The 144,179-nt window shown below is 31.4% G+C and overlaps 1 protein-coding gene across 1 annotated transcript; it reads right to left on the bottom strand.

The window, feature by feature from the left end:
* Nucleotides 1-25,926: 25,926 nt before the first annotated feature.
* On the bottom strand, nt 25,927-126,530 carry LOC129231228 (gamma-aminobutyric acid receptor subunit beta-like). The gene is made up of 9 exons (XM_054865491.1): nt 126,475-126,530; nt 126,283-126,386; nt 112,100-112,167; nt 107,489-107,709; nt 103,912-103,994; nt 98,529-98,660; nt 40,031-40,183; nt 38,314-38,534; nt 25,927-26,717 (listed from the first exon to the last, which is right to left on the bottom strand). Exons 1-9 carry the CDS (start codon nt 126,528-126,530, stop codon nt 26,352-26,354), a joined length of 1,404 nt encoding a protein of 467 aa, XP_054721466.1. The 3' UTR covers nt 25,927-26,351.
* Between the last annotated feature and the right edge of the window lie 17,649 nt (nt 126,531-144,179).

Below are 144,179 nucleotides of genomic sequence, written 5' to 3'. Positions count from 1 at the left end.
TGCTGCTTAATGAATGGTGTAGGAGTGCTTGGTACGACAAAGATAGTAAGAATCATTTATGTATTATCGCTAGAGATAAGAAAACAATTACATATTGTAGTGAAGGTGATTTGAAAATGTAATCCTTGTGCTAATGGTTGCCGCTTTTGTAAATATACCAGTGAAATAAGTATTTGTGATTTGCACATTGTCACGTGAAAGGACAACGTCAAAGATTTTGTATTATTATGCTTGCCTGCTTGTAATAAAATGATATTCTCAATACGATGTCTATGAGTTCCAAGCAAGTGACATCACTAAATACACACATAAGTTAGTTATTTACTGAGAGTTTTTTAGAGGAAGATTATAAATTCACTTGTGGAATAGAAAAAAATTTCTGAGAAGAACGCTGCTGCTGGATAGAATTTTAAGCAGACGAGCAGAAGTATTTTACCTGAAACACACCTTTTCAGAAACTATTTGATTAAATTATTTCTTTCCGGTTTTTCATACGTTTAATAGGTGACCAACAGAAACAGTAAGGAGAATTAGGGAGGTTTGACCCACTTTTTCAAATACATACTTTTTGTTTTTTAATCTATAGTAGCTTGAAAATTTCCAAATTGAATTTTTTTGTTTCTCTATGATTTCTGACAACTTTTTACACTGTCATTTAATTTATTTGAATGATAGATTAATCTTCATTAGTAATTTTTTAAGAGTGTCCGAAATGGATAAAACATCCTCATATAAGAGAGGTTTGGTTTGTCAAAAGGGATAGATTAAAAATTGAAAAAAAATATGCTGAAATAATTAAATTTCTAATGATATGCTATTACATGGTACCGGAATAATTACATCTGAAGAAACTACATAAATTTTTAAACGAATTCCATTTTAATCAGTAGAGATTATTATGGCTTTAAATGTCACAAACTTCATTTTCAAAGCTTTTTTGGTGCCTACTCTGATCATTGGATAAGGGAACTCAGCAACATATGATTTTGGACGCTATTGAAACACCATATTCATCAGGACAAATGAAACTGAAGCTGCATTTTACAGATCTTCCAAGAAAGTTTATAGAAAATTCATGTCCATTTACTTCCATGGAGCAACCAATATAATGTACGAAAGTGTAAACAGTTAAGCTATTTACAAAAAACATCCAAATGTCAATGATACAACAGTTGTTTAGAAGTCTTTGAAATAACCACCTACATCACTTGATGTATGAAATTATTTTGATTCAGACTCATTTTTTGAAGACAAATCTAATCTTCAATCTCTCATTTGTTTTCTGGTCTTTTTCCGAATCTTTTCAAAAAATATTCTTTATCATTTCCACACTGCACAGCTTCTCGATATTAGCTTTGGCAGGGATTTCCTTCTTGATTTGGTACGTTTTCTACCTTATGTTTGTTTATTAGTACTTATTTTGTTCATTTTCATATTATAGAAGGAAAGATGATACAGTTACAGTAAAATGAAATTCTCTAATTTTTTAGGAAAGTTAAGAATGTAATGTTAGTTTAAACATAATAATGCATTAACAGATTGTGCTTTAAATTAGTATCAAGGTTAATCCTTGATCCTACTTAAAAATGGCTAGAAAATGGAAACAACTTTTAAATATACTTGACATCAAATGCCATATTATACTCATCAGTTAAATAAATGTTGAAATATGAAAAGAAAGGGTGGGCCAAACCTCCCTAGTTTCTCCTACTAAACAATATTCCCGCTCGAGATCAAGCCTTACAGATTTACTTTAATTAAGCTCGATTTAATTTTAAAAATTAAAACTTGGTTAAAGAAGATTAACCTTACTCATTAAAACAAATATTTTTCATCACAGGATCAGTTCAGTTCGTTGATGCCATTCCATTGAGTCGCAGTAATCCAAGAGATACGAAAGATACTGAAACTTATTTTTCATTAGATAATTTTCGAAGTTTAGTAATTAAAAAGCGTGCAAATTTGTTATTAAGTATTTCTAAAATAATTGTAAGAGGCAATTGAAAGCTTCGAAGCATCATACAACCGCGGGTGCTTGTAATTTGTTAGCTAGTTACATTGCAGATCATACACATAACTCCTGTATAGAAGACAGATGAAGAAAACATCACTTATCACAATTGCTGCATTTGAGACTCTTAGATAAATCTGGATATTCTAATGTTCAATCTTCATGATTTTCCAGCTTTATTTTCTTCAAAAGAACGTCACATTAAAAATGTTGTAGGGAAAGGTTATCTATAGTGGACACCTGCCTAACTTAGACCCAAAGCTTTAAAAAAAGGAAATAAGACAACTATTTTCTTTTTAAAAAAATAAAATAAATGTTTTCACTTATTTTCCTTTTGTTTTATTTATTTTTATTTTATTTAATTTTTTTTATTGGCTCAGTAGCTACAGTATCAATTTTGCTTTTAAATTAACAATTTTTTTTTTAATCTTTCGAAGGACTTCCCGTACATATTAAATATGAATTAGTCTTTCATGAAGGAAGATTTTTTTTATCAGGCCGAAGCGCAATAATGTCCGTCTTAAATTTGTTTTTTTTAAAAAGATAAATTAACATCGTTAAACTTATTTTCCTTCTTTTTTTGGGGGGATCAGTAGCTTCAGTTTAAGGGGGGTCTTTTTATCACATTTGTTCTATCGCATTTTTTTTTCTTTTTCGAGGGATTGTTGATCTTTCCGTGCATAATAAATATGAATTTGCTTGTCATGAAGGAAGTAAGATTTTTCGGACTGACGTGCAATGGTATCCGACGTTCAGCTTTTCAAATACCAGAAGCAAATAATTTATCACAGTGCATGAGCTGCGCATTGAAATTAGCCTGGAAAAAGTGCTATTGAAATTTATTACTTTTATACCAGATATTGACATATATTAACATGTCGCAAACGCTATAGCTATTCTTCGTGTGCTTTGCAAAAAGAGTCGTGCAACTCCTCAGCTTAACTCCGTAGCTCCAAGCTTAATTTTAATGGCACCTCTTTTTTAGGGTGGATCAAAAAGTCGGAGTTCGGAAAAAAGAATCGGTGTGGGGTGCGAAATTAGTTTTTGAACTTACAACCAAACATGCAAATAGTTTTCATTATCAATTCATTTTTTCTGGTACCGTAAAACACTTAAACAGTAGCCGAAAACCGGCATTAATGCGAGTTTGGAATTAAAATAATAACGAAGTAATTAAATGAAGAATCAAATTTAAAGATTATAAATAGAGACCGATAATGTAAAAATGATCATAAAACAGACAAGCACTAATCTTCAGCACTCTGCTTTTTTTTTTTCTTTTTACCTATCACATTGTAGCAAAATCTTAACCTACTTCAATTCGATTGCCGTGGAGAGCGGCCACATTTTTACCAAAAACGTCATTAATATCAGTTCCACGCCGTTTAACACCTTCAAGGCATTTGCAACATCAAGGAAAATCATTCAGTGACCACTGGAAGACGCTGGTTGCCAGCGTCCATTGTGATGCCTGCCACTGATCTCACGTCATTGGTAACGTCGACTGGGTTTTCGTCGCACTTAGCAAGCTGGATTGTGGCTGACAGGAGGTGTGTGATCTTCAACAATTAATCCTGATTCAATATCAGTGCTCATGAGCTGCTCAGATGCGTGTGGGGGCGACCAGGCCAGGATTTTGTCATCCATCCGGAGTTTGTTATCGATTGGCATACATGTGTTACATATAGAGTGACAGTGTGGGGAAAGATTTGTTGAGCTACACGAAGATCTCTAGTCGTTCATTTAGGTACTATGACGGCTCACAGTTACGCGAATGACATTTTAACGCCGATTGAACTGTCTCTGGTATCATGTTAATCAAGTACTATTTACCAGCAAGACAACGATCACCCACTTATATTTTACGATTCTGAATAACGACTTGAAGGAAATAAAATACTTCCATGGCCCTCTAGATCAGCAGTCCTCTCTCTAAGAAAGCGCATTTGGGTCATACTTGGAAGGCAACTGCAGTTGTCCCAGAATATTGGTTAATTAAATGCCCAACTGCAAAGAATATGACATGATCCTCCACAAGGGTTATAGGTGATCTACTTCATTCCAAGCCGCATAGTGTTTTGAATTGTATAGCTTCTACAGGAGGTTTTTCTACTTACAATTTTGTAACCTTTACCGTGCCATAACTCCTTAATGGAACGATCTTTTGCTTTAAATTTGTAATTATTCCATAGATCACATGCATGTTGAGTTTCGTGAAGATAGCTCGTTTCCTTCTGGGTGCATAACTTTTTTTTGACAGAGTGTATCTTTACCTGCGTAAAATACAACTTGATCATTGGGGATTTGTGTATAAACTCTTAACAAAGCAGGGGTTTTTCTTTATGCCTTTCTATGCCACTGTTTCCCGACATTTCCTCAGTCTAAAATAAAATACAACAAACATGATTGCTTCTTTATTTAACTATATATAACCTGTGTTATAGTTTAATATTACTATCTCATAAATGTTATTAGAGTTACATTAGGTAACATCTATAAGTAAAAGCATACAAACTTTTTCAATATACTTTTGCAAAATGAAGAACTTTTGAACTTAAATGCTTTACGATAGCTCTCTTAAAACTAAAATATTTCTTCGATAAGAAGATTAGTGGAGTCAACAAATTTCTGAAATAGTCTTTTTTCAAGGAACTTTTTCTCAGAACGCTTCTTAAAAAGAGCCGCAGTTCTTTAATGCCATCGCCAGAAAGTTTAAAATAGTAAAACATCTTGAGTTAGAGTTACGAAATAATCAAAAGTTTTTGTACCAGCTTTGAGATATGTTTCAATTCTATGTGTAGCTAGCTGGTGTAAAAATAGTGAAAATGCATTAAAATTACTTGCTGAATTTCTCGTTTTCCTTCACTCACACCGTAAAGCTATAACATATTAACAGTAATACATAATGTTAAGTTACATAACGTAACCTGCCACCTTAACAGTAGTAAGGGAAAGGCCGTCTGTACTAAACTCTATAAAAACAAGAGGACCAAGTTGCCAAATGTTAAGCAAAAAAATAAAGAAAAAACAATGCGTTATTTGCCGAATTTTAAAAGATACAGGCTTAAATGGTGATATTTTCTATGAGTATGAAAATAACTTTAAAATAAATTATTTTTAGCTAAGCTGCGAAAGGCAAAAGTAGAAATATATGTGCCTATAATAAACCATCAGCAGCTTAAATTGGGTCCATTGAAGGAAAAGCAGAAAAAATTACTATTTAGTCGGTATGGACCATGATCACGCGTTAGCGATTACTCGTTTCTCTTCAGTAGATGCGTTAACACATGCGGGAGTAGTCTTTTCGTGCTATAAGGCCTATGATCACGCAGGTATCAACTCAGTTAGTAGCTTTATATCTAAATATTTAAATGACACAAGATGGCGACAGAAGTCTATTACACGTTCCAACAATGTTCTGCATAGTGATGACCTCAAATTGTGTGTGTGTGTATCTTTGTTTCCATTTTTTTTTCCAATCGGGGAACGTAAATAAGTGAAACAAGTACACGTGTAAGACTTTCAGCTGGAGTAGTAATTTAAAGATTGGATATTTATGTATCTTTCTCGGTGTGGTTTCGTTTTTATTTTAGAGGTATGAAAAGGGTAAATATTTATTTGTTAAGGATGATAATGAAAATTTAGTTTTGTGTTCGCAGGATTGTGTTTTGTTTGGTTAGAATCAGTTTTTTTTTCAATCATCATGAATAAAAGATGAATATTTTAAACTGAAGGTTAAATGTTTTTTAGTCAAAATTACATCTACTTCTTCCATAGCCAGTTTCCTCTTTACTCTTGGAATCGAAAAAGTTGTTTCAATACGATAATTTTCCATAATCATTTCTTCATTCATTTTGGGCTTTTAAACATTTTGATATTTTTCGCAATATTTTTTAAAAATTGTTCAATACCTCTTTTATGAGGTGGGAGCATTCACTTGGTGGAACGTTTAAGAGTTGCGGTTCAGGTCATGCTAAATACCTACCTTCCACCCTTTACGGATGCTTGACCAGATTTGTATCCGGTCAGCGGTTTTGGGGGCGGTAAATTAAGGCGATGATGGATGCCATCTGACCAGCTATTATATTTGAATTCTCGGCGTCTGGAGTCGTAAGTGGTAAGAACTGTTCTATTTAGGGCGTACTCAGGGGCGTACACTCGCTCCCATATCTGGGGGTACATCTGTAGAAACTCTAGATGGTAGAGATGGTATCTGCACCCCATTGTATTCTTATGAGATGTGTTTCGACGAATTGATGATCTGATCATTTAAATTGGGTTTTGAAACACCACTTCAGCAATTTCAGGACTGCCGGCTCACAAAGTACGATCACTTTAATTTAAGATTTAATGTTGTTCTAGCAGAAAAGATTCTTTTAATGACTATTTTATTCTATTCCCAAATTAGTCCAAAATTGGATCCGTAGCTATTTGTTTTTCTTGAGGTATTTCTTTAGTTGTTTGTATTATTGTTTTATATTTAATCTTAAAATTTATTTTTGTAAATTTTAAATTATAACAAAGACAAATAGAGGAATGTTCCTTCAAACACAGCATGCGACGGAAACCGAACTGTTAGAATGCTTCTCTTGTTTTCTTTGTTTTTTTAATTGCGCAAGAATTGCTCCTGTCACCTACTCCGATTAAAAAAGGTTCAACATTTTACCCTAAAAATGCGTAGGAAATGAAATAACACATACTTCTCAATTTACACATAGCAATGGAATTTTTTAAGGAAAAGTTAAAATTGGGACGCACTCTCTACCGCGTGCAAACGACAATCGCGGGCATCGCGTTTCTGGGACGTTCTCACCATCCGCAACGGTGGATGACTCTTTGTGTGATCCATCGTCGTCAACACCGAGTTACTACCATAGCACTCAAACTGAGGTGGCGGTCGATACGCCTGCACAACCAACCTGGTTCTCAAAGACCTACTGTCCGCCCCTTTTTAAACTTCAACAACTGCTCGTACTGGCGAAGAAATTTAAAAAAAATTCATGTCTCTTACCAGGCTACATTCCTGCCAACTTTCTTGGTTGCAGCTCCAATTTCTTCTGGGTGCCTATGTATATTCTTGGGACAGAGTGTTTTTGAAATGAAAACTTCTTTAGGCGCTTTGAGCATTTTTGAAGTGATGAAATTAGTGTATCAGGTTGAATTAAATACTTAAATCTCTGATTTAAAATTGAGTCGAAATGCTAGCGACATTGTTTGTAAGGATGTTGCCGGTCTTCTATCTGCACGACAATCTCGTGTATTTGTGTTCCTAAGACATCCTTACCCTCCGCAACGGTGGACTTTTCTTTGTGTTTTCCATTATCATCAAAACTTAACTTCAACCATACCGCTCCAACTGAGGTGGCGGTCGATACGCCTGCTCGACCAACCTGGTTCTCAAAGACCTACAATAGGCCTCTTTTTAAAAACCAACAACTGATCGTATTGCCATCGGTTAGCTCTCAAAGGTTGTCCTAGTCACAATAGCGTTCATACAAGTCAACAGTTTCGTTTGAATAGTCCTATAGCACGAGCAATCACCCGTTAAATCTTCCATAACTGAGAGTCTCTTATGCGCATTGCGCCCCTTAACTGCCGACGAAATTTAAATATTTTTCATGTCGTTTTTGTATCATGTCGCAGGAATGTAGTTTACCAGACTACATTCTTGCCAAGTTTCTTGGTTGCAGCTCCAATTTCTTATGGGTGCATAAGAAATTGGATATTCTTGTGACAGAGTGTTTTTTTTTTTTGGTATATTTTGTATTAAAAGCAAAAAGCACGGTACATGGACATCATTCATAAAGACGTCAAGAAACGTTTTATCAGTAAGAGGTGCACCTTTTCTGAATTAAGTTGTAAAAAAATAGCTAAGCCAAATTAAACGAAAATTGGTACCAGGCTGAATCGATACTTAAATCCGTGATTTAAAATTGAGTCGAAATGTTGTTTGAAGTTCAAAAATAGAAATCGTAAATTTTCTCACTATAACCGTAACCACGAGGTTCTGCGTTAGATGTGTACTTAAATCTTGAAGCATAAAAGCTTTCCATTATACTCTTCGGCTTCAAAATAAAGTTTTTAAGCTTGAATGCTTAGCTGTTAGAAATTGATGATATTTTAGAGACTTTTGAATTTAAAAACAATTAACGGGAATTCTCTAGAAAATAGAGGTTTTTTTTCCTTAGGTCAAAGTTCGAAAAAACTAAACTTATCTTCGGTTAGCGGAACTCAATGAAAAATAGAAAAATTTATTAAAGAGTTTGTTTTACAGAAAAAGACTCTTAAACCTCCCTATGGCTTTTTTGGAACTTTTCGGAAGTAAAACAAAAATTTAACTACAAACAGACTTCTGTTTCACCGGTTAGAACAGAACATAGGTTAAGGATGAAATTAGGTAACAGTCTGGTCATGGGTAGCTATTATATACGCGCGATTGGTAGATAAAATGGCTCTTGTGGGAGACTTTTAATATCAAAGCCTTTAATCTTCGTAAGTTTGTAGATAATAACCACTCGGTCATGCCCAGTTTTCGTGAAGAATTGAACGCAAGACTAATTTAACTCCTAAAACCTTTCTCACTGTAGGTAAATTTCTAGCATTCCTAAAAACCAAAAACATCAATTCAACTAGAAATATGCAAGTGTTTAATTGCGTGCACAAATACTGGGCTTTAACTCCTCGCCTATCTTTGATCCAGGTTCAAAGAACGATTTGTATGAACATGTCAATTTTGCGAACTAAAGTTAAACATAATAAACTTATTTTAACCAAATTTTTCTGTCATGGTGCCAACCAACTCTTTAAAATAAACCTTTCTATTCTAAACTATTGAAACTTAACGTTAATAGAAAATCAACGGGAACCGGATATTAGGCACACGACAAAAATGTCCGGCAGACATGAGGTCTATGAAGATAAAGTATTAGAGTGCTGGTAAAAAAATTGCATCACCTTCGCATTTTCAAAACAATGGGATTATGTGAGAAGTTTTGGTCAACCGATTAACGATGAATGTATGTAAAATTCTGCAAAACTTATGAAATAAACATCTAACAGCAGGAATCCGATAATTGTTTACGTAGATCGGAGCTGGTTCCGGGTCAAGGCAAACTGCTGACCTCCAGTCTCATTTTTCCATTTCTGAACTTGCGTGTGAGTTTAGAGAAAAAAATTACTTAACCCCATGTCAATTTAAGTCTAATAGCAGGATAAAGGTTTTTAACTTGTTACTTACCAGTTTTGCACTATGGCACGGAGCAGAATCATCCTGGAAAATGACGTTTGAAACTGAAGTAAAGTGATCCCGGATAGTAGGAAGCAATTTTTCCTCCAAAATGCCAATATACACCTGAGCGTTTACTGTTTCTTGTACAAAGTGAAACTCACCAACTCCTTGATAAGAAATACATCCCTAAATCATCTTGAATACGGGATGCTTGACTGTGTGTTGAATGCAGTCGGGATGGTATTCCTCTTCTTTGCGGCGCGGGTGATGCAATTATTTTCACCACCACTGAAGAGTCTGAACTGGTAGCATGTTAGTGTGCAGTCTGCGGGTTTGTCTGAAATTTACCATGTTTATTACTTGTATAATGCGAGGTAATATTATCCAATTATTCTAATCCCTCTTCAGTCAAAATTTGAGTTTTAAAGATAACAACTGGCTGTGTGATCGGTTCTTTTCTCTCATCATAAAAAAAGTTCTAAATAAGTTAATCAACAAAAGTTGTAGCATTTTTGAGACTAAAATTTTCACTTGCTTGCAAAGTTTACTGAACATATAATTATACCAACAATTGAAATGCGAAACCTTACTGAGTTTAATTATTCTTTTATTAATAGTAAAATTCCTGAAATGTATGGTTCAATTGATGTTCTCCAAATTATACTATGTTCTAAGGAAATCTGTAGCTTTGAAAAAAAAGAGCATTTTTCTAGAATGAGTTTACTTTTACTTAATTGGCGCTTTTAGTTTACCGTACAGCCTGTATTTAAAAAAAACGAGACATTTTTATCTTTCGACTAAAGTGTAATTATTGAGCCGAATAAAACCTTTTGTATTTCATTTCAGTAGGTATCATGAAATAACATCTGTCACGAGAACTTTTACTAATTAATATTCCTTTATTTATATTTTACTAAAAATTTTCAGGTAAAGCTAGTATTATTATCTTTGGGTTAATCAAAAATAAGAGCGATTCATTATTAATGCATGAAGAAAGATTTCGTTCTCAAAATTTAATTTGTTTCAAACACTTTATGAGAGAAAGAGAAAAAAAACTCTTATGGAGAAATCTAATCCGATAGCCTATAGAAAGTAAAGCAAATTCTATTAGCATAATTGTAGCACGTCCTACTTTTTATGCACATCGTTTCTATTAATTTTTGAGCAGTAATATCAATTATGATTAATTAGTGGCATCATAATTCAAAATTTAATTTTAAGTTCACATTTCTCAAACGAAAACATCTTTCTAGCCGTGATATAGAATGAAAAATAATTTAATAATGTAAAAAAAAAAATCTTAATTTGTATTGTATTTCTGCCCCAAAGTTCGTTTTTATACCTCCAAGTGTTCACTAGATGTATTGATAAGACTTGAACCGTGCAGAAAACATACATTACGTAACATATCTACATAGCAAATGTTAAAATCTATTTTCGAGAAGAGCATAAAAAGTCGGCGGGAAAAAATTACCCTTGCGTAGATTCAAAGCGTTGTAATGATAATTTAACTACTGCACAATCAGTAGTTTTTAAAATTAAAAGAGAGTTTTACAAATTACAAATTACGTAACGGAAAATCATGGCCTTTTTTTCAATTTCGAAAGCTTGTATCGGCCAAAACTGGTCTATTTCTTCTAAGTTTCGTTAGGTGGCGCTTCTTGCTGAGCTATTTCCGCAACTTGGACTAAAAAAAAATTATATCAAGCTTTATTTAAGCATTTAACAAATACTTTTTGTTTTACTCTAAAGAATAATAATAAAAGTTACGCTTTAGACGTAATGGGACTGAATTAATATAATTAAAAAGAATGGACAGAAGTCAAAACAGCTAGCTGCCGTATTGGCACATATATCAGTAATATAGCACTAAAGAGATGCACCATTCCAAGTTTGACAAACATCGTTTATTTGATGTATTCAAGAAATTAAAATCGTGCTCACTGTAACGTGCTTTAAATGAGGCTGCGTATGGTTTACGCAACATTTAATGACTTGGTGAATTCTCCAGGGATGGGAAGCAATTCTTTCAAATGACACCAACAACAGTAATAGCTATGACCACTTAAGTACTTCACAACACTCCAGTACCCTCCTTACCTACCACTGTACGTGGTTTAAGAGGTCTGAATGCTGCCCTGAAGACTGCTTTGTTTTTTGGTTAAGAGCAAGAGCTGAGCAATTCCGTATTTAGAACCCCGATAGATACTGATTTGGAATGGAGACTTGAAGGACTTGGTGACCACGAACATACTGCGGTTAAAAGTCTAACCACGGTTAGATTAAATTTACGTCAAACAGCCGCCATAATTACATTTCTTTGTTTCCCACAACAGTTGTCATATCTTTTGATTGCTTTAGAGCATAGGAGAAGGAGACATACTTCTTCAATGACCGATTCCAGGGATCTAACACAGGTTATCCAGACAAAAGTCGACACCCATATCACTGAACCATATCAGACAGTGCTTCTCTTCTTAGAACAAACCACTAAAGTTTCAAGTTAACTTCATAACAAATTATAAATTAATTGATTTAATGCATTACTTTTCAAACTCGTATGTGCTAGTGTCTAAATTTCTTCCCCCGCAAAAAAAAACTTATGTTTATTTTTTTTTCTCAAAAATCTTGACGATTGGAAATTGTTTCAATACAAACACAAATAAAAATTTGCTGTAGTCATAAATATGAAAAAATGTTGCTTACCTTTTTTTAAGCACAACCCAATCAATATTAAACCAATAATGCTGATATGAACTGTTGGCACAATACTGAGCAGAGCCCGATTTCGACATTTTAGGACTGTAAGCACAAAAAACCTGTGGGGGTCCCCTTGACTTGCATAACTGAAGAGAATGCTCAATCGCCCATCTTTTTGTTATAGCAGAGTCATATTGTTTACATTGACATAATTGCGTATGTTAAGTAGTTTTGAAATTTGAGGCGGTGAAAAGCAAAGGGATGTAAGTGGCAAATTAAAAATTTGGAGATAACCAGTACATATGGTAGGTGAACCTCTACTCTGTCTTGGGGCAAAAAAAGGAAATAGTAGCCCTGGTAGGTTCTGTTATACAGCATGATTTAAAAAACGTTTCAATGAAAGCCTACCTATAGGATCATATCTTTAAACGTATTTTACTCAAAACTTGAAAATGTCCACTTACATCCCTTTGCTTCTCACTGCCCCATTTGTGTTCGAATTCGATGTGCTGTGTACTCAGTTGACCAAATTATACTCATGGAACTAAAGGAAAAAATAATAGTTTTTCTAATTGGTATTTAAAAAATCCTTCATAAAGAAATTTAAATAAAAAAGCTTTTGTTTACTCTTTAAATACAAGTATTGTTTACTAAACAAAACTTTCGTTTTGTCGTTTAAGAAGAATTTCAATTATTTCCCTTAAAAATGTAATTAGGGTAACGTTTCTGTAACAGACATTTTTGATCAAAATGTGTTTGTCGAAGAAAAGACGCTGTCATGTGTTTGAGGTTTTTTCGTTATTTTCCGTTTTGAATTGAAAAACGAAATTTTTGAGAAAATATTAAATACATAGGAAATTCTTTGTGTTTGAGTTTTTGTTTCTTAGCTGACCGAACGATTCATTCTAAGAATGATATTGATTGAAGACTAGGGAAAGAAAAACCAATTTTAAGAAATGCAGATAACATGCGTTCGAAAATCTTCGATATCTAAAACCCTCGACGAAAGTAGAAGAAATCTCGACCACCAAAACCGCATTCAGCCAGTGTAACAAATATATATCTCATGATCGCTTACAAAATTAGAAGCTGGAAATACGTTTCGATGAAATTGAAAATCCAATATTTCTTTTCGTTGCTTTATTTTTCTTTTCTTTTTTTTTTACATCCTGGAAAGGACGGGGTTTTTTTTTTTTAATTTTTTTTTTCTTTCAAAACAGTTTCATTGCATCGATTGATCTACATAAAAAAAATTAAAGCTTAAACTTTAATCTGAAATAAAACATGAAAGGTTTGTGTTGCATAACTACGTTGTACTAATGTCCTCAACATCGTAAAATGGTATCTGCACATGCTTCTCATTGTAACTTGGTAAGATAGGTGAAGAATAACTACCAACTTAAATAAAGATGGTTTTTATATGTACTCAATTTTTTCTCTATATAAATTTCTCTTTTTTTTCAAATAAATAATTGAAATGATGTTTTTTTTTCTTCTTCTTTAAAATATTAATTAAACACCTTCTTACCACAGTCAAACCCGTTTAATGGAATAGCCCTTTTGCCACGAAAAAGTATTTTAGAAAGCGGGATATTCCTTTAACCGAGATCAAAATAATACATTACATTGGTTTGGTACATTGGAAATGCATTATATTATGCGGGATATTCTTTCAACCGATATTCTAATAGGCGGGATCGACTGTAATACTCTGGCATAAAGATCAGTAAAAGGACTGAAAACATAATTAATCCCCATACATACAGCCAGGGTAAAAAATTTCAGGCACGTTAAAAAAAAAAGGAAAATATATAACCAAAGGCATCTGGAAAACATTCAACCAGAAATAATATTCCACACTACAGGTTTAAATGTTTGTCACAAACTATACGAGGGCAATTAAAATTTATCCAACCTTTTTTTTTTTTTTTTTTTTGTGTGTGAAAAATTGATGATTATGAATCAAGCGCGCTTACATGATCCAACTTTGAATCTTTCTGAGCATGCATTAAATGTTTTTCCTGTCGGTCAATAGCTCATTTCCTGTCCGCAAATATTGTTTGACAGACGTGAAGTGTAGTGCCCTTGTCTGATTTCAATTTCAAATAAAAAGACGAAATGACTGAGGCAGCACTAACCTTTCTATCGCTTCTAATGTTTGGGGAATATTCAGAAGTCGCATCGCAGCGCACCATATCAGGAGAGTAAGGAACCTATTGAACTAAGGGAGTCTAGTTTTCACCATAAACGTGGAAGTCCAGTGCAAAAAATGTGCTAAGAAACAGTCACGCAAACTCGTCCCTTTCTGTCCTTTTCGAAGTTTCCACTTGGCTGTCGTCCAGCATCTGGCAAAATTTGATGCAGTAGCGCTGCTCCTGTTGTTATGTTATTCATTAAAATGAAGAAATCCGACGAGAGCCCTACACACTAAATCAGTCAAACTCTGTTTACCAGCAACTGACGCTATTGACAGACGGGGTAAATGCCTGCATGCGCACGAAGTTCAGTGTCAGTTTATGAACAAGCACACTTGATCTATATCCATCTGGTTTTCATGCAAAAATAAAATGTCGGCAACTTTTCTATTAGCTGTCGTATGCAAAACATAAAATATCTGGACGTTACAATTTACTGCGAAATTTGCTTAGCCGTAACCGCTGTATGGGCACGAAATAGAGCGTTTGAAATTTCGCCTGCAAATCATGGACGCGGATCACCATTCAAACCAAATATTATTTTTGAAATTTTTTTTTTTTTTTTTGGTGATGAAAATACAGCATAAATGATATAAAGTATGAACCACAGTCATTGTGCAAGGAGATACGAGTTTTTTTTTTAAATTTTGTTTTATCGAAAAAACAGTACAAAATGCAGATTATTTATGAGAAAACCTTCCATTTCCTCCATTTCCACAACGTAAAATATTATTAATAATAATTGTTTTTTACCTCTTTCAATCTCGACATCGTCCTCATCGTCCTCAAAATTTTCCAAACGGTTTTATTCTGTTTAAATATGTTACGCAAGGCAAATAACTATTTATAAATAAAACTTTAAGTAAAGAAACACGACGTCATTTTTAAATACAAGTTATGCAAGCATTTCTGGGAATTGAAGTAACAGCTGATTTTAAAAAAATACGCTGCTAAAATATGTGCTTTTTTGTAAAGTAAAAGAATCATTTTCCATGCATAAATTACTTTAAAGAGTTTCGTACGCATTAGTAATTCAGATTTATTTCACTGAGAGAGAATTTTTATTACAATTGTTTTGAAAAGAAACGTAGAAAAGCATTCTAGCAAGATGATACCAAATTTGAACTCAAATATAGCTAAAAAGATACAAAACATATTTCAGATATAGTTCGAAAATTTAATAAAAGAGTTTTTGCTGCATCCATATCACAGAAAAACCTTTATTTTGATTTATGAAAAAAGCCTCTCCAGCATCTACTCGTTTCTATCTTAAAACAATGTTTGCAAAGGCCGCGTGGGCATTTCAAAATACAGAAAAGTCAAACACATTTAACTTATGATGCGTTGAAACTTAGCGCGTACTCCCTCGTGGATATTTTATCTCCTGTGCGTTGTTTTTCTATATCTGTCCCTGGAGGAGAGATAGCTCTCGTTGATTTTTGAACAAGACGCAATGAGTTGAAAATAGAGAAAAAGCAACCATGCATTACTTAGAAATGTATTATGAAATTCATTTTTGAGTTTCCAGCAATTATGTCCAACAATAAATACTTTGCTCTAAATTTAAGGCATAACCAAAAAAAAGACGAGAGGTAAATATGTAAGTGGAAATCATTACATATATAAGCAGGAAATGGATGTATGCCGAAATAAAAAATTTGGTGATAAAATTATATAAAGTTTTATATATATTTTTTTTTTTTTTTTTTTGAAACGAAAAAATAGTAAATAGACCTGGTTGGTGATGTTAGACAACATGATTTAGAAAACAGAATCAATGAAATCTTACCTCAGGATTTAAACCTCAATCGCTCTATTCTTAAAACTGTAAAACATCCTTTACATTTATTGCGTCTCAATGCTGCATGGCGATCGCCTACACTAAAAAACCTCGCACTTCAAAAAAAAAATTTTGATTTTTTTAAACGTTGTTAGGTTTAACTCGCAACTCACTCGTATTCAACTCGTACCCCACAATATTTGAATGTACACTCAAGCCCGCTTAATGGAATAGGGTCATTTCACGAGAAAATCAACCCTTTGTCCCACACGTGAAGGTTAATATATTTCCGCAAAAAATAGCAATTCTAAAGAGTAATGACAAAAAAATTTTCTTGAGAAATCACACATAAATTTTTAATTTGTTAAGCAGAAAAAACTTGTTCATTAATATTTTAAAGTATTTCTAATGAATTATATGAGGCGTCACGTGCGGAACAAAATGATGGTATTTTCATGGAATTGTCCAATACCTAAGTTTCCGTAAAAAAGTATTCTAATAAGAGGGATATTCCATTGTTCGAAATTGATATCACGCATTACAACGGTTGGTACATTGAAAATTTATTACAAGTGGAATATTCCTTTAACCTAATAAGTGGGCTCAACTGTACTTGCTATAAAACAAAATGTTTTTATAATAAGTCTGCTCAAGTATTTTGAAATATGATATTATCTCTCTAGCTAATAACGTATAAACCGTTTTCCTTTTTTGTTTTTTTTTCCTAAGCATAAAAATTAATAAAAGTGGATTTATTCATACGTCGTTTACTGTCGTTGGTTAGTAAAGACACTGATGAAAGTTTTAAGTACAAAATGTTTTTATTTCGCTTTGAAATCATTCAAGCTACATATTTTCATCAACAATCATTAAACATCGTATGTTTTCTTCTACAACTCGCATCGTATACTGTAATCATCACTCTGATTACATAGCTATATATGCAATTGCGATTCTTTTTATAAAATATATTCTAACACATATCTTTCACGAAACAATAAAAACCTTTACTTTTCAAAACCTACTTATTATTTCCTTCTTATGTGTAATGGATCATTTATATGCTATGAATACAAAAGTTTAAAACATTATTATGAAAAATGTATGCAGTTAAAGAAAAAAAACTACATCCAAACCTGTTTTTTGTGGGATGGCGCATAAAAAAAGTCTCACGAAGAAAATAACCTAAAAACTTACAAAATAAGTATCTTTAAAAGAAATCAAAATAAACCAAGTGATGATAACTTTGCCGAATCGTCAGACAAAATTTCTCGAAAAAGAGGAGGTCACAGTGACCTCCCGTCGGGGTGCCCCTTTCGTCACTTGAAGATACTACCTCACACTCATTTCATAAAATAATTTCGTCAATTGAGTCCCAATCAGGTTGAAATTTTCATATACCGCACAAAAATAAAATCGCACAAATAAAGATTGAAGCACAAAAACAGGTTTGAATGTATATTTTAATACAAAACTCAGTTTAATTAGCTTATTTACATCATCAACCTCATTACAGTAATAATAATCATGTCTGTGATCAAAGTAGCCGCTACTGAAGTAAGAAAGATCCGTTTAAAATAACATCTATGGAGCTATTACAACTGAACTGATAATACAAAATGTATCTACGAAACATATTGCATTTTTAAAAAATGAATGAACGTTCTACCATACGTTATATCTAATACATGTGCGCATAGCTCATTTGTATTCCAACAATAATAGAATTCCTGTACTGTAACTCTCATATAAATGCTCGTACACTTTTTACGCTATAAATTTTGTACGGCGTTACAAAACTATATATTTTAGATATGTTCAAGTACATATTTCACAAGTCTTGAAATATATTTTTATAAGTTTGTTTCTCTTTACAAGTGGCAATTTACAAGGTATTTGTGTTTACAATTTTTCTGATGTGGCAGTCAAGTTTTATTAATTAATGTCAAGAATCCCATTGCATTATTTTTTAAAAAATAACAACTTCATAAATTATAATTTGACAAATATACACAGTGAAGTTCTTACTCGGACTGAAAATCGATACTTTCAAGTCGTGAATACTTGGTACATGTTATAAAAACGGTACGAATGTAAATTTCTTTTTTTTCTATAAAGGAAATAATAAAGACTGTTTTGTCTCTTTTAGTTTTGTATGCATTGTTCATCAATATTTAACCGTAGGCAGTGCGTCATATAATAACGTGATGAATAAGTAAGATGCACTACACCCAAACCTGTTTTAGTGCGGTAGAAAGAGACCGCATAAAAAATCGCATTAAAAAAGCGCTCAAAATTACAATATTAAACACTTGTTTTAAATATAGGTTAGTCAATTGAGTCCCGATTTGTGGGAATTTTTCATAGACCGCTCAAAAAAGATCGCATAAAAACAGGTTTGGGTGTATTTAGTTACAGCCTGAGTAAAAACTTTAAGGCCAGTATAATTTTCTTTGAAAAAAGTAAAATAAAATGAAAGGGATTTTAATATTATTGTATTATTAATTATTAATGTTAATTGGTAAGAAATATTGCAACAGACAGGATTTGTGAAGCATGCAATAACCAGAAAAGCAGTGGCTTATTCATAGTTAGCATTTCAGCTTGAGTAAAAACTTTAAGGCCACTAGTATTTTTAAAAAACTGCAAGTATTTATACTGTAATAAATGTAACCTCAGTTAACAAGATTGTGGAAACCCTTCAACTTTCAGTTTTGTGATTAATTTCTTCAAAGTTTTTGGTTTACTTGTGACGATATCGTAAGGTAAAAAGTTAACTGTTCAAGAAAGAGGGCAGATTGAAGCTTTTTCTTCAATAAGAATAAGTAGGCGTACTATTGCGAAAAAATAGGAAGATCGAAGACTGAAGTCAACACTTTTGTTCGATTTAAACACAATTAGGGCAAAAAGAAAACCCGGGAAAACTTAAAGCTTTGTCCTTGCGTCATGGAAGAAGAGTTTGGAAATTATTACATTACCTGAAAAGTACTCAACCAGGAAACTTATTCAGACGATAGGTTTAAATGTTTGTCAAAAACGATATATAACACAATTAGAAGGTGTGGAAATTTTATTAATGCTGCAAAATTGCTTAAAGCTCATTTATTAAAATTGCACAATATAGTGCGTTTCAACATTAGCTAGGAAATCATGACCTGAGATAAACAATGAATACAAATAATTTTTTTTAACGAAAAGAAGTGGAATTTGGATGGACCAAACGGACGGAAGTACTATTGGCATGATTTACGAAAAGAAAAAAAAAATATTCCACACGCGCCAATTAGATGGAGACTGTGTCAGAACTTGAGAGTGCTTTGCTTACAATGGTGTGTGCTCAGTTGCGTTTGGTTCAGGTAAAATAAACTCACAAGAGTATCAAAATGTTCCCCCAAGTCATCTTTTACCAAATGCTGAATTTATTGCTGGAGCAAATTGAAAATATCAGCAAAACAATGCATCTATCCATCCGATTAACAGTGCAAAAAATAGGCTCCAAGTAAACAATGTTGAAACTTTGAAATGACCAACTAAATCTCCAGATCTTAACCCAATATAGAACTTATTGGGTGACTTAGCAAGAAGAGTTAATGCAAAGGAGAGACATTTTACTTCATCAATAGAGCTGAAATCTACCATCGAAGATGAATGGTAAAAAATACATCCCGAGTTTTGTCAAAATCTAGTTTCATTCATGAAAACAAGAATATTTGAAGTAATTTGGAGAAATGGCTCCCACACAAGCTTATAAATATTTGAATTTTTGTCCTCATATGCTTTTTTCTATGTTGGCCTTAAAGATTTTACTCAGGTTCAAATATTGATCTGTAATATTTTCTGATAATGAAACACTTACAATTAATTTTGTTTGTCTTTTTTACTTGTATTTAAGGTTAATAATTATCACTTATATGACTTTTTGATCCTAAGATTAAGGTGTGTCCAATTTCTCAAAAAAGTGTACTAGACTTAAAGTTTTTACTCAGACTGTAACTGTAGTTAAGTAAAGCGTGCATACAACTTATTCATTGCGCTATACTGCCACCTTCGGCTAATTAGTAAAAACCAATGAGACAGATCACTGAATTTTATTAATTATGAAAATTATCACTGTATCTACATTCAAATGTCTATACTTAATACCTTTTAATAATACAGAACATGACTCAAAGTACCCTGTTGAACGGGAATGAAGTATTTTTTTTACAATCACATACGGGCTATTCCATGGTAACATACGGTTCAAATTTTTGCCCAAAGTACCCATACAAAGACTTCAAATATCTCAGATTATTGCGTCATTCATTGAACTTTACGAATAATACGGGACTTAATTGTAATGGACCGTTCCACCGTCACGTGTGGGGCAAAAATGCGCTGAAATTTCATCAACATTTTGTCATATGTCATAAGATTTTAATTAATCAGGGGGAAGCATTTTTTTTTTAACTTTTTATATTTCATACAAAGATACTCCTAACACAGTTATCTTTTCAATAAACATTTTTTTTAATTTAAAATTTAATTTATTGGCATGCGTCACGTGCGTGACGTCCAAAGTCAACTGCTTGCAACTTGTTTATGAATTAGTGAATATGTTTTCTCTATTAGTATAATAATGTTAAAATAAATTGTAGATTTTGAGAGCAAGGATTCCAATGTAATGGAAACATATCTCCTTTGTTGAGATGTTTCTCAACAAAGGTGATAGTTTAAACAATTGAAAAAAAAATTATGTTTTAGGCCATTCCACGAAAAATTAGTCGCTTTGCCCCGCACGTGACGGTTCATACATTTCACTAAAAAGTAATCATTTAAAAAAGTAATCACGAAATCTTATGCTAAAGGAATCACGCATTCCTTTTATTATTTGTTAAGCAATAACATTTTTATTCTATATTACCCTTTCAAATTATTATTTTTAATGAAATATATGAGGCGTCACGAGCGAGACAAAATTACTATTTTCCGTAGAATGGCTCTAATGCAGTTTAATTTAAAAGATTTTTAAAAACAATATGCAAATACTTGTTTTTGCTCCATAACAGACTCATTTCAGAAGATACGACCGTTACTGGCCAAAAACTACATACATAATGTTTCCTTAGGCCTATACATTTAATTGCAATTAAAAGACGTATAATATATGTCATTCGTAACGTTCATGCAATGAAACAAAAGTCTATGTTTTCGGATTCTTTGAAGGTTTAAGTAAGAAATAACAACGTTAAAAAAGCAAAAATTTCAGATTACTGCAGTAATCTGCAATTTGTGCATTTTTGACGTTGTTATGTTTTACTTTACTTTTCAGCACAAAGGTATTTAATTATCTTCTTTGAAGGGTATTTTGAGCAGTAAATGATAAATCTATTAAAGTGTAATTTCCCATAGATAATCATTTTCAAGTAGCACACTACGTTTTAAAATGGTTTTTAACGCTGTGACGACTGTTTTTAAACGTTCATGGAACGTTTAAACATTGCGTGAGATACCCGCAATGGCTTACCTCATTCGCCGTAAATTTTAAATTTAAGTTATTTATAATTACTTAGTGTTCCTCATATATAGTTTAGTATTAGATTACGTGGCGGGTATTTAACAGCGATAATCGTTTTTCCGATGAATATAACATAACAATTTCATCAAAGTGACCTATATTAATAATTCAAAATTACATGTTTTTTTTTTTTTTCATAATCAGTTGTATGGTTTAAGCGTAATATTTTTATGAGCAGAGTTTTAAATGGTCCTCACTATTCAGTTATTTTAAAATTTTTTAATCTTCATACAGATTATATACAGATTTAAAAAAAAAAAAACATACAATACATTTTTAAAAATGCATTTACCAACTTGGCACAACATCTAGATTTTCTTCAGGTTTAACAATATCACCTTTTTAAAATGAAACACAATTGAAATTTTTACAACAATGTCGATTTCAAATATGAATGCCATGTTTACGCAAAAATGGATAGCTACCCTCTTACAAAGACATACATGGTAAACAGCTTTAGAGTCTGCCCACAAATGATGACAAGCTTTGAGGGGGAGAGGAGCTCGTAAAGTTGTAACAGTTTGAGACAAGGCTGAAAAAGGGGGTATGACCCCCCATCGAACATTTTTATAACAATATTCTTATGAAAAACAGCGTAACATGTGACAAGGGGAGATGATAAGGTGAAGTGATATATCCTGGAGGGAGGGGGATTAAATTTATTTAAAATTAGCGCAACATCATTTATGTGCCGTCCCTTACAGTTAAAGCTCTTTTTGACCCGATACTTACTAAATTGTTTCTTGACTAATTTTTATGGTTAGAATGAAAGTGGCGTAATTCATCCTAACATAATTCCCAGTTATTCGTGATCTATAGGTTTAGTGCAAACAGCTGCAAAAAAAAGTTAGGCCTACGTAAACTTTGACTATTTAAGTGCTGGTAATTTTCTTTATTTTATCAACTTGCATTAAAAGTTACTTGTAACTCAGGGGTGCCTAAAAGCAAGAGTGCCCCTAAATACCACGAAGTGCACTGGCGCAGTCTGCGCCATTACCCCACCAAAGTGGGCACCCCTGTGTAACGTGTTTTGAAGAAACTTTATGTGAATTATACCACTTTAATTCTAATATTTACGGGGGGTTTGCTGAAAGAAAGTCAAATACAGTGAAACCTGTGTAAATTGACCACTTGTGGTGCAGTACTTTACTGGTCAACTTAGACAAGTGGTCAACTTATGGAAGAAGATATATGTAATCCAGGATTGTACCTGACAACAGTGGTCAACATAAAAAGATGGTCAACTTCACAGGTTTTTCTGTATATGCCAAGACTCTCTTACAAGTAAGTGATGTTTATCCTACTTGAGATTTCCGGATGCCGGTCCAATCAGATTAATGGTAACAGACTTGCAACATCGTCATTCTCACCTGAACAGCAATTGCAGTTAGTAGACAATTTTTGTGCAATTCTAGTGAGCAATGTATTTCAGCACTTTTTTACACAATAAGTACAGTTAAAAGAGGGATTAAATATGAGTTTAAATCTATGTTCATCTCCAGTTTGAAATTTTTTTATTTATTCCTTTATCACTGAAACCTGACCAAATATCTAATTTTCATTTAGACAGAATTTTAAAGCATTTGACTTTTACTGCTAAAGCTACTGGTAAAATAAACTAGGAAATAAACTTTTAATGCTTCCTGTTGCTATTGAGCATGTAGGCAAAACCTTTCATAAACCAGTGAATTAGGTCTCTGTTAACAGCTTCAAACTACTAGATTTGTTTTTCTTTCGTCTGAAAATATAAAATAAAATTAAAATATTTTGGAAAACACAGCTTTGTATTAAGAACTATCAAACGTTTGCACTATTTCAGAGACAACCGAATTTTTCGTTTAACACAACGTAACAATAAAATAATACTTAGTACAAAGAAAATCCACCTGATTTTAATCAAATTTTACGCCAGCAACTGCTGTAATTATTACTCCTTCCAGCAATTTATTCGGCAGAATGAAATAATAAATATTAAAGCCAAAATTTAACAGTATGTTTTTACTTTTTTTTTTACAATTTTAAATATCTATCAGCCAATTTAGCTTCGGTACAAAATGACAGAAAAGAGAGTACTTCTGCGGTGTATAATATTTACAAAAACAATATTTGTGTAGAGAAGATAAACAATTCAAAGTAATATGTTATACGATTTTACTTCATTTATTTCAATTTTTCTTTCTTTTTTTAAATATAATCCTATACTCATTAAAGCAACAATAAAATGCAGTATTATTTGATTATTTATTTATTATTTTTTAACAAAGTTTAGATAATGTTAACTACGAAAATACAAGAAATTGAGCATATTTATGTACACAATAAGAACTGAATATCGTCACTAAACAGCTGCATTCATAATCTTACACCAAAAACACAATATGAAAAAGTCATTATACTTCACAAAATAATCACAACTATATATATTTTGCGTTCTTCCTTTCTCAAAAAATTTATTAAATATAAAATATATGTTTAACAAACTTTCAAAAATTCGAAATAAATAAGTAATAAATGAAAGCTTGTTAATTTTTTTTGCGAGAATGGGCACATTTGTTTTTCCTATTGGTCATATAAATAAACATTTAAAAATAAAGCTTGTTAACTATATTTTGCATCCAAATAGTAATACTTTTCAATGAACATAAAAAAATGTAATATTTTTTTGACAACTTTAAAGTGATTTTGCTAGTTTCGCTCAGCATTTCACGGTTTTGCCCGTGTTGTGGCTTTTTTGTGTAATATTCTATGCAATCGAGAACTGATTTTCAGTTCAGTGGGTTTTTACAATTTGACTCTCATATAAAAACATTATACAACACAATTACACTGTTTTCTCAACGTCCTTTGTTTGATTTTTTTTTTAAATCAAACAAAGGAAATATTCATGAAAAATATTTTGACACTTTTTCAATCTTGAACATCGTCACATACCACTACAGTATGTAATGCTACTACAGTTCCGTAAATAATTAAACTATGTGACACGACGTAAATAATAGAATCATCAAGTATTTGAATTGGAAAAAGAATCAATAAAACATTGAGTAATTAGTTTGAGGAAGCTTCAACCAATTGAAAGCGTTCGTATCACCACTGGAGAACATTTGCACTAGTTTCGAATGTATAGGGGATAGTGGTTAAATTCTGCCCATTTGAGTACTTCTGCGAGCTTGTGCCGTGCACCCATATTATAATTTGTCGTGCGCGCGATTTTTCCACTTTCAGGGGAGTTTTAAACTTATTGTGAAGAAGATAGCATTATAATTATTTGTCTTACCAGGATGTTCGTTAATATATTTGCTTGTTGCTTCTTATAAACATCTCCTTAAAAAAACTAAACGCAACTGCATAAACTTATGTTTAAAAATCAGACAAGTCGTGGTTAGATTTAAAGTGTTATTGCTCAGTGAAGTTAAATGCGCAGAATTGCCCACTTTCTCCTAAATCTGGACAAAGTCATTTGAAGCAAAATATTACACGTGCATCGCTGTAAACGTTAGGGTCATAATCAGCTAAGTTACTTTAAAGCTTAATTGCACTTCATGCGTGGTAACGTTTGAAAAGTCTCATGTCTTCACTTTTTTTTTTTCATTTTAACTCTTGTTTTTCATGAACATTATTACATTTTGTTAAAAATTTATTAGCTTTTTTGGTGAAAAACTATTTTATGCTTTTTAAAATTGTAAGTATTTAACGTTAATGGAAAATATTTTTCAACTTCTCATTCAAAAAAAGGGGGCATAAAAAAAGACATCTTAGTTAAATAAGCATTTAAATAAGAAATGAAGAACTTTTAGTTGTAAGTTCAGAAAGTTAATAGACATTATGTTTGTTTTTCCCCTTAAAATAATCAATTTTCTCTTTAATGATAACAAAAAAGGTTTGCTGAAATCTATTTTCTCCGAAAGCAACTACTAAATACTTATTCCGCAATATTATTTTAAAGTTTTATTTTTTAAGTTACATATTTTCAAAATAGTTTGCAGTATAATATTGTAATTTTCATATGAGGAATTTTTTTTAGAATCAAAATACATAATATAGCATAAAACATTCATGACCATAATTAATCTTTACGAATTACTCCACGTTTTAATATTAAATAAAAAAAAAAACGAAATTGGTTACATGCTCCAAATGATTAAAAAGTTTTTGCAATTCTGAATAATTAGTTTTAAATAATGAAGTACTTTGCTGTAGGTGAAATTAAAATATCCAGCAATGTCTTTTTGAAATAGTATAAAATCTTATGCTACTATTTCTAATGCTTTTTTTCTCTTTCAGAACAACGTATTTTAAGAGTGAAATATTAAAAAAAAAAAAATTCGAGCTGTGTAAAACAGTTAAAATAATTAAAATATGTTAAGCAAGGAAGATAATAGCTTATTTTGAGTAAATAGTTCAGAGATTCTTTTAAAAAATGGCAACTGTTTAATCAAACTAATTATAATTTCCACGTACATTTTTGTTTCTCAAGAACTTTTACTAATTACATACTCCACCATGAAGTTTTTTCAACAACAATTAAATCACTCAATTTTGAACATTGGTATGATTTTTGTACTCCTCGTAATTATAAATTAATTTTCAAATATTCAATCTTCTTCTCTGGACGAAAAAATATTCTCCATGAGAGGAAAAGTTTTTTTTTCTCCTTTTATGTTTGAAGTAGTTATGCTTGAACCTAAAAAAACGTTCAATTTCCTTTTGTAAAACAAATCAGTTATAATGCCACAAGGTAATCGTTTTTCTTCAACAATAACTGCATCAAATGACTTTGCATTCAATCATGTCAGCTTTCTAATCAAATACTGAAACACAAAACTAAATTTTCCCTTCGTCTTTCTTGAACATCAAATAACCCCTCAAACAGCAATCGCTCAGAATAAATAAAAGCACCAATAGATAGCATTGAAGATCAAATACGAGACCGGAAATATAACTCGGGAGTATTTGTCTATTTTGTTGACATCTTTAATGCGTGGTACGGAGGCCTTCAGAGCGTTAGCTCGTTTTTTCAGAGCTTGGATAACCTTTGGCTTACGGCCATATTCCATGCGATTTCTGCGCCCGATGCCGCTAGGAACTCTGGGACTATACGGGGCGCGTAAAGACAAATTGCTCATTCGCAGAGATGGAGGAAATATGGCTTCCGTTTCACTGGCAGCATTGCTCAGTGACTTCCTTTTCCGCAAACAAGGAATTGGAGACATCCGTACGTCTTGCAGTTCTATGATTTCTTCATTCTGAAATAAACATCGAACCGTTAGAAAGGCGTTTCCATGCAAGGGCTTTAGACTAAGGTCTGATTAAGAACTATAAGGGCAGTTGAGAGCAAAATTGGCGTAGGTCTTTTTTTTTTTTTTTGTGACATAATATGTATTTGGGCCATTTCACAAAAAAAAAATACAGACATTTTGTACCGCACGTGAAATATCTATATTTAAGTTGAAAACAGTGGGGGATATGGGAAAAGTAAAAGTAAAGCTTTTTACTTCTGTTTACAAAAAAGGAAGTATTGTATTCGCGAAAAAAATTTCACTCAAAATTCGGTCTTAATTTCCATTTTGCTCACCCCCGAATTAATGTTGAGTTTTTTTTTTTTTTTTTTCAACCCTACCACACGTGGATAAGTGCCTAAGAACGTATAAACACCCGAAATATCCATTTTGGCATTCCCAGAGTTAATTACAACGACTTTTCTCGTGACGTCCGTATGAACGTATGTATGTATGTCGCATAACTCAAGAACGGTATGTCCTGGAAAGTTGAAATTTGGTACGTAGACTCAGTGGGGTCTAGTTATGCACCTCCCTTTTGGTTGCGTTCGGGTGTTTCTAAAGGGGTCTTTTGCCCCTTTTTGGGGAGAAATCATTGTTAATTTCGATGGATACTCAAGTGGTGTTATAATTTAGTGGACACTTGGCGATATATCGCCTTTGTTTTGGTCGCCAATTGTTTTCACCAACTTTTTTTTTTTTTTTTTTTTTTTTTTTTTTTTTTTTTTTTTTTTTTTTTTTTTTTTTTTTTTTTTTTTTAAAGTCTGATTCAAATCTGGTTTCAATTTGACCACTGGTGGTGATATTTAGAGTATTTAGAAAGTAAACAATTGATTCACATTAAAATTGCCGATAATGGGAAAATGATATTAAATTGGAGTAAAAGGAAGTCATGTGATGCACACATTAGCTCGTTTTGTCGGGTGTCTTTTCATCCATAGATTCACTTATTTTGCATTGAAAAAGGGGATCATTGTAACCCAGAAACAATAATCAGCAATTTGTACAATTTAACGTTGCTATATCTTTTACTTTTTAAGTACAAAGGTACTTATTCAACTTTAAGTAATTTTTTTTTTTTTTTTTTTTTTTTTGCTTTGCAAATAACATTATGTGTGGTTTCTTAGGCAAAAAATTGTTGTTAATTGCATTTTTTAAGAACAATTTTGACGCAAAATATAGAGCGATCACGTGTGGGACAAATTGTCCGATTTTCTGTGGAATGAATTCCTGTGTGTATATATTTAAAACAAACAATAAAAAGAATAATTTTAAAGCTAAGTGTATAGTTATGAAATTCATAACAACAGATTCGAAGCATTCTTGCTAGAATTAAGAATTCTAAAGCTGATAACTAAAGTGACCCAAACACGTGACAGGTAAACTTTATTAAAAAAAGTAACAGTTAAAAATAAATAAGAAAAACAATTTTTGCTAAACAAATCACACGTCAATAACAAACATCTTTTGTTATTGACTCAAACCATTTCTGCGCTCAAGTGCGCATATGAAGGGTCCACTGGAGAAGCGACATCGGTCAACTTTTTAAAACTCTTTATTTATACATTGTACAACGTAAATTATAGTTTTATTAAATCAAATGTTTTTGATAAAACACTATATTTAAAATATATGTATTTGTTAAGTCTTGTTTCCCATTGAGATTTTCTTTTTATTAGTAAGTAAACTTAGATCTTTGCTCCATTCGAAATCAGTCTGATTGGACTTATGCCGCTTTTTCAGTGACCCCTTCATATGACAAAATACATTATGTGCCAACACTAAAAATAAAAGGTTTACCTTTAAACAACAGAGATGATCTTTGAACTCCCTAATAAAAGTAGTATTTGCGTATGCGGCACATTTAAATTTTACTTGCATATTTCATGAACAGGGAGTCTCAGTTAAATGTTTTAGAACTCCTAAGATGAGTAAAATTCATCTTGACTACTCGAAATCATATAGCAATGCGGGGAAATACTTTCCCGACCGGATAAATGTGTATTCCACACTGTTTGGAGTTCCATACGTCAAATTTGTGAGGTGTGAAGTGCATTGCAGCCGGTTGAGAAAACTTCAAACACTTACTTAGACCGATGTACCTTTTGTTTTTTTCAATGCATTATAAAAAATATTTTGTACTTACAGTCTCCTTTCTTTAGGGTGCTTCTGTGCGCATCACCGCTTTAGGAAAGCATTTCCGACCCCGCTTTGCTGTATGATTTCAAGTCATGTGTTGCAACCTATCCCTCCTAGGATTTCTAAAACGTTTAACTAAAGCAACCTGCATGTGTACAGATATAACGAGACGCTGTAAAAGAAAGTCTGATCGAAAAAACTATTATCGAGAGAACGAATGTCGAGCTGCTCAACAAGATTTAAAGAGGATCTGGGTTATAAGAAAGCATTTAAAACCTACAGTGCTATTTAAACAAATGGAAGAGACTGTCCTCAGAAGCAGTTGCTGGGAAAAGGCAGCAAGCAGATATAAATGAATCTAAGAATAAGGAATTGGTGCAATTTTTGATACATTACAGTCCGAATCCTACTAAAGAACAAAAACCACGAAAAGAAAAATGGGAAAAACAGACGAGATTTCATGAGAATCAGAAGAATAATGACTCTTTCGAAGTTTACCTATGGCATTAGTGAAGCTTCTAAAACCAAAGACAGCTGGATTTTGTGTAACTCTTTAACATGAACGCTGCTTAAGTGCAGAAAATGGGATTTGAATTTCATACTTAACTTTTTTAATTATTTTTCCCTATAAGAAACTAAAGCCAGCTTAAAGCTATACTGCGGTGCTAAGCGCAAAAGCCATATCTGTATTTTTTTAATCAAAATTGAGTTACGTTCCCTAGGTGGATTTTCTTCACATGTTTCACCTACATACAAGGTCATTTGTGAATAGGAAATATTTTTTAGAAAATCTAAAACAGTTGCATTAGAACCAAAACATTGAAGCGCAAAACCTTGATCGCAATTTCTAATTTTGAACTCGGCTGCAGATACGAGTTTTGCGCTTAGCACGGCAGAATAGTCTGCTTTCTTTCACTGAATAAATGATAAAAAATCATTTTAAAATTAAACCTCGAATAGTCATTGCTTTATTCCAGCACTCCGTTTTTCCCAACCAGTTGTCCAAAAGGGAAACTTTGCTCATTTTTTTGAATAAAAATTTTCTAACTTTTTTTTTCAGCTAAACACCTTGCATTTTTGCATTTGACTAGTCCAAGACATATTCCTAAAATAAAATGCAAAGCCTTTTTTTTTATTTATGACATTGTGTTCAGATGGCTAACTTACGTTATCGTCCCCGTTTTGGACAACAATTCCTCTGCATTGAAAGTGCCAAAATGAAGACCTTTTTCTTGATTTTACCAAACTTAAATAGTGTTTTTCCTTTTGTTCGTAAATATTATCACATTTCGTCACAGCCTCCATACATATTCATCGTTTTTTGAATCACAGTCTGTTTCTGAGAAAGCAATGATGCAATACGCTAACCGGAAAAAAAGTCAAAGGGCCACAAAAACACGCATAGTGTGGTAAACCTTCATGTTGATTCAAAATGGTGGATAGGTCAGCCGGTGTGTGTGTAAGACCTCCAAGTAAAGCTAGGCACTTACAAAAAATGCTACTAAGAAGTCTGATTGAATTCTATAGCTGCGGTTGAAATTGATCTAAAATATCATTAAATTGTTTATAAATAATTGCTTTTATTACGTCTTCTCGGATAACTCCGTTTTATTACTTTTATCATGTGTTGCACAAAACGCTCGCCAACAGTGCTTCTTTCAGACCTTTTGTCCGGGGAGGAGGGACAATTTGAAAGTTTGGGGGGGGGGGCAAGAGCGTATTTCAAGATGCGGGGCACTTTAATAGTTTGGAGGGAATCAAAGGCTTGTTCAAGGAAGGGGACACCCCCCCCCCTTCCAGGAAATTAATTCAAAATTAAAAACTGAATAATTGTATAACTTCAATAAGTGAAGTTACCTCCATGTGTAACTTGGCTTGCCCACGACTCCTCAAATTAATCCCTGTATTTGTGCACAAGCGGGACGATATGAGTTTTAAAAAAACACTCCTGGTTCATTATATCGTTCCCGTAAAAATGTAGCAGATCAAAAGACTGACAGTACTGCAATATTATGAAACACAAAAATTTTTATTGGAAAATATAAAAAAAGTAATGAAAACATTTCTTAATGATTAAAATATGCACAAAATCAATCTAAGGGAGACAAGTACTATTAAGTTTCATATTTACGGTCCTCCGTCACAGTGTAAATTCATAAGAAACTTTTAAATTTATAAAACACGCAACGGAGCATGACTATTATGTAATAATATTATTTAAAACTAAGCACATTTACAGAAACAAATATTCGTTGAATTGTTCCTTCGGAACTCAAATTTGGTTTCATTAAATTGTTTTACAATTCCTAAAACTGATAATAATATGTAATAAAATAAAAGCTGCAAATAGTGAAGAAAAATAGCTCTCACAAAGTTTTACAGGAAAACAGACAAGGAAAAACATAAGAGCCCGGATTATATGTACTAAAAATCGTCAAAAAAAAAAAATCCATGCATATATATGCCCTAAAAATACTTAAAATGTTCACTAAAACTAAACAATATGCGCTAAAAACGAAAAAAATATTTATTATTATTTTTTTTTTACTTTCGTGAAGAAAGAAGTAAAGAGAAATCTTGTGAAAAAAGCTGTAACATGCTTTTTTTTTAAAACATTTAAAGTTATATATGCACTACATTATACTATACATTTATATGCACTAAACGTCAAAAGGGGCCAAAAGTAGCGGTTACATACGTGCATATGCAAAAGACGGTAATATGTGCAAAAGTAAATAACAATTTTAAAAAAAATAAATAAAAATAATGTAAAAAAATAGTTTTTTCAAGAAATATTTTTAATTTTTCGAATTGAAAAAACGAGTAATATTACTAAATTTGAACATAAGGTATTAATTGTCAAATAAGCACGCATGAGAAACTTTCAAAGAAATATTTCTTTTACTTAAAATTTTAAAAAATGTTATGATGGTAATGTAATGATACCACAAAATATTTTACATAAGATTTCGAATGCATCGTAAAGAGATGTGTATGTAAGGACTAAATTTTATTATCAAGTAGATCGAAATTTTTATTTAAAAAAACCATATTATGTATAGAAGGTTATTACTTTTTTTGAATAACTTCATTAAAATTAGTTTTGATAAAGCTGTTAAGCTAAGAAAACTTGGAGAATGATTTCTGGACACCCTTGTAATTTAAATATTGGAGTTCATTCTTTTATACAGTTTTTAAAGCGAACAGTACAATATTGTCATGCGTGATTATTGTAAATAAATTTTTAAACTAAAGAAAAAGAATATAATAAAAAACAAAAACTTTCCTCAAACTAATTTGTTTTTGACTGTGATTGCAAAGATGATTGCTGAAGACAGTAAAGACTTCTGTAGGGAGACTTAAACAAGTTAAAAAGTTAAAGGGCTTCAAAATCTAGGTGGATTATGAAATAAATCTGTTCTTCAGAGAAAATCCGCGTAGATTTTAAACGTTTTTTCTGAAAGTCTTGTCGTTCTGAAAACTGTGGGATGACGTAAAGAGGGGAGGGTAGTAAAAGATGTCGAATTTTTAGACATTTCTTTCGAAAAGAAGACGTTGATAACAACATGGTTTTTGTCATATAAAATAGAAAGGAATATAGGCATTATACGCATATCCATTACAGCCCGCCAAAGATAACTCACAGCTAGGGATTGCAATACCGGACCAAAAATGCAATATCGGAATTCGGTATATTTTTAACGTGATACCAGAATACCGGTATTAATACCGATGTAAGAAATTTCCCTAAAAACATTCAAAAACATAATGTTTCGTTGCCGTATTTTATTATTGTGTGCAAAAAGTACTTTATTTACTTATTGGGAGCAAATATAAAATGAAGGAACAAATACCGCAATAAAAGATCAGTAATAGCTAGAAACATAATTGTCACTAAGCCTAGAGCTCATTGTAGTGAAAACATTTCCTGCAGTTCAAAACATTGTTTTTGAATTCACATAGGCCGGTGATACTCTTAATAATTCGAAATTTACGATGCATTTAATCTTGTTAGTTTCTTTCTTTCTTTTTTTTTTTTTTTGAAATTCTTTACAAAAATCTAAATACCTGAAAATATGTTCCAACTGATTATGTCTTACCTCTTTGCAAATGTTCAAAACGTTACAAATATTATCTCGTTTGGTGTAAAACTGAATAGCGAGACAGAACAGCACGCCAATACTGGCGACAAAGGGCCTGATTACTGAATAGGCTGACTGGACCGTGACCTGGGGCCCCCACTTTTTAGAGGCTCACAAATGGCTATTTTTTTAACCGATAGCCGGAAATGTTTTCGGAAATTTCTAAAATTGTAAGGGTTGACTACACAGGGGCCCCAAAAAAATATATGGCCTGAGGCCCCCTGATATCATAATCGGGGCCTGGAGACAACAAATTACTTTTCGTTGTACTAACAAGAAAAAGTTTTGTTTTCAAAATTGAGTCCATTTGAAACAAATATTTTTTTATGAAATATAATAAAGATTTGCTGCAATTGGCAGTTAGAATAAATTGTTTCTTCCACAAACACATTAGTTATTACACTTAAAATTAATTTTCACTAGAGGGCAGGTCAAGGAAATGGAGAATATAAAAACTTGGTTCACACAAACTAACGAAAGTACGATTCATTACAACATCTAGTGATGAAAATATCATTTTGAAATATTTCCGCTACTTTTAAATTCATTGATATTATATAAATCCGTACGTTTGAAGCCAAATTTTTACTTCAATAGATTGATTGTCTCATCCAAAAAGAAATTTATGTTTAAAATAACAAGAGATATTTAATTATTAAAATGAAAACTCTTTAATTAAAAACTATTTATTATTTTTAGCTAATACCGAAAATACCATTATTCTACCTCAGCAAATACTGGTATTACTAAATTTCAAAATAACTCCGAATACCGGTATTCGATATACCGGTATTGCAATCACTACTCACAGCTTACTATCCCTTCCCCTCCATACAATGACCCTCAGTCAGGAAACTTTTGATTTCCAACGAGATGTACCATGAGGGCCCACTAGGGTGAGTCGAAAAACACTTTTTTTTTCCCCTAATCAATTTCTAATAGTGCGGAAAACTTCCGCATTGGCATCCTAATAACGGGAAAAAATATTATTTTTTTTTTTCAAAAATTTTTGAAATCGCGAAAGAGCCCTCAAGTTGAGAAAAAATAGAAAAAATCGGCAATTTTTAAAAACGTATATTTTTTCCAAAACATAATTTACTTCATTTCTAATAGTATCAAAATACACTTTGTAGTTATTGAAATGTACAGAAAAAACTCGGAAGCAGATTATCGATCATTTGAATTCGCGCAGAAAGTCTGAAATACAATCTTAAAGTAAAAATTACATTATTTCAAAAACTCTTACGCTGACATAAAGCTATAGAAATGTACTATTAAACATCCGTTTTAATGTTTTGCATACATTTCTCTTATACTGAAATGGGTCAGGATTCACCATGTGCAGGCCTATCATTTCAAAATTTTTCGGGAGGGCGTATCAAAAGGTGCAAATTCAATGGAAGTTTCAACGGAGAGCAGCAAAAATCACGCCCACTCAAATGTAAATGCATTTCTCAAAGCCGTGGTGGGGAGCAATAGACCACCACCTGACCCCCTAAATGATGAACATTATCAGGTGGTGGTGGCAGCAAGTCGAGCCCCCCCCCCCTTTCACCACCTTACCCAGTCAACCAACCAATTGGGATGTGATTCATTACGCTGAAGTTCTTTAAATTATGTATCCTTATCAAATGTCATTGATCTGACTGTTATTTACTATGAAAAAGTTGGTTTTCACGCTTTTGACATTTACTTCAGCTTCTATCAAAAGTTTTGTTTTTCTCTCTACCCATTGAGTGTGATATCAAATATTCAAATTATGGCAGGGCTTTGGCTTTCAATGAATATTAAACATCCGTTTAATGCTTTACTTATTTTTCCACTAGGTTAAATTAACTCAGGACTCACCACGTGGAGGTAGCAGCAAGTCGAGTTGTACTCCCTCCCCCCACACACAACCCCTACCCAGCCAACTAACCAATCTGTGTGTGATTTTTCTGTTGAAGTTCTTTTAGTTTTGACTTAGTATCAATTTTTTCATCAAAGATCTTCACCTGAATATTGTCTAGTTAATAAAACCATTTGGGTTTTCATACCCACAAACTTTTCCACCAGTCTGTGTCTCAAGATTCACACATCTTTCTACTGACTGAGTATGGCACGGAAATGTCCCTCTTTCGTTGAAATTTCCAAACCACGAAAACAGAATTTATTTCAACAAGTGATCCAGAATTAGCTGTTAAGAATGTCAGACCCCTCAGTTATTTACAACTGTTAACTGTGCTAACTGGGTGTTAGGACTTAATGTTTCTGAAATTAGTCCGACAAGCGTAATGCAGATACTGGAAAAATTATAGTCAAGAATTACACACCCGTTTGGTTTGACATTAAGATGCATTACAAAGTAAAATGCGGTCCGAATCATGTATTAAAGGTCGTTCAAACAACAAGACATTTACCAAACAATATTAAAAGAAATCTTTGATCCCGTCATTCATAGAAACTCGTTCTTTTGTCCTCCATAGAATATGATGTGGCGATAATATTGGGCTATACACAGCACATTCGAGAATTAGGCTACAGAAGAATACTGAAAGTCCGAAATGAGCCGCCAGCAGCGCGTCACCTTAGATTCTTCAAGATTTCATTGATTAATTTTCGAATCGCAGATTATTCTGAACATATTGATCGGCTTAAGTGTAAACTGATCCACTACCATTGTTGTCAAATATGGCAACAGAAGACTTTGAACTTCATTGAGCCCTGGCATAGCTTGAGTATTTGATATCACAATCAATCAGCAGAGATAGTATGTGCAAAACTTGTGACAGTGGCTGCGATAAACAGTTGCAAGCAGGTGAACTCAGAAAGTTTTCACAGTAAATAACAATCAGACCAAGAACGTCTGAAACGAAGTCAGAATTTAAAGAGCTTCATCATAATGAATTGGTTTATAGGGTAGGGTGGTGAGCAGGACTCGACTTGGTGCCACCGCCACCTGTTTCTTCTCATCATTTAGGGGGTCAGGGGGTAGTCCATTGCCCCCACCATGACTTTGAGAAATAAATATATTTACATTTGGGTGAGCGTGATTTTTTGCTGTTTTCCATTGAAACTTCCATCAAATTTGAACCTTTCAACCCCCCCCCCCCCTCGGAGAAATTTCAAATGACGGGCCTGCACGTGGTGAGTCCTGAGTCATTTCAGCGTAAGAGAAATGTATGTGAAACACGAAAACGGATTTTTAATGGTGTATTTTTATTGCTTTATGTCAGTTTAAAAATTTTTTAAATAATATAACTTTTACTTTAAAAATGGTATTTTAAGACTTTCTGCTCAAATTCAAATGATCGATAATGTGCCCCTAAGTTTTTTCTATACATTTCGGTAATTACAAACCGTAATTATTTGTATTAGAAATGAAGCAAATTCTTTTTTTTGAAAAAAACTATACATCTTTAAAATTGCCGATTGTTTTCTATTTTTTCTCAACTTTAGGGCTCTTGCGCGATTTCAAACGTTATTTATTTTTTTTTAATTATTTTTCCCGTTATTAGGGTGCCAATGTATAAGTTTTTCGCTCTATTAGAAATTGATTAGGGAAAAAAAGTGTTCTTCGACCCACCCTAGTGCCCACAGAGTACATGTCCTAAAGTTCCAATAGAAACCTCAACAATGTATTGAGTGAGCTAACAACTAGATAAATACAGGATCCGTATAAAAAGTATTGAGACTCATTTTTTCCTGATGCGACTGTACCTCCCAAGGGCTCACAAACTGGTTAGGTCGTTCGTGTGTGTTACTGGTTTCATTCACTCCGGTCAGCAGTCGCCAGGAAGTCTTTGTTCGGGCAGAATCGTCGTTAGAGTGTACCTCTGTTGCTAACGTCGGTTCCAGTTCCAAAATGCAGAGAACGTTTGAGCAGCGTTACGCTATTAAGTTTTGAGTGGAACTTGGTAAACCGGCCTCAGAGACTTTAGAGACTTGTAAGCAAGTGTACGGAGATAATTGTCTGTCAAAGGCGCTTGTGTTTCGGTGGCACAAGTGTTTCAAAGATGACTGGGATAACGTCGAGGAGGAATCTCAAACAGGGTGTCAGTTAACCAGCAAAACGGACACAAATGTGGATCATGAGCGTGTTGTGCTTAATTCGGATCGCCGCGCAGGTTAAGTGTGAGAATGATTGCAGATGAAGTTGAACTTAAAAAAATGACAGTTCACAGCATCATAGCTGAAAACTTGAATATTGCTGGAAAAACCTACTTCATCCTCCAAGACTTCCTGGTCAATAATGGTATCTCTAAGTTTCTCCAGCCCGCCAACAGCCACTATTTAGCCCTAGCATACCTCTTTCGATTCCCGAAGATGAAAACATCACTAAAAGGGCATCACTATGGAGCTCTGGAGGCCGTGAAAGCACTGGTACAAGACTTGTAAGAGACATTCTGAAAGCAGGCTATAAAGTAGCCTTCAAAACCTAGAAGACGCGCTGGTGTAAGTGTGTGATAAGCCAATGGTTTTATTTTGCGAAATTTTAGGTGTGAGTTATTATATCTGCAATTAACTCTGAGAACACAGCTCAGTCTCATTATTTTTTATCCAAACTCTTTAGATAACATAGTTCGCCAATCACCCCATCCCTATTACAACAGCAATAAATGAACAACAAACGAGAGAGGGTAATAAAAGGGGGAAACATATCTTGTTCGTTAATTAATTAAACATATTTTTCCAGAGGAAAACATGCTTTTGCAGTTTGTTGCCAGCGAGCGACTTTCCATCGACAGTGACAAAATGGAGGCCACAGAAGCTGATTCCTCCCCCACCCCCCTCTGGGGGGCACTCCCCCCCCCCAGAGAGATGCCTGAAAGAAACACTGCTTATCAAAGACTCTAAAAATCTTAGATTCCTGTTTCATTGTATAAGTTTTATAAAGAGCATGGACTCGAAATTTGCGTAATATTATTAAATTTTGAAGATTTTCAGAAACAATATATAAACTGTATTTGTTTGGCTCGCTGACGGACGTATCATTTGAGATACGTCTCTTACTGAGCAAAATAAATTCTTTAAGTTATGTTTTACTAGACATTTTTTTTATTATTTATTGTCGTAGAATTTATATTCTTAATAAAGTTCGTGCAATAAAACAAAGAGGAATCATAAACACATTATCATCATTTAACATATTTGGAGTCATTATGGGTTTCTTTGTTCAATAATGACACATCTAGTACCATTGAATTTCCCTCATGCTAGTGGTTATTCAAAATATGTTTTGCACTCATCTACTTAATCAAGAGCAAACCACATACGATTCAGGAATATTCCTACATACATACCGGGCATACCGTATCGTTGGATTTGTTATCTTTCTTTGTTTTCTTCTTCGCTCTTGCGCCCCAGTAAGTGTAATTCACTGCAGCATACTCCAGCAGCGCAGCAAAAACAAACACGAAACACATCACTAGGTAAATATCGATAGCTTTGACGTAAGAAATACGAGGAAGCGACGAACGCACTCCAGTGCTTATGGTGGTCATGGTCAACACTGTGGTTATACCTGGAATAGACAAACCGTTTCTTAGTTTTATGACCATGCTAGACTCTTGATTCCAGTTTATGGCTTTATTTCCGCTATAAAACTATGAACGTATTAAATTTTGTCTTTTTCAAAGAATGATTAGAATAAAAATAGAATTTTTGAGGAACGCAGAGGGTCTACTTGGGTGAAATATTTGCTTTAGTTTTAAGCATGTGTGTTGTAAGAGAAATTTTATACGAGTTTAAAGGGAAAACGTAGAAAAAGCGTGCTTAGATCATAACTCTAGCCATTTTATCGTTTATAAGCTTTTATTACTTCGTGAAAACGATATTTATGTGTATTTTTCCTCTAAAAGATTTAACTCCAGACTGATTTCAGTAACATAGGATATTAAGATTTGCATCACTAAACACGCAGTTAAAGGTATTTCAAAGTATAGTCTCTGTTATGTATTTGTTTGACCTATTCGTAGTATTTTTAGTTTAATCGATGCAAAATTCATTTTTATATAAATTTATCATTCTGTTTGTGATTGGTAGTTTATATCGCAAGTACCTCTAAAATTAAGATAAAGCTCATAGGTTTACTTTCTGAACATGAATAAAAATCTTTTTGTCATGTTCAGGAATCACATCTTTTTTTATTTCAATCCGGGAATACATATTCTTTACTTTCATTTAAGTGCTATGTTCTATTAATAACGCTTTAAATAAACATAATCACTGATCTACTATCAATAGTTTTTGCTTCCATTTAGTTACTTATTTTTATTTAATTGAAATAGTTTGGAAAAATATCTATTTTTTATTACACAATGTAACCGTGTAGTGTAATTTTACAAAAGGTTCGCATTAATATTTCTTTCTCGCCGTTGACAAATGATCGAAATTAAACTTCTCGAAATAAAATCAATTACGTTAGTATTACAACATCGTAATTGTAAAGTATTTTGCTCCAATCATATTTATTTCTGTTAAAATTAGGTATTCTTTCAACAAGAAAAAAATTTTAATCCTTATTATTAGCAGAAGATTTTTTTTTTAATGTCGCAATAATATATTTGTTATTTAATAATATTTATTTGAACGAAAATTTTCTCAGAATTTTTGGACCTCATGTTGAGCTAGTTTGGCTACGTAAAAGCGCGTTTTGAAAAACAAAAGAGGTATTGGATGTTTGATACATTGACATTTTTTAAACAAATGACACTAAAAATAGTTCTAGTGGATGAGTTTTCTTGCAACCCTATCAATACTCCCCAGCAATATTAAGGTTTAATACAACCGGAAACATTTGATATTATTGGGAGAATTTCTTCAAATGTTTGTTTTCTTCTATATTTTTAACAGATAAATAAACGATTATATAACAGGAATACATGACAAGGTTCTTCGAGGAAAAATCGTGAAGCATTAAAAATGCTCAGAAAAAAACATATCCTACTTGCACAACAATAATCAACTAGCAGCAACTTCAATTACTTTGACATTAATAGTAAAAAGGCATTGACTTACCAAGAGCGACGCGAGCTGATGTAGCTTCGTGATTTATCCAAAAAGATACCCAAGACAACATAACTATAAGTATGGACGGCAAATATGTTTGGAAGATGAAATATCCAATATTTCTCTTCAGTTCAAAGCTCAATGATAATCGCTGATACGTTCCTAAAACAAGTACAAATCACAATGTTAACACAATTTTATTAGATTAACTGCTGCAAGATTGTAAAACATAACATATAATTGTGTTGAAGTTGTGTCTATGGGAAATTATATTTTTTGAAGTTTCCGGATTATTATGTAAGTTTTAATCATGTGTTGGTTAAAACGTCAAACCGAGCACAATTTCAGGAGTGGCAAATATCGTTCATTTAGTCTAAAACCGTCATAAGGGCAAATTTTTATTTTTGGCTTCGTTGGCGGTACTACAGTGCTAACCTGTTAGACTTCGTATTAAAATACAGTCACGAGTGGTTAAGTGTATATATATATATATATATATATATATATATATATATATATATATTAGGGTGGGCCGAAATAAGCCGAAAATTTTTTTTTTTCGAAATCAATTTTTGGATAGCGCGCAAAAGTTGCGTAGTGAGCTAGTTAGCACTCACAAAAAATTTCTTGGATATTAAAAAATATCTAGCCGGCGCTATTTGACACTGAAAAAACGAAAAAAAAAGAGAAAAATGAATTTTTGTCGAAATTTTTTTTTTAAACTAAATTCCAAATATTTTGCTGGAATGCACCGAAAATGTTATATAATGAGCCAGTTCGAGCCCATAAAATGTTTCATTGATTTTAATGAGCATTTAACAGCTCCTTTCCGACATCAAAAATTGGAGAAAAAATGAAAAAATATCGAATTTCTTTAAAAACCAACGTGAAAATTATTTTTCAAAACTAAATCATAGAAATTAATTAAATAGCACTAATAATCATAGTAATTATTATCACGCAATAGTATCATACATTTTCTAGAATTACATATAGAGATAATGAAATTTTAAAAAAGAGATCTTAAAATTTGATTTATAATACCTCATGCATAATGAATATTATTTTTTGGAATAATATCGTCTCTTGTTATCAAAAATGGAAGTTCTTTCCTAGCTTGAAGTTTGGTACGAATGTATCCTTCTCGTGCTGTTTAAACAGGAACTTTTATTGTAGTTTCGGTTATTAGTTTCACACAACGTTCCACAGCTTGCGTGTGACAGGGAAATTTCTCGAAAGTGAACTCTGTAGGCTGTTCTTTGCACATTTCTTTCAATTGTTGGTCTTTTAGATGCATTGTAAGAGATGGCTCTGTTACAACACATTTGGCCCAATCAACTAAATCAACATAATCACCGGCTTCAAAATTGAGTTTAGGACGCTTACAAAATCGTACACCATCCGAGCTCTTCGTCTTATTTCTAGAGTTCAGAATGCTCCTAACAGCTAATTCCCGAATGTATTTCCTTGAGTCAAACAACCCTGTCAACAGTAGTTGTTCGGGGTCGGTGATTTCAAACCACATTGGAGCATAAACTAACATAACATACTTTACTAGCATTGTAAGATTTTCTGATGGTGTTGGTGTGCCTATATACAAGCGTAACAAACGGTTTGCAGTTGTCAGCCATCACGCATGACTGAGTTTGCCTGGGTTACGGTCAGCCACGCTAGAAGGACAAGTACCATCTTTTATGGCAAGACAGATTCTATACAAATGTTGTTGTTCAGTACTTAAATTTTTTATATCTTCTATGTTCAAAACCAGAAGATTGCAGTCCATTTTATCAAATTTGACCACCGGATTTTTTTCACAATCTCTAAGAAGTTGTCCGATAGTTCCAGAATATGAATGTGGCCCCTTTGTGCAACCGTCCAATTCCAGAATAAGATGCCTCAGAGGCAACTCATTAGTATGCAGCAGACATATGTTCCACTGTAAAGGTCTTTTGAGATATGTCTCAAGTAAACAAATTACTCCACCTTTCCATCCCGTATTTACATTTGTTCCGTCGCATCCAATAACCGATAAGTTAAGCAAGCTCATATTATACTTTTTTTTGCAAAGCCTCTAATACCTTGCGAAATTTCTTTTGCACTTTCACCAACTGTTAGTGATAAATGACCGATGTACTTGCTACCTGGTTCTTCTATCAGTGCTACATTTGCTTCAGATGCTAATCTTTGATGACCAAATGCCTTTTGAAGACATTTGGCCATCAAAAATGTCCAAAGATGGACATTGGATACAAGAGAGGACCCCTTTAATTGCTTAACTCCCAGCTGTGGAGGTGTAGAATTACAGCATTTCCTGTCAGAGGGTTTCGTCTCTTAAGTAGGTCGTCAAGTCGAGAGGAAGAAATGGCTTGAGAAAAAGAAGAATATTTGCGTTCAATTCATTAGTCAGTTTAAAGGACTTCAGAGGATTTACATTTTTTTAATACTCAAGGGCTCTATTTGTCAAACATATATAAAATAGTTATAAAATAATCTTAGGAATAATAGAAGCAGTTGAGCACCGTTTATTATCCAGGAGAAACAATTGGAACCGAAGATTAAAAAAATAGCATCTTATGTAACTATTTTTTATTTGACTGTGTGCATTTTTAAAAATTGGCGTACAAATGTCGCATAAAATTGATTGAATTTTCACTGTTTTTTCTAAGTAACGTATTGCGTAACATTTCACTATTTACTTATTTCGATACTACTTTAATGTTTTTTTCATTTTTCCCATGTTTTAGTCTTAAAGGAGCGTAGCTAAATATTCTGCGAAATGTATAAAAGTCTTTGTTGATTTCAACTAATTCTCTGACAGATACTTCTAATGCTTGCTGAAACTAGCTTCAAACTTTTACTTTTGACCCAACCCCCTTTAAAAAAAAGTGCATTTTTGCCCTTTTTTCAGTTTTTCAAGCTCAAATAGCGCCGGCTAAATATTAAACAAATTTAGCGAAATTTTTTATGGGTAATAACAGGCCCATATAGCAACTTTTCCGCACTATCCAAAAACAGATTTCCAAAAAAAGTTTTTTCGGCCCACCCTAATATATATATATATATATAGGCATATCTTCTTCAATCTGCATATTTAAAGCAAACGTAAGATATCGAAATTATAATTGTTTCTTATTATTATTTTAGATGAAATAAACTTGAATTTTGAGAGAGTAAACGTCTGGACAATTTAAATGTTTTAAATAATATTTAATTGAAAAATTTAGTTCCCAAGCACACTTGGTACTCATTTTATCGACCCAGTGAACGAATGAACGGCTGAGTTGACCATGTTCGCCCCGCGGATAGAACCCGGACCTGTGGCGTGGAAGCGCGAAGCGGTACCACTAAGCCACTGGGCTGCCCAGTGTACTATACCGTAGTGATTTGTCTTTTTGATCCCGGATAATAGAGTATCCCGCGTATTAGAATAATTGTTCATGCAGTGACTGGCTGTTGACGCAATCCCGTGTTCCCTTACCTATTGCCAATCATCCATCAATAGAAGTAAGTTTTAAACACTTTTCCGTGAATAAGGAATATGTTATTTTATTTTAAGAAGTGTTTTGGTTTTTCTAGTTTATCACTCCATTTACTTTTTATGTAACTTTAAACTTCATCCTTTAATGGCAAGTTGGCAGTTACTCGTACTTTTTACGTCAATCGTTGCTGGCCAGCGACTGGCGCATGCGAATAAAGGTTTAAGGTCAGTTCATGCAGTCACGCTTGTATCAAATCATACATGTTTTCTCAAAAGTATCGGAAACTTTTCTTAAAAATCCCTCATTTGAGTAATTACAACCCAAAAGTAAACATAACTTTTTTTTTTGAATAAAAATACATAACAAATGAGCAATACCAAGATAATACTTATTTATATACTGAGCTTAGGAATTACCAGAACAAAAAATATTTTTAAAAATAACCAATAATATCATACACAATACCACTATTGATACATATTTCTTAAGCTTAAGCAAAAGAGGAAAAAAAGGTTTTCAGGTAGAAATAGAATGAGATCTATAGAACTTTGAAAAGCATGTTTACAATCTACGTATAAAAGGAATATTTCAGTTTTTTTTCTTTTGGAATTTCGATGAAACGCATTAAATATGTTACTATCAGTAACTCATTTAAAAGGTAAAATACAAAAAAACAAGATCCTAGATCTTGGAATTTTCAGGAGGAAATAAGATGTTGTATCCAGTAGACGATATGATGGGAAGGAAATGATGTCGAAATGTCATTCGTTTTGTTTTTCTGTGTGGTATCCTATATAGCTAATAGAAAATATTTCGAAAAGATGGAGTTTTGAGACAAGAAAAAAATCCACTTTCCCATTTCATTTTATTTTCGAAGAAATAGAGTAATAAGACAATGCTTCTTAGGTTGTTTTTTTTTCTCTTTATTGTTTGATTTTTTTCACAATATTAGGATCTGTTATGAGCATTGTATTTCAGATTGATTTTTCACCTGCCTGAAAGCTAACACCCCCCCCCCCTCGGAAGTGTGTATCAGGAAAACCGAGCACATTTATTCGACATTTAAGAAAGTTCGAATTTCGATGATAATAAGAACAAAAAAAGTTGAAATAAGTTAATATCTACTAAAAATGGAACTTGTGTTCTTAAATGTGAAATGTGTACAATATTTACTTTTGATTGATCTTCTGTTATCAGCAAAGAAAATAAACCACAATCATTACCTGACTTGAAAGTGATTGTTATTTGAACAATATATTGCAATAAAAATAATTTTCATTTTCCATTGGTTTATATTTTTTAATCATCATGTTCGATGCAATACTAAAGGAGGATGCACTATAGTTAAATGTATTAAACTAAAGGTGAAAGTATTTCTTCAAAATAATATCCAAACTACTTTATTCACTGTTCAAAATAAATTGTTCAAAAACATTTTTTTATTAATAGTAAGCGTATTTTCTATAATAATAATAATAATAATGATAATGATAATGATAATGACATAAAATGTATTTGCTAGGAAAAATAAATGTGCCAGACATTAATCAAAATGTTTACTAATTACAGCACATAGCACAAAATAATACCAAATTTTATGGAAATGAAACTTATAGCTTTTTCTTTATAAACTCCAAATAAAATGAGGGAAAAAAAGAAAACTATTAAAATTTTCGATTGATTGCCCATAGAAAAATGGTCTTGTTAGCGTAACAGATTTAAACAAACTGTTTATAAATGTCTTCATAAATTTCAACGTCATCGTATAAATGTATGCGAGCGAATGAATCTAGATTTATTATTCAATAAAAGTTATGTCTGTAGCAAATTTCAGAGCAATGAGCATTAAAAATAAGTTAATTACTTAAATTAAAAAAATACACATTTCTTAACTAAGTTTTGATAACTTTTCTGAACTCTTAGATTGTTAAAAAAAAAAAAAAAAAAAAAAAAAAAAACCTAACTACCATGTCATAATATTGCGTCCCCGTATTATTAGACTACAATTAAAAATGCCATGATTAAGAGTCAGTGATCAACGTCAATTTAATGATATAAGTTTTTGAAAGAAAATAAAGGAATCAGTTAAAAGTTAAGGAAGCAAAATTGCATTCAAAATATATATTTTAAAGGAACATAAAAATATTCCTATTTTAATATTAAAAAGGCTTGTTTATCGATTTATTTTTGTCAGAATAATGTATTTCAAATACTTTGAGGTTAATAGTATTAACCTCAAAGTTAATATGTAGAAACTCAAGACAATTTTCTGAAAACGTTCATCATGGTCTAAGCCAATTAAAAAAAAACAGACTCTTAGCTAAACATAGCCTGGAAAGCTAAAATAAAACAAACTAGTAAAAACAGAAAAACAGTTTGCTATCACACTTTAACTCAATGGGCTATCTCTTTAAATACATATTTTATACATTATATTTAGGTTGATCAAATGCTGCATAGTTATTCATTTTGCGTCGTAATGTGATTGAGAATTGTATCAGTAAGTCCTTAGAAGATCTGCATGTCTTGATAATGGGCAAAACTTACAAATTCTCCCCACCCCAACCCCCTTTCAGCAATTCTTTGAAAGCTATTTTGTCTGGTTTTTTTCTAGTTTTTATCTGTTTTTTTTTATGTTTTTTTATTATTATTTTTTTTTTATTTTTTTAAATGCATATTCATTTACAGTTTTATTAAAAACGTTGAAACATTTTGTAGCAATCAAATACAAACATTCGTTGCTAACTGACAACTACTCCATATTTTACATTATATAATTTTCGTCAATGTTTCATTTATTTCACTTAATGGCAATCATCTGCTTCTTTGAAAGATCATAAAAGTTTTCTAAAAATAGTTCATGATTTCAACAAATGAGGAATTAAAAATCATTTTTATTGTTAAAAAAAATAAAATAATAATAATAAAAAAAACATTCCTCATTCTCCATAAAAGATCATTAAAAATATCTCTTCAAAAAGAGCTGCAAAATAGGAAGGTAAGAAATACGTGGGAGATAAAAAAAAATCTTTTAGAATAGCTCTTTTTCCATTGATCCCTTTTCCATGCCACACAGAACTATGACATCACAAATTACTGCTCTAGAGTGAAAGGTTCTCGTTTAATAATGTTCGCGAACAGAAGCTTTTTGACGTTTGAGTCTAAGGCTCTTCAATAAACAGAACAGGAGAAAGATTAATAATAAGGAAAAAGGGAACGAAGGAGGAAGTTCTGGAGCAAAATGGAATGTTTTCTGTCATCAGAAAGAGGCGAAGAGATCGTATTTTCTGGGATAGCGTTGCGCTTTCTTTAAAAATAAGAATTGGATAGATTCATGAAGATATAAAGAAGAATTATAGAATTGCGAATTTTATCAGTGCAGTGCGAATGCAGTATTAAATATAGCGGAACTATTTAAGATCAAAATACCTTCCAAATTGCTTCAGGGCTACGCAGACAAATACTAAATTCAAACGACACCGAGTTTAAACTTAGTAAAGGTCATTAAAGAGCTTAATACATTATATTTCAAATAAAACTTGATATATAAATATATATATATATATATATATATATATATATATATATATTTTTTTTTAATTGTTAAGTAAGGAGCTGGTCTTCCACATAAAGATTCATGTTTATATTTTGTATTTTGACTTGTTTTGTAACAGTCAACTCTCGATTACTCGAAATCTTACAACTCAAATATTCCCTTATCTCGAAGTTTTCACTGCACCCCAAAATTAACAGTGTTTTCCAACGCTAAGTTGTCTCAATATCTCGCAGATAACAACTTTTAATTCGAAGCTCTTATGGAAGTTTTGTTTTATTCCATGCGTAAAAACCCAGCGAAAAAAATACGGATTTTTTTTTAAACTTTTCTTTTGACATGGTGCTTTGATTAATCAGTTTGCATGAGAAAGGAATTTATTTACGGAATACTACAGTGCAACTCAAGTAAGAAGTTTTAATAAGAACAAAACATCACTTTACGTATGTCATAACCGGGCTGGCTGGTGCATTGCATGTAACTTAACGATATTTCTCTCTTCCTCCCCCCTCCCCTATCAGATTCTGCGAGACTATCGTCTGCGCTATGTCCTTTTCCTCTAGACGTTGAGGAGCAATCGGTACAGTATTTCCAGATTAAGCGCAAAGTAGCCGATTGGGCTACATTTTGCTACGTCTAGCGATCTAAAACTTTATTAAGTAGCAGCTGGCTATGTTTGGGCTACAGAATAATGTTCGAAAGTCGTGTGATCAAGAGAAATTGGGCGATCTTGTACTATCTCGGGCTATTTTCTAAAAATTTTTTGTTTTTTGCTATCCCGAAAATATGGCAGCACTGCTTTCCAATTCAGACTTCAGGATTTAGATTTGGTTGTAAGGCGTTTACTTAGAATGTTTTAAAACTTAAAACTGAATACCTTAGCTTGAAACAGAAAGTCGATTTATTAACAAACTGAATGACTGAAGTCCGATAAAGAAAAGGAAAATTGCAAGTAGACAAAGATAGCTTCATCTTTTAAAGTAAGTGAATAAAATGTATTTTCTGTGAATATAGTTTTGTAATGTACTAATAACTCTTTTTATTCTAAATTATTATCGTTAAAATTTATCAATCATACATTTCTGGACAAAAACGTAAATATTCTTACGTTTTAATATGGGAGGGAAACTTCTAATAAATCGACGGTTTTAGCAAGTCCCTTGCGTCTTCGAGTTATCGAGAGTTGATATTGAGTTTTTACAGTAAAAGTGCAATAATTATATGTTAAATTAAATTTAACCACACCTAACATGTTAATGCAATTAATAGCAAAACAAGTGTTGAAAGCCCTGCACCAGCAAAATAAGTATGCTTAAATGCATTTATAAATATTATAGCCTAATAATATCGAATAAATCTTTCCGTTTCATACCTATTGTATTCAAATTACAATGAACTCTCAGTTATGCGCCGATCCAAGAGATTAGGAGAAAAACGTGCATAAATGAAAAAGACTCATATTAAAAAGATTATTCGAAAGTCTAAAAAAGCAACATTCAAGTGAGAGCATGAATAAAAATATATTGAAGACCAATTTTATAGAAAATTGGTTGATAGTAATAATCGTTTGGATATTACTTTACCGTAACTACTATGTTTAAAGGAAATAAAAGTGTAGCGCAATTATTAATAATTTATTTTCTTTTAAAATAATCCATAATATATGTTTATTTTGCCGATGAATCCCAAAAATAGTTCTTTCGAGTTCATGCAAGTAAGAAAAGTATACATTTAATTGCTAATATTCATGAATTAGTTTCTAAAGCTTCTAACGCTTTCATATGATTTAGACACACTTTCGTTTCCTCTTCTCCATTTACATATGAATCAGCATTTGACGTTTCATTAGCACTATCTTCAATTCCTCTTAATTTCTTTATTCTTTTGTAACTAAATTGTATATATCATTACATTCATTGAAACAATTAACACGTCCATGATATTCCAGATAATTGCTTCTTTTCTTCTTAGAATTCCTTTCAAAATTAATTTTCGAATTTTAAAATCATCAGCTAAAGCCATTTTTAGTCGTGAAGAGTTTTCTTTAAATGTCATTAAGACATCTCCAATTTCGTCTATTTTAGCATTTAGTTGAGAGCATGGTTGAGCGATAAATTTTTAATGATGAACAAGTTAAAGTCTGCTAAAGGCACAGATAAATTTTTAAGATCATCATAACGGCGCTCGAGCGCATTCCAGCAATCTTCTGCAGAGGTTCCTGACAAAACAAGGAACAACCCAGGTAGCACATCCTCCCTACTCGCCGGACATGTCACCTCCAGATTTTTCCCTCTTTCCCAATATCAAGAACACCTTAAAAGGACACCGGTTTCAGGACATTGAAACCATAAAATAGAACTCGACGCAGCAGCTTCAGGCCATCCCAAAGGTCTGAGTTCCAGAAAGGTTTTGAGGATTGGAAACATCGTTGGACAAAGTGTGTTAGTGTTAATGGAGCATATTTCGAAAGAGATTGACTCAAAACCTTTTTATATATGTATGTTTTTGCATAACAAATTTAATCTCGATACTTTCTGAACATCCCTCATAGTATATATATATATATATATATATATATATATATATATATATATATATATATTATATATATATTATAGAGAGAGAGAGAGAGAGAGAGAGAGAGAGAGAGAGAGAGAGAGAGAGAGAGAGGAGAGAGAGAGAGTGAGAGAGGAGAGAGAGAGAGGTAAATAAATAGTCATTTTTGTCTCACTGTTCCCCCCATATCCAGGTACCCGAGACAGAAATTCACAATTTTTATAGGCAACAAAGTACACGTGGAATTGAATAAAAGTTAGTGAATACCATCAAAGGGACAAAACATCTGTTTTTCTCCAAGTGTTTACCATTGAAAAAGTCTCAAGCCCGTTAAAAAGTATAATCCTCCAAAAGCAACGCATTGTAAGCGAAATATTTTTGTAACAAAGATGCTATTGAATATTTTCAACAACAGTAAAAATTGCCCTAGTGGTAACGATTTATGGTTTTTGAATAAATACGGTTATACTGAATCACGATAAGTAAGAGCGAAATTGTTGCGTATATTTTCATGAAGATTACCTTAGAAACGGGGGAGGCCCAATTTTCTGTCAGATTTAAATCTGACAGAACGCTTAACACAGAAATATTAATTCCCATAGAAGATATATAACACAGGCCTAATATATTAGCATTAACTACACATTTACTTAAATTCAAACACATCTGCGCACGCTTAAACTTGTCCCTAGAGTTCTATCTCTTACACAATTTCTCTGTTAATTTCGTTTATTTATTCAAGATCATACATGTCAATCTGCACTTTAGCATGTCTTTGAGCTCACTCGCAGACATTAAAGCTACGGTTTTGCACTAGTTTAGTTACATTGGCTCAGATGTCTATGTCACGCAATGATTAGCTTGTTTCTGAGATTTAGCTCCATGCACTGGAGGAGTGAGTGGACAGAATTATATTAACGTAAGCGTTGGATTACGTAAGCACTAACTATGAACTCAGTTACGGGCTAAGCGTTAAGCTTCTGTATTTAACACTGAAACAAAAATCATTGATAATCAAACTTTCTACTCTATTATTTAAAAAGGCGTAATTTACAGGTACGTGCCAAAACATTTTGGGGAGAAAAAGGCTAGAAGGATCCGTTTTTTCAAACAAGCTCAAAATTTGTCAGGGAAACATAGTTCTAGAGTTATTATTCTGAGATTAAAATAGAGTAATATATGTCCTTATGATATAACGACCTGTTTTTTTCAGTAGTATTTCGTAAGGTTTTTTTTCATAATTTATTTTTATAACGACCGAAAGTCGAAAAGGAAGAACTTGCCCCTTCTTGGGGCTAGTTGTTTCGATATTAATCCGGCGATGTTTAACGCTGATGATTTAGAGATGATTATAGTCCGAGACGAGTAATTTGTTAAAGATATAATTTGAGTTTAAAAAAAAAAGCTCGATTAAAAACACATTTAACTATAAATGATACGATACTTCGCAGGACGATCCATAAAAGAGGTTAGTGCAAATGATTACGATGAACTCCTAATTACTCGTGTGCTCATACACTGTAAAAACGATTCAGAAACGTTCCTGGAAAATAATAGGCAGCTGATGTGCCCAATTTCAGTCAGTAGCATATCTTACAAAAACCAGGAACGTTTTCTGATAAAAGTCAGTAACCTTTCTGAAATATTAAGAAATCTCCCCTATTAAAGCCAGTCGTGAACCTTCTAGAAAAATTAAATAGGCTTAATTTATTTGATTAGAACCTTCCTGATTTACCAAGAAAGCTCCAGAAGTATTAAAGCAACCACGGCCACGCTACGCGAAACTTGCAAGCAAGAACCAGGCATATTCCTTGCCTGCAATTCCTGCCTCGGAAAGCTGTAGCTATCCAGTGACTTATTTGCTCCCATTGGAAGCTTAGTCAATCTGGACGGGCCGTAAACAATCTAAAACCGATACACTTAATAAACACGCTCCGTCAATATTTAAAACTGGTAGCAAAAAATATTTTTTCACACCAGTGCAAGGTCTGCATTCGTGCTTCTTTTAGGAATTCAGGAAACTTTTTTGCGAAGATACTTGATTTTTTGAGGAAATAGGTGAAAACCTCTGAAATCACGAAACGTTCCACGGAAATAACCAGTAACGTTTCGGAATTTTTTTACAGTGTATTGTTATTGCGGATTTATAAATTTTTTTTTGTATATTATCTAGGTAAATGTGTAGCTAATGTAATTGTTCAAAGAGATTGTTCGTCAGTAGTGACTGAACATGCTTCTGAATAAGAAAGAATGCTCATTAATCATGAAGCACTTTACGATTATCAAATCCCTTTTCCGTAAACACTCCGTGCTTATCCACCCGCGGATGAGAAAATAAAAAATGTGGGTGTTGCGTTTTTTTGGCATATTTGTTACCAAGAAGTAAAAAAAAAAGCAAAAACTATGTAAATACGTAAAATAATAATTTTTCTTTGATTTCCGAACTTTTATACTATTTATTTTTACATTTGGAAAAGCTCCACGTGGTGGCTAAACTTCAACATTTTTTTCCTTTTTTTTTTTTTTTTTGCTGCTCTAATCTCGTTTACCGTAATCTGCATAACATACATTTGAAATTCCATTCGAATATATTCAGTGGAAACAAAGCTACGAGCCTTTGGGTAACGTCAGTTTAATTTTAACCACCCTATATTTTGATAATAAGCAATGCCTTCAAGAAAAAAAAATTTTGGAAGTTAATTTTCAACATTCACCCCTTGTTTTTCTACCACAACACTCTTTTGATACTACTATTTTCTTAAGAAGCTTCTATTATATTTTTGTTTCTTTGAAGCTCTTAAAGAATTCTGATCTTTTGCCATTTCTTTCACTGAGCTCATCGAATCATCCTCTCAAAACAATACCGCAGAATAAAAACTAGATCATTGTCAATATTTTCTTAACACTACTGGATATATCATGCCAGATTGCTAGGTGGAAAAAAAAAAATACTTTTGGTCAAAGGCTCTCTCGCTCAATAACTAGTGTCCTATTTTTAATTTTCTATGCACATTTCTTTACAGAATGCTCGTGATTTCTTCTTCATTATTTATCAAAAATTCGCAACGTTTTAAAATATATTGAATAGTCACATCAACCATTGTATTATAGTATTTAAAACGTGTTACCAACCAATCTTTTAAAACTTTTCTTTATAATGGATACATCGAAAGACAGGTCTGCTTTAGATTATTTTGGGAGAATTCAAAACTGAATCAAAAAGGTATAGTTAAAGTCAAAAACTATAGTCATATTGTTTTGTTTGTTTGAAAGAGTTGAAAATAGTTTTCAAATTTAAAAGATTATAAAACGTTAGAATATATACATAAAAAAAGCATGAAACAAAATAAAACCACCACTGTGAATGCTGAGACAAAGTTTTTTTTTTTTTTTTTTTTTTTTTGTAAAATAAAAACTAATTAATAGTAAGCGATTTTCTGCAAATTTATAAATGCTACGACAGAAAATTCAAGTTGTGTGGCCCATGAGTGGATTATACATTTGTAAATATTGTGATTAACCGTGTTTAAAAAAATGTTTTATTTGTGATTTTTTATGAACGAAGAACACTGCCGCTCATAATCCTACAATGATTTACGATTAGATGTTCAAGGAAATTTAGATCAGAAACCCAGCTGAAAAAAATGAGTCATCATGTTAAAATAGATGTTTAATTTCCTGATTTGAACAATAACACAGCTGAAGTTCAAAATCCTTCCGTGGGGATTAGGTAGTATCTTTGGCAGAGTACTACAAATAGGTAACTGATTATTAGGGGATAAAATTTACTTTTTGTTGAAAATTTTTGTTTGAGAGAAGGCAGAAATACTTCTAGTTAAGGGAAATAGAAATAGTAGTTTCAACAGACGTTTAATCAAGTCGTCATATTCCCCCCAAAGTCGTAAAAAAACATTAAATCTTTGAATGTTCCGGGAAGCAGTGTAAAAAATTGAATTGTATTTCCCTTCTCGCGGCTTTAACCAGACGATATATTCACGGAAATTCGGATCAGAAATCTGGTGAGAAAATAATTCATTAAAACGACAATTTAAAGCCCTTTGAAGACACGAAGTCAGACATTTTTATTGTCTGTACAACACTCTAACCAACTTTCGGGACCATCCATTTCATAAAGTATTAGAATAAAGCGCAATATTAAAAAAATATACATAGAAAAAACCGTTTTTTCAAGAAAAACCGCGAAAATTTGAATTGTTTGTTTACTTTTAGCCGAAAGCAGAATAAATTATTATGATGCCTTAATTATGAAGTTTGATAACGTTTTTAGGAAGTTAAGGCGTTAACACACAGAAAGAAATAATATATCAGAAATAATATATGGATTTATAAAAGTATGTAGTTATTATAGAAAACGGACCTTTAATGGCAATTCCAAATTAAATGAATATATACCAAAAACAACGAAAACTTAGTTAAATAAAAGTTAACTATTCTTTTAACATAAAATATAAAAATGCATTTTAAAAAACAGTTTTACAAAATTAAGTAACCTCATAACTGGATATGTGGTAGAGTTAAATGATTTCTTGACAACTCATTTAAAATGAACATATGCTACTGGCGATAAATTTTTAAGGATTTTTTTCATTTTTTTCCTTCCTTTTTTATCTTCTTTTTGTCTAAACTAGTTTAGCATGTTGGGTTTTTTTTTTTTTTTACCTTTTAGATAAAAATTGAGTCGCAACACAATTTCTAAATTGTAACTTTTATCTATTGTTCAAAATGTTTTGTAATTTCATTAGAGCTCCTTTACTTTCCCTTTTTCTTAACTTTGTAAAGTATTTTTTATAGAAAGCCTTTTTATTTAAGTGTGTTTTGGTAAATGAATTTTCAATCCATTTGATATTTGATTTTTCTTCTAGCTGGGAGCAGTGTTACATCAGACACTGCCCTGCGTCCATCATGCCCTGCGATCAGACACATGCATATTTTCCAAATAGTACTTAAAGAGCAGTTTTCTAAGATCTGAATTGTTCAGCTTTGTTCATCACAGACCAATTACTTACTGTAAGAAAAGTACTTAACGTTACTGATTATTTACAGGCAACTCTCACGAGTTACCGCTAGTTTCCTGTGTAAAAATAAATATATTTACCTACCCAGTGTGAAGATTAACGCACCTTCTTTATAAACTGGTTCACCCACATCTTGTTACGACCCTTTAAGATTGGCTGAATTCAATGCAATCTCTGGATACTGTGACTTGGCAAGAATTACCGGCTAATTAACTGTTAGGTCCTTTTCTTTGATTTCTGCTTTAGCTTCATCCGCATTTACTAAAATACGCTTAGTGTACTCTTGGAAATTCAGGAAGATACCAAGCAATCACCATGAAAACATTAAAATTTCTTAGAAAGTTCATTATTCTTTCTAAAAATGAGACGCGTTTTTTACCCGACTACGGCGAAGCCAAAATAAAGGGTTATGAATTTTAGCAATCTATGTACGTTTCTATTAACGTTTGTGCGTAAAAATATGAATGTGTGTAAACTAGAGGTTCAAAAAAATTTGAGCTTTAACTACAGTAGTTTTCGAAATGGTCCATTTGGCCTAAACAGAACAACAGGGCCGACGAGAGTACACGTCTGCCTAGTCGGAAACTAGGGGCCCGGGGCCTTAGGGGGGGGAGCGGCTACACTGACACAAAAAAAGAAGATATAAGAAAAGAAGGAAAGAAAGAAAGAAAATGAAAGGTAGGAAGAAAAAGGGGGGGGAAAAGATAAAACGTAAAAATTAAGTACAATTGTATGAAATTAAGTATTTACTTTTGGCATTTACTGTTATGGCACTTAAAATAGAGTTAATTGTTTTCTAGTAAGCAGTTTTGATTTTTTTTCTCTCTCCCCCTTTTTTCCTTCCCTCACTTATTGCTTTCTTCTTTTCCCTCTTTTTCTCCCCCCCTTTATCACCTTCCCCCCTTTTTTTTTTGCTTTTGGAGGGGTGGCGGGAGGGGGCCAGCGAAATAACTGAAAATAGGCCCGCCTTGGCTCTCCGCGACCCTGCAGAAAAAACATAATTTAAACTCGTGTAATTAATCTCGTATTTATTTCTTTATTTTTTCATTTTCACGGAAGTAACGAAAAAAGAAAAAAAAAAAAACTTGTTTTGAAAGTTTCAACTTGATTTGAATTTGTTGAGCATTAAAACATGTAAATAATACGATATTTTTCTACATTTTAAAGTAATTCCCCCAACCCTAAAACGACACCATATACAACCCTTAAAATAAACGCCATACTGTGCTATACGGAAAACAGCAAAACTGATTGTTTCACCACAACCATCAATCTAACTGTTGACAATTTCCCCTTTCAAACATTCATCTTCTTACCTGAGCTGCGTACAGCAGATGTTGGTTTTTTTTCACGAATCTGGAATTTCCTTGCTTACTCAACAACGGTGCTTTTCAAATTTATTGCTGTAAGAGCTTCACGGGAAGAGTGAAATTCTTCTCTAAGTCTGTGATGAAGAAAATACCTTAGGAGCTAATAATTACATATTAGAGAAGACTTAGGAAGAGTTGGAAGTAATTGATTTAGTACAGTAAATTGCCGATTATCGGCGGTCGGATTGTTCGCGGTTCGGATTATCCGTGGATCTTTTCACTTTTTTTTTTAAACTTATGATTGTGTTATTCTTCGCTTTTATATTAAAGATATGTTTTTTATTCTCAATATTAGTAGATGCAATGTAGCAATATTTATAGTTATGATTTAGATGTATGTGCTAGTTTTATTAATATTTTTATCTGTTGTATATACTAAGTATCGTTTTTTACCAATTATTCGAGTTATCCACGTTTGTCTCTTATCCGCAGTTACCGTGCCACCCTATTTCGCGGATAATCGGGAGTTTACTGTATATTTTTATTAGTGTTAGCCTGTTAATTGGCGGTGAACTGTTTAAAGGTACAGTTTATGTCGATCAGTGGTTAATTGAATCCACCGACTTAATGAATCAAATCGTCAAAAACGGAACAAAACACATCTTTATCGAACCAGCCGCTGTATTGAATCAGCCAATTTTATGGAATCAAAACTGTTTAGAGCAAACGTGATTCATATAAGCGGCGGCCACTGTATTAAAAGAAAAATAATGCCTTATTTATTTATTTATTTATTTATTTATTTATTTATTTGAGATGTATAAATCGATAGTTAATTGTGATGAAGAGGGCACCTTCGGGGCTAATTACACTGTTTGACACGATTTTTCTAACATGAGTTCTATCACGTGTTTTGAGTTACTTATTTAATTATAACAAAAATTGCCAAATGATATGTGTGTCTAACTCGTCACGTTTCTTAGTTATAACTGCTATAGGGTCATTCCATGTCAAGTGATCCAAAGTTTTTTCCCTCACCTTTTTGTATTTCTTTGAAATTTGGCTCATCAATTGTACCCTTCGAGGTAATCAAAAGTCCAAATTTTTAGATTTTTATCTCTATTATTTTTTTATTTATGACACTTTGATTTTTCGAAAAACCGTCTTTTTTTCATGGATGCTTGAACATAAAATGGACGATAACTCAGCACGAAATATAGATAAAAAGATTTGGTAAGAAGCATTTTAAAGTACATTAGTTGCTTTTTAATGGTATATGCAACATGACAAATTTTAAAAAAAAATGTAATTTGTAAACAATGAAATTTAAATTTTAAATTTAAATTTCTCGGAAAAGGTATAATGATTTTTTTTTTTAATTCTCAAAAATTTGTGTGTATTTTACCTTTATTTGTGAAAAGTTTCAAGTTGAGATCTCAATGGGATCATATTTTTATGAATTTTTAAATAAAATTTGACTTATGAAATAATGACATTTTTTAGATTCTAACTAGTTAAATATGGCGTTCTCTTACTGGGGATGATCTAGTAAATGGTGATTGATCATGACTATGCTTGAAGTGAGCTGACATGAATTTGTAGATTAGTCCCCCCCCCCCCCAAGCCACACAACCACGTTTTATCATTTTTTTTTCAAAACTGTATTAAAAAAAAAAGAAAAAAAAAAAAGCTGGCATGTGTAAGAGTTATAATCATAATAAACAGGGACGCACGCTGCTAAACATCATTAGTGACTAAAGCTTATAAATGGGGGGGGGGGGGTGTCATTAAAACTAAAAGTATGAAAAACTTTAAAAGACAAATAGAAAAACTCATTTGCAGCTTTTTTTATCTTTCGGAAAGTGGGACGGTAGAGGGGAGGGGGCAATCTGGAATGAAGTTTAACAACATGGAAGGTTATGCTCAAACTAGCAAAATTTGTTTGATCTATAACTGCTTTTAATATATGTATAAATAAATCTCGCTGCATTGCTCTCCTTTACAACTGAAATTAAAAAGAAAACCTTAAAGAAAAGAAAAGAAAAAAAAAAAAAAAAAACAGCTGCACTCCAAATGTTGTAGAAAGACAGTTTTATGCGGACAGACATATGATCTGATACTTAGATTTATTTTTAGTTCAGTGTGAAAAGAATGGAACAACACGGGGGGAAACACTCCTATTTTGCTATGATCTTGGGACAAACTATTTCTTTCCTGCCTCCAAAATTGAAAATTGGTGCAGGGGTAGGGGATGAAATGAATCATAACTCCTTATCAGATAGTGAATTAATCAAGTACACTTTGTGAAGTAAGGATTGAAAAAGAAACACTTGGTCTGAAAAAAAAAGTATCAGGTGAGGCGTGATACTAGTATAGTGTTAATCGTTGGTGTGGGTGTGGGGGGGGGGGGGGGGGTAATGTACTTTGTCTTGATTTAAAGAAGAAAATTTACCAGCTTTTAATATGTTTTCTATTTATTTTATTCATTTATTTATTTTTTACATTTTAAGAATAGTTTTGAAAAAAAAAGTAAATAATAATAAAAGTGGTGGTTCGGGGTGGGGGGGCGGTTCTTGCTTTAAAGAAGAACATTTACCAACTTTTAATAAGTTTACTATTCATTTTGGTTACTTATTTATTTATTTATTTATTTTTACATTTTGAAAAGTTTTGAAAAAAAAAAGATAAAAAGTGGTTGTGTGGCTTAGGGAGGGGGGGATACTAATCTACAAATTCATGTCAGTTCATTTCAAGCATAGTCACGATCAATCACTACTTACTAGATCATCCCCAGTAAGAGAACGCCATATTTAACTAGCATCCATGAAAAAAAGAGGTTTTTTCGAAAAATCAAAGTGTCATAAATAAAAAAAATAATATAGATAAAAATCCAAAAATTTGGACTTTTGATTACCTCGAAGGGTACAATCGATGAGCCAAATTTCAAAGAAATACAAAATGGTGATTGAAAAAATTTCCCAAATTTTGGATCACTTGACATGGAATGACCCTATAGTATTTTCATGCACCCTCGCTTATAATGTGATAAAAATAATTTAATTTCATACATATTTCAATAACTATTATTATGAAACACCTTATTAGTATAGATTGTGAAAAATATCATCTGAAAAAGTGGCAACAGTCAATTTTTTTGAATTTACCTCTTATTTTGCAAAAAAGTGATTCTTTCACCCTTACATAAAAACTAGGTTTCACGAAAACTTTTGTCAACCCTATGGATAGAAATGCAAAGGACTTTTGTATTTGAAAAGTATTTTTTACGAATTGAGTGATGCTAAATTAAAATAAGGCATTTTTGTCGGCCGACAAATAAGAACGCTTATGGGTCATTCTTCAAAAAAGTGTAACTTTTCTGTCACACGCTTTTTAAAGTAAAAGGTTTAAGGAACAACTCATTTAACAATTATTTTGATTTCCTCAAAAATATATCGACTTAAACCTGCCAACAATTTTTATTTTAGTATATTTTTTGTTCATAACATGTGAATTCTGACCTCTTTGGCATGTCACACACCTTGTGTGACTGTTTAAGTTGCTTAATAACATGTTTAATTAAAAGTATATACTTATTTATTTATTATTCCTTTCACAAGTGTCTCGTACACTAATTCTTCAAGTATATTTAATTTTTAATATTGTGCTTTAATTCGTTTTAGTAGGACAAGGAGACATGTCACACAATAAATTCTCACCTCCGTTACCTAAACACAAAATGCCATTCCTCATTATCACGTGGTAGTAATGACATTAATTTTTTTTCCCGTGATACAAGCGAGCCCCTTTGTTTATTTTCAACCATAGTTAAAGTTGTGAGATTTTTCTCGAAAAACCAAGAATATAGATTTCGATTTTAAAACTTAGTGAGGGTATTCTGACTCCTCACCTCCATCAACTTGAATTTCAGGGATGCAAATTAATGTAAAAAAAAAGTGAACATGTTGTCATATGCTTAACGTGTGCAGATTGTAGCAACGAAGAAAAAAATATTTCTCTGAAAAATGTATCCATTAGGCCTATATTAATGGAAAATTCCTCACCTCCGTGACAGACCTTGTCAATATCATTATTTCTGAGGTGAAAATGAATAATGCAGGGATAATACATCAATCTTAGGCATTCTACCAAAATTATAAATTGCCAGTATATCCTCAAATTTACTAAATACTATTTTAACACACATTTGAACTAAAAGGATAACTACTAATTAAGCCGTACTTCAATTTAAGAGATCTTAATATTAGATTCCCACTAATCATTAAAATAGCTGATTGTTTGCACAATTAACAAAATTACTACTTTGATATTAAATTGACCTTAGTTTTTGAACATTATTATTTTTTCTTTTTTTTTTATTTCCGTGAGCAAGGCGTTTTTTTTTTTTCTTTTATTATTTCTTTTTATTTATGAGTAAAATAATAGGAACTTAGCTGGGCCATTGTTTGTGGTTACTTTTAGTTGTTAACACTTTAATGTAAGAATGAAAAAAAAGGAAAACAAAAGGTTTCGAAATTGAAAAATATATGCTTTCAAAAGTTACATTTTCTAGAGAATGACCCTTATGGAGAACGATGACCTTGATGAAAATCTCACCTTAAAGGAAATAGCGGATTAGTTGTCCCTAAAGGAGATAGCAGGAGGATTTTTAGCCAGTCAAAATAAAACTAAGAATGCCAAATTTTTAGTAGAAAACTTGTTGCAAAAATTTGAAAGCATAGGGTGTAGAATGTCATTCAAGATAGATGCATTTCTTGCTTCCTCACTTTGATTTTTTTTCCCTACTAACCTTTCAATGGTGAGTAATTAGCAAGGTGAACATTTTCATTAAAATATTACAGAAGAACGTTACCAAGGAAAATGATATGCAAAAATGCTAGGAGATTACTGTTGGTTTCTAATTCAAGAGGAAAAAAGTTACTTTTTCATCATTTTCATCCATAACATGTTGTTTATTTTTCTACTCAATGATAAAACCTGTGGTATTTCTCCTCACAATTTATGTATAAGTGAATATTATTACTATAATTGCATTAAGATTTAAAATATAAGTTGATAAACATGTTTAGATTAAGTTCAAAAATTTCAGTTTTTAGCCATTTTTGGAAATTAAATTTGTCATAACTTTAAAATGGTACGCGTTACAAGAATTTAGTTTATGTATTTATATTTAGCAGGTCCAACTTGATATAAATCAACTGTTTTTCTCGATGTTATAGAAAGAAGTAAAATTTTGTCACACACAGTGATATTACATATTAGAGAAGACTTAAGAAAAGTCGGAAGTAAGTGATCGTGGGATCAGTAATTAATTGAATCATCCGCTTTAATGAATCAAATCGATAAAAACAGAACAAAATCTGGCTTTATTAAACTAGCCGCTTTATTAAATCAGCCGTTTTATTGAATCAAAACTTTTTAGAATAATCGTGATTTATAGGTGCGGCGGCCACTGTATAAAATAGAAGTTAATACTATTTTTCCCTTTTTCCCCTTTGAGATATTTAAATAGATAGATAATTTGCACTACAGGCGAATGTCGTTGCTTGGAACTAAAAAGATCTGGGAGGCTCGAGAAAATGAATTCTTTAAAAGCAAATATATGCACCATAAGAATAGATTATCGACGATAAATCTTTCTCACATTGTTTTCACATTGTTGTCACAAGTTTACTCACATTGTATATTTAAAAAAAAAAAAACTATTACGCTTTCTTTGGCGAGGGGATGTTGAAAGTTTTGTAACCTATTATATTTCTTAATGGATACATAGAACGTGCTTCTCCCTAACTTGGACTAGCTGGGACCAAAGGCAATCCGCATATACGAAAATCCGGACAATCCTGGTAATATGGGTAATAAGTAACACACATTCGTAAATACGTAAATGTATTCGTAAAATTTGACTTTTTTTAAAAAAAATAACTATACAGCAAGAAAATATGCTTAATACCAAAAGTTCATTGAATTGTTACTTGGAAGCACTTCATCATTTATAGTCTAGCTGCAGTGTTTGTTGTAGGACTGACACTCCAAATGCGACAGGTTGTTTATTAGACGAATATAATTTATTGCATAACATATGCAGGAGTTTTACTTTCAATCAAAATAAAGAGCTATTATTTGGAACATTTTTAATTCCGTTATTTTTATCGTAATTTAAAATTATTAATTAAGTAAATATGTATATATATTTTGAACTTTATCAATCTGATCCGGATAAACCGGAGATCCGGAGATACGGGGGACGGATAAACGAGTTTATATTGTTAGAGATTTTATAGCAGTATAGGGTAGACCGACCAGTGAAGGAGCACTTAAGCACAATTTTATTTTCAAAAAAAAAAAAAAAAAAAACCAGTATTTTTATAAATTATAATATTCAATTCGTAATAGTTAAAACATTTTAATTGATCTATGTAATTGTGTAAAAAAAAAAATTGCGGGAACTTAAATGGTACCGCTTCCTGCTTCTTTGGGCTACCCAGTGAATGAAGATCTCGACCCAGTGAATAAACACAAACTTGGCCAGTCACTGGAAAAAAATATTTGAATTTAAAAATAAATTAGAAGTTTCTTCAAGCTATTTTTATTTTCTTACTTTTTTGTACTGAAAATAATTTTAGGTGTTTACTGATATTTATTTCATTTTATATTTTTTTCGCAAATAATACAGTTTTTAGCAAATTACTATTTGTTTTTTGTTTTCTTTAATTACGTTATATCATATTACATTATATTACACATGTATTTATTTGTGTATCTATTTTTCTATCTCTCTATATCTCTATTTATATATCTATCTTTACCAAACTATATGCCTATCTATTTTTATCTATTTTTAACTACCTTTCTATATCTATCTCGATCTACCTACCTCTGTATTTATCTCACTACCTATATATTTATGTAGCTACCTATTAATCTACATTTCTATGTATATCTATGTTCAGCTGCAGACCTTTATGATATGACATGAATATTTTAAGGTACGCGCTCTTCAATGCATCGCTGATGTGAATCTTATTTTGCAGCTGGAGGACGCTCATTTGAGCATTTGTAAAGCTTCTATTGTGGTTTTTGATCTTTATTGCGTTCCCCATTTTTTAAAACAAAGTACCATCTCCCGACCCGCCGTTTTCTTTCGGACCCCACAATGCATTGTGAAAGTTTTTTGTTTTGGCTAGGTCTATCACCCCTTTTAGTATGGACCATTAGCTTTGCAACACCCTGTGTGCATGTTTATCTATTTTTACCTATACCTCTATCTACCTCTCGATAGATAGATAGATAGATAGATAGATAGATAGATAGATAGATAGATAGAAAGGTAGGTAGACATAGAGATTCATAGATAAATATACAGGTACATAGGTAGATGTATACATATACAGATAGATAGATAGATAGGGATATACAGATAGATAAATATATAGATAAATAATTAAATATGTAATGTAATGCAATATAATATGATATAAAAAAATAAAGAGAACGGAAAAAAAATCAGTAATATACTAAAAAGTGTATTTTTCGCAATGAAAAAAATAAAGAAATAAATAAATGCTAACGTAAATAAAAAATAAGTAAACGCATAAAAATACATGCTTTACAAAAAGTCCGAAAATAAAAATATCTAAAAAAAATTTCCCTTTTTTTTTATTTTACCAAAATAAATTTTATCAGTGTTTATTTACTGGTTTTTCGCAATTTTTCGTACCCAGTGACTAAACACCCATCTACCTGAAAATCAATGCATTCTGCTTTGACTGAACAATTGAAATCAATAGCCTAAATATACAGACTTAATTTATCTTTTGTGGATTAAAAAAATAAAATCCCTAAATACAATTATTATTTATCAAAGTAGTTGCATGTACGAAACCAGCTTTATAATTTTGGAAGGGAAAAACGGTGAAACACAATCGTAAATATTCTTTTTTTTTTTTTTTTTTGAGGAAAAAAATGCGGGACCAAAGTAACCAATCCGGTGTGAGACAGCTTAGAATATGAATAAAAAAGCTATTGCAGTGAATTCACTTAGAAAAAATCTTTTGGCAGGCGTTTTTTTCCGTTTTTTTTTGGGGGGGGGGGGGGTATTACGAGTTTGTTTATATACTGGTCAAATTACCCTATGCTGTAAAATTCCAAACACGGACCTAAGAATTTTCTTACAAAAAAATATTTAAAAAAATTTCATTCGCTTCATATGCTACTTTATATTATAATCATATTGGATCGTTGGGGTTGTGATTGCCTTATAATCAGATTAAAAAGTTCCGAGTTAACGAGATTATACTTTCATAAAATCTATCCATAATAGTTTGTGGCCGATATACGTAACATTCGGTTAAAGTAAGCTCATTATGTGGGAAACCTTTAATGCGCTTCTGTTCTTCAAGTTTCGAGAAAATGTCAGATCAAAATTAATTTCCGTCGAATTTTCTTAGTGTATGGAAATGCACTAAATGCGTAGAGGATAATGGTGGTCGACTTTTTTACGCTTAAAAAGACAAGAAATATATATGAAAAAGCTGCGAGAAAATAAATCGTGTTTGACCCCTTCCTTCATACTCTAATTCCACAGAAATGAAAGAAAAAAAAAGAGCTCTCATTTGTTTTCTTTCCAGAGATATTTCATTAAAAAAAAAAAAAAACACAAGGCTTCCCGAATCTATTCACGGGTATTTTTCCACCATCGAAGTTCTATAATGGCATTAACAAATATTGCACAATTATTATTATTTCTTTAACTATCTTCAGAGGAAAAAAACACAAGAGTATTATTATGGTTGACTTTTTCGTGGATCAAGTTCCCTTGTAAATGTCCTTACATTTAGACAAACTAGTATATTTGGGCATTTCAATCAGCATGGCTTACAACCGGGGTTTTACACGAAGGGTTGAGCAAATAACCTTAGTCTCTACTATTTTTGATTGCAGTTCAGCCAAATGTACTAATTTTACATAAAGAGTGTATATAAACACATTGCGCTGATAAAGATGATGAATTTAAAAGAAAGAAAAACTGCTTCATATTGCAATATTCATTTTATTAAATTATATACTGATTTATTCATTTTGTTTTCAACGTGTACAATTTTCGTAGTTCTGGGAAGATTTAGATGCTTCTCAAATTCACGCTATGCACTAGCATGGTCAGAGTTCACCTATATGGATTTTAAATGTCGTATTAGGATTGTCAATATATGTTAAAACCAAGGATACTGGGGAGTTGATCCTCAAAACGATCCTTGCCATACTCCTGGTGCAACGTATTAACTAATGTATTTGTTCTAATTATTACCGTCATTACTACTAATACTTTGACAAAACTCCTCATATAAAAGAATACTATTAGTTTTTCTTTTCTTTCATAGGTGCAATTTTCAGTTTTCGGTGTCAGCGCCTCCTACTTCACTTGAGCTAATATTATACCAAAGGGTGGGGGAGCAGGATTTAATTACCTAATTATTTATCTAACATTTGAGAACATAATTTATCTTTCAAATATGCTGCGTGACTTTACTGGGTGTAATTTCTCTCCCTTATTATTTAGGTACAAACCCTTAATGACACTTTATCAATTTTTAAGTTGCCATTACGTACGTTTAAAAGGTACTAATAAGACATTTAAAGAAATGAAAAAGTTTTTAAGCGTTTGATCTCAACTATCATTTTGTAATAACTGTCACTGCATGTATTTTGCCCTGTTTGTTTCTCAAAGTTCAAAATTTTATATTTTTTTCTAAAGTGCTATTGTTGAGATTTTGGCTCTTTTCTTTTTAAGATACCTTATATTTGCACTTGTATTTTGAATTGTAATATAAATACCATGGATTTTAGAAGGATTTTTCAAGTTGTTTCAAAGTTTAATTCAAAGTGTGTTAGTGTCAAGTTCAAGTAAAGATTTTTTCAACTAATTATGAATGTAAAATATAACTTAACATTTCCTCTATTCAAATCTATAATCTAAATATGTTTGCCTTAAAACATTGTTTAAACGTAAGCATAGCATTTTTGGCGACATATCATATGGTTTTTTTCATACTTGAATGTAGCAAAGTTTGAAAAGTGGTACTTGCACCAAAGACAGAAAAGGGATTAAAAACATATCTTTTGTCAATAATGGCAAAGTTACTTTCTAAGGAGTAATGTAACAGTTGCATTTTTATACATTTTAGAATCAAATCCGCAACATCAACTGGACGTGCTATAAATATGTTTCCGTTTCTTATTGATGCACATAACTGCAGCTGTCCCATTCCACCCAAATATCCCTTACATTGTTACGAGCTCTGAAAAAACTTAATTAATAAAAAGAGTTAATCTTAAGTTAACTTATTTGTTTTTTTCCTTGTTAATCAATCATAATACTATTACTTAGAAAAGAAAACGTTACTTAGAAAATAAGGTATAACAATATACAGGCTCTGAAACATAACTAGGAGATGAATCAGATGATACGAGGATACAATAAAAAACGCGTATTGTCATTTGTATACCGGCATTTTACTGCTGGTTCAATTGAAGTTTATTTGCATTGTTTATTTGAATCTTGAAAATGGTAACATTATTATTATTATTATTTTCATTGTTCTCTTTAGTCTAACATTACGTTAAAGGAATGGAGTTCTGCACTTCTTTTTACGCATTAAATAGTTTTACAACAAATTTTCAAGAAAAATTTTTGTTTATTTGATCAAAATTAAAAAGGTAGTAAATTTTCTCTGCATATTCTAACGTTTTCTTTTCTTTTTTTTTTCCTTTACTAAAAGCTTTGCAAAAAAAAAAATCCAAATTAAACGGAAATAAATATATGTTAATAGCAATTTTACTAATAGCCATGGAATTCAAGGATCCTAAGAATATTAAAAATAAATAAATGATTTTATAAATACAAATGAAAAAAAAAATATATGTAAACAAATAGGAAAATTCCATGCGAACTTTATTGCTATAGAAAAGTTTAGATTTTTTTCCTTATAGATTGCGTTTTGTTTTTAGTAAAGAAAGTTGATAAAGTTTTTTCTTATTGTGCATAACAGTTTTAATTTGAGATGTGTAAAATAATTAAGTTTTATCGTTTTTAACAACACTTATTTTAAATCATTGGGTGTTTGTATGCTCTGGTAGCCAGTTTTCGTTTGTATGTTCTATTGAGCCGAAATTTCAGCTGTTATAAAATTTGCACCTTATAACTGGTTTTCGATACAACACGGTACACATTGACATGATTTATGATATGTACATCATTAATTCGTTTGAAAAAATATAGGTAAAAAAAGTATTTATAAAAAAGTCGTATAACACGGTTTCGATATTATACTTAACGAATTAACTGTTTTATATGAGGGATAGCTGTATTGCTATTTTTTGCTATTTTGCACTTTTTTTTTTCAATAGTTAAGAAAAAAATATTAAGAAGACAATGCCATAACGCTTAAATTAGTGATGCCATCTGTCGGAGCTAATAGTAACATGTAGTAATAATAATGATTAAAAACATATTTCACAATAGCGGCACTAGATGGCAGCACTAACTTGTTCTGCGTTTCCTCCTTGAAGATTTATGGCACGTTGCAGATATTTTCAACAAAAAAATTTAAATGAGAAGTTTATTAGGCAATTTCTAACTAAAGTCACGACAACTATTTCCCACAAATCATACTCAACGTGAATAGTTTTGCTTCTGAAATATAGACCTAATGATAATATTATTTTATAAAATTCCGTAAAACATATGGTAAGTAACGACATAATATTGAATTTGATTTTATGAGAAAAAAAATAAATTAAGAGAAAAAAAATCTGACAATAAAGATGCTTCTAATTTTCGGACGCATTATAATTTTATTTTCACTGTGCTTTTTTTTTCGGATAAAAATATATTTTTTGCTCAAATTTAGTTGAAGTAGACAAGTCATATCTTTTTTAATTGCATTTTTATGTAATAAATTTTGGAATCATTAAAAAAGTAATTGATATTTCTGAAAAAAAGTTTTACAAAGTCGGGAAAATATGTCGAATAAATACAAAAATAAATAAATAAATATGCTGATTTAAAATTAAAGCATGACTAAAATACTCTTTAGTATTATTTTTTTTTCTCTTTTTTTGAATAATTAAATCAATACGTAATGCACTTTATCTTGTAAAAGTTTTGTATTTAAGCAAACGAAATGTGTACTGGTGTTTATTATTATTATTTTTTCGTTAAATCATTAAAAAATAGATGGACACCTATTTCGTGAAGAGCATAAGTGAAAAAACGAACATTATTTCTTTAAAAATATATTTTATATTTGATAGTAATTTTTAGTACAACATATTCCTTTAAATAAGGTATCTTGTACAAAAAAGAACTCTATGAAAGTAAATAAATAGTCTGGAAGGTTCTAATCAATTGTATTAAACCTACCAAATTTCCTTTGGAAGCTGTAGACTGGCTATAACCAGTGAGATCTCCATATTCTTCAGAAAGATTCAAAAATGAGAACGTGTCGAATTGATTTGAGAATTTACATGTCTCAAAAAAAAAAAAAAAAAAAAAAAAAAAAAAAAAACATGTACCATTCGTGAGTAGAGCGGTATTTCAAAAATGAGAACATGGTGAATCGTTTTCGAGAAGAGGGTATAGTAAAACCTCGTTAAGTCGTCACTCAAGGGACCAAAAATTTTTGACCACTCTTGCGGAGTGACTACTTATGTAGAGTGAGAAATTAAGGAAGAAAAAAAAAAGCCTTACAAATATTCATGAATAGCAGTAGAATTCTGTGAGAAAAACAATAGCTTATGTAATCAATGACTATAAATTAGTGGAAATATTAAAAAGGGGGAAAAATAATAATGATAGTTACTTTGTTTTATTTTCTCTTACTTATACATTACTAAATAACAACTTATTTTAATGTAGTTACGGTACATTAATACAATCCTTCAATGTTGACTCATGAAGTTGTTGCTTACGGAAAAGAATGATCTCTTCTAACATACATCAAGCTTTAAATTCTGTGTTTGTAGTTCCTTGAACGGATGTTAAATACTGACTAACTTTCTCCAGGTATTAGATTTTGTATGTCTTGCTGAAAGGACTTTGATTCATACTCTTGGCACTCGGCAGAGTCACAGCAAGAAGTATGATTTGAACGACCAAAACGGAGGATCGAGATTTCAAGGAAAAATTACTATCAAACAGCCTTTCAACTAAGTCCGACACTATTTTATAAGATCCGATAAGGAAAAGGAATTTTAGAAAACAAATTTTGAGTGACTAGTTAACCGGGTAAAGTTAAATTTGGTGACCAGTAAAGAGGGATCAATTTACATTACTGTGAATGAGACCTTTTCGGGACCAAAGAAAAACGACCACTTAAACGGAGTGACCACTTAACCGGTCAACTACTTATTGAGGTTTCACTGTATTTCAAAAGAACTCTTACTTTTCATTTCTAAGCCAAATTGTCTCGGAGCCATTTTGAGTAAGTGAAGTTCTCAAAAATAAGAGACTTTGTGTCAAATCTAAGAACACTGTTTCAACAGTGTGCCAGACAAACATTTCTATAATTTTATAGTTCGCCGTTGGAAATCAAAAGTGTCGTATTTGTATTTTCGGAATGTTCTTTTCAAGAATGTCACATTTTGGGTTGTGCTTGATCCATTAGGTATGAAACATCAGCGTCGCTTAGTGAAATATGGTATTATGTATTCCGAAAACAATTATTGCACACAAAGCAGCATAGCTCACATTTATTCATTTTTAATGAAGAGCGAATTATCGGCATCAACGTTGGTATTGTAAGGAGAGTAATTATTATCAATAATGACATATTTTGAGATATTTTAAATAGTATGTTTGAAATTTAGTGAAAAAACATCATAAATAAGACACAACTTTCTATAAACTACGCTTTTTACGCTTCTTCTTCATGGAACAGAAAAGAAACAGCAGATTTTGTAAAAAAAGATTTCAGGCGTAAGAAAAAGTTCAATCAGTGGCTTGAAATATAGTTTTACTTAATGATATCTTACTTTTAAACTTTAAAATCGCTGTCCTAAAAAATAATGTTTTTTTTTTTTTTAATATGACGTTGTTGAAAAGAGTGAGCGATTTTTCAAGAACATTCAGAGAATGTTTTGCATGTGCAGTATTAGACAATACTGGTCAGTATGTGTGCTTCAAACATTTAAGGAGCATTATTATAAAATGCAGATCGGTAAAATATCTATGGTGTCAGCAAGAAAGTAGATTTGTTAGAAATGAAGGCGTTACTTACGCTTCATACACATACGCATTTACACACATCATAAAAAAAAAAAAAAAAAAAAAATCTTTAAATAAAGTGATATTAGATTTCGCCACTACCATGGAGAGATAATCGGCAGACTATTTTGCGCTATATTTTTATAAATTATAGTTTTAAAAAAGCTAAAAAAAGAAAAGAAAAAGGAAAACATAACATTATGAGACAAGTTGAAATCACATTACTTCAAAACTTTCTGTTGGAGTACACTACACTTATATGCAATATTATAAACTCAAGTGTTTTTGTTTTTTTTTTTTTCATATTGTTGATTGTTTCAATCATCTTAACTCAGTTTAAGATTTTTTTCATTAAAACAGAAATGAATAATTAAAAAATAAATAAATAAATGCAGTTTAAGATTCACTTAATTTAAAAATTGAGGTAGTTATGAAATGTGGAACTTTTATTTTTTATCATTATGTGAAATCTGGGGACAAAAAATATAAACTGAAATCTAAAAAATCCTGGATTTTGGATATTGCCGTTAGTGATCGTCACTCACTTTTATGTTTCTAAACTAGTGTCAAGCATTCATATACTCTGCTGTACAAAATTATTATGTCCAAAAATTTAACTTTGATCTACGTATCCAGTTTAATATTTGGTAAAGATGGAAACATCAAAATAAAGTCTAAAATTCAAAAAAGCTCATAAATTAAATAAAATAATTACAGCAAACAAAAATAAAGGGCAACTGTAATATATTGTTATTTGCGAAAAAAAATCGACAAATGTCTAAGCTCGAAGGTAAAAGAACAACTATTGCAGTAACATTTTGTTCGAATGAATCGATTAAGGGGGTCCGGGACTCAAAAATCGTTAAATTTTGCAATTTTTGTTATCATATAAAAAAAAATCCGTTTTTCTCTGCTTAAAAGGGATATTTGAATCTTGTTTCATCTTACTTAGAACGAAAGATGTAATTATTTTTGTTGCATGCATTTAACTAATATTAATTTCGACTTAAAAAGTTTAAACATTTTTCTCCATGATGCAATTTTTCCCGATTTTGGGGATTCAAACTCTTATAAGTCAAGAACTGATAAAAATAAATTATTGAAATTTGGAGCATATCTTTTTAAAACAGTTTATTTTAATTTTTAATCGTCAAATTTGAAAAAAAAAAAAACGTTTACTTCAAAAAATATGATTTTTTTAAAAGTATCTTTGAATTTTTCAAAATGTTTCTTTAAACATTTTCAATTTTTATTGAATTAATATTTTTTAAGTGTCCGAATAAAAGTTAAAAACTTAGGTATAAAAGCACAACTTTTTGAAAAAAATTTGAAAATTGACCAAGAATATTTTGATTTTTAGCAATTTAAAGCAATTCCATTAAAAAAAATCTATTTAAATAACATTTTTAAAAAAATATTTATGATATGAATTTGCTTATTAAAAAGATGGTTAATCAGTGCAAAAAATTTCAAAGCTCTAAAGTTTTTACTAAATTTTTTTTTTTCAAAATGTGTCCTGGACCCCCTTAATAAATCCAACATGAACCAATATTTTCACAATAAATGAAAAAAAATTTCTTCAAAAATTAATAACACATTAAAAACATAAATACAATCTAAATTTCTAGTTTTCTGCTCATATAATCTTTTTTATGTCTCGAAATGAAACTATTAAGCTTATTTTTACGCAGTGAATTTCTCGTTGAAAATAAATATACGTCAAAAGATAAAATACTTGTAAAAAAACGTGTTTTTTTCTATAAAACTGTCATATTCTTCAACTTTTCCTTAAAAAAAATTAAAAAAAAAATTGCTCGGGCACATTGTTTTTATTGATTTTATGATCAGAATGATTTGATATTTTTAAATGCATTTTTTTTTTCTTTCGTAAAGTTCGTCTTACATTGAAGTTAATTGGATTTTAAAATGCTTTGAGTTTTAAGTATTACAAAATAACTGGTTAAAATAAGTGGTTAAAGCAATAGTTAACAACCCTTTTCTGCCCGAGGACCGAACCTCATATTAAGGGATATAAGGACCCTTAACCCTCAAAATGTTCGACTTTCTGGAAAAAATACATGTTATGCCTAACTTAATTTTGAACAATTTGATACCTTATTTATTACCATACGCAAAAAACTTTTTAATTTATCGAAAAAATGCGTATACTTTCCCCATAGAAATTTATGTTAACAGCAGATGTTTAAGTGCCTTTTTCTCAGGTTACGTTTTCTCAGGTTTCTCGTTTTTGCGTGGATGATATTTCAAACAGTTTCTTATATATTTCTGTAAAACTTTTCATGCATGTTTATCTGGTTTATTTTTATGATCTGAACCTAAATTCTTTTATTTTTATTAAATCATTTATTTATTTTATTTATTTATTTATTTATTTATTTTTTTTTTTTTTTTGAAATTTTATAAGTTAATATCAAAATTCTCCAAAATTTTGATTGAAAAAAAAATTAATATTAACTTTTATTTTCAGTTAAAATTTAGGTTCAGATCATATTAATAAATCAGACAAATATGCAAGGAAAGTTTTACGGAAATACATAAGAAACTTTATGAGATATCACGCACGCAAAACGAGAAACCGGCACCTGGGAAAAGAGGCTTAAACAGCTGCTGTAAACATAAATCTCTATGGGGAAAGTTTACGCATTTTTACTATAACTTTCAACGTTTTTGCGTATGGTAATAAATAAGGTATCAAATTGTTCAAAATTAAATTATGCATAAGATATATTTTTTCCAGAAAATCGAAAATTTTGAAGGTTAAGGGTCCTTAGATCCCTAAAATCATTCTTGCGGGTCAGAGCACATATAGAATTTCAAAATATTTCATTCTTTCCAAAGAGCATGGGACAATATGGAAAAGGAAAGAAAATTACACGCCAATGATAGTTGTTAACACAGACTTAATGATTATTTTATTTAATTCGTGCTTTTCAGAAATCAATTTATAAAAATTTGGCTTCAAATTTGTGACATTATAAGTAAACGTGATTTTCGATTTGTAACATTAAACAAAATAACGGGCCACACGAATCAGCTTCGCGGACTGGATGTGGTCCGCGAGCCGTAGGAGGAGAAAGATATTTAAAAAAATATATGATAAATGGCTAGCAATGGGCCCATTCAGAACATTTTTTCCTGTCCACCGTCCACCCCGTTGGATCATTTGACTAAAACAGGTTTCGTAAACATCTCTGAAAGTCATAATTTTTGACTACCTGTTATGTATGGCTTGAAACTCAAGACGTTTGCAAGCCCTTTTTAGTATTTCAGATTAAGATTAACAGTATTTACTACCTCAACGAGATTAAAAAATCATGCACTTCTGAAAGTAAGGTCAAACAGTGAAAAGTTTTCCTTAAACATTTTCTTTAAAAAAGAGAGAACGACAGGAAATGTTTAAAAAAATGCATTTTACTTTTTTATAATATTTAAGCCAAAATTTTACAGCGGCCCCCACAAGTATTCGTACACGCTCGTACACACAAAATAACGCGAAGCTGAGTTCGAATATGAACTCCAATTATTTTTTTACATCATTCCTATGTCACTCTAAATAAAACCCAGTATTTTTTTTTTCTTTTCAAAATATTGACCGATCTTCATTTGAAATGGGTCAAAAAACGAAGAGATAGAGAAATAACACGCCACAAAAGTCATCGTACACTCAAATACTTTTGAATAAATTCTTGATTAAAATTATCATATGTCTTTTTTTATTATATTTTCATTGTGTTGACAATTAAAAGTCTTTGGTTTTAACTTTTAGTTTATTTATTCCCTAATATTTTGCTTATTTCTTCCTCGTAGTAGCGGTAAATTGGTTTATTTCATCTTGTAGTAAAGTGCTTGATAAAATGCTTTAAAGAAAAGAATCGGACCGAAAACAAGGTAAGAAAAGGACAACCGGCAAAGTTAACAAAGCGTGATTGGAGATTTTCAGCTAAAAAAATGAGGAAAATTACGCATTTGAGTGCAGTAATAGTTTCTGAAGAATTTATTGAAACATTTTACAATTTATTTTTACTTAAAAATGTTCGCCAAGTTCTTAGATTAACTGGATTAAATACCTCTCCCAGCAGAAATTTTCTTGTTCGTGCGATAAACAGAAAGCTTACGCTTTTCGTCGCAACATCATTGATAAATAAGTTCAAAACCTTTTAGAATAACTTCTTACTTGCAGATTAAAATAAATGCGACAGTTTTGGTTAAATTGTTGTACAATTGTATACAGAAGAAAAAATGATGAACTTAATCTTAAGAACTTAGTTAGACCAGTTAAATCAGAACGGTGAAGCTGTTTTTGGGTGAAGGTGTATATCAGAATCAAGACTTGGTAGTTTGAAATGTTCTGATGAAATAATGAAACATGTTGTTGATTTAAATATTTTCATAAACAATTTCAAACTAAAAGGCAAAAATTTGGTTATCGGAAACAACTTGATTTTTTATCAAGATAATGATAAGAAGCACACAGTTTTTAACGTTTGCGTACAGCCTCAAAAATTGTATTAAAGTTTAGAAAATATCCCCTCAATCTCCAAGTTTGAACATAATATAACATATTTATAGATGTCTGAAAGCTAGATTACGAAAATACGACTTAGAAACGAAAAGAGAGCTAGAAACAGTAAGACTCGAAGGGTGGTTCAACACTTACTCAAAAATTACACAAAAACAGAAGAAAATCAAAGGAATCTATTCCCAGACGTTTAAAAGCTGTTGTTGATACTGCATTATATTCCACTAAATAATAACTTATTAAGTTAGATTATGCAATAAACTATAGATATTTTTTAAAGTGTATGAAGGCTTTTGGGAGATAAAATTTCTGGCACTTTTTAGTTCTTGATTTTTAAAGAATTCAGTTTTAATATTTTATTAAAATTTTTCATGTAGTTTTGTTAAAAATTGATCATATATCTTATAATGAAATACCTATTCCGAAATATTAACTCTAACCAATGGATAGGGGCTTATTTCACTAAAAGTCGAGTGTGTACGAACACTTTTGTGAGCCACTGTAGTTTGACATAAACGTAAACAAAAGAAAAGTGAAAATAACATCGTATAACTAACCATATTAGTTGTGTCTTTTTTTCGGCTTTAAAAAGTCTTCATGAGGATAAAACTAGAAATATTGTCGTACATACGATTTTTCCCTTGTAACTCATACTTTTATTGTTTTGTAATTAAATTTGAAAAATAAACCGACTGACCATCATTTACAGCAACATTTATTCATGTTGGGTGATAAATGGAATCATTTGAACAAAATTTTACTGCAATTCACAAGATTTTTCCTTTAACTTTCAACTTTTGTATCAAGCAATGATGATACATTTAAATTTCCCATTTTTTAAATTACATTAATTGTTATATTAAACTTTTGAGTTAAAAATGATGTAGAGGTATGATACCAGATTTTTTTCTGTAAAAATTACCCGTTTGTTTTATACTTTCTTTTACGAAGTAAAGGAAGTATTGTATTCACGAAAAGAAATTTGACCCAAAGATAGGCCTTAAAAGCAAGAATCAGAGATTGCCACGCTTGTGATTCATGCCATCTCAGATTTTCTCCAAAGCAAAAATTAAGCGGATTTATAAGACACGGAACTTGCTATGAGCCACAATTGTTACCGCGAGCAGTTTGACTCTAAATTCTTTTTATATATGAACGACAGAAAGGTTCAAACTTTACAAAATGAATGCTAAATTTGATGCAAGATATTACCTCAAGGTCAATAAAGGTCACAAAAAGTGGCATTTTTGACGTTTTTTAGCATTTTTGAGGTCAACAAACAGATTGCACCTTTCAGTTGCCACGGCAAAAGTACAGTCGCTTGAAAGGCAAGTATATGCACTTTGAACAAATGCATAATTAACTGAGGCAAGTATAATGTGCTTTTAGTTATATTAGGCCAAAATAGCGAAAATGTCACATTTTACTGATATTCAAACTGTCATAACTCCTTCCGTGAACAACATATCGAAATAATATTTTTGTCTTTATCATGCCCTATTATTGGTCTTACCAAAACAGTAAACTCCAATGACGCGAAATTGTTTAAATCAAAAAAAAAATAATAATAATAATAATAATAATAACTTTGCCTAATTTTTTTATCATGGATTTTTCTTTCTTCATACTATTTGCCAGAATTTCTGATATTCTAATAATATAGTTTGCAATATAAATTGATGTTTCATTGTTCTGTGACACATATGATATTTTTGACATTCATTTAACTTAACATAAGACATTAATAACATTTAAATTATGCATATTCCAGTGCACAGTCAACATTTTCAATGTTATTATATTATTATTATTATTTATTTATTTATTTTTTTTTTTGAAATCAAACATATAGTTTCATCTAAGACTCCTGAATGTGTTCATAGCACAGCACTTGAAAACGGATCGGTTTCAGATCATTTCTGTAAAAAAAAATGTTTTTTTTTTTGAAAATTTTGTACTTAAATCTGGTATTTCTTCTTGAAGCTACTTATTTGAACTATTACATTTTAAACCTTCTAATAAGAAATAAATGTAAGATAAATTACTTTTTGTTTGTGTGTGTTTTCAAATAATTCGCCCATTTAGCTCAAAAAAAAAACTCCGACAGAAATCAGAACCAGAAATATGTATGTCTTGGCCGAAAATTCGTAAGTTTAGTTTTGTCCTGCAGACAACTGCACTTACACATTTAAAACTGCCAATGAATTATTAATTCATATAGCAAGATGCAAGTACAAAATTCCTTAACTTCTCTAAGGAATGGATAAAGCGAAAAAAAAAAAATTTCAAAAATAATGGAGACGATTACAAATAAAAAAAGCTATCCAATTATCAACTCCTCTAAAAGTACTACTACAACGGGTAGCTATGCAATGTTTTCAAGTCAGGTTTCACAATATGGATGAGCACTAAAGCCCCCCCCCCCCCAAAAAAAAAGTCACTCGGCTAAACCAAAGTCAAAATCAATTTCTTCTTAAGTGTTCAACAAAGGGAAAAAAAGGAAATAAATGTACAGCTCATAATGTTTCAAAAAATGATTAGATATTTAACTGTTCAGGGTAAGAAAAAGTTTAGCCCAGAAGAATATTTCACACAAGAACAGGTTATTTCCTATTTTAGCAGAATGAAAAGGACGGCTAAGTATTTTGATGTTGAAATGAATGACGATGATGAACTTTTCATGGTCACAATTGAAGAAAATGAAACTGCTGAAAAAAATATCAAGGGAGAAAACCACCTTTTTCCGGATGCAGAAAAATAATTATTTCTCCATTCATTTTATGACTTTGCACCTAAATATAAAAGTTGTAAATGTTAAATGTCGTGTTAAAATTTAAATGAATGTCAAATGTGTCACAGTACATTAAAATATCAATTTATATTGCAAACTATATTATAAAAATACAGCAATTTAGGCAAATATTATGAAGAAGCAAAAAACCATGGCGGCAGAAATAGGCAAAGTTATTTTTTCTATCTTCTATTTTCTTTTCCTTTTTTTTATTTTGAAACATTGGAAATTCCATTTCAATAGTATAATTGTTCTGATATTTCGGATACATTTATAATATAGTGGTAAGAAAACAAAAGTCAAGAGAAAAAAAAAAGAATTTTGTTTTGCTGCGAAATTATGCTACTGAAATCAATGTAGATGTAACATTTAAAAGTAAAATCAATAGTGTAAAAATATACTTTGTCAAAAACAAAAACTGATTTATTTTACATTCATTTCCTATTCGAATGAAAAAAATGTACAAATAAGTAGCTTTAAGGAGAAAAAACAGCCTTAATTACAAGGTTTTCAAAAAAAAAAAAAAACATTTTTTTTAGAAAAACTGTCTGGTTACTGATCCGCTTAAAGTGCCGTGCTAAAAACACATTCACGAGTCTTAGGTGGAACTATATGGCTGATTTCAAAAAAAAAAAAAAAAAAATCTATATAATAACATTGCAAATGTTGACTAAATTACTTTGCATTGAATTATGCAAAATTTAAATGTTATTAATGTCTTAGGTTAAGTTAAATGAATGAGAAAAATATCATATATGTGTCACAGAACAATAAAACATCAATTTATATTGCAAACTATATTATTAGAATACTGGCAACTAGTATGAAGAAAGAAAAATCCATGACGACACAATTAGGCAAAGTCATTATTTTAAAAAAAATAAATAAATAAATAAAGCATTTCGCCTCAATGGAGTTTACTGTTTTGGTAAGACTAATAATAGGGCATGGTAAAGGCAAAAAAATTATTTCAATATGTTGTTCGCGCAAGGAGTTATGACAGTTTGAATATATCAGTAAAATGTAACAAATTCGCTATTTCGGCCTAATGTAACTAAAAGCACATTAAACTTGCCTCAGTTAATTATGCATTATTCAAAGTGCACATACTTACCTTTCAAGCGACAGTACTTTTGCCGTGTCAACTGTAAAATACAATCTGTTTTTCAAAAATGCTAAAAAACGTCAAAAATGCCACTTTTTTGTGACCTTCATTGACCTTGCAGCAATAACTTGCCACAAATTTTTCATTCATTTTGTAAATTGTGAACCTTCTATCCTTCATACATAAAAACGAATTTGGAATCAAATTGTTCTCGGCAACAATTTGCCTCGCATTGACCATTAGGGGCCCATAAAAACTGAACAACTCAACTTCAGAACAAAAAATTCTGGATTTAGGTATTTTACTAGGATAAGTAATAATTGGTATTTTTTTGAAGAAAATCTGTGATGGCATGAATCGCCTCAAATTGCTAGGCATGACAGCTTCACAGATTCCTGCTCTTAATTTCCATTTTGCTCGCCCCCGAATGAATGTTGAGTATTTTTTGCAACCCGACCACACGTGGATACATATCTAAGAATATAGTATAGACACCCGAAATATCCATTTTGACGATCCCCGAATTAATTACGAGTTTTCACGTGACGTCTGTATGTACGTATGTATGTGCGTATGTATCTCGCATAACTCAGAAACGGTATGTCCTAGAAAGTTGGTGTTTGGTACGTAGACTTCTAGTGGGGTTTAGTTGTGCACCTCCTTTTTTGGTTGCATTCACAGGTTCCAAAGAGGCTCTTTTACACCTTTTTTTGGGGGGGGGGGGAATCATTGTTAGTATGAATGCAAACTCAAGTGGTGTTCTAATCTGGCAAACACTTGGCGACAAATCACCAAGCTTTTGGTCGCCAAGTTTTGTCTTTTGTCGGCTCCTAACTTAAAAAATTTGGCGTTTTTTTATTTGTTTTTATTTATTTTATTTTATTTTATTTAATATCATTTTTTATTTTAGCCACTATTGGCGATATTTAGAGAGTTAAGCTTTGAATCACATTAAAATGTCCAATATTGGGAAAATTAATCTGTATAAAACGTTTTTTTTTTACTTCAGTTCGTAACAAACTTGGACCAAAAATATTTTAAGTGTTTCTTTGCTTACTCCAAGGAAACACTATTATCATTAAATTGGCGTAAAAGGAAGTCATGTGATGCACACAAGTTTTTTTAAATGATAAGAAGGGATTCATTTTAAATATGCTTTGTGGGTCGCTTTACGTTCCACTGTAAAAACGATTCAGAAACGTTCCTGGAAAATAATAGGCAGCTGATGTGCCCAATTTCAACCAGTAACATTTCTTACAAAAACCAGGAACGTTTTCCGATACAAGTGAGTAACCTTCCTGAAATGCTGGGAAATATCCTCTGTTAAAGCCAGTCGTGAACCTTCTACAGAAATTAAATAGGTTTAATGTATTTGATTAGAACCTTCCTGTTTTACCAAGAAAGGTCCAGAAGCATTACCGCGACCATGGCCAAAGCAATTGCAAGCAAGAACCAATCATATTTCTTGCCTGCAATTCCTGCCTCGCAAGGCTGCAGCTAGCCAGTGACTTATTTGCTCCCATTGGGAGTTCAGTCAATCTGGACGGGCCGTGATCAATTTGAAGCCGATACACCTTATAAACATTCTCAGTCATTCTTTAAACTGGTAGCAAAAAATATCTTTCACACCAGTGAAATGTCTGCATTCGTGCATCTTTTAGCAATTCGGGAAACCTTTTTGCTAAGATACTTCATTTTGCGGGGAAATAGGTGAAAACCTCTGAAATCCCGAAACGTTCCACGGAGATAACCAGTAACGTTTCGGAATTTTTTTACAGTGTTCTTCTATCTTTCTGGCAGTTAGAGAAATACCACGCATAAAAGAATTTTTTTCTTTTGATGCGTTTTTAGACCCCATTTTCACATCTTTCTGCTAGCCGAAGCACTACCCATCAAGTGCGTGACCCATCGATACAAACAAGTTGTTATCTGAAAAAGGCAAGACTGGTGAGTAGGCGCACGGGGTAGAATGTCCCAGCTGAGTGCTTTTAGTGCGTCGTGAATTCATTTTGTCGTATGTGATGGTGCTTTGAGCATAGAGAAAAATGACTTCCTCTTTTGGCATACGGGTTTTTTTTTTTTTTTTTTTTCAAACAGTGATCGTTTCAAATAGGTCTATTGCTTTTAATAATATTTAGTATTAAACATTTCGCTAAGTTATAACTTTTCATAACAGAATCCGTCCCTCTTTTCCAACCAAACACAGGGCATCTTCTGCCAACTTCACCACATTTAAGATTGTCCGGGAAGCATTAAAAAATAAATAAATAAATAAATAAGTAAACAGTTTAGAGTTTAATTTTTTTGTAATGATTTACCATATTTTTAATAAGCAAATAATTCATAATATAAATATTTAAAACTAAACGTATTAAATTTAAATCGTTAGAAAAAATAATGGGTTTGCTTTAAATCGGTAAAACTCAAAATATTTTTGGTCAATTTTCAATTTTTTTTTCAAAAAAAATATGAACAGATATCTAAGCTTTATTTTTTGCTCGGCGATTCAAACATATTATTTCAATAGAAAAATAGAAAATACTTTAAGAAAATTTTCGAAAAATTTGAAGACACTTTAAACAAACAAAAGATTATACTTTTTACAGTAAACTTTTATTTTTTAAATTTGCCGAATAAAAATTAAAGTCAACTGTTTGAAAATGATATACTCTAACTTTCATTACATTATCTTTATCAGTCCTTGACTTATGAGAGTTTGAATGCAAAAAACCGGAAAAAATTGCATCATGGAGGAAAACGTGTTTAAAGTTTTAAAGTTAAATATAATATTAGTTAAATGCATGCAACAAAAATAATTGTATCTTTCGTTCTAATTAAGATGAAAACAAGATTCAAATGTCTTTTTAAGCAGAAAAGAAACGGAGAAGTATTTAAATGATTTAAAAGAAAAATGCAAGATTTGACAACTTTTGTATTTCGGACCCCTTTAAGAGACTAAAACCATCGTTTTCACGTATTTTGCGAGGAAGCATGGTCATCACAAGCTTCGAGAAGCATTCAATGCGATTCTGCCGAAGTTTTTTTTTCAAACGATAAAACAAAACCAATGCTGTATGCAAATTGTAGTTCGCTGAGTTAAAAAACCAAATACTTAAAGTAATAAAAAGTTATACCGGTGTAACTTGGGTTGTGTTGTGAGTCTAAAATCTTCGTTTGCTGTTAGGGGTAGATATGTCGCTGCAGAAGCGGAATTACGGTCCCTAAAGTGTTGGACAGTACCATCTTTAGGGAAATTCTGATTTCATACTTCTACACCTGGTACTTAATTGAAGACTTTTTTTTTCAGTTATTCATCTTAACGCTAACAAAATACATTAAATTGAGTTAAGTTATGGGTAAAAAAAGTGCAATTTTTTGGGTTTATAACTTTTTCCAGCTGTGTATTTAAATGTTTGTCATTAATTTCGAAATAATTTATTTTGAATGAAAAACAGGCAACTTGCGATCACCAATGACAACATCAGTGAACATTTCGGTTTTCAATTTACCTATTTGAACATAAGTGCACCGTATTCCCAGAGTTTCTACGTTTGAGTTTATACATTAAATCGTCAGATTTTCAATTACGTCAATTTTTAAACTAACTGAAGAGACATACTGAATTGAAAATTTGTGTTTTCAGTTATTCATCCTCGTTTTATAGAAGAAGAAAATAAGTTATGAAACAAAATCAAAACTTTTTGAGTCTATAAATGTATGGGAGGGTGGCTCAAAGCGGGTAGGTTTTCGAAGAACGCTTGAAAATTGTAGTTTTTGGATTTTTATGGAAACAATTTCGGTTTCATTTCCTAGAAGGGTTCTTGAACTTCAAAATAAGAAGTGATTTTTGTATTATTTCAAACCCAACATTTTTTTTATTATTTAACTTTACAAACATTTGAAAAACCGGCTTTGCCCTACCAGGGAGTCCAAAGCGGGTAAACTTAACTAATTGGGATTTGGTACATTTGCCAATGGCAATATGAATTTATAAATGATTAAAATAATTGACTAACAACCAGCCATTATAAAAAAAAATATATATAAAAAAGTAGTACTTATCCAATTTAAAGTCAGTCAATTTGGTTATGAAACATAAAGAAATAACTGATTTAATAAATAGACAAATTTATTGAAATCCTAAAAAATGACTTTTTAAAAGTATACTAAGGCAATGGAAATAGAATATATAAGTAAGCACACGAATCAAGAAATTATAAATAACTACATGATTAAATCCTATACTCGCTTTGCCCGAAGGCCTGTTTTTTTTCAGTAACTATAACCTTAAATTTAAAAAAAGAAATAAACGAAATGACTATCGTAGTTTGTAGGTGGATGGTCTCAGAATAAAATAATATTATTGACAGTAAAAAAAAAAAAAAAAGCTGGTCTTCGACTAATCACATGTTACGAAACTTATTTTTTTTAGAAATGTGTCTTTTTTTTTTAAATTTGAAGCCTGGGTTCGCCATGCCGCTTCACTGCTGCTTCGCTGGGACTGATTCAAAATTGGGGGTTATTCAGGTAAACACGACATACGTATGCGTCGTCGCTTACACACCTTGGTGGGGGGGGGGACATACGAAGGCGTACCCGCTTTGGGCGACCTCCCCGCTTTGGGACACCCTCCCCTATTTGACATTGTAAAATAGCAATAAATGGGGAATCTAATGAGCCGCTGGCATTTTAGTTTTTACTCCTTAAACTGAACTCATATAATCGAATACCGACTAAAACAGTTTTCTGTAACGGCAATGTCATTAAATATGTAAAAACAAAGTTAAGTAACTGTATTTTTACTATACTTTGACTGTTTTTGAAGAACAAGAGTGATTTTATATTCACACTTAATGACAATTTATGCAACAAATACATCATGATATTTACAAAGATATTTCAAATTATAAGTGGAAAAAAATAATGATAATAGCAAGGGAACAGTGATTTTGATGCTATGGTTTTTGGAACGTATTTTGAATGAGTTAGGTTCCAAGATTGAAAATATGACAGAAGTTTAAATTTCTGAGATATAACATTTAAATATTCGTAAAATGGGCTTAAATTACATCAAATCATTATTAAGAGATCAAACAAAACACAAAACATATATTTTTTCTATTCCTATTGTATTGAACATATATCAATATATAATTTCAATAATTATAACCTTAAATTTAAAAAAGAAATAAACGAAATGACTATCGTGGTTTGTAGGTGGATGGTTTTAGAATAACGTAATATTATTGACAGTAAAAAAAAAAAGCTGGTCTTCGACTAATCCCAAGTTACAAAACTTAATTTTTTTTGCGAAACGTGTAATTTTTTTTTTTTTAATTTTAAGCCTGGTTGCGCCATGCCGCTTCACTGCTGCTTCACTGTGACTGATTAAAAATCGGGGGTGTTCATGTGAACACGACATGCGTATGCGTCGCCGCTTACACTGCATGTGGGGGCAGACGTAGGCCTACTCGCTTTGGGCCACCTCCCCGCTTTGGGTCACCCTCCCTTATTTGACAATGTGAAATAGCAATAAATGTGGAATATAATGAGCCACTGGCATTTTAGTTTTTACTCCTTAAACTAAACTCATTTAAACGAATACCGACTAAAACCAATTTTCTGTAACGGCAATGTCATTAAATAAGTAAAATCAAAGTTAACTAACTGTATTTTTACTATACTTCGACTATTTTTGAAGAACAAGAGTGAATTTGTGTTCACACTTAATGACAATTTATGCAACAAATACATCATGATATTTACAAAGATATTTCGAATTGTAAGTGGAATAATAATAATGATAACAGCAAGGGAACAGTGATTTTGGTGCTAGGGTTCTTGGAACGTGTTTCGAATGAGTTAGATTCCCTAATTCAAAATATGACATCAGTTTTTACCCAGAAGCTCAAATTTTTAAGATATAACATTTAAATATTCATAAAATGAGCCTAAGTAACATCAAATAATTATTACGAGATCAAATTAAACACAAAACATGTTTTTTTCTATCCCTATTGTATTGAACAAATATTCAGATCCTGATTACCAAACAGACCAAGTAGACTTGGCCATGTGTCCCCAATTTTTGAGGGCCTCAAAATGACTAAAACTGCAGTAGTCTTACTTAAGAAAACTTAACTTAAAAAAATAAAAGAAAATTAAGGTATTATCCTTTATTTATTTACTTTTATTTAGGTGTACATAAATGTGCATCCCCACAAATATTTTGAACTAGAGGTTGAAAACCTCAACAGCCTTGAAATCGCCACTACTGGTTCCTCATTAATGTCTACGTTTATAAGGTTTTACTTCAGAGGATTCCCCAAAAAAATGTTTATTTAGGATCACCCACTATAATAATCGGGTCCTGAAAATAGTGTATGCAAAGATCCAACTCACCATCAAGCGAAGCAAATATATGAAAATATCGAAAATATGCCTGAAACAATCCTTGTTTCAGAAGCCTATACTTGCTTTAGAAGTGCACAAAATAGAGTTAAAACTGCACATCTTCAGTAAAAGAGTAACATTTAATCTAAAAACGTAGAGCTGAGAGAGAAAAACTAATTTCTTTTTTATTTCGATTTATAGCCCTAAACATATCTAAAATCAGTTCTCAAACTCTGGGCACCAAAAAGGGAAAAAAAAAATCCTCTGTGTAATAATTGGGGAAAGGGAGAGATATGAACATTTTATGTTCAACTATTATGACTTGCAGCAAAATATCTTCAAAAATTCTCCAGTAGCAGTCCTATCTATTGACAAAACACTAAGAATAATATGCCATTTTGTGTTTATGCGGTAACAATTTCTGTTTTTGCAGCTGTTGTATATGTAATTTCATCAGTCTCGTTTTACGTAAAAACACATTTTAAACTGACTAATAAGCTAAACTTAATTTATTGAAGTCCGCCGAATGAACATTCGAATAAATTTGTGACATTGAATATTTTTTTAATTAAATTTAACAGTCTTTATTTTTGAACGTTAGCCCGAAGGTCGATATTGGGGCATATACGAATAATTAATTTATAAGTTGAGTATGCTAAAATATAACACTGCTTGCCTCAAAAAATGCAACACTAGACGGAGTAGTCAGAATGAAATGAAATTTCACATACGTGATGGCAATATTGATATTAGAAAGTGATTACAAAATGAAAGCTAAATAATCATTAATTACAGTAAAAAATTGAAATGAATGGAGGTTTAAGTATTCTATCAGCCACCTTTAGCATAAATGTACGTAGCGATACAGTCGAACATTGAGGACTAGCAGTCTTGTACGATATCTTACGTACGATGTCATAAAGTACTGTAAATGCACCACTTATTCGTATCAATCTCATAGTCTATTCATTTTTACGACGCTATGGGATGCTATCATATACGAATCATAGTCACTCCTATTATGGATTCAAATTACCATTACAGTCTAATAACGTTACGTTTTTGTAGGGCATCAGTTACATTAGGTAACTGAGGCGGGTAACTCCCAGGAACATTTTGTTTAAAGGACAATGGTCGATCCCAAACAGCGACACAGCAAAGGTCTCAGATGGCTTCCTTTTCAACATTTTCATATTCTCTGGCCTGCGCGGTACCCTGATTTGTTACAAATTGAGCATATATGGGATCAATTAAGACGGCAAGATGTTCAGCCTGTGAGTTTGATAGAATTAGTGGTGCATTTACAGTTTTCATTGTACGATACGACTTAGGACACTGTGCGAGACTGCTATGCCCTAATACTCGATCGTATCGCCGCGTACATTCACGCCATAGGCGATTTAACAGGGTACTTAAAAATCCATTAATTTTGGATTTTTATAGTAATAAATGATCATTTTACTACTTTCTAATATTAAAGCTGCTACCATGTTTACAAAATGTTGTTTCGTTCAGACTATTCCTTCTTGATTTTGCATTTTGTGTGGCCTGCAGTGTATATGTGACAAATGTACAAGAATGCGTGGCAAAGTGAAATAGTTAATATAACTTACCTTTTTAAAACAAACAAATTGGAAATTTATTTTGAAAATTACAGCATATAAAAGCATTTTTAAATAAAGTTTTACATCGAAACAGTAATTTTTTGGCAGTAAGTTCGTACCCTGCATAAAATGCAAGATTTTAGCTTTTTTTTTTTTTTTTTTTGCAATTAGCAAAGTGAAAACTAAAATATTTTTCTAGTGGAACACTTATTTTTATCTGATTGTTAAACTATTTCTCATCAAATGAAAGAATAAACAAAAGAATAAATAAAAGGAAAGGAATAATAGAGGGACTATTAAAGGAAAATAAATGAGTAAATAAACATATATGCGAGAGAAAGAATTATATTGGAATATAAACGAATTAAATAATGAATGAATACGTAACTAATTCAACTTATGAACGAATAAGTAAATGAAATTAACTCTTTTACTTTTCTCCGTGTCCACTTGTCATTTTATAGAGCATTTAAAACCATAGTAGGTATAATATTAATTAAATTGGTACTGCACTGGACAAGAATATGTCTCAATTATTACTTAAAATGTTGAATAAAAAAAATTGTCATTTTATAATTTAAAAAAATTGCAATTAATGCGTCAAATTTTGAAAATGACTTTCGATTTTTTTTTCTTGATCTTATTTATTTCCTTGATATCGATTTATTTTTTTTATTTGAATAAACTGCAAAACTCTATGCTTTAGAAATTAGTTTAAAAGATTTAAGATGGATAGCGCTGCAAACTGAATACATAATAACCACGGAGTAGAAAGAAGGAGAGAAATGTCCTACGGGTTTGCTAGTGTATAAGTGGCAACGATTGTTCACTTTTTCCAGAGAGCACTGTCGGCGAGCCGCTCCCGACAATCGCAGCAGATCAATGTCAATGATGCGAAATTTCTTTTTAGGGGCAACTATTAAAGCAAAAAAAGAAAAAAAGTACTGGAAATAGGCTGTAATAAGGGGCCCATATAGTGGACGATGTACGGTTTTCTTCCACAGGAAGTTTGCACAATATTTTGATGGAAAAATTTATTTTATTTTTCATCACCAACTTGCCGATTTCGTCTGCTATTAATATTGCGCTGTGCAATGTTTTATTTTATACGAGTTGGAATGTTTCCATTCCTGTAACTAATTGACGAAATGAGAATATAGCAGAATTAATTACGTAAATTATTTTTTTTAATCAGTTGTAAATTTCGTGACATGTTTCGAGAACTAATTAAAGCGAAATAATTTTTGCTTTCACGACCTTTAACAGATAAAAATAAATGTTAAGAGCCATTATTTTGAAATTCAGACAAAAAACGAAAATTTTGGCAGTGACCATTTTTGATTTTCCTAATTTTTTTATATGTTAAAGTAGGTCATAAGAAGTGAACATTCTGAAATTTTCAGCCATCCAAAAATTTTCTTTCGCTTGTTAAAAATTCCCAAAGTTTGAGGTTTTGCAGCGCTTTTTTAGAAAAATTCTATAAGTCGCATTTCAGTGCGCTATAGCTCTTTACAGAAACACCAACTCACGGTTATGTTTATATTTATTGGTTGTACTGAATCTAGTGAAGATGACTTCATAGTTATTTTGATTGGGGATTGTTGCTTTCTTCAGATAAGGGGTCGCAAAGTATGGATTTTATCCGTTTTCGCGCAAGTTTAACCTGCGTTATTTCCCCCCAAAAAGCCACCCCCCCCCCCGAAAAAATGTGACATATACTGAAAGTTTATACTATGAAGAGAGTAAATAGCACAAAATTTGTTTGAGGTTTAATTTTTTTATTAGAAAAATGCCCTGATAGTTTTCCAATTTTCAAAAATTGTGCTTTTTTGATCGCAATTAACTCAAAGCAGCATCACTAGGAAAAAAAACCTTTTATATATTATGGTACCTAGCTATGTGTAAAACATCATGAAAAAGAAAACAGCATGGGATCTCTTCTTGTTTTCTAGAAAATATTTTTTTTTGTAGCTCATTTTATGCGTTTTCTCGTGCGTAAAACGTGTGTCCAGTATGCAGATTAGATCTGCTAAAACTTCAAGGATGTAGTAAGAATGTATATATGTATGTATAAAGAAAGAGAAAAAGACTAGCACTACTTTATTTTTCTGATTTTTACAAATTGATAATATTTTAATTGCAGGTAAATCAGAAAACGATAAATCGATATTATATATATATATATATATATATATATATATATATATATATATATATATATATATATATATATATATATATATATGATAGCAATATAAGGATTGAACAAAAGAAATTCTTTTAAAAGAACAAAAAAATGAAAAATCCCAAAATACTCTGGGGCCTCATCATGGGGTACTCCCCAAGGGTATCTACCCTTGGGGGATACTATGATACTATCTATCCCCAAGAGGTCTACCAGTATCCTAGAGCAGCCTATGGCGCCTATTCAACTGAGTAGTGAAGTTCATTTTGGTTGACTTGTCCAGATTATAAATACAGTATCTGATAGTGTTTCTTTATTATATATATATATATATATATATATATATATATATATATATATATATATATATATATATATATATATATATATATATATATATATATATATATATATATTTTTTTTTTTTTTTATTTTTTAACGTATCAATCCCAAAATAATTCTTTCTTATTTATTTATTTATGTCCATAGCAATGGAAGAAATTTCATGAACAATATCTGCTTCACTTTCCTCTAAATGTCTATTTTTTATGTTATCTTCATAAACCTCTAAAAGGCTGTTGGTTCTTGATAAATAAGTATTATTTGCTTTTTTTTTTTTGCTTTGTATATCGGCTAAAAGCAGCTTGAATTTGACCTTTTGTCAGATATTGTTCGGTTGGAATATTTTTATGTCTTCAATCATCTCTGTTCTCATTGCATGTTCTACTTGGTCGAGCGTCTGATTTCTCCCTGTTTTCTCACCATAAAGGAACTTTTCTTAAAGAAACTCTCTTTCTTTCATTGAAAATCGTGTACTTTTACGAGCTGGGAGAGCCCACCCCTCACATGAGATTGACAAAATGTTTTCTTCTTTGTTTTCTCCTTGTTGACTGGTAGATGCCTGACCAAGACCATAAGAAACAGAACTCTGAACAGTTATTTGAAGATGACATAGAAAATAGACATTTAGAGGAAAGTGAAGCAGATATTATTCATGAAATTTCTTCCACTGCTATGGACATAAATAAAAAATAATTATTTTGGGATTGATACGATAAATCAATATATATATATATATATATATATATATATATATATATATATATTTATATATATAATATCGATTTATCGTTTTCTGATTTACCTGCTATTAAAATACCATCAATTTGTAAAAATCAGAAAAATAAAGTATTGCTAGTCTTTTTCTCTTTCTCTATTCACACATATATACATTCCTACTACATACTTTAAGTTTTAGCAGACCTAATCTGCATACTGGACACACGTTTTACGCACGAGAAAAGGCATAAAATGAGCTACAAAAAAATTATTTTCTAGGAAACAAGAAGAGATCCCATGCTGTTTTCTTTTTCATGATGTTTTACACATAGCCAGGTACCATAATATATAAAAGGTTTTTTTTCCTAGTGATGCTGTTTTGAGTTAATTGCGATCAAAAAAGCACAATTTTTGAAAATTTGAAAAATATCAGGGCATTTTTATCCTAAAAAAAATTAAACCTCAAACAAATTTTGTGCTATTTACTCTCTTCATAGTATAAACTTTCAGTATATGTAACTTTTTTGGGGGGGGGGCTTTTTGGGGGGAAATAACAAAGGTTAAACTTGCGCGAAAACGGATAAAATCCATACTTTGCGACCCCTTATCTGAAGAAAGCAACAACCCCCAACCAAAATAACTATGAAGTCATCTTCACTAGATACAGTACAACCAATAAATATAAACATAACCGTGGGGTCGTGTTTCTGTAAAGAGCTATAGCGCACTGAAATGCGACTTTTAGAATTTTTCTAAAAAAGCGCTGCAAGACCTCAAAGTTTGGAAATTTTTAACGAGCGAAAAATTTTTTTTGGAAGGCTAAAAATTTCAGAATGTTCACTTCTCATGACCTACTTTGACATATAAAAAAATTAGAAAAATCAAAAATGGTCACTGCCGCACCTTGTCTGAACTTCAAAATAATGGCTCTTAACGTTCTATTTACTTAACTTCAAGCTGATATTGATTATAATAATTTTATTCATGTATTTACTCACTGCCTAGACATAATTGTTCTCATTGTTTTTCATTCTTATTGCATTTTTTTTTACAGCCAAATCGAAAAAAAATTGGGAAACCTTTTTCATTTGAAAATACATGTACAATAAGAGTAAATTGTAATTTTCGAAAACTTGATTAATTTTAACAGAAAACCCCAGAACTATCTCAAAAAAGCGTTCCAAGGTATAATTCTTTGAATGAAAAAGGTTTCTCGATTTTTTTTCCATTTGGTTGTCGAAAAAATGCAATAATAAAAAAAATAATGATAACAATTCTGTTTAAGCAGTGAGTAAATACATAAATAAAAATATTATAATCAATATCAGCTTGAAGTTAAGTAAATATAACATTAACATTTATTTTTATCTGTTAAAGGTCGTGGAAGCAAAAATTATTTCTCTTTAATTAGTTCTCGAAACAGGTCACGAAATTTACAACTAGTTTAAAAAAAGTATTTACGTAATTAATTCTACTATATTCTCATTTCGGCAATTATTTACAGGAATAGAAACATTCCAACTCGTAAAAAATAAAACATCGCACAGCGCAATAATAATAGCAGACGAATTCGGCAAGTTGGTGATGAAAAATAAAATTCATTTTTCCATTAAAATACTGTGCAAACTTCCTGTGGACGAAAGCCGTACATCGTCCACTATATTAGCCCCTTATTACAACCAATTTACAGTAGTTTTTTCTTTTTTTTTTGCTTTAATAGCTGCCTCTAAAAAAATGAGAAACTTATCATCATTTACATTGATCTGCTGCGATTGTCGGGAGCGGTTCGCCGACAGCGCCCTCTAAAAAAGTGAACAATCGTTGCCACTTCTAAATAGGAAAGATTCATCTCCTCCCTTCTACCTCCCTGATAATAACATTTCACGTTGGCCGACTATATTCTACTTGCATCGTTGCATTCATTTTTTTGGAAACGTTTTTTAGTTATGTATTTCACATCTTTTGGTAGTACCATTATAGACTGCCGTCTACTATATGTCATTTAATGAGTTATTTAAGTATTTATGTGAGACGTATTTCAATCTGCGTGCTTTTCAGAGACTTTGACGTCTCTAAAGCCGCATTAATTTCAAGGGCAATGAAAAAATCATTAGCCTCTTCAAGATGTCATTGTAATTTACGAAATTTAGTTGCTTTTGAAAATTAACAAGACAACAACGTGCCAGAACTTTTTTCATATTAAAAATAATGTCCACTTTCAGCTTGATAATAAGTTGAGTGATAGTAACAAATGATCTGTTCTTGAAAATTAATAAGTTTAGTTACAGACGAGATTTTTTTTTTTTTTTTGCTTTAATATCAAGACAAATCATTGGAAAGTCGTCCTCCAAATCAATGCATCCCACGAAATTCAAAAACCAACTGAGCAAAAGCAATTCGCTGTCACTGTACTGGTTTGATCACACGTAGTAACGGTTATGGTCACTAACAAAATTCCTTTTAGAAGAGAAGTCCTGAAATCTATCGCTATACACGAAACATTGAGCTTTATGGTTGTGACACAAATATTTATTTTATGGAAACAGCTATTGTTCAAATGTCGTAGAATACATGTATATATGAGCATTTATTTTGTGACTAAAGATAAATTTTGTAATAAATTCATGCAGTTTTTCTAACCGTAGAAACGTTGTTTTGATCTCTAACAGCACTCACATAAAGAGAAAATGAGTGAAGTTATTAGTAGTGTAGTAGTGTTATACTCTTACAACAGATAACTTTATCAGTCGGGACCTTGCAACCTATGTCAGTGTTGATTCGTTAAAATGAAAATAGCAGCTGTGTGTGTGGGGGGGGGGGGGGGAATGTAATTCGATCGACTGGTTTTTCAGTTTCAGAAATGAGACACCATTTCACAAAGATGATTATCCGAATTCTTGACACGTTTCTACTTTTTAACAAATGACAGCCATGTATAATGTTAGCTATTTGTTACACACAGTTCGCAGGCTCATTTGCAAGAGATGATGCAATGATTTTAATTTAGGTCTATGCTACAGCATTCTGAATTGCTGTTAAATGTTTTCACAGCAGTGGCTAATGAACTAGTTAGCAAAAGCAGTGATCACAGGTTTTAAACAAGAAAAGCTTAAGGTTTTCAGTGACGAAACTTTTGTAATCGCAGGAAGTATTGATAGCGGAACATCTGAATTCGATGGCAAAATATTTTGCATAATTCTAGCTTTTATTCGAAGCGCTAGATAATGCATGCTACTCTTATAACATCATTTTATGTAAAGTTGAAGAGCTTGTTTTGAAATATCGTTAAGTAGTTTTTTTTTTTTTTTTTACATTCTGGACAGATGCAATTTTGTTATATAAAACTTTTTGAACGAAAATTTTTCCCAGTAATATATTCGTATCCTAATAACATGGGAAAATAAATGTTTGATAAAGGGAAAGTGTGCAATTGAGTTAGTGAAATAATGAAAACAAATACTAATACTTTTTTAAATGAACATATTTTTTGAAACAATCAGTTTTTGCTATCTTTTTTTTAATATTAATTTTGCTTTTCGCACAGGAATATACTTTAAAACCATAGTGGTTTGATCATTGATTCTGTAAATAATGAAGTAGTTATGTTAAATTACTGTACGTTTGATTGTATAACATAAAGATCTGAAAAATCTGAATAAACAATTTAGTATATTACAAAAGTTTATTGATTGTCTTTCATCTTACACTGGATTTCACTATAATCTGTATATGCCTAAACTTATCAGTCTATAGTCTTACTTTTCTTGAAATTCATTTTTGACTATTTTTATCTATAAACATATTTGGGTAAACGTTTTGTGTGATATAATTTGAAAAGTTTCCGTTTTAAAGTTTTATGTTCGTTTTGTAAAAATAATTGTTTTTTTTTTTTTTTTTTTAATCGAGATATTCGAAATGACGAAATGACATTACAAATCACATCATTGAAGACAAAGGCAAGTCATTTATGCATGATAGCAGCATGACTAACATTTTAATAATGGAATGAATCATATACTACATTATGTTTCTTGTTAATATTTTTACACTGGAATCTTTATGAGAGAAGTTAAAAATTGTCGCAAAAGGAAACTTAATATTTTTTTAGAATACCCAAGAAAGACATAGAATAGTTAACGGTTAAACTAACTACGTTGGAAGAAAATCATTGGCTGGAAAAATACAAAAAATATGTGTTAGCTGCAAATGAAAAAAAAAAATGTCTTAACTGCAAATGAAGAAAGCCGGAACAGTTTTGTACAAACGACTCATCTGCAGTTTCACTTTTACTGTGCAAACAGAGGGTGCATTTTATACAAGGTGTTAAAAAGGATTTAAATGTAAACTTGAACTTTTTTCACATACTAACCCATCTATATTCAATAACTGTCAAAGAGACGAGGAAATCTTTTATAATAGTTTTTAAATATAATTTTGATACAAAGAAATATTTTAATTGATTTTTTGGTCTTATTTAAGATTTCTCAATTTCATTTTCGAGTTGTGCATAGTAATTATTTTCATATTTTACATAATGGAAGAATTTAATTTTTATGTACTAAGATCTCTAATGCTTACATGGAGTGCAATGTAAGTGGTCGTCATGCTAGTCTGCATAAGTATAGCTACGATTAATTCCCAAGAAATGGCAAGATTTGTGAGCTTAATGATTCGATGACAAACTAACTGGACAAGAAAAAAACCAGGTTGGTATTTTTCACGTCTGATGTATTTTAAACCTTAAACTACAAGGCAGAAAGCAAAATATGCATCATTTTTAAGGATATATTCAGGGCTTCCGCAAATTCTATTTAATCCTAACATTACAGTACGCTTCGTATCTTGTCAACGGCTAAATGATAAAAATGATATACATTTTAGTGTTTCTCAAAATAATGAGGTAAAAAAGAATTTCTAGGGACATTCCAGGGATTTTGGTTACTCAACACCAAAATTTGCACTTTTAAACAATCTCATGAAAATTGAAGCGAGAGAAGTTCTTTAAACTCGAATCGAAAATTTTGATTAGCAAGCGGGCCCATTTCAACATTCTAAATGGTCTCTAAACTTTGCCGAATCTGAAGTCTAAGCATCATTTTTCCATACTGCTAAAATCCTTTGTGCAAATGGTATTGCTATTTCGCTGTTATATGATCGTGCAAGTGTTATTCTGCTGTGAAACAAATTAAATCAAAAATGGGAAGTGGGCTTAAAAACTAATCAATGCGAAAAAAACCCGAGACATAATCTTACCAAACTTACATTCGACATTGATATGAGATATACATAGAGGAACACGCTCAATCATCACATTGATTTACTGCATGTAAAATAAAAGAATGCACCAAAACTATAGTATTCATATGTAATTCATTTACTTTCTTTCCTGCCTTGACACTCACTTTCTGACATGAAAATTTGGTTCCCCCTCCCTCCGTTAGGGGTTGCATCATAGCAAAGATAACCGCTTACCATGCATAATTTTACTTGAAAGAACTAAACAAAGGAGCTGATGTGTGCATCACATGACTTCCTTTTACGTCAATTTAATAATAACCTTGGAATAAGCAAAGAAACACTTCAAATATTTTTTACCCCAAGTTTGTCGCAAATTGAAGCAGAAAAAAAAAAAACGTTTCATACACATAAATTTTTCCCAATATTGGACATTTTAATGTGATTCAATGGTAAAACTCTCTAAATATCGTCAATAGCGGCCGAAATGAAATTAGATTTAAAAAAAAAAGAAACCGCCAAATTTTTCGCCAAGTTGGCGAAAAAACTTGGAAACCAAAAGCTCGGCGATGTATCGCCAAGTGTTTGCCAAATTATAACACCAGTAGAATTTGCATTGAAATTAACAATAATTCCCCCCCTAAAAGGTGTAAAAGATCCCTTTGGAACATCCGACTGCAACCAAAAGAGGAGATGCACAACTAGATCCCACAAGGAGTCTACGTACCAGATTTAAACAGTCTACGGCATTTTTTTGAGTTATGCGAGATACATACACACACATACATATGTACATACAGAGGCCAAGAGAAAACTCGTTGTAATTAACTCGGGAATCGTCCAAAATGGGTATTTTTGGGTGTCCTATACGTTCTTAAGCATATATCCACGTGTGGTCGGGTTGAAAAAAAAAAAAAAAAACTCAATATTCATTCGGAGGCGAGCAAAATGGAAATTAAGGCCGATTTTTGGATGAAAATGTCTTAACGAATACAATACTGCCTTTACTTCGTTAAAGAAAGTAAAAACATGTTAAAAGAAAAAGCCAGTTACGTGATGTCAATATTCACATGTGGTTAGAGATGATAGTAACTACTGTTGTGAAAAACAGTAGTTACGCCTACATCACAGGTTTACAAAGATTTTGTTTTTATACGCATTGATTACGTAAAAAAATATATCTAGTCTGAAGCTATTAAGGAAAAAAAAGGGCTTTTTTCTACTTCATTTTTTTCCGCATATAAACCAAGAGCAAAATGATGAGTGATTTAGTTAAGTGATCTATGTATTTCTTGCACTATATTCTTAAAATCAGGTTTAGTGGTGCATTTTCAAGATAGGGGGGAACATTATCTCAGATTAAAAAAATATATGAGACAATATTTTGAATATTTTTAATGAGATGTAGCATGTCATGGTAATTAACGGGTTTATCTTGAAATGAGGTGAAAGACTGATTTCATACTGCAACGTCATGATCACAGCAATGAAAGGGTATTTGATAGTGGCTTTAAGCACGGTGGCTATAATAGACCATCTCATCAGGAAGATTGTATGTTATCTCAAATGCATTGTGTAAAACGATATTGCTGTTTTTTAAGTAAGAGCATCAATATATTTTAAATAAAGAAAGGAAAGTATACTAAGAAGTGTAGCAATTTATAATTTAGTAAATGTAATAGTGTTTAAAGCATTGTTTTACGAGAGAAGATATTGTTCCTTATGTATGTAAATACAGGTAAATATGCTGATATTGGTTTTTGGAACAAATATTTCCCTTTTAATGTCAAAGGTTTCTCTTATCACAAAAAAGAATACATTCAAATCTAAGATGTGTTGTAAAATTATGAATTTAATTGAAACATCACTGGGTTATGAGAGGTAATAGTCATACCAAAACATAAAATAAGACCAAAGTACTTTCATTTCAAACACAGTTTTTTTATCTTTGTTAATGGATGATCATTTCAATACGACTCTATGTCAAAAAGCACATCAAATTTTAGGAATTAGTAAAAAAAAAAAGTTTTAAACTGAGACAAACGTATTTTTTAGGATTAAGTTTTTTTTTCTAAATTTAAAAAGCTTAGATGTATTAACTACAGCATGAGAGATACAAAAAGGTTATAGTTCAGCTGTCGTTGTAAATTGGTAGCATCATTTGCTGAGAAATTTCTTCCAACGAAATTCCTGTAACTACGCAGTATAAACAAAACTAACTAGTTCATTGACCATAGCTTAGTGACGTCTCATGAGTGCAACAGCACAAACGGTAACATCACAGCTCACAGCCAAACTGCAAAACGAAGATAAACTTTTTACAATAGTCAAAGCAGAAAGATTATTTTAATGCAGATGTTTTAGCACTGTCGACTTGCAAGAATTTTAAGAGTTCCGCAGAATGTTTATTGGATAGTAACAAATATGTAAGAAGTTTGATTTGAAATTAATCCTTGTGTTCGATTGTAATTGAATTTTAAAAAGGCACATGTTGGCACTTCAGCAAGTGCTGCACAATGCTTTCTACAGATGAAAAGCCAGCAAAACTCAACCTCATCCTGCTATAATGAAAGTCATCCAGTATCCCCACCTTTACTTATGTACAACAACGTTTGAGATGAAGGATCTAGAAATCTGTCATGTTCCTTTAACCATATTTGCCTGGTTAACACAGTTATGCATCCGCCACAGTCATATTTCCTTCTCATATATGAATGGATCTGCATGAGAGCTTGTTATAAAACGAAGGTATTAGTTAAATGAATGTTAGTGAAGTTACTCGATATTTTATAAAAATTACATCTGAAGTGATTGCATAGTGTGCGGTTTAGAAAAAGTACGAATACGTTACACATTTGTTGAATAAATTGTTCTAAAGATATTACTTTTTATTTATGTGATTGCTTCAAATTTGTGACATTCATTAAACATCTATTTAAGCAAAACATATTTTCCAAAAAAAAAAAAAAAAAAAACTATGAGCTCGAAACACCTTATACTGTGACATCAGTTAACACTAAGTGTTCCTGATATTCTAACAAAATAGCAACAATACTAAACAAAACCAAGAAAACTGTTTTAACTGTATACATTTTTTCTTTAAAAGGTTTTTGAATACGAAAGTTATTTTTCTACATAAGCGTAGTTATAAACAAATACAATAACAAGCGTAATAACAAACATGAAAACGTGTTTGTACATGCATTTCATTTTTTAGTTAGAAATATACAATAGAAAGAGAAACAAACACTGAACTGATGATATTATATTTTACAGAAATATTTGTATCACTAAATTCAACTTGAAAAATGAATTAGTTTTTCTGTAGATTAAGAACACAGCAGATACTGTAGGCACAGAATAGTAGCAGAAATACTTACCTGTAGCTAATTTTTCCATTCTATTTGTAGTTTCATATTTAATTATAGAAAACTGTGGTAGTTCAGCATCTTCTACACCAACAACAGGTGTTTGTGTCCAGTACATAACAACATCAAGCACGGTATACCCATCTGTTAAGAAAAAAAGGAATAAATACAGAGAAATAAAATTGTGAAGTAATATTATAGTTTAATGCAATAACACTAAATTATAAATTTATTGTATGCATAAGATTTTTAATGTATGGTTTAAGCATAATACACCATAAATACTCCATTCAATTTTACAGAAGGATATTCATAAAATTATAGGTGACTGAATTAAAAGTATTGAAAATAAGAGAAAAAACAAATTGAATAGGGTCAGGTAGAGTAATGGGATCAATGGGGTAAAAGGAATCAACTACCTTTAAAATTATTGAATCAAAGAGAGTAAAAATTATATTTTAGATTTTTAAACCTAGGATTTGAGTTTTGAAGTCAAAATTTTAAAACTGGCAATTATTTTATTTAGTTCAAAAGATTTTTTTGTTGCTTATGAAACATTTTAAAATCTAAAAGTGTATTTATGCTTACCTGAAAATTTTCTCATTAGAATTTTGACTGGGCAGAAAGTTTTTCACACTTTATCCTTAACGTCTAAGTTGGATTTATTTCATATAATATTTCAGGGCCAAGAAAGATGAAGTAAGGGGGTCGTAGGCTACATACATTCATCTTCCAGAAACTTTCAGAGAAATAGGAGAGAATGCATGCATGTGCCGAAATAACGTGTTAAATTTTAGTCCTAGCTTATCCAGTAAATTTAGCACATTGAGATGATATCTGCTACAGCTGCTGGACAAACTAGAAGCATTTTTAAACTTTATTCGGCATATAAGTCAATGTTTACCCCTTCTACTAACTCTTTTCGGTATAAAATTAAATTACAAGTTTGTTTAATATTGTCGTTGCTGAATAACCATGATGGTTATGATGTCCAACTAAAGGAGGTGTATTAAGAAACATGGCAGTGCAAATAGTTGCTAGTGCATGTCAGCTAGTATCATATGTCATATAATTGTCCAACAACTACTCTCGTTTTGCTGTAAAGTCTTATAGTTTTGAAGAGATGTTTCAGACATACTTCATGAACATAAAAAGCAATGTAAAATGTGCCATTAGTTGTTTTCGTGTTTTTTATGAGGATCCAAAGTGCGTGCAGCAGAGAAAGACTTTTACTGCTGCAGGCAAACCAGCACACACCTTGGCAACCAAAATGAATAGTTATTTCAGACGTCTTTTTGGTGCTTTACATTTGTTTTTTGAAATCCTTAAAAAAAATGATAAAATAAAATTTAAAAAAATTAAGGGTGACTGCCTTTACACGAACCTAATATTATTTTTTGAATGAATTCCTTTTTGTAATGCTGAGCTACACTTTACTTAGATATGAAAAATGAAACAGATATAGGAAACATGATTACTATGTTTCGTTATAGTTCTGTTATAGTTATGTTTTATTTGTATCAGTGTTATGCGCGTCAGTTTTATATGCATTTCGAAAAAAATATAAATGCCCGGTTTTCTTATGTAATTCAGCAAAATACGAAGGAAAAACCTCTTTTATAGAAAAAAAAATGAGCTTATATAAGGAAGTAAAAACAACGTAAATCAAAAGAAAAGTAGAGCTGTTGTATCTGTGCACATAATTTTTCAGATGTATATATGAATATAATTCTTTTGTGGGTCCTGTTTCTTTTTAGAGTCATTTATAGTTACAAGTATTCAATCATTTGAAAATATTATTTGTTAGAGAACAACTGCGATTTTTTATTTCCAATCATTTCTTTTGGAAACAAAAGTGACTCTTAGGCAATGTAGGGTTAGTTGAAAAAAAAAGGAACGCCATCAAGGTTTCCTATTTATGTAGATACATCCCTTTCTATTGAAGCTAATAGCTAACTGATCTAGATCTAAGAGCTATAATGTTGTGCATTATGTCCAAGACTACATTCTCTGGGAGTAGTTGGGTATGAAAAACTATATTTAATAAGTGCTTGTTAGTGAAACAAATCACGCTTATTTGTACCACAGCTTGTCTCCTTTCCTCCAGAAGTTTTGGGAGAATATGGAGACTGTATTGTCTCATAAAGTTGATTTATGTAGATCACTGATATATAAACCATCAGTTCAGTATCTTAAAGAAGTTTTACAGCTACAATAATCAAACTGTGCCCCATAGAAATCGCCCAAATGTCATTTTAGTTTTTGGTTGAATTCAGGTAATAAACACACTAAGATGTAACTCTAAACAAACACAATTTAATCTTCCACAAGATTTGAAGAACTAAAAACTTAGCCGTCGACATTTATCCCAGAGTACAGGACTAATGGGAAAAATGGAAACATCTAAATTACTTTTCAAAACTATAGATTTGAAGCAGGACTTCAAAACGAAGTGTTTGAGTAATCTTCGACATTACATGTTACTTTGCATTCGTAGGTCTAACGAGGAGAGGAAAATGTTATAAAACCCAAAATCAAAATAATAGAACATCGGAACTGTTTGAACAAAACTTGTCCCTGAGACGGGAAAAATGAACGCATGTAAATTAAAAAGACTAGAACTTGTTATTCATGAATGGGTTATTCAATATGAACAACTTTTCAGATATTATTTTAACAATTTATGGATCATTAACACATCGGAAAAATAGCTTTATTTTTTATATGGGTCAAAAAAATTAGAATAATCTATCCATTCAATGTGAATTTTAAAAAGCAACGAAACTATTTTCATACCAGTTACTCTATAGTTTGTCACAAGTATGGAGCTTGGCGCCCGGACAATTTTACGCTCTTTTAAAAGCCTTTTATTGCTCAAAATGGGTCGTCAATGTGATAAGTAGGAAAAAACGAATTGACATATTGTATCATTTCTTAAAGTTAGAAAAAAAAAAAAAAACTATCCGACTCAATTCAAATGAACGTTTTACAATCTATGGTGTGTAAGATTTTAAAGGAATACAGAAGGACTGACCAACTAATAAGTAACCGAAGTAAACGAGGTAGAAAAATTGCAAAACCTGACAGAGATGAACCCAAAATTAAATTGTCCAAAATAATCGTTAAAAAATGCTGCTTACGTCCATAAGTGTTGGACAGCATGTATAGTTATCTTATCAACGCCAACTACACTTGGACGATTGCATAAACTGCAGTATTAATTGCGGATCTACGAAGTAAGACCGAAGTTAAACATATAGCAGAAACGTGCTCGACTCTCGTGGAGCAAAGAGAAGCTCAAACAGGGGAAAAAGGAGGTGGAAGAGTATTATATTCAGTGATGAATCCTTTTTTGGAAACTGTGAACAAAAAAAGGGGCTCGTGTTTGTCGTTTAAAAAGAAAAGCGTGTGAGAAATCTTGTGTAAGACGCTCTCTCCACTTTGACACATCCTTCTTGGTTTGTGTGTCCATGAGGGCTTATGGAACTGGGAAGTTATATATATATCTTAAAATAAAACAATGCGTGACTTCCGCTGTTTCCAATAATACTGCATGATACTTTATCTGAGGCACAGCAGTTACACATTTACTGATGCATTTTATTTTTCAGCAAGATTCTACTCCGAGTCGCATCTCTAAATCGACTCATTTATTTTAAACAGAAAGAGGAATTTCGGTATTAAACTGGTCAAGCAACTCTACCAATCTCTATAAGATCAAGAATTTGTGGTACCGTCAAATCTAAAGAAAGCGGTTCAAGACCTGGTGTCCGCCAACAAAATTGAGCTCGTTGCCGCATTGAAGAGGGTACGGAAACAGTAACAGAAACGATGAATGTAAACAGGTGGTAGAATCCGTGTGTTAAAGGATTAAAGCATTAAATACAGCAAAAAATGACGCATTCTAGTATTGATAGTGTTCCTTTTTAATGTGTTTTCCCCCTTTAACATAAATATTCTAATTTTTTTGACTCAATGAAATCTTCATCACTATAAACTTTTGAACTATTTTGTCTAAGATTATTTTTAATTGAGTATATTTGAAATGAAATGCACACTTTAAAGTCTAAGAAAGGTGGTACGTTCATTTAAATACCTAATTTGCACTTATATTACGTTAGAATACACTTTTTTCCAAAAAGTAGAAGTATTCTATTATTTTGAATTTAGGCTGTATTACCTAACTTTAAAACTTTTTTTATACTGTCATGTTTAAACAATGACGACTCCTTATAAAATGGTTTGGTAACACATGGAACTTTTATAGTTTGATTTTCAAATGCATTGACACATTAGGTTCGACACAGTTTGAAAATCCCCTTAAAATGTCTTCCATCTATTACCTAGTCTTCTCTCACCAACAGTTTAGTATGAAAAATTGCCAAAAGTGTGGTAATAAAGCCTGTTTCCATTTACCTCATGTTTCCTATTAGCCCAACTGACCCTACTTTCAGTATATTCTAAATATGTGAAATTGAAAATATAATTAGTACGAAAGTATATCAAAAGTATAATAGTGTCATCTAGTTTGAACTGAGCTTCATTGCATGTACTATATGTTCGCTTCATAGTTTAATAACTCTCTTTAGAGTTATCAACAAAGTAGGTAATGCAGATGCAGTTTGCTCCTAGATTTGAACAATCAAATTTCAACACAAAATGCTATTTGAATTATAACGGAATATATATCATAATATTTTCTACGAGTATTACTATGGGTGCATCACAGGGTCTTCTCCCTTATATATATATTTTAAATCCTCTACAGTGCTGGCAAATTATTAGACTAAGACTGTTTTAAAAGCAAATTCTTTATTGATTGCATAACTATAGACACATTAACGAACAGTGAAATATTTATCTACTATTTAGTATGCATTCCGTTGTTCTTGGTGAGCATTTTATGTCTTTTTGGCATACTTTTCACAAGGTTTACACCATTTCTTAACTTTTAAAAAAAAGGGGTAAAAAATTGTTTATACTCACTATTATATATACTCACATACAACTACTCACTAATTACCTAAAACTAACTTTAAATATAACAGAACACACTAATAAAAAGAAATAGTGAACTGTTTGAGCTGATTGAGGTTATGTTTCTGGTAGGTAGATAAACAAAGAACATAAACAAAGCAGACAGTGTTGCCACCTGCAAACATTAAATTATGCTAAAATAATGTAATAATCAGTGTACAGTATGTACTGTACTTGAACAGTAAAAAAATAGTATTTTAGTACAAATAGTGTACAAAAAACAAAAAACAAAAAACTCTTTAGTCTAATAATTTGGTCAGCACTGTATTTATTTCACTTTGAACATTTATGAAAATCATGAGATAATATAAAAAATACATGTAGAATATACATTTTCCGCTACATAAATCATACTTACAGCTCTCTATCTCTACAGTACAGTTCTGCGTATCTAGAGGATAATAATGAAGATCCATCATGCATGCTAGCGTTGTAGTGAATCTGTAATAATGTATTAAATATATAAGCACGAATTCAAAAATCAACTTATTAATGCAATATATAGTGCTATTTAAAAATGTATATAAAATATAAACTTTTTAAGTTACTATTTCATGCAACTTAAGCATCATAGGTCTCATGTGCGAGATAACTTTAACGCTATAAATACATTTGAGCTGAAATACACCAGTTTGAGACCCAATATTTTATAAACTAAATAGCTTTAGGACATTGTCTTTTGTGTCTAATACAGAAGACACTTACAGGGTTCGCCACATTAATATCCTTTAGGGAGAAGGAACGGTGTGAGGAGTGTTAGAAATACGGTGGTGGGAGTGGTTTTGGCAGATAGCGGTAAATGTGCCATATTCAGTAGTAGCAATAGCATGGCGAAGTAAGCATAGTCATGCGTTGGGGACCGGCAGGATCCTGTTCCACTTTAAAACTATTTGCTCTTGTGACTTACGTTGTGAAGACCACTCTCCACTATTTGCCTTACATATATATCAGAAAATTGCCAGTCATCGGCATGCTTAAAGGCTAAACACTTTGGAAGTTTTTGAAGGAAAATATGAGGAGTGCGACATTTATCAACGTTCGTATTTGTCTCAGGTAAGCCAAGCGGATTTTTTTAGTGCAGTACCTGTGGCTATAAAGTTCGATACCCAAAGACCTGATTTAAAAACTGGACTAGTGTCATGTCAGCCAAATTGGAACCAAACGTGAAAATAGATCCGAATTTCGTAGTAAAATCACAGCTAGATGTGAATCTGATATTTACGTCTATTAGTTTATGATATTTCTACTTTAGTCAGCGCTCTTTGTTGCTTTCTTTCTATTACAACTGGAAAGGTCAATTTTAGCTTTCGAGGCAAAATGTGACATTTGCACAGCGCAAGTTGTAACATGTCATTACCTGCTCCATTGCAACCTCTTGCTGACTGCTACTACTTGGTTCTCTCAGCAAGCTGACTTTCTAAACCTAAAAGCTTAGTTTACACTAAGCAGTTTCTGGCTCTTGCAGGCATCTTAGTCACAAGAAATGCACTTTTTCTTTCAAGACTATTTGATCTCATCTAATACATATGATATCAAGCACTTTTTTCTCAAAGTATCTTTTTCTCTCCCTCCTGAGCAGTTTGTGCACATATGTGCAGCACATACAGCACTGAATTATATCTTTCATCCGACCCGTCGGTGTCTTAATAATATCACTGGAGTTGAAATAATGTCAATCATTGCCTTATTGAGAGCTACAGTCTCATTGTTTAGAGTTTTCAATGCACTGTAAATAATTTTGTGTAACTTTACTCCATAAAATCGGCTTGCACCAAAGTAATGTAACTATAGCGTAACGTCTCACTCATTTCTGCATAAGGTTGCACCACAACTTTCTGTATGCTTACAAAATTTAAGCTTTCAGTAGACATTCTTGAACAATTTATAAAGTTCGTGCTTTTTAACAAGCAGTGCACACCAATCATTTTTTTATTTTAATATACAAACAGATATTTTTATCGCACTAAGAGAAGAAATGATCTGAGTAGGGTCCGATCCCAGAACGCAAATCTCCGACTGGTCGCAGAGCAAGAGCTTGTACCTCTTGGCCACCAAGGACGGTTTTCGTTTCGCTAATAATAGTTGACTTGCTCTGCGCCGATTCTGATTTTTACGAATGCGCATTTAATTCTACTGAAACCATACTGCAAGGCTCCTCCAACACTTTGAGTTTTTAAAACAATGATGCTACACACTTCAGAATTAGTGTAACGTTACACCCATTAATACTGGTAACCCTACAAAGTTTTTTTACAGTGTGGTGTAACACAGCGACGTGTTTCTTTTAGAATTACTTAACTAAGTAAAAACGGCTTTCTAAAACAACTAACCACTTTTTTATACTTATATACAACAGCGAACTATTGAGAAAAAAATAATGCGAAGTAAGATCAGGCAGTTTGACAAAAGTATTTTGTAATAACGGTTTTTGCACTTTTGCTTGCTGATAAGACTTAAGCCCCTATGTAAGCCACAAAATTAATTGTTTTCTACTATGTTAATGAATGAACTATGTTCTCTTATGTACTATCTTGCAGAACTAGAGGGAATTAAAATTCAGATCTAAAACGCTTAGTTTCGACACTAAAATATAATTTCATGCCTAACATATTATTGTTCATGTTGGGTGTTTATTATTGAGTTTCGAGGTACTTGACTCTTCTATATTCATGGAATGCCATTTCATGATTTTTCTTTCACATAGTAGTATTTCCCTCCCTTCCCTCGCAATATTACAATAGCGGTAAGTGAAAAATGCTTTTATAATAAAATACATGCCAATAAAGGCAGGGGCCTTACCTTCATAGAATCGGAAGTTATTCAATTATATATACGTCGTGTTATCTAATACAAAAAGTAAGCTAGACGTATACAGTATAGTTGGAGACATTTTTTGCTACAAAAGCGGCAATAAATCGTCGAATGTCGCCACGTTTGGCAACACTGGACGAGTGATGCACATTAGGATTCTTGAATCAGATCTTGCGCCGCCGAAAGTACCATCAAATCTCCTTTGGAGAAGGTTTTTTTTTAAACCGTCAAATCTATTTTTAAAGTTCAAATGCAGGCAAAAAAGCAGTTTTTAAGCGAAAAAAGAGGCAAATATTTTAAAAACATTATTTGAATTATGTCTTGAGATGCCACAATGGAACTTTTGTAAAAACAGTTTCTTATTCAAAAAATCTTTTCAAAGAGTAATTGTGCCTCGATTATGCAATAAGCAGTTTCAAATAGGCGTTTCAATATGTAAGTGGAAAAAAGATCTGAAACCAGTAGTTGAATCGGCTTTAAATGTCTATAGTTCAATCGCCAGACAATGAAACATAAGAGGAATATTTGACTCGCTTGAACATATGCCAAAATTTGATTTAAAAAAAAGCAACAAACACAGTTTAATCGAACAAAGTTAAAAAAAAAAAACATTATGCATCAGTAAAAATGTATTCGTAGTCATTATTTTTTTTTTAAGGGATACTTCAATGTTTTTAAAAGTGTATTTGATACAGTTTAAAGAATGTAAAAATGTTTTTAAATATATTTTATAAATAATATTTTCTTTTATTATAATGCTTATAAATTCCTATATAACCATATTTTGTTGCATTATATGCGCGATATAACCATTAAAAAAAGTGTTAAAAATATTTTAATCTTAATCTCCCCCCCCCCCTAACTTCAAACTCCTTGCGGCACCTTAAGACTTTGTATCCCCAACTTTTCTCCTCTATCGCTTAGCTTTTTAAGAAAAAAAATGTAGTTAAAAATAGCCTTTTTTTGTGATTCTCATTTTCATCACATATTTATTCTTAAATGAGAAAAAAGGACAGCAATTTTTTTTTCAATAAATGAGGAGAAAATTGGGAATTTATAAGACGAAGATTAAAATTTAAAAAAAATATTCGAAATATAAGAAAATTATAACTAATTTTTCTTACCTCATACCATACGCAATTTCTCCATTGGACCTTAATCGCACCATTTTATTCTTTTCTGTAACTTCATGTAAAAAGGAATTTTTATCATTTGCAAAAAAAGTATCAGGAACCCAAATTTTTTCAGCAAAATCTCCAGATAAAGTTAACTCATAATTTTCTTGGCTAAAAGTTAATCTTTCATCCTTCCAAAATTGATTTAAATACAATGTTAATGTATAATCCTAAAAAAAAATGATAACTAAGTTAGAAACAAAAATTTTAAAAACAAACATATAGCACATATTATAAAACGTAAAAAAATATGCTAAATCAATAGTAATAACAATATAAATAGTTCAAAATGAACAATAAATAGTTATACTTGCTTTTAGTATCCTTGAATTAGCATTTTTGTTGCATGAGAAATGCTTTGTGAAAAAAAGCGTGCTCCTTTAATGTTCACTTTTTATTTATGTTACTTGATAGCTAATGTCGACATTTACCAGATTTCGAGAGTATGTTTTTATTTATTGTAATATTTTGTGTATGATACACATTATCGATCTAGTCCGTATGCAAAATATTTGAAATATAAATCAAATAAAAACGCACCCGTTATATTCAAACATGTTTATGTTCTCAAAATTAAACTATAATTTTATATTTACTTTTTTTCAGTTAATATATGTGTACATAGTTCATACTATAAATAGTGTAAGAATGTTTAATGATGATTTCAGTCTTTTTCTTTCCGTTTTAGTTTGTTTCTTGGCTAAAAAAAAATTACGTGTACGTGCACACTTGGATTTTTTTTTAATTTTTCACTTTAAAAATCCTGTTTTTTTTACAGTCGGTCAATGGTGTGTGTTTAATATATTTTCAGAAAAAGGAACTAAAAGAATATTAATTAATAATTAACTAATTAAGATTTCATGAGCTAATTAGCAGGTTTTTCGAAACACGATGTCTTAAAATCTAATTAGTCTAGACACACAATCGTAAAAAAAAAAAAAAAAAAAAAACCTTTCTAATATTTTTTATGTTAAGATAAATAAATACCTTTGTGCTGAACAGTAAAGTAAGACAAAACAACGTAAGTAGAAGCACAAATTTGTAACGTGTCTGCTGTAATTTACAAATTTGTGCTTCTACTTACGTTGTTTTGTCTTACTTTATTCTTTATGTTGTCTGCCTCCATCAAGATGCTAGAAAAAATAGTTTTTTTTAAATGATTTTTTGACTAATAAATGACAAAAAAAAAAAAAAAAAAAAAACCTTTTCCCCTAAACCCACTAAAAATTTTCTTTTCAACTAATATCTTTGATTGAGGCGGACCACATAGACCTAAATGTACAGATCATAGTGGTTTTCAAATAATGATAATAGATTAATTTACTTTTGCATAATCATGTTTGTAAGAAAGCAACCCATGGCAAAAACGCGATTCTTCAGAAATTGAGTTTAAAATTTTGGAAACATATTTCCAGAACTTTATATAAACAAAATGTGCTAAAAAAGCATTATTCTCTTGGAACGTACACTGTAAAAAAATTCCGAAGCGTTACTGGTTATTTCCGTGGAACTTCTCAGGATTTCACACGTTTTCACCTATTTCCACGTAAAAACAAGTATCTTCACAAAAAAAGTTCCTGAATCGCTACAAGTTGCACGCGTGCAGACTTTTCACTGTTGAGGAAAATATTTTTAGCAACCAGTTTAAAGTTTGAATGAATATGTTTATTAAGTGTATCGGGCTAAAGTTGCTTACGCCCTGTCTAGATTGACTAAGCTCCCAATGAGAGCGAAAAAGTCAGTGGATAGCTACAGGTTTTCAAGGCAGGAATTACAGGCAAGATATATGCTTGGTTCCTTTTTGCATAGCTTTGGCCGTGGTCGCTCTGATTTTTATGGGGCCTTCTTGGCAAATCAGGAAGGTTCTAATAAATAACACTAAACCTACTTAATTTTTCTTGAAGGCTTTAGACAAATGACTGGCTATAACAGGGGAGATTTCGCTCTTCTTCAGAAAATTTCAAGGTTAATTTCAGAAAGGTTACTGACTTTTAGTAGAAAACGTTTCTGATTTTTCCAAGATATGTTACTGGGAGAAATTGGGCACATCAGCTGCCTATTACTTTCCAGGAACGTTTCTGAATCGTTTTTACAGTGTAGCTAGGTCCTTCTTTTTTCATTTTTTTTTACATTCTTTTTTCTTTTTGATGCCTCGCAACAACTTTCTCCCTGCTTTTGAAGAGGCGCCGACTGTCGAAAACTTTCGGAAATACTTAGTTGTCCCTATGTTTACCCTTTTAACCATTAAATGTATCCTGGATTGACCCCTATTCGTCTCGTAACTTCAAATTCAGGCTTATATCCACACTTGCAGAACCCATTTTTGATGAAAACAAATTGCTAAGTTTTGCAAAACAAAAACAAAATTTCATAAACCCAAAAAGAACAAAATTCCGCACACGCTGATTAAAAAAGTAAGCAAACCAAACTAAAATCAGTTAAACTTATAGTTAAACATCGTTGCAAAACAACAGAAATAAAATAAAAATTATTACAAATAAATATTCCTTTAATAAAACATAAACATTCAAATAAACTTCTAGAAAATAGTGTTTGTTTACATTTGGTTCAGATACCAAAACTAAAATTTTCGATGACAGCACCTCAACAAAAACCCCAGAAATATTCCAAGTATCGACAACATCTTGGTATCGTTTGAAAGCTAAAAGATTGGGGAACATATTTAAACAATAAAAAAAAATATGACATTTTGGTCGATTTTCCCGGTTTCATGTGATATCGGGAAGTCAATTCATACACCTTAAACTTCAAAAATCTAATTTTATTTTACGAATGTAAAACACAAAACACACGGTAGGAATAATATTTAATGACATATTAAAGCACGCGCATATTAAGAAACGCGTCGTAGAAAATCGTCTAAGAATGTCATTTGTAATTTTTCTGATTTTAGAAGGGTTGTAAACAGTGTTAATGAAAAAAAAACACACAATAACACAATTAAATTTTAACAGTTAAACAGTTAACATTAACAGTTAAATGTTCTCATTATTGTGGTTTTTCCTAATTACTATATGCGTCATTTCATTTCGTGTTTTTGCATTCGAAGCGAGTTACCACCGTTTGAAACATGCAAAAAAATGTATTTGAGCTTGAACTTTGCCCTGTTGTCATTATTCTAGAGCTAAATTACAGCAAAAAAAAAAAAAAAAAAAAAAAACTAGCATGTGTGATCATTATGATAAGTACTTTTATAACAAAATTTTAAAAAAAGCAGCCTAAATGTAATTAAAATAGATTTGGTTAAAAATTACTATGTCTGAAGATCCCACCTTTGATTGAGAAATCTTCTTCTGGTTCAAGGATCAGAAGTATAGGAAAAATAAAAATAACTTTTTACATCTTTCATATGTGGCTTTTAGAAATATAAGTATCAAAGGAACTCATAATGGTCGATCATAGTCATTCTATGGATGAATTTACCCATTTATAGCATCCTCTTGCGTCTTATACCGGCAAATATATCTCCGGTACACATAATCACGCCTAAGTGCTATACTGGTATTCCCGTGTACTATTGTTCTTTTATAACAATAGAAAGTGCATTAGTAAAGCAAGACATTTAAGAGGACACATTGTTTAAATTTTTACCGTTAATTTTATCTTTATGCAAATAAATGTGTTGGGGTTATTGTTTGTACATTTGTTTAAACGTAATTTATACCATGGAGCATTTACTTTCAAAACTATTTTTTACGTCTACATGAGTTAAAGAGCATAAATACTCGATTTCTTTCCACCACTCTTAATCTGTAAATGAGGCTTTTTAGCATTTAGAGTATCAGTGTAATGTAAGTGACTTTACTGAGTGAGGGTTTTACGGTTTGTCTGACTATCATTTTTACTTCGATGCACTTCAATCAATAAACTGATTTGTGGCATCTTATTTTGATTTTATGTGATACGGGTCTAAACTTTGCTGTATGATTATTTTTTTGTATGATTATTTTATATTTATTTTATTAATTTAAATAATATAAAAAATGATGTAAAGTCCTCACCAGGAAATGAATTGAACAACAAACGTTTGCTAGAAAAAATTATTTCAACCTTTTAAGAACTTGGCAGTTTCATGTTTAAAAATCCCAATCCCAAAATCCAAGAACCTTCATATGATAGCCGGGGTGTCTGGTATATTGCATGTAGTTCTGTCTTAGCCTGACTTAGGGGCTGTAACTTACTGCTAAATACCTAAGCTTCGCCTTCAATTTACTTGTTGAACCACACCATGATGCGGACTCTCGCTGGGGAGATACATTTACTCTATCTGCCGGTTTGTTGGCGCTCTCAGCTTCAATGAGATGACATCTGCCTTCAACTAGGTTATTCACTAATACAGACTGATAAGTCCTTACAAGGACGAAACTGCATTCTCTGGATGTCATAACCGGACCGTCTGTAGTTCTACCTTAGTCCTGACTTAGGGGCGATAGCTTATTTCCAAATAGAACTGGTTACTTTCAAAATGTTAAAAGGTATACTAAAATTAATAAGTTTTATAAAATATAGTATTATGAGCATAATTTTTATTTTTCTTACCATATTGACTTCTGATATACTGTCAAAACTTGCGATGACCATATCCATACCAATGTACAAAGGTTCACCTAAAAGTAATCAAAGTTCGAGTTAAGCATTAGTGTTTATTTCACATGACGTTTAATACATTAAGGTGAAAGGAGGTGAAATTAATGAAATGCAACGACTCGGGTGTTTCGAAGGGTCATTGCCTAACTGAATGTGCTGTTATGTCATACCTTGACAAAAAAGATTTACATAGAAACTGGTGTTCGAAAATGTGAATAGCGATCGCTAAAAGGCAATGTTTGCAGGCGTAGAGGGGGAGAAATGAATGCTTCCGAAATAAGTTTAAATATGTCTCTTATTAAAGAATATGGTTAAATTACAGAAAATGTTCAAAATTCCTTTCATTCACAGCACTGCAAGCTTCACAACTTCGCCGCATGGATTCACGGAGCAGCTCCGATGTCATTTCGGCCAAATCATATCAGGGAAATCATATCGACCAATTCTTCATTAGAAAACCGATTAATCGTTCTCCTACAACGTCATCGTCTGAAAAGATTGCATTTCCCACTCTGCTATCAGCCTGCAAACATTGCGCTCTAGCGATCGCTGTTCACATTTTCAAAGACAAGTTCCCATGTAAATCTTGTTTGTCAAGGAATGATAGACCACCTTCACGTGCAGTTTGGAAACGATTGTTTGAAACACCCTCAATACTTTTAGATCAAGAAATTGAAATACACCACCTGGCCCGCGCCAAGCCTGATCGGCGCCGTCGTGCAAATGTCTTTTGAGCGCCTTTATGCAGTGGCATTCGACGAAAATGTAGTTAACACGTGGCATGAGGTTTTGCGGACAAACATGACGCAGAAAGAAACTCGTTTGGCATTTAATTTATTTAAAAAAAATAGAAAAGAAAACAAAATAAAAATTGTATATTTAATTTTAGATTATAATGTACGATTTTACTTCATATCTTGAAGTTATTTCGTGTTCAGTAGCTCCTCTGATATGTTAATGCGTTTTGGAAGAAAATAAAAATATTTTAAAAATCAAACTTAATGCCGCTCTAAATATCTCTCTAAAATCTAATTGTTGAATAATTAATCAAACTTTTATGTATGTTAAAACATGACAACAGGGTACTCATTATGTCGCTAAATTGAAGTATAGAGTATATTCCATCGTAAAATCTGAAACTGAAAACGCTTGCGGTAAAACCAATAATTCTAAAATACAGAAGGCGTCGAATATAATATCTTTAAAAAATACATTGTCTAAAGCTCTTTTTTTTTTGAAACACACATAGCTAAAGAAAAATAGGGGGAGGGGGGTTGGAATTGAGTAATTATGGTCAAGTTGTTACTTTTTGGGCCTAAAAAATTAACCAAAATTATTTTCAACAACATACAAATACTACGCACAAGTGATCCCAAAAAGGGAATAGAAAATGTCTCATGTGCTCAGCCTTTTGTACTAATAGACATACCGAAACAGCATTCACAGCTCCATATTAGGAAGAAAAATGCCAATGTATGCATTAATTAGAATCACTTCAGTGTAAAAGATTAATCTTTTGAATAGCATGTTTAGACGCACCAAGTCAGTTATTTTTTTTTTTTAGATAAGTAGCGAGAGGATTGCTTGTTTCAATGAGTAGCGTAGTTTCACCATTAGAGCAGTAGATATTATCAGGGCCAGATGAACGCCCGGTCCGGTAGGACCATGGACCTGGGCACCACAATTTTAGGCGCACAAAAATCGGGTAAATTTCTTCCCTTTTTTGAAAGCTTTCACTTGAAAAATGTGCAGATTTTTTCTTGTGAGAGGGGCACCAAATTTTACCAGGAATTGGAAAAAATGAAAAGTTCAATTTTATTTTTTTGATTGGAGATATTCCCTTTTTTTGGAGCATTTTTGATTGGTATAGCTCGAAGCCCTTTTTAACTGGCGTCGTCGTGCCTCGCACGACCTTGCACATAGGAACGGCGCGGCCCTGTACACCACAACACATGAATGAAAACAGTTATTTCTAAGAGAAGGTTTACATTAGTAAGAAAAAACACCTAAAAATATACATTCGAATTAAATATCCTTTTAACTTTCTACCACGGGAAAGGCCATGCGAGTACCACTAGTAAATTATAAAATCAGCTAATTTACAGAGTTTATACAAACGATTGATAAAAACATATTTCCATTGCTATGTTCCCCTTTTTTTAGCTATGCAACTCTACGTTCACTGTATTTATATTTAAACTAAGACTCTAATTTGAAAAAAAAAAAAAAAAAAAACATGCTGAAGGTTACGTAAAAGTAAAGTTAAATTTTTATACGGTAAGTTTTCTGGGCCATTTTTCTAGAAGAAAAAAATGACAATATGGGTAATTTTTCCTGTAAAGACATTTTTGCTTGAAAAAAAAAACTCCAGATTATAAAACATCATTAATAGCTGCAACGGATTTACTAAATAAGAATTGGCGAAAATTTTATTAATATCAATTAGTTGAAATCGAAAAAAAAATCAAACACATTTCTGAAAAATCACCAGGAAAAAGCAGCAATTTCTAATATGAGTTCTGCTGATTCTAGTGGCATAAAATAGTTTCAAAAATGTTAAACAAGATTAAACAACGTACAATGTACATGAAGGTACATATTACATATTAATTAGATATAAATATTTAGATATTTCAAATATATTTAGCTCTTTTTGCACGGGCAATTTAAGTGTATCTACATTCGGTTCATACCACATTTAACTCACACTAATCCACATGTGTGCAGCGAAATTTACATCACAAAAGATGCCAGTATCATCGCTCGTAACTAGTTTATCAATATCATTGATATTTAGGTTGATATCATTACCGATGTCCACAATAAGAGCGTCAAAATAGTCATGTGAGTGGGATGATAAATTGTATAAGTTTACGGGCCAAGATTTCTTGTTCCTCCTTTGACGGCCTTTTGCCTTCCCGCAGTTCATCGCCTCAGAGCAACAGTAAGATATCTTAGTGTTATTTCTGGGATTAGTTATCTTGCTTTGATGCGACGATATGCCACTTAATATTTACCAGTGACGAACTCAAGGCCTCTTTCTGACGAAATATTTGTCTAGCAGCTTGGTCAACTAATTCCTGATGGTCCAGTGATAAGGATAAACCTTGCAGTTTTACGATTTAAACATTAAACTCTTTTTCCTACCTCTAACCATTTGTAAGGATGTAAAAGTGTATTTCAGGAAGTAAAAGGGCTTTACCCTAAGTTATTAGTTTATAGTATAGTTTTAATAAACCCAAAATTTAGAAGAAATATTTTATATTAAGTTTTTTTTAGCATTTACTAAGGAAAAAACATTTTTTTAAGAGGAATATATATCTTAAATGAAGAACATGATAATGAATATTTTGAGACTGTTAAAATAAAATAATTTATTTTTATTTAAATGAATGACAAAAATAATTATTACGAATTTCTACTTTAATGAATGCTTGTTACTTTTTTAGCGCCATTAAATAAGCTTCAAAATTGAAAGCCAGCAAATGCGTATTAATATTATGAGATATCAAAAAACTGAAGCTAACTAATTAATTTGTCTCTGAAGCGTGACTGCACTTGGAATAGTTAATGTAAAAGCTAGTGAGAAAAAGAAAATTGTGTCCTTCCTTTCTCATCCATTTCCAGAAGTGTTGCAAAACATTGATCCAATATTACAAATTAATGCCGAATTGTCATGCTCGAGCGCCATAAATATGTCAAACGGATGAATCGGCACAGCCAAACTCTAATCTTCTGAAGTGCAATGTGGGAAAAAAAGGCGATGACTCTCACTCTAATAAAGCGGAAATGGTCGGGGTAAATAAATCTTTAAAAAATATTTCATGTAATTTTTGTTATATCTTTCAGGAATGCCCCTCTTCCAACGGATGATTCAAAACAGGAAATAAAACATAAGTGTTACACCTGTAAAATAAAAATTACGAAAAATATTTTATTTTTTCAAATGAGAAGACATTTCTAATGAAAGTAACTATTTTTACAAACTATTTAAAATATAAGTTTTACCTTTATTAAATGTAAAACTTTTACATTGACAAAGGAAATTATACGTAACTGAAAAATGTGAGGGTTGATATAGCTTGCGATTTGTATGTGTCAGGATTCGTCCAGTGTCCCGAAAAAATAATGCATTTCACACACACAATGAGCAAATAAACAAGTTCCTTTTACTTCTTCTTTGAAGAAATTATTGATGAAAACGTTGAATAATGTAATGTTATTTGATAAGTGTTTTAAAAATACATTTTTGCCGCTAATGAAGTGGAGTTCAAACTATGTTGTGTGAAACGCTCCTCTTATCAATGTTCTTATTTTACTTTATACTTATATACTATATTTGTGTCAATATAGTAATGAATTGAAACAGTAGGGGAAGAGTGAGTACAGTGAGGCACTAAAATTCAAATGGAATTTTTATTATTACAAAGGGCAGAAATTAAATTATTTTAAATGGTAAAATATTTATCACTGTAATAGGCATTATAAAAGTGGATCTAGAGAAGTCACAAATTCACAGAAGTAAGGGTAAAAATAACAACGAAATGCGATTTAGTCCCACTGTTCCCCTGGTAACTGGAAACAGTGAGACACATAGTTTTTGAATTATCAAACTTTGAAGTAATCTACATTTACATGGGAAAATATGAATGATTATTGTCGCTTGGTTTTGTCACGAACAATTGCCTTTAACGAGGTAATATTCATGTCGTCTTGGTTTACAGTAGAGAAATCTACGACGCATTTGTTTGAGACTGAGACAGAATAATTTAAATGATTCTGGATTAGTAAATTGCCCTAAAGTGTCATCTTGTGATGCAGCATTAGATATGGATTTAATGCTTTTACCGTAGACTTAGTCAAATTCTAGTTTAACAGATTCTTTCCTGTATGTTTCAGAAAATTTTCAAAATTGCTTATCCGACGTCTTGCAGGCATGTTGAAATTTGGAAATGTGGAAAATATTATTACATTAAGCATATTGCAAAGAAACAATTAAAACAACGTAAATAAAATAAGAACGAAGTGAAAATATTTACGTGACATTGTATAGCTATAAAAGTCCTAATTCCATTTAACCAACCTTATTTTTAATACAAAGCTATCAATCTCATTTAATTATTATTGGCACCAAAAGGCTAATTTTAGTTAAATTTAATTTAATGTATAGTGTCTCTACTTTTAATATATAAGTGCCATGGAAGCAGTAAGCAATAAAGAAAGGTGTCTTATAGTTCATGTCTCACTGTTCCCTTATTGCAAAATATAAAATAAATAGCGGCCATTCTCAGGCAAAAAAAAAAATAAATAAATAAATAAATAAATAAATAAAAATAAAATAAAAATAAAAATAACAACATCAGTCTACCGCTAAAATAAACGTCAGTTAATAGGCTAACGTACGATTAATAACACTAGTATGTAAAGTTAATTTACCAGTTTAGAAACAGTGCAACATGCAATGAAGATATTTTACTTTAAAGGATTCAAAGTGGTGACACGGTCATTTTTCTTACATGATTCTTGAAAGAAAACTTTCTTCTTTAATACACAGTATGTCGGACTGACATTAGAAAAGTTACAAAAAGGAAGAAATTTTCAAAAAAAAAAAAATAAATAAATAAATAAATTGCTGTTGACTCACTGCTCTCCCTGTACACACTTCTCTCCTACATACACCCTGCCAATCAACCTGTAAAATATGTTTCTCCTCTTCCAACACTAAATATAGTGTTATCATTAGTGTATACTAAGACTATCATATAATCACATTTAAAAAAAAACACCCGTCGAAAGGATAACTCAAAGCTGGGGAAAAATACGTGCGATGCATGGTTCTTTTTCCGTTTTGTAACGTTTGTGAAAATTAAGATATTTTCAAGTTATGCTAGTACGCATAATGACAAAACCATTTTCAATTATAATTTAAAATATTAATTTTGCTTTGTTTAAGATTAAGTGTTATTTATTTTTCACATTATAATTATTATGCTGGAGCAATATTGTAACGACTAAAAATGATGTATTCGCTGGAATAATAAAAATTTCGCAATGATACACGTGAATAGTGAAAAAAAAAATCGATTACGTTAAAACATTGAAACACAGAAAAAGAAGTTAAATTTTAAAACCACTTAAATAGCAAGAGTGTGCTGTATTGAGAAATTAAGTCGCGTTTTTTTAATGCCGAGCAGTGAATCAGTTCTTAAGAGATTTATCCAAGGAGAAGGACATAAAATATAAACAATCACTTCTATTGTTGACTATTTTGAGTTTCCCTATGGACCAATATTTCTTTGTCTTGCAATCGCAAAATCTTTAATTAACCGCCTTTTAAACATCATTGTTATTCTTCGCTTTGAAACTGTCTCTCCGTTTTCAAATATCGGAATCAAAAGCGTAGTTAAAAACAAACATCTAAAAATGTATCATCAATAAGATAACTTCAAAGATGTGGAAGTGTATGTAACGTTTTTGCCTTTTCTACAGCTATTTGTAGCTACGCATTAATAAATAATCAGTCTTATTTGAATGCGGAAAGCGTTTGTCTGAAAAACAACAGCTTGTTAATTTTTCGAGACTGAAGGAACTTTGCATAATTACTCCTCCTGTAATGGCTTTTGTTTCGAATAGTTTAATTTGTGCAGCTAGGCATAACATATAGATTTTCTAGTGTCGTGAGAGAAATTATGTAAATATTTTGAATCTGATCTCAGACGTTTGTCTTGTATCCTTGAATTAAATGAGTAAGCATTAATAAAAGTAAATAAATATTTAATGAAAAAACATGTTCTCTTAGGTATACTGTTACTTGTAAAATATTTTATTCACGTGTTTTTTTCGCATTTAAATTTATAAGTATCCAATGAAGTACGATTTTGATTTGCACATTTAGTTCATTAATGCGTTTTTGTATTACAGTCTACCCATAGTATTAGTAAATTCAGCAGAAACTTTGTTCTAAATTTAGACAAATAAAATAATAAATATGCTTAAAAGTGAGGAAAAAGAGTTTAAGAATCAGAAAATCGTTGTCGATTTGAGAATTGTTTCGAGAAAATGAAACGTGTCTATTAAGCAAAAAATATTTAAAAAAAAGACTAGTTTACGATAACCCAAATGAAGGAAAAGAGAACTAGTTATTACTTGAGTTTTTAAAATAGTCTACTTAGTGAAAACAGTTGCATTTTTAACTCTTCTTTCTTTTTCACTTGTAAAAAAATTATTTTAATTGCGTTGTCAGTCTCAATTTACTACGTTGATCATATGATAAATACAAGTATAGTATTACACATTAAGATACGCGCAGGTTTAAATAAATATTTTGTTTTCTAAAATAAGATTTTTTAAATTATAACATTAAGTTTTGTAAACTTTCTGAAAGTTATATATATTCTTCTTTAAACATGATAATTAATCTAATCTAGTTAAGTGGTTATGTTAACCATTAATTAAGCCATTATATAATAGCAACACCACTCCTTAATAAAATACCGATAACACCACTAGTTAAGTTATTGAATGGTGCATTTGCTATACTTTTTAAATAATGCTTAAGGCATCCTACATATGCGGTAGTGAGTTAAATCAACTTTTCGAAATCGTTGCCTGTCAACTAGCTGACAGGCGTTTTTCTTTGTGTTCCCACGGGACAACATAGTAAAATTATGGGTGCACTATGGCCTAGCGAGCAGTTGGAAATCCTCTAAATCTTTCAGAAATACAAAAGGTACGTAATCAGAGGTGTATTAACTCTGTGGAAGAAAACTTTGAGATAAGGATCAAAATTTCAAAACAGTGACTAAGATTATATCTAATGTAGTTTTATTGAATGGAGTTTCTGTATGAGGCTTTACAAACAACCTGTAGAGTTAAAAAGATGGTGTAAGAAATGAGCCACATGTATTTAAATTTAGTACAATCCGTATTGTTAAAACATCGCCTTAACAAAAGAAAAACGAATAAAAAAACACAAAGTTTATTTTTAATCTGTAGTGCATTGACTCATTTATGGATTACTGAATCAGTAATCCCAGTTTAAAGGTTTAATGTCACAGGACGTTTTTCTAACATATTTCAAAAAAACATGAAACAAAACAAAAATTATTACGTCACAAAACAGATATCAACTTACAGTTTCTTTTTTATGAACTTTTCCTGGTAACTAAAAACTAACCTGGTAAAAAAAAAAAAACAAGTTGATTCATCTATCTTGTTCATCACAATGCATTTTTAATGTAATGTTTTGTATGTGCTTCTTTATGGTCATGAAAATTGAAATTAAGAAGTCTGCAAAAATTTTTTAAGGAATGCGAAAATTTACCCATTTGCATTTTTTGTTCTATGCCTAAATAAATCACAATGCAATGTTCCGTACTTAATTAATATTTTGGCCCGAGTACATACCTATTGCACTGCATTTGCTTTCATTATTTAAATCTAGTACACATTTAAAAACTAATTTAAACGATTATAAACGTAAACCTTGGTTTTCCTAGCATATATACGTTTGAATTTCCTAATCTTGTAAAATGAATTTTTTCGATTTTTTTAAAACATATACGTTGAACTTGCGGAAAAATGTACATTTTAAATCTTTTGACTCTACTAAACTGAACATATTTGCAAACTAAATTGAAGCGTTTGTTAATAGGAATCTGAAGCTTACAACACATAGATTTTAATAATTTGAATGTACTAAAATGCTATTTATTTGATTACACATTTAATAATTAAACTGTTATACTTATAAAAAAACAATCTGAAACTTTTTAAGCTATTTAAATTATTTTTCCAGCTATACAAAGTAAACGGTCATAAACGGCAATTTCTAAAATAGTAATCAAAAACTATAAAACTGAGCTTATTGTACTTTATAACAAGCACAAACAAACTTAAATTAATACTACTCAAATAACCATCGTAGAGTCCGTCATTTATTGCTTGTTCGATTCCTCCATTAAATGAATATCTTTTTCTTTTTTTTGAAATAGCATATAGTTCTGCTTTTTTTTAATCCCAATTTTGTATACCAACCCATTAAAAATCCCAATTAACCTAGCATAATGTATCAATCAAAACTGTGGGCATTGAAATCAAGAACAGCAAATATACATTTGAAGATACATTTAATATCTAAACTGTAATATTTATAAACAAAATATCGGGAACTTTTTAAGCTACTGAGAATACTTTGGGAGTACTACGAAGTAAATGGTCATTAAACTGAAATTTCTGAAATAGTAAGTAAAAACTAAAAAACGGAGCTAGTACTGTACTTTATAAGAAACAGCAACAAGCATAATCTAACAGTACTTATATATCCATAGTAGAGTCTGAATCTCAAATCATTTAATTGCTTTCCATTTCTCCCAATTTTGTTTTGAAATAGCCTCCCCCCCTCCCAAATGCTTCTGTCCCTTTTTCAAACTCAATAATGATCCCAATTACCCCATCGCAATTGATCAATTTAAACTACAGATCTTTCAATCAAAAACATCAACTATACCTCCGCACATCGTTGCAGTATTCATTTGAAGATACATTTAATGTTTAAACTTTAATACCTATAAGCAAAAAATCTGGAACGTTTCAATCTACTGAAAATACTTTGGAAGGTATACGAATTAAATGGTCATCAGACGGCAATTTGTGAAATCGTAAGCAAAAACAACAAAACGGAGCTAGCACTGTACTTTATAAACAAAAACCAACAAACATAAATTAACAGTACTTAAATATCCATTACAGAATCCAAAACCCGAACCATTTATTGCTTGTTCGATTCCTCCCTTAATGTTATGTACTTTTCTTGAAATAGCAAATAGTCCTCCTCCTTTTTTTTCTAACTCAATAAAAATCCCAATTACCCTAGCATAATTTATCAACTTAACCTGAAAGGCATTGAAACCAAAAACAGCAAATATTCAGCCTTCTCTGCATATCGTTTTGCAGTATTTCTTTTTTCAATCTAAATACTAACAATTCATCACTTTCTTAGTGTTTACAACTACAGATTCGTAATGAAAAAGGGAATCCTGGAACGTTTCTCAGCGGGAGTAAATAGAAAAAGTACATCGTTTTGCATCGTGATATTGATTGCTGCTCTCCCGTTTTTCCTCCCCTCCCCACCCCCCTCCACTTTCACTTTGTGTCGACGCAGCCAGAGTTTTTGTCTTTGAAGAGTTTAATAACAGTTACTTAATTCTGTGGACTTAATTTGGAATTGTTAGTTCTGTAAGTGTGTTAGAAAATTGCTTACTCTTTAATTTCTGCTCTGATTTTTAGGTTTAATTCATGACTGGAGACAAATAAAAAAAATTGCTTTCAAAATAAAAATATGTTTATAAGTATGTAAATGTGCAAAAGAATAATCAAACCTCTTGCCTGTTGGATTTAAGTTATACATTGAAGGGCGCAACTTGATAAGCTATATTTAATCAAACTTAAAGAGCATTATTTATAAATTTGTTTCCAGAATAATATTATGCATGTGTAACAAAATTTATATTAAAAAAAAAGATTAAAAGAAACACACACAAATAACTGTTTCCTGTAAATATGTATTATTTCCGGCAATAAAAAATAACTATTTAATGTTTTAATGTTATGTATATTCATTTCTTTTTGTTTCTACGGAAAATTTAATACAATAATTATGCAAATATTGGTATTTAAATTCAAAAACTAAATTAATTACTACTATTATTAGCAAGAACTATTCTGCCGCTCTAAGTGCAAAAGTGGTATTTGCAGCTGAGTTCAAAATGAGAAATTGCTATTTAGAGTTTTGCGCCTCCATTTATATGACGGGCCACGGGGATGAATGATCATAGTCCACCATGCTCAAATTTCCCTCATTACGTTTTTGAGCTTGAAATCTCGAATCGTTTCCAAGTTAGCCTCATTTTTCCATGTTAAAACTCACACACCATGATGATTCTTGCCTGAATAATATTTCTCTTGAATACTGTCTGTAATACACTACGTGTTCCCATAGGTTAACCAGAGTTTTTCTTTAGAAAAATGGACTTTGATCGTTCTTCCCCGTAGCCCTTCATGTGATTCAGATACAACTTTTTCAGATTTAAAAAAAAAAAAAAATCACATTGACACATAACCATAAAACATTGTATTTAGGTACAATATGTGACAAAGAAACACCTGGTGACGGTAATTCAATTTTAATAAAAAGTGCAGATACGACTTTTGTGCTTAGCTAGGCAGTATTGTTAAATAAAAAAAATAAAATAAAATAAAATAAAATTCAGCTTTATGAGTCACATACTATATTAAGATGATTCATCCGGATTAGAACATAAAAGACATTGTGTAATTATTTATTTTTTTCATCAAAGATTAAAAAAATAATAATAACATTTCTTGTTTCAAATTTGCAATTTTCGTTACAAAGATGTCTGTTTTAAAACGAATATTAAGCGCATGACATATTAGAATTTAAATAAGGGTTACATAAAAAGTATAATTTTCATTTTTTTTCTCTCATTTGTTTAAGCTTTCAGAATAGCATATTCATTGCGTCAGAAGTTACAATAATATGAAGTTTTATAAAACAGTTTCCACTATGTGGGTGTTTAAAAAAATGTTTCGAGACTATATATGATCTATTGTCTTAGCATATTAAAGTCTCATTTGTTCAACCTCTAACACAGAATTTCGATCGTTGTTAATTGCAAACAGTAATACACAAAAATTATATGCATTGTAATTATTTTTATAGAATTGTATTTAAATTAAATTTAGAAAATACATCTAGTGCATTGTAATTAAATTGGAATGTTTCTTGTAACATTTAAGAATGTTTCATGTAAAAGAATTTCATGTCATTCACGGAGAACAAACTCAACTATTTTGCATAAAACCTGCTATTAATGTAATTACAATGCACTGTTGAACTATTACAAATTTCGTATGTATTCCTGGACTGAATCTAGGAAACGTTTAAAAACGTTTATCTCTGGAATTTACTTAAATTATGATATCCTCTTTGGCAGGAAGCTTTCGGACATGGAAACTAAAAAAGACTATATGTAATAAATAAATTTATAAATTACTACTGACTACACAAGCATTTGCTCTAAAAACAAATAGCAACAAAACGAATGTTTATTTAGATGCGAAATACCTTGTTTCGTATATTTTAACCGTGATTATGTTTAAATTTTGTAAAACGCATTTTCATTTTTTTCTCAAGATTAATAATTTAAAACACAGACCATAGGAAAGACTGAAAAGACTGTGGGAAGCAAAAAAAAAAGTTATTTTGTAAACATTGCTAAATAGTTCTAAATGAATCTACAGCAAGCCTTGAAAAATTAAAATGTGTCATGAACATACATATTTTTTGTCGTTTATTACTTTTCGTCTTTTAGAAATGTTTTTGTCCTGGAGAAACATTTTATGCAATTCGATTCATGCTAACATAAAGTTCCCTTAGACTACTACTATTGCAAATTATTTGATGTTTTTGCTTCTTTTTTACGTTCAGAAAATAAGCCCATATAACCAATTTATAGAGCAAAGTTCTTTTTTTTTTAACTAATTCCTCTTACAAAAACATAAAGTAAACTAAGCTAGTTTCTTTTTGAAGAAATAACTTTTTACCGAAAGAATTTTTAGTTATTTTAAATAAAAATAATTAACATTCTTTAACTAATTGCACGTTTTTACACCATAAGCTAGAAATTTTAAATTTTGAATTACTTTGAAAAGTTATGAAGAGTTATTGAATATGTAATTTTGAGATTAAAAAATGAAGTGACTTAAAGCATTGAATTTCAATAAATATCTTTTAAAATGCTATACGTTTTTAAGATAAAAAGCATTTTGTGCATGCACATTTTAATTTTTTGTACGTATAAATTTTTACATACAAAGGTCCAGCCAAAATAAATCATTAAGAAATTCTGAAGATACGTATTGGGAACACAAATATACACAGTAAAGCAGAAACACTATTTGACAATTTAGATTTTTTTTGGTGTATACTTACGTAAGTCAGACTTACAAATATTTTCAAACAAAAATACTTTAGTTATATTTTTATTTAATGACTAACTATGTCGACAAACTTCACAAGCATGTGGTTGTCAAAATTGTATAAATCTAAGCTTAGAATAGCAAATCATAAAAACAATCTGTTAGAATGAAAGCAAATAAAATTATTCTTGTTTAAAAACATATTTTGTGCACACATAATTTTTAATGGCTAGATAACTTGATTTTACACGTTTTTACGATAATTAGGGTATTTTATTCTGCAATATTTCGGTTTACATTTTTGACAAACTCATCAAGGGCATATAAACACTATTGTTTTGAAACATCTTGGAATAAAATAAAATTAAAATTTATCTTGAGGTTTTTTTGATACCAATGACAGAAGGTAGTTTCTTCAATATAACGCATGTACAAAAATATCATTTTTAAAAGTCTCAATAAACATTTTGGAGAGCTACTTGAAAAACTTTATGATGTGTAAGTAACAAATATTAAGAGTAATGAATAATGAATATGATTTTCTAAACATTTATTTTTGTTATTCATTTGGATAGAATAAAATTAAAAATATATACATTCATCTAAAGGTGACATACCAAAACCTTATTATTAAATTGGTAAATTAAAGATATTAATTTATTTTATGAAAAGATATGTTTTATCAAAAAAATATTTGGCTGTAAAATATTTTCAGACAGTAAAAACAGTAAAAATCTTTATTATTTTTCAATTTTTAAACAAAAAACTTTGCTTAATTTAAAAAAAAAACGTTCCATAAGTACATCAGCTTGACGTGTTTAATAGTACTGTTGTTTAAATTTTAAATTTTATAACAACTTTAAAATTTTCACATTTTAATAACAATTACTTTAATCTTAGCTATACGAACGTAAAATTTAAAATTACCTCATGACAACTAAATGCGTATGTGCTAACAAATAATAATAATAATAAAAGGAAAACATACGTGAAGTAAAATACAATGCAGTCAAATGCTTTGCTTTGTTTACTCTTATATTTACTTTCTTAAGAAACTGGGCAACATTTTTCTTCGAAAAACGAGACTTATGTTCTTTGTTTCCAAGAACAAAGAACATAAATGTAAAGAAACTTACCGCCAAAGTTTGGGCGCAATCGTATATCATAATCTTCTAGTATCGTCTTAAGTATATCGGTGACGTTGTCCAACTGAGCTGGATATTCTACTTGTCTACAACACCTGCCAAGAAAAATCGTCACCATTCGATTAGTTCATCCCGTTTAAATCCGTTTCTTCGATGAAGAAATACTACGAAATCTGAGCTTACCCTGAGCTAAGGAATAACAGTATGGGCAGTACACGGAGTACTGAACGACGGTACATGGCAACCTGCACGTGCCAAGTCTGCTGGCAGCATCCTTTTAAAATGAAAGGCTCTCCCTCTGACCGGCTGAAACTGTAGCGAGCATTTCAGCTCTCTGATTGTGCGCCTGCGCATTTCGGTGTGGACGAAAGGGTACTCCAGGGAGCAGGAGGCTGCTCTTCAGCTTCCGACAATCCCTTGGGAAGTGGGAGTGGAAGATGCTATGGAGAGGTCACCCCTAGTTAAGCGTCACTTAGACAACGCGAGCAGTTAACTAAAGAGTGCTGTTGAAATTTTAAACAAAACAAATATGTAAACACTTCTGAAACACAGCAGTACGACTAATGGAAGAGGATACCACGAGTAATCTTATCATGTGAAGTCGAAAATCGAAGTTGTTGTTTACTAGAAAAAAACGTGTTAATTGCTTTTAGTATCTGATATTCATTTTTTTTTACAATCATATTATATAAAATGCATTTTTAAGTGCACATAAAATTGAAAAACATTATAAAATAGTTTCACATATTTTTTTTTTCTTTTTTTCTTTTAAAGCTAAAATGCATTTTATTATTTACAAAACATCTTTCATAATTAGTAAAATCTAGATTCATTTCGATTATATAAGGTAAGTGAGCTAAAAGTGGTCATGGCAAAGCTTAGACGATTTTTTATAATTTCCCGGTTAGGTGTATTTGGCTCACTTTTACGTTTTAATTTTATATTAGTCTGTTACTCGTATCAAGTGATTAAATTTAACTATTTTAGTATCTAATTTCAAAATTATAGCTTGAGATCCACTTTTGGGGCACAGTGTCTTAAAGTTGGCCCATTTATTTAAATAATTTGTAAAATGTAAAAAGCATTTCGTTTAACTATGTGTACTTCTAGAAGAGTTATATAATGCAAAGTTCATACAAAAATACACAAAGAAATTGTGAGGAAAGAATTACAGTAGATCTCTTTTGACCATCTTCATCATGGCTTCGCTTGTTCTGGATTTTTTTTATTGCGCAATGTTAAAAATAATGTAAATTACCTTAATGCATTGGTTTACAGATTTTTTTTTCTCCTATGTGACAACCTGTGAGAACAGGCATTTGCTCCCCATTTGAAGAACGTAAAAATATTAATCTGCTAAATTTAATTCTGTTAACGGTGATTAAAGTGAATGCGGTTAAGTAAAAGTAAGTACTCTTTAAGAAAATGTATCTTAACTCCAAGTTCTAAGAAGTTGAAATATATTCTTGTTTAGAAATTCGATCTTTTCTCCCTTAAAAGTAAAATCACTGCATAAAATGCCGACCGATCGCGATATTTGTGGCCGTTTTGAGAGTTTTTTTTTTTTTTTTTTTGCTATGTTTGGGGATAATATACCTTGAGCAACCTTGGCATCTTTTGGCTATACTACCTTAAATATTAACGTTGGCTATTGTTATTTTTAATTCAAAACTATAAATATGGTACACAAACATCTTTTTTGCGCAAAAAATTATTATAAAATTTTAAAAATGTAAATGCCGGAATTAAAAACCTTTAAATGAACTAAAAAATTGTAAAAAAGATCTATTGAATTGACATGAAATGCTTGTTTTAAACAATAGCTTAATAACTAAATTAGAAGTTCTTTTGGACTAAGTCATTGCAATTTTTTTAAAGAAAATTGTTAAAAAAGATCAGTTAACAAAAATCAACTTCATAAGCAAATATATATATTTGTAATTATTAAACTTGAAAATTACTTTGGTTACATTAAAACACAATTTCGGGCTGAAATCGAATTTAATTATCAAGAATGATGCTAATAATATTACTTTTCCCCTAAAAGCAAATGCGAACTCATAAGTTTCAAAACTCGAAATTTTACAACCTATGATGAACGAATAATGTTTCCTTATGCAACAATTACATGATAAGAGTCAAAAGTACCCATGCCTTTTTCTTACGCAATGAAACATAACATAATGACTATCTCAATCTCATGTTTTTTTTTTTTTTTTTTGAATTTCTCTGTAAAAACCTTTATATATGACATCGATGCTTCTAGATAAAAGACGTCGTTAAAAGTTTGAAATTAGCCAATATAAAGAAGAATTAATTTCCAAAAATATTTTTAAATTTCACATAAAAGGTTTGCTATTAGTAAAAGCATTTGCTTCCACAAGTATTATTTCTAATGTTCACACAAATTATTATTTTTTGTGCCATGTTTTCTATAAAGTCTCTATGCATGATTTAAAAATAAGGAATAACCATGATTTTATAAATAAAAAAACGTAAACATAAATATTTTTGCTATAGTTGCAAATTACTTATTTAACCCCTTTTTTTTAACTGAACGCTTTCAACATTTATAAATATCTGACTGACAAAATACTTTTTGGTTTAAATCCAGTAATTTCTATAAAACATATCTAGGAGATGAAGAAGCGGACGGTCTTTAAAAAATAAAATATTCCCCTGTCAGTAAAAAACTTTATATTTCTAAAATAAGTTTAAATTATAATTTTTTTTTAAATACAGAATGAGTGTAGTATTATTTTAACAGAAAGCTATTTATGTAATTGTCTCACTTTTGAATTGTTACGCAGTGGTTTTTTTTTTTAATGTTTGGATAATCGTTTTAAACTTTGGATGGTCTTGACATTTTCCACATATTTTTACACGACGCGTCTTAAGTTTCTCTAATGTCTGGAGTAGAGCTGAAAGAACTGGAATAGAGCTGGTGGATTGCCTTGCGTGATGGATTTGTGGATTGTCTGCATGAATCATGCAGGAAAATCCACAAATCCGTCAGAGAGCAAGGTGGTGGTAAACATCCTCCTAAACAGCATGTTGCACTGCTACCCCCAATATGCGCAATATTGTTCATGTCAAGGGGGTTTAGGCGGCCAACGGAAGCGTTTTAACAAAATCAGTTCCCACAGCCATTTTGAAGAAAACCCTGATTTCCGTGACGCTTTGTCCTGCTGAAATTGTCCATGTCCTTCGGAATTCCAAATGGACAGACATCGCATAAATGCATACGTAGACAAATTGGATGTCTACGCATTTGTTATCTGTCAAATCTAGATATATCAGAGGTTCAAGATCGATCCAACTCACTACGCACCATACCATGACAGAGCCGCCACCAACTTGAAATTTTCCTTGTCCACATTAATGGTTCATGCATTCATGAGGTTATCTCTATACATGTGCACCTTCATCTGGCCGTTACGATTCGAAACAAGTCAACTCATACTATGCAGCGTGTTTCCAGTCATAAGCAGTCCAGTAGTGTCATTGTCGGCCCCAGGCGACGTGTGAAGCTTTCTGTCATTTATTCACAAGTGGTACACCGAGTAGATTTACTACTCTGAAATCCCAAATAACAGATGGTCAGTTCAATAGTTCACACGCGAGCACTTGTTGATGCTCCAGCATTGATTCTGCATCAATTTGAAGGAGTGCTCGCCTGTCACGCCAAATAATTCTCTTAAGTCATCTTAAGTCACAATCTTTCGCAATCATTTTTGACCACTGTGAAATCTTCCGAACGGTGTGGCTTTGCAATTGTCTGGATTTGTCTCCGTGTCCACTTTGTGGGAGTGCGTTTGATGTGGAACCGTGACTGCTGGTCGACAGCGTGTTTTATGCCGCTGAGTTTGGCGATACACCTGATGAATGGGAGCAGACGGGATGGCACCGGGCTGAGAGTTTACAAATTTGGCGAGTCGAGTTCCTGATGACAGCCGCTGACCACCCGCTCTTTAATTTTTACCGCCAACGCAGACATGGAGGTGGACTCCGAAGTAAATGAGGCACCAAATGACCCTCGAATCTGGGCTTGGTATTCGGATGCATCCCTCCTTTTTCTCAACACACGTGATGATGCTCCAGCAAATTAGACATTTTAAGGGATCATAGTTTACAGGAATTTTGACTTCGACTCACTCTTGAAAAAAGATCTGGTTTCGTAAGATCACTCCGTTGTGTTCCTGTTTGCAGCATCTCCTGGTTCTGAAGAAATCGTGAGTTAACCTTTTCATGCACACCACAGGCAACTGCGTTTGCCAATGTACAACTGTAACCCTTCAATGTACCTTTTAATTTTTTATCAATCATTTTTATTTATTTATTTATTTATTTAGTTTTGTAATTTTTTTTTGTTTAAAATTTAAAACGTTCTTAGTCTATGCTTTCAGTTGTGTGCTTTTGATTGAAATCGCTTTGCACGTTGAAGCCGGTACAAATATTGACCCAAGACGTCACACCAACGTTGTGTGTAAAATTTGTTGTTTTACCAAGTTCCTTTTTTTCATGGTATACAAAAAACAGTCATGCGAGAATAACGATTTTTATTCAAACCTCGAAGAAATTACAGCCTACTGCTGGCACCAACTCTAACACCACTTTCAAACCCACTCTTAAATCACAATAACCTACCATTGTAACTGAACTATCCTAGCCAAAAACCTTGCTAGACACTTCTTATCTGATATAAGAACTGCTAATCGCATCAAATTAAGCTCACTGATTACATACCCCTGGTATTTGCATATGAATCCGTTTACCAGTTATTTTGACTTTTCAGTAATTATTTTCTATCTCGATTAATTAAAATGGTTAGATCTGACGAAATACCTCTTAAAAAGAAATTTCATTTAAGTAGTGTTTCGTATTTAAGGAAAACAAGTTAAACTTAATTTTTTTATCAATTGTGTTTTCAGTTATATTTGTTATTGAAAACACAATTTTTTTATCAATTGTGTTTTCAGTTACATTTGTTATTGAAAACACAATTGATTAAAAATCAATTCAGTGTCAGTTAAGATAGATTTAAGCATAGGGTAATTGGAAAAAAACACATAATCCCAGTTATAAGTGTGCGCAAGGCAATTCGGAGATTTCAGAATACTTACACTGCATGTTAAGAAACAACAGTTTGAAGAAGGTACTGTAAGAAATACTGTCTACCAATAGTTCGTGACCATACATTTTCTTCTGTTGCAGAAGACCGAATCAGAAAAAGACATTTTTATTACTGTCAGTTATCATGGGGAATGTTGCTAAAAAACAACTGAATATGAACTCCAGTTTCTCTGATATTTTTAATCGGAAACTTGTGAATTTTCGTTTACTCCAAGCTCATACATATTACGTCCTGAAGAAAATGGAAGCAATTCTCCTTGTCATACTTGTGTTTATTCCAACTGAACTTGTAAGCAACTTAACTTGTCATCAAATTAATATTTGAAAGAAAAAATGCATTTGATGTTGGTGTAAATTTCACTTTCGCTTATATTTTACACAAATTATGCTTGTAATTTAACTTCTTGCGAAAATTTTACTTTAAACAATATTATGCTACATTTGGGGATAACATGCCACCCAGAGTCCTCAAGCTGAATCTCGTTTCTTTAAAACTTTCCATCTTTCCGAGCTGATTGTGTACATCACGGTTTTGTGCCTACATAGTCTTCATTTAAAAGGAAATAATTGTTTTCAATTATTTCCTTTTAAATAGCATTTACGCTATATACTTCTAGTCCATAGCGTAAATGGTAACAGGCTAAAGTCAATGAAAACAATTTTATTTGCTAAAAAAAGCCAGTTACATTTTCTTTTTCATTTACAGGTATTGTCACGGAATATACGTAGCATTGAATGTAATACATAGAGTTTTATGTTTTAATTCGTACAAGAAGAGGTGAAGGATTACCATTGGAATTTTGAAATTATTTTTAGCAATTGCACTAACTGACACAACTATAGTATGCAAAGTATTAAAATATTAAAGTAATGTATGTTAAGTACTAAAATATTTTTAGAATTATCGTTCACAGGTAAAAAAAAGAAATTTTTCTCCTACTTTTATAGAACTTCGTGGATACAAACAATTTTGTGTAACCGTACTTCATAACTTTGATGGTAGCTTAGCTGCATTCACTACTCTAGAGTAACTTGAGTAACTTAACTGATATAACTGGTGTAAATTTACACCATGTTAATGTAACAATAGCGTAACATTTCACTCATTTTTGCGTAAGGTTACACTAAAATTTTCTGTATGCTTAGAGAAATTGCTTGAAAGGTTAGCAAAAATTCAGCTTTCATCTGACATTTTTGAAAGATTCATGCTTTTAATTCATGCTTTTAAACAACCATATACAACATTTATTTACTATGATCTTTACGCCTGCGCTTACATTCTACTGAAACTATAGTGAAAGGTTCCTCCAACAATTTGAGTTTTTAACACACTTCAGAATTCGTGTAACATTACACCCATTAATTCTGGTAACCCTAACACATTTTTTTACGGTGAAAAGCGCCGTTAAGATGTAAATCGTATGATCGATCAGTTCTATTTTACTACTCGAATTTTCCTCGCCGCTTGCCTACGGAAAGTTTTAAGATAAATTTATCGGCGATGAAAACATTTATTTAACTATCAAACGCGATTTTAAAGCACAACAATTTAACCGTAAGTGATTCCCAAATGTCTCAATAAGCAATAGAAAAACATTTTTTTTTAACGTTACAATGAAAAAGTTTATTTGATTAATAGTGTTAACATTACAAGTCTAGTACATTAAGAAGCAGGGTAATGAATTTATGTCCATCCTGTAGTATAACTTAGTTACTGTCATGGAAATGCCACAAAAAACTTAACAATCATAACTATGAACACTGACTTGCCTGACAAAACTGTATTGAAACATTAAAAAAAGAAACATTTTAAACATAAAACATTTCCTTTTCCTGAACAAGTCTGGAATGGCCTGAAAATTTCCCAAAGCATAAAGTTGCAATGAAAAAATGAATATCGACATAGTAATAGTATTTAATGGATTTCGAAGTTAAATATTGTCCAAACAAGCAATGATTTAACAATGAAACGAAAGAATTTCGTAAATTGATTTAAACACACACACACACACACACACAAACTGATGTCCCGCAAGATATTAATATAGGCTTAAACGTTTGGCAAACAGTTACCTACAGGTTACTACATAGAAAAATTTTGAAACTTTCTAAAACTAAAAAAAAAAGAAAGAAAGAAAGAAAGGAATAGAAACAATAACAATAAACACAATTTTATAAAGTATTGAAGTCGCTGTGATAGCTTTTACTGAAATTCACCGTATGTAAGAATAAATAAACTCTTGGTAATTGATATTATTGTACAAATTTAGAGCGAGGAATATATTTCTGACTGATTCGCGTGTCAATCTCAGTAAGTATAGGATTTCTAACATGAACAGTGAAGATATCTAACATTATTTCCAAAAATTCTTCTAACTGTCGAATTGTGACATGAACTGAACTAGGAGTATTACATTTTGCTTTTGCTTCGATTTAATCTAATGTTAACTGGAGTTAAGAAATTTATGGTTTATTTGTGGGTAGTTCTCTTAATCTCAATTGGTAAGTTACTTGTGAATTAAGTCTCAGTTGAAAGAAACTCTCGGTTTGACGATGTAATATTTTACTCAAACGAACCAGAGCAAAATGTCGCATTAAAGGGTTATTTGCTTATCCAAAAACCATTATCCGTAGGTTACACTTTAAAAAATCGCATGCTTGAAAGCAATACAACTTCATTTCCTCAAAGTTATACAATTTTTGGGTGGTGTTGAATGTATGTAGTAAGCCATTCTGCTACGAAAATATAGTGATAGTTTTCTTTGAAATTTCTCTTAGTCAAGTCACATGAAAATTTGTATGAATAAAATACTTCATAAACACATAACTATAAGTATTAAGGTTTTATTTGTAAGTTTTATAAAAATGAGCGTAACATATTAACTATATGAGAGCAAAAAACTAATAATTTTAAAGCAAAATGGCCAATGTGAAAGAGAAAAACTTGTCCAAAATTTGAAAAAAGAAATGGAACTGGGAAGAGTGTTACAAAAAACCGTTACAGAAAAAAAACAATGTTTTTTTTTTCTTTTGTCCTTTAATTCAAAAAAAAAAGTCCTGCATAAAAAAACTAAACGAAGTTCAACATAAAAAGTTATTCAACTGTCCTGCACTTTCAGAATTAGTTGCATTTACTTTCCTGAATATGCTGTTTTACGTGTAAAAATTTGTAGTTTAAAGCTAAGTACAGTGTGGCTCTAATAAGATAAAGCTTGTCCTTGACAATATTTATTCATCTTAGTCTGCTCACTGAAACGGGAAGAATTTATAGTGTTTAGATCGATTAGGTTATCTGTGTACTAGTACTTCAAAGTTGTTCCGTCGCAAATCCGTGTCAACAACACTTAATATTTTCAGTGAACTCTCAAAATGAAGTAGAACCTGTGAATGTCAGGCTTCATCCTATCATAACCATTTTGTACACAATCATTGTTTTCTTTTCGTGTAATGTTCTAGAAGCTCACAAAATTTATTCTATTTTAAGTTTAAAAAAAAAGAAAGCTATCAAATTTAGTTCAAAATTAGAAAGTGGTTCTAGCGAGCTAAACATTAAAAAATGAAAACCCAACTAATTTCCTCGGTGAAGTTTTTGAGTAGAAAAAAGAAAATTAAAGTCTAAATTTTACATTTAAACATACGTAGTTCTGATAAAACGTCTCAAGTGTCCCTAAATATTCCAGACATCCTTCTGGATGGAACATTTTTAGGTACGTAAGAGGCTTGAAAAGCGACGTTACCCGTTATTTTTTTCTTAAGAGTTGATTAGTTACTTGAAGGCTAGATGAAAAACTGCTTTATAAAATACAAAAAAGCAGACAAGTTATGAACTAAACTAAAATGGTTCCAACTTTTTAGCTACTTCAAATCTTATTAATTCATTTAACATGCATTTAAAATATAGTTTCATTTGGACCAGAACAAAAAATATACCCACAAACAGAAAAGAAAATGACTAGAAATGTAACTTTGTCTTGGGATTTTTTATTCACGCACATCATTTATGTAGTACTAGGTGACAAGAAATAACTTCAACCAAATGACAAATTATAATTTAAATGCTAATAAAAATATTCTGACTAAACTTCAAAATAAATATGAATACATTAATTCGCCTTATATGTCTGTAAATTTTCAAATCCGCTACCTTTTGCTTTCATACAGAGCTTTAAACGTGTTACAAAATTTTCGGCTATGGGCAACTCACTTATTGATATTTTATGCCGTTCCTTGCATAAGGATTTCCTTAGGGATGGAAAAGTTTTATGATATTTAGCACACACCCTTGTCTCCAAGATGGACCAAACAGAAACAGCCATTGGGTTGAAATCTGTTGAATACGTTGGCCATTCTTGAGCTCCAATGAAATCCAAAAAAAAATATGTCTTGCACCTTTCTTGAGTGCGTTTAACTCTGTGCAGGTGCAAAATCCTGTTAGAAATTCCATCTTTTGGTTCCAAAGAACTTTTGTATAAAAGGAGAGACAACATCTTTCAAAATGAATTTGCGATATCTTTCTTTATTAATCTATTAGACCTGTCGGTGACTATAGTTTCCCTTTACTTAGAGGGTTTTTTTCTAACAATTGGTGATGTTTTTGTATTTATTGCTGGTGCAGGCATAAGCTCCTGAAATGCTGTACTTTTTAATTGAACGAGCAGCATTTCGTCTTTTTCTTAAAAACAAGAACCGTAAACCATGCGCTTAAACCTTCCAGAAGGTTTGTTTGGGGTTCTGGCAATATATCAGTTATTTCTTTTTGAGCTGTAAACAGTCGTAATTACTTATAAACGTCCATAAGTTTTTGAGAAAGATTTAAAATAATGTGTAAAAATGGCAAACATTGTTGCTGAAAAAACAAAGGAGTACTATAAGGGCTACGGTCAAATTTGGTAGGCTTTAGTAACCGCTCACGTAGTGCATAACAAAATGCAAAAAAAGGAAAAAAAAACAATAATTGGTTCACGATATATTACTCAGACATGAAAGATCGATAGAAGAAATAAAAACAGATAACTGTAGTGCAAAACTGTACTTAAATGAACAATATTATAAAACATACTTCCGATTCCGTCGGACGATTTTTTATTATTCGTTCCACACAACCGCTCCGAGCAAATGAATCAGGCCGCACTGGTCGAAACAAGCGAGCGACGCTTCGCGAGCAGCTTGAGACATCATTAAGGAGTGTTAGCTACCTACGAGCGTGCCCATGAGCGGTAACGAACATTTTAAATTTTATTTTTGTTACTTAGGTCTTATTAGCCGACAAGAACTATTACCCAAACCTAACTTATATGATGATACGGCGATTAATTATGTTAAAATTAAGTTATATTTTTTTCTGGTCTTAATGCAAGAACACAGTCTAGTAGTTGTTTGTGTCATCTTGCCCCCAATGCGTTGTGGTTATAAATTCATGGAAGTTTGGAGCAAAATTTTGTTGAAAAAAAAAGGTTATTAAAACGACATTTTTCGGCCCATGGGGATTCGAACTCACGATATTATCAATATTAGCACGACGCTCTAACCAACCGAGCCTTAGGGTGGGTCATGTCTACGGAGTCAATGAGCCTATGCATTGATGTAATGTGTAATAAAACAAAAAAAAAGTCTATTTTTTGACAAAGCAACTAAAATGTGAATTGTTTTTTAATTTTTTGCCCAAAAAGGTGAAAAGAGAATCTTTAAGATAATGCTATACTAATAAAGTTTGATATATTGAAGAAGTTATGGCGTTGTCCCAAAAAATCACCTTTGAAAAGAAATTCATACAATTGTCAATGCGGTCCTTATATGCGACACTTCGTGAATTTGATCTAGTCTATAAAAAATAATTACAGTGAACTCCAGACTATCAGCGGTTCGGATTATCCGACCTCTCGGAATAGTATAAGAACCTCGGGTCTTTTCACTTTTTCTTTTTTTTTTTTTTTACGGTGATGGTTTACTGATAGTATAAAACTTTCAACTTTGCGAATGCAAAATCTAGTTTTAGCCATTTCTATTTCTTTCTTCTCCTTCCTTTTCACTATATCAAAGCTCCAAAGTCATCCAAACCAGACTGGTTGGAACTTGATTTGTACACAAGCAGTCCTTAAACGGATTATACCAGTTGTTCAATGAAAATGCCATTCTATTCCTTTCACGATTTCTGCATTTACCGGACTTATTCCAAGAAACTGAGCCAACACCCCCTAGACTGGAACAAGCCGCAGGACGAGGAAAGCACTTCTCACTTAGGTAGGCTGATAGCTTCGCGCGATCGTAGTTCCTTCCGTTGCAAACTTTCTCTTGTGATTTTTTAGTGGTAGGTTTTAATAATTATTTTAGGTATTAAATAAAAGGAAAAGCATTAATTAATTAAAGGAAGCAAGTTTTTTTAAAACTTTTGTAAAAGTTGCCGATTTGATTTAAAATTAGTAATACTTATTCGCTTCAAAATAAATTTTACTTACCTTCTTTTTTTTTTAATGAAAGAATTACTGAATAGTTTAATATGCTCAGTCATAAAAAAAATACCAATATAATGAATGGTTAATGCTTTTAAGCCTTTGTTTATTGTTGTTATGTTTTATAAAATAATGTAAAGTGTCTAAGATTTGAGATAACATGCTTGCATATTTAATACTAAGATCAGGATTTAATGGCCTAGTTATTAATCATAACATCGGGAAAGAATAAATTAGAGCCATATAAATTAAACTTATAATTATTAGAAATGAGAAATTGACAATAATCAGAACAAATTCTGTTAGAAAATATTTTATTACATTATAAATTCAATGAACACAGTAACAAAACTCTTGGAATATATATTTAGGTTTCATTACAAAATTAAAAACACAATATTTAAAAAAGGAAAGTTTCTGCTAATTAGTTTTGATTTTTATTTGATTTCATTAAAGTTTTTAATTTTCTCTCTTTTGCTTTTGTATGGGATGCATAGGAAATGCTGTCATTTTTTAATTTACAGTAGTCATTCAGAAATATATTAATTAATTTTTTTACAATGCAATGCTGAATAACTACTGCAGAATGATTGTTTTCATAGTAATCAAAAGCCAAATGCTTTTCTTCTTTTTCTAGCATATTTTTTATTATCTGCAAAGAGACAGCTCTCTGATTATGAACTTTCAGAAAACAGTCTTCATTAACAGATAATAATTTTGAAATTATTGCATAGCAATATACAGATATTGTGATAACATCATCTGCAGGATATTTTAAACCTCCTCGATCTTGATGATGTATCAAAACGTCATTTTCATGAAAATGTACAGTCTCTTCTTCATCCTTTGACAACAAAGATTTGCATGAGGGACAATCCTTCAAAAATTTCAATGTTTTATGAACTGCATATCCAGCAAGATAAACAATTACAGGCAAAACTTGAGTAGACAGTTCTAAATCATGTTCTGTAACTGTTACTTTGATTTCATTAGGACATAAAAGCTCATTGTTACTAGAGAACTCACTTTCATTCTCTGTGAGATTGTTTATATCAATCGAGATCTTGCCAAATGCATTGGATTTTAAAATTAGGGGCAAAGTTGACTGAAGCCTAGCTTCATTTCTGTTTCATACAATCGGGTTATTGAAATATCATACTGACCACCAGCTAACTGTCTGTATTTACCAAATCGAGCTTCCAGACAGTCAGTTTGAAATTTGCCTGGTAGTATGAATTCCATACCCAATTCTTCAGTACAGTACTGACAAACTTCTATAATACCTTCTGTTGTTAAGGATAAGGCAAGAAAAGTTTCTTGAGTTAACCTCCCAGTGTCAGAAGCTGTTTCCTTCCATAAGTTCAACCATTGACGAAATTTAATTAAGTATTTAAACGAAGGGCTATTTAATCCAAGGGGATGCTGGTATTCATTTCTCTTATGATACCCTTTTGTTACGGTTCTCACATTCATAATATCCCACCAGTTGACAAAAATTTTAATATATTCAGCTGTTGTTTTCAAATCTAATACATTGCATTTTTCTTCAAGTGATTCTATTGCTCCAATTAATTGTCTATTAAATATGTTTAAAGCCAGTTTAACATTTTGTCTTTCTATGTTAGAAGGAAAGAGGGATTTGGTGTTCAAAGTAGTTGCATATTTAATTACATTATCTTTTTCAAACTCGTGTAATTTACATAGAGATTGAAATGAGGCTGTTTTCAATCTTTCATTTTGTTTAATATCATCACTTTCTGAAGGAAACTCAGGATAAAACATACAAGAATTTTCATTTTTTTGATTGAGCCAATTGTTCCTCACACATTTAATTATATGAACACTGTCAATTAAGAAAATTAATTTTCGTTTACTATCACATGGGTGTGGATAAACAACTTGAACTTTATTGGGTGTTGAAAATTTTGACATTGCTCTACGGTTTACAGAATTATTGTCACTTGAAACACAAAATGTGTGAAAACCTATTGATTCAAGACCAGTTATAACTTTGTAAAGAAATTCATGAAGTATATCAGCATTAACAATTTTTACAGGCATTATTGCGACAACATCTTTATAACTTGATTGTACACTCTGTATCATAAAAACATAAGCTGAGTTAGCAGCTTCAGAACTATTATAAGATGAACCTAAAACATTTCCTCCCTTAAAGTCAAAAAACGGTTTAAGATGAACTTCATCCATCATAACAGTAACTGCTTTATCTTTATCAGATAAGCAATTAAACTTTTGTCTAACGTAAGATAAAAAATTGTCATCATTTATTTCATTTTTGGGATTCATATTGTAAGAAGCAAATAATTTTTTGACAGTTGAATGATGGGGCAAAGTAAGAAATCCACTACTTCTTAAAAAGTTATAAGCATGAGGAGATATTGATAAAAGCAGTGAAGAAAATATTAAAAAATCTGGTTTATATCTGTTTTGATTTTTTTCAGTGAACAGTAAAGACAACTGATCTTTAATGAAGTTGACACATAATTTCTCATTTTCAGAGCACACAGTTTCTAATTTAGATAGCTGAAAAGTAACAGAATTAATTAAATTTTGAATTTCATTACATTTGGATCCTTCAGTCATAACATTTTGATTTAAACTGCATAAAACTTTCGAAATTTGGTGAATATTATCAATAATCATGGGAAACTCTAATTCATTGAATTTTTTCAATTTTACTTGGTTTATGAATACATTTAGTGATAGATCTATGTCAACAATTACATAAATATATTTTGGTATTTCATTTACCATTAAAACTTTAATAAAAGAAAACTTATTATCAGTACTTACAGAATTAAATCCATTACTTAAATCCACCAATGAAATTTTTTCACGTAGTTCATTTAAAGTGTCCACTTTAAACTTTAAATTATGCTGCTCATAAGTTCCTAAACTTTCTGTTAATACATTTCCTAGCTGGAAAAGCTCTATCCTTTTTCTTTTGGCCTCTGGTTCCTCTCGTACTTGCTTACTTGTTGAAAGATACACTGGACAACCAGGGAAAATGCTTGGAATGGCATCTTTATTTAATCGAGGTTGTTCCAACGGTACAACTATTTTCTTCCCAGTTTTTTCACAAGTAAACTCTGTAGCTCGTCGGATGTCACTAGCTTTGAAATGAACCTCACATACCTGTAACAAAATAATTGCATTTTGTATTAAGCTTGTATTTTATAATTCATTGAGCTTCATTTTTGCATACATTTAAAATATAATAAACATAATTCAATTTAATAACAAGCTATAAAAAAGTTTACTTACTCTAGAATTTCTTGTTACTTCAAAATCTCTTGGTATAGCAGCTATCCACCTTTGGCGAATCTCATCATTTTTGGGAAATCCAAATGTCGAAACTTTTGGCCCGTTTGCCTCATAATTTCCTCGGCAATTGGGCACCACACACTTAAAAACCATTCAGCACTTAATTGTACTATTACTTTTAATTTGAAATTTGCCGATTAGCTTTAATTTCTTCCGCATAACTAGCTTTTTTCTACGAGAGCGAAAAGCACATGTTTGTAAACAATAACGGAAATATCCCTCGCCAAAAGGTTGAATCTGTCTGAATCTGAGCACAGTGCGCATGCTTGAGCAGTAAAGTATCGCCAAGTTGGCTTTTTTTATCGCATTAGGATTTTTTCTGAAAGATAGCAACCCTGCTCAGTTTTCGTCAGCCTACCTACGTTGCGCAATCATGGCTGAAAGCAACCCGTTGGTAGGCTTGTACCAGTCTAGGGGGTGTTGACTGAGCCCGGGAAATTTAGACCTCTTCCAGGAAAACAAGGCAGACGGCGGGTTTGAAAGAGAAGTCATGACGTCAATTCGAAATGCAGAGCAACCGATTTTCGTTTGAAATAACTGTAAACTCTTTGTAGAAATGAGCTTTTTCTTTTTACATATAGGGGAGAGTGTTGTACCTTGGGACACTGCTAATTTCCACGACTGTATTTTTAGCAGCCAAGTTTTTGTAATCTCTAATAGTAACGTTCACCTCTAAATGGTGCCATAGTAAAAATCAGCATCAAATGAGTGAAATTGACGATTTTGTGAGAGAAAGAAAATTTTTTGACTCCAAAGTAAATAAATTATTCGTTTTTAGTTCTTTTTTTCTCTTTGTATTTGTAAATTTAATCAACTGAATTAATTTTTTTACAAAAGAAAAGTACTTTAAATATTTTGGTTATGAGAAAATAATGGTAATGCTTCTAGATTGACCATCATTTTCATTTTTCTTAAACCACGTGGTGATTGTATGTTGGGACCGCCAAACATTTTGTACTCTAGGACAGGTTCCAAGGTACAACATACGCATGGTTCTGAATAATATATGATTATAGATATTAGATATGTTTAGGAACATGGAACAATGTTCTAATCTTATGTAGTCTTTTAAACACATTTAATATTAGATAATAATTCATTATTCACAATTAATAATTCATGATTTAATTCACTGCCATGCAAATATATATATATATATATATATATATATATATATATATATATTATATATATATATATATATATATATATTTGTTTTCGGGTGTAAAATTGGTTCAAGTATATGGCTGTTTCCTGAATCATGAAAACTTTCCCTTAGTACATCAGGATGTGTCCCAAGGTAGAATAGGGTGTTGCACCCCGTGACAACTTGGAACTTTTACTTTAAATGATTGAAAATATTTTATTTTCATAAATGTCTGAATTCTAAAAAAATATATTGCATAGAAGTATGTTAAGGTATTTAAATGTGACTTTAGATTTTAAATTTGATTGAAATAACTGATGTTAAAAATTAAACTATGAAAAATATCCCAAGGTACAGCACTCTCCCCTATGTTTTACACTCAATGTTATTGTTTTTAGCTATAATTTAAATGCATACGTAAGAGTTATTCATATTTTTTAGCTACTGCGTACACCTGTATCGTTTTTACCTATAAATTCTGGCTATCCGCGATTTTTGCTTATTATCGACCATCATGCCAAATTATTTTACGGATAATCGGGAGTATATTGTACTGCATATGGGTTATTCTCCAAAAACCTGACCTTTTCCAATCACATTTTTTTTTTTTAAATAAAAATGCTGAAAAAATTCTGAAAAAAGTTGTACTTACTTTTTGTTAGGAACTCATTAAGAGAAAAATAGAGGGAACTCACTTTAACTACGTTACAACCTCAAAAGACGGGATCAAATTTTCATACAGCAAGAGATTGACAAGCACCACCAGTAGAGTTACAAAATAAATTTCTTCATGGGTTATCTAAAATGTAACTTTAATAATAAAGAAATAACTGAAGCCTAAATCAAAAAGTATGGTTATTAAATAACAAAACAACATTTAGGTAAAAACTCCTTTAACGACACTAAATAGCTTACATTCCGAATAATAGACATTCATTTCAACGAAAAAAAAAACGATTGCTACATTCGAACTTTCTTTAAGTTCACCATACACAATATGATAAAATTTACAAAAAAAAGTTGCCTTCTCATTGTCATCAAATTGTTTTATATTTCAGGAAATACAAACATAAAACAAAAAGGTAATCAGCAATATTGATAAAATATATTTTACTTTTATTTTAAAGTAACTACAAAATTTATAGCAACGTTACTAACCTATTCGAGCAGCATCTAGATAAACAAATGTCTAACCAGTAAATCTCTTTTGGAACAACAATATCATCTGAACAACAATAAAAAAATATTAAATAATTGGAATTATTCCACTGATACAGTACTTGCTTATCGTTTGCCAAAAATTTAACTTTCATTTTTTCAATTAATCTTATTTTCCAACTAATGCATTGGAAATAAATACTTCTATTCTACAGGATGCATACCATTGCTTGAGAAATAATGCAAGGAAAGAGATTTTTTTAGGACAGGATTATGACACTTTTCTTAGGACAAGAGTTGTTCACTATTTTTAGGACAGGAGTATGACATTTTCCAATACAATTTGCCTGTTGAGTAAGCCAAGGATTATAATTGAGGTAACTAACGTTATTTAATACAAAAATTTTGTCAAAAGAAAGTGACAGCAAAAATGTTACATACCCATTTTTGAACTTCAAAGTTTTAGTAAGAACAGCTAACAAATCATATGAACTTAATGCTCAAGGAATCTAACAAAATGGTAATAATAAAGTGTTGTAGCACAAAAAATCAAAAAATCCTTTTTTCAATCGATAGTAATTGAACTTATAGACGTGAAACCTTGGGACAAAGTTTAAAACGATGTACCTTGGTGATCTAAATAATTTTATTTATTT

The sequence above is a fragment of the Uloborus diversus genome, chromosome 10 (genome assembly GCF_026930045.1).
Source record: "Uloborus diversus isolate 005 chromosome 10, Udiv.v.3.1, whole genome shotgun sequence".
Lineage (NCBI taxonomy): Eukaryota > Metazoa > Arthropoda > Arachnida > Araneae > Uloboridae > Uloborus > Uloborus diversus.
The sequence above is the reverse complement of the archived record's forward strand: the minus strand, read 5'-3'. Positions and strand labels throughout refer to the sequence as shown.

Coding starts and splice junctions, on each gene's coding strand:
- LOC129231228 (XM_054865491.1), bottom strand. CDS start 126,530: ATGTACCGTCGTTCAGTACTCCGTGTACTGCCCATACTGTTATTCCTT. Junction 103,995..107,488: donor GAAATTGCGTATGGTATGAG/GTAAGAAAAATT, acceptor ACATTATTACAG/ATTCACTACAACGCTAGCAT. Junction 98,661..103,911: donor TACTGTAGAGATAGAGAGCT/GTAAGTATGATT, acceptor TTTTCTTAACAG/ATGGGTATACCGTGCTTGAT.